Here is a 111978-nt window from a genome sequence, read left to right as displayed (position 1 = left end):
CCGGCACGTGTCCGTGCGGTAGAGCCCTGCAGAGCAAAACGTCCCGGGCCTTCGCCTAGTGCACCGGGAAGTGGTGTCTCGGGCGCAGTCAGGCCCCTCGCAGATGCCTTCGGCTCGGCAGCGTTAATCAGCTCTGATGTAATTACTGCCGAAAGGCTGAGCATAAATTGCTGAGCGTGGCTTTGAGGCCTTTCTAAGCCGCGGTAGTTGAATTGCCTCCGGATAACCTGGCTGATGTGAGCTTGTGATTCACGGTTAACTTGATGCAAGGTTGCAATTCCTGAAACTAAGTGTGAGAATTTAATTGCAGCAGTTTGCCATGAAAGAGTTAAGCATATAAGATGAACTTTAAAAGTCCTCTAAAACTGAACGAAAAATCGGGTTGTTGCTCACTGCAGAAACTAAAGGAAGGTGAGAGGGGGAAAAAAAGCATGCCCAGGACAATGGTTGTACTCATGGATAATAAACTATGAGCTGGACCATGAAAATGGTGAAAGAAGGCTTAGCCGATTCCACATTATAACTGTATGAACACTGAGCAGCTTTAAGCAAGCAATACAATCGTTCTCATCCAGAACAACAAACCAAAGATCAGGTAAGATCTTTCAGCTGATAGAAGCATGTTAAAAATATTGGTCCTAGTTGTTAATCCTTTCTATGTATGTGTATTGCATAAATCATGTTGTACACATCACTCACTGGTAAAAGATGCCTTGCTGAGAATTCCACCCATGGGCTGACCAATCTGTGAGAGTTTCAGGTGTAGGATGTGATTAAGGAGGTATTGGGGAGGCAAGGACAATCCCCACACAAGGACTGTGTATCTTGAAACAAGACACTGGAACTCATGATAAGGAGGCGGCAGAAGGACAGAGAAACAAATGTAAAGACTATAAATCTCACAACTGGGCATTGGAATTCATTATAAAGATACAACAAACGGAAGAATTAGCAACAACCAGCTCTTGCAATTAAGAAACCTGCCAACTCAGCAGATTCCTGGCCAAAGGTGAAAAGTACACTGTGAGGAAGACTTGGGGTCTTCCTCCCAAAGACCCCTGCCCACAATTCTTGGGAGGCTCTACGCAGGCGCAAGGTGCCAAAAGGCTAATTAGCATGAGAAGCGAGGGAAGGCGGGGATAGGTAATGAATATGTATAGGCGCTTGTAGAGTATTGATAGATTGATTGTATAAATTCAAGACTGCTTTCTGCTTTGGGTATGCACGATAGGTGGAGAGATCCCCCGTGCATCCAGCACTGCAATAAAGAATATAACACTTAAGGAAATTTCGGCTTCGATCTTTGAATCAGATGGACTGCAGAAGTGAGCCTGAAAATTGTGGGATGACGTTAAAGAACAGATAACGCTGTAAGAACACGCTATGTATCAAACACTTAGGAAGCAAAACAGATTTTATGCTAGAATGATTATGTTGTTGAACAAGCTACATTATTTATTTATTTATTAAAAACAAATTGTACCCTATAAGCAGCTCCAGCAACACAGCAGTGGCACTCTGTGAGAGTGGGAGCTTTGGAGTCATGTTTTTGTGTTATGTACCAGATGTGCAAAATATCAGGAGAATGTGGCAAGGTATTGACCCAAAACCAAGCTTTTGAGGAAATAATATATTTTGCTTTTATATAAATTGGAAGTAGATAACATAATTATTTTCATTTGTTTAAATTGATTTTATGGTATAGTAACTCAGAGGAACAGAATAGTAGTTACACTTCAACCATCTTGAACTGACTTATTGTCACAGGTTAACAAGTGATAATTACTCCTGTTACATAACCTGATTATCTTTCACTTTAAATGTGGAAGCCTACATAAACTTACCAGACTAATTATTTTTTGACAATTTCAACTGCTTATGTAGTTATACTGACATGTGGACATGGAACCTGGTTATTGTTGCTTATGAGAGAATTATTCCAGGAGAGAGAGAGAGATTAAATACCCTTTAAAAGGAATTTGGAAACACTGCATTTCTGTATCAAGAAGGAAAGACCCTTGTACCTTGCTGGAACATCACTAAAGTCAGCTAGAAAATCTTGGAGTTGCTTTCTTGGAGAATTAATCCTTTGTCATCTTAAAACCTGTTAAAAGAGATGTTTCATCGCTTTATGTACTGATGATTTTGAACAAACAATCTAGGTTAATTATTTGACAAAGAGGAAAAACTCAATGTAGCTGGAAGTTATAGAGCTTTTTTGTGCTTTGGAGAAAATTGTTATTCTTTGATTGTTCCTAACCACTGTAGTAGAATTGTTACTCAGAAGTGCATATTTTAGTTGCTTTTATAAGACTGACCAAGAACCAATCTACAGCCTGAAAAATGTGTAATTGTAGATTTTTTAGTAGTAGTTAGTAGACCAGAAGAACGCACGTACTCTCCTTTTCACCACTTTAATACAAGTAGATATGTTCCTTGTCACTAATCTAAGTTGTAACTTGTAATGTTATAATAACCTAACATCTATGATTGAGTAGTTCCCTTTCTGGTTTAAGTGATATTTTGAGCTAATAAAGAGTTGGGACTTAGTAGAAATTAAGTCATTTATGCAGCTGACTACCAGAAGTATGGTCAGATTTTCTTAGTATTTTTTCCCCAATAAACTTATAAAACAAACCAGGCAAAGGGACTTCCCTTGAAATCCACAAATTATTTTCTGAGAGGAAACAAAAGAACAGTCTTATTTTTATAATTCAAATGTTAAAAAGTAAATGCTCTGGAGCCCATCTTTGCGTTCACTAATCAGGAGAGTTACATAGCTATGAATAGCAGCATCAGATGATTGTAAGACAAGTAACTTGTTTTTTCAGTGCATTGCATTTTCTGCAGCATCTTGAGTTCTTATCATTGAACATTTTCTGACATTAGGATTTCAGTTCATAGAAATTTCTAATGTAAATAAGTTATTTATGTGTAGAGATAATTCCAGGAAATGTATTCCCTTAAACTATTTTGGTTTTGTCGTTTTGAAAGAGGCCTTGATTTTCTTTTCCAGACACAGAATTCCATCATACATATGCATGGTGACATTGTGCTCTTTCCATAAGCAGTGGTTTGCAAATATATGGCTATTCCATTTCCACATGTATTTTGGGAAGAAAAAGAAATTTCCTGAATAATTAAAACAGGAAATTTCAAAAAAGTTTTTTTAAAAAAAAACTTTTTTTTTTTTTTTTTTTTTAACATCTATACAAACAGCCAGTTTGGGTCAGGCATAAATATGTGCTTTAGCAACTATGAAAGGAAGTATTCACCAAAAAAAAAAAAAAAAAAAAAAAAAAGTATATATAAATTCTATAAATAATTCTCCAAGGTAGAGCTCAACATAAAACAACAGGATGAAATACAGGATTCCTTCCATGAAAGGCATGCTCAGAAGTGTTGGCCTGAATTACTCAGATAGTAACAGTTAAGCCATATTAAATCTTTATGAGAAGACGAACCTTAAAAATAATGTCCTTTATTTTAAATAATCTGGTTAATGTAATCCATTCTATAAGTCAATTTGCAGTTGGTATTTTTTATACCTGTGTTTTTTTTTTTTTTGTTTGTTTTGTTTTTTGTTTTTTTTTGGGGGGTATCTTGATGTTTTCCTTAGGATACACAGAAATGAGTGAAAAGTGCTTTGAGCAAAATAGGAAGGCCTAGTGCACATTCTTGTAGCTGGACAGCATATGGAGGAGGACTCCCACCTAAGGTATTGAAAATATTAGGTTTTTATTTATTTATTGGTATTAATGAATACCAATGAATTAATGAATCCTTTATACCCCCATGGAAAAATACTGAGTATGGCATGCAAGTCATACTCTGTGGCATTTTATCTGTTCTGTCATGTGCATGCCACACTGTTGAATAACCTAACTGACTGCATTACTGACACAGCAAGATCTTTTCCTTTACAAATGCTGATGATATAGTATACTGTCACTTCACAGTTACTGGCCAGAATACAGGCTTGACCCCTGAAAATAAGATGAATTTTTAAGTTAAGTCACATGAGAGCAGAATATTCTGTACTAGACAATACTTAACTAATCTCTGTAGAAATAAAAAGGTTTTGGTGTTTGTGTGTGTGTGTGTTTTTTTAACTTTCTTGTTTATTCTTTCTTAAAACATTTATATATCCTTATTCAGTTACTCTTAGACTTGAGCTAAACAGCATAACAAGATCTTCCTACACACATGTTATGTTGCCAAGTTGTGCTTATGACTCTCTCTGTAACCATAAATAATTACTTACTGTATGCAAAAAGTAAAGGAATTGATAATACCCTAACAGAGAAATGATTTCTGCTATCACTGAGCAGCTCTGGGTGGCAGAGGGGCAGCTGAGTATTTGAAGAACAGCAAGTGAAACTGCAAATTTTGTTATATGAGCCTGATGTTAGTTGTGAACGTTTTTTATTTCCTTAGGAAAAAACTTAGCATTTTTTAAATTAATTTAAAACTCCTTGCTGAGTAGAACATTTAGAATGTTTAAGTAAGCAAAACATCTACATTTTTTTTGTGTCTAGGAATTAAAGTAGAAATCCTTGTCATATTTTACATTAAACTGAAGTATTAGTATGCAGCGGAGAGTATCCCGTGTTAGTTTCAGTGTCTCAGTGTTAATCTGCGGCAGAATTAAAAACTAATAAACAGTCACTCTGTAGCAGTATACAGCTTTTACTGAGCCTAAGGAGAACAGATTGCCTGCTCCAGCAGCATTGTGAGGACCAATTGACCAGCAGAGGGCACAAGTCCCACTCCAGGGTTCCTGGGGTGCTGGTATCTACAAACCGATGGCAGGTGTCATAAGCAGAGCTAGAACGAAAGGAATTCCTGCAGGTTGAAAGGTTCAGAATTAGAAATGACTTCTTGAATTAAGAAAACCCAACAACTTCAGTGTAATATTATAGCATGCAGAAGACCCCTGTCTTGCACAAGGCTAGCTGACATTAATGCCAGTCACCACTGTGAGCATTAGCTGGAGGCCTCCAACCAGCCCATGACAATAATCTTGAGTGAAACATGCTGCAGCACAACAAAGGTGTGGATGGCGGTTCTGATGAGGGTAAGAAGAAGAAGGGTAACCCTTTGCCAGGATGGGTGATCAGCTAGAGGTCTTCTTTTAGCCAGGAAAGAAAGAGTGCCAGTCCCTGCTTTTAAACTTTTCTGAGGAATAATAAGGATGATAACTGGTAGGTGTCTCCATAAATGAGAGGGAGATGGATTTAAGCTTTCTTTTTCCCCAGTTAGCTCCATAATGTACCTAAGGCTTACTCAGGCCTCTCTCTCTTTGCATGTTTGAAAACAATCAGAGTGTATCACCTCAGGCTGGCAGGGGAAGGAACAAGAAAAATAAGTGCTTGTCAGGGTATGCTACTACAGGTTAGACCATTTCCTGATGTTGTCACACATTTCAACAGGAAGAGTGACAAAACTGGAACCACATCAAGCCATACCTGAAAGTCACTTGAGATGAACAAGCAACTACTCAAAAGCATGCTGTCCTGAAAATGCATTGGTTGAATTTTTATTTTTTACATCATTATATCATTATAGTCAAGGTTCTTAGCTAAGATATCCTTCCTAAATGTTAGTTGTCCAGAGTATGTAAAAAAAAAAAAAAAAAAAAAAAAAAAAAGAGTAAAACTTGTAGCTGGTAGCTGGACTAGAAAATTTAAATGCCACACGGTTTTGAAAACGTGATTTAAAAATGAAAGGGAATATGCAGGGCATTTTGTATTAATTCATACCAGAAATACTAAAGAGGAAATAAATTTGAGACTCTGAAACAAACAGTTCTGCTCTATAAGGTCTCAGTAGTTTAACTTCAGTTTTCCTGTTTACTGAGCCTTAATGCTGCATGCACTCAAGACTTTTAAATCTTTTGAGGTGCTTTACCATTTTCATAAGGGACTTGCAAACTCACAAACTCTCTTTTGATCACAAAAAATGTATCTGTCTGGACATAAAGGCTATATTCCAATAGGAATAATATATATATTGTTTCAATTCTTGGTTTAATAATAACTGATCTATTCTAGCTGGTTACAGAATTTTGACTAGGGTTGGGAAAAGTCAGGAGTTGGGACAGTTCTGTGGGCAGTTCTCACAGCACCTCTCCATGTCCAGGGATTTAAGGACAATCACTGACGGTGCCTAATATATCTTGAAAAAGGATGTCTATATCTATCTATCTATATAGATATAGATATATATACATATAAAGGTACTTTAAGGATACAAGAAAAGCACATCATGAAGTTATTAATCTGTCAACTCTCTTCTTTCCGAGCAGCTTTAAAGTTTTCATTGTTTACATGTTTCATTACATTTTCAAAAAAAAAAAAAAAAAAAAAATCCTACAATTTTTCTTATTATTTTTTGTGGTTAAGAAGGTTTAAATGTAGCAATATATGCCCATTTAATTTATTGGATTATTTCATTATATTCAATTTTTTCTATACCGTTGTTTTATTCATTTCTACATTACAAACAGGCATTGGAGGTTAAACTGAGGAAAATACACACAGTTTCTGGCCTGCTTGGTAATATGATATTTACATCACTGTTGTAACTGGCTAACTCATTATCATGAGCTTCAGCTGTTTACATCTGATTTTAATTTTATCATTTTCTTTAACTATGGCTGTGCTGATTAATAATGTAAGGCATGTAGATTACTTCCTTTGAGAGAAAGAGAACGTCATTGCATCCACTGTTAGCGTGAATCTATCTCAAGTTTAGATCTTGATGATCCTTATGGGTCCCTTCCAACTCTGGATATTCTATAAGTGTTTTATTTGAGGAGTAATACACATTCTAGCTGTACTTTGGAGCTACGTGTCTTTGTTAGATTCAGTATCTTGATTTCCACCTCCATGGTCCTGTCCTTATTTGCTTGGCTTTATACTTGGAAGTTAAGAAGAACATATGTTTAATCCTAGAGAATTCTAACGTAACTGAAAAGACGGATTATGGCTAAAGTGAATTGATCTCTTTTTCTATCACAGCTTATATATGCAGTTTAAATCTGCCCATAAAGAAGATGGAGGAGGTGAAACCAGTGGTTTGTAATCTAACCCAGAGGTTAAGTTTGTTCAGGAAAGAACACAACCAGAACTGAAGAATACCCCCATCCACAGAGGGGGCCCTACCATAATAACAGATGACTACACAGCGACCCAAAGCACACCAAATAGTGGCAATCAATGGCTTACTTCTGAGCCAAACTAAAATGCTAGCATGGACACATACTTTACCAATTTGATCATTCCTGCTAAAAAGCAATCCCTGTGAGTTTTGTAGGGCACCTTTGCATTAAAACAAGCAGGTATCAGGACAGATTTTCTCTTTTTTGCAGTAAGGTATCCTAATCACAAGCTCAACTGTTGCTGGCACATCTTTCTGTCTCTGAATAAGAAAATCTCATTCTTCTCACAATTTCAACAGAAAGAGTAGAGGGAACAGTTGCTTAAAACCTCTTTAGGGCTGGCAATCAGATTATCCTTTTCATAGGTGAGTTAAGTAGGATAAGTATCTTCAAAGATTCTAAACTGTCTCTCTCATATCCTGAAAGCTATTAACACATTGTAACTGTCTGCTCCCCGCAGGCTTAGGTCAAAGTGGCTAAATGCTACACCTCTCTGCCTCTCTTAATCATATCTACTTGGCAAAAACAGGGAGTCCCCCAACAGTACATTGGCTCTTGTGAATCCCTAACTTTGTCTTTTTACTTCAGAGGAAGCTCAGACCCTTCACACAGAGAACCAACCACCATAATGCCTAGTTATAGATACAAGCAATTATTCATCAGCTGATCTTAGCTGTCAGTATTATTCCAAAAGGTCAAGAAGTCATCCAAGACTCAGGATATAAGCACTAGTAAAAATGGCAAAGTATTCTCAAGCTGAGTATAACATATGTAAGGAATTCTTCAGTTTTGCCACTGACATATTTCAAGTCCTGAGCGGTAGTGTTTACTTTTTGCTTTATGTCACTCCACCTCATGTTAGAGTACATTATTACAATGATTTTGCTTTTCATCATGTCACCTAAAACATAATGAAACAAAAGCTGCTTTGCAAAAGTAGCAATTATACACTAAAAAGCTGAATTTAAATACACCTTTAAATAAGGAGGGGCCAGATTTGACTAGATTCTTTCAGAGAAAATACTTTTTAACAGAAAATAACAAAGGAGAATGAACTTAGCTGGTATCTTTGATCTAGCTTATTTCTGTTTTTATATTGCTGGGCATCAAGCTGATGAGATGTTTCTATTTTTCCCTTACCATCGTTACTGAAATACAGGGTTTAAAATACAGCTTTTCTAGAGTGAAGGAGAGAGAAAAAGTCTGTAACCTCTCACAAAACATGCACACACTTCCCAGATAAAATTTACTTGTAGGATTCACCCTTTATTCCTTCCTGGCAATTTTCATTTCAATTTTTGATCTTTCGTGAACAAAAAACATTAAAATACAAGGATAAATATAGTAATTTCAAAAAAATGCAGAAATTACTAATAAGAAGTGCTTTGCATTGAAAGGACATAAACTGATACTGGAAAAATTTGGCAATGTGTAGATCAGCATCAGACACCAATATTCATTTTGCTAAGTGTTCTGGCCAGCAACTGGAATGTTTAAGTGTAGAAACTAGATATTAGAAACTTGTATAATAATTTTCTTTTACCTCTTTCTTCTAGGGAGAAAAGGTAGACTATTTGGTTCAACTAGAAAAAATGCAGAATACTTCATAACTGAAAGCCTATCAAAGAGAAATATTTAAAACAGTATTTCAATTCTTGTTTGTTAAACTAGAAAGATTACCATTTTAAGGAACTCATATCCTCAAAGTAGAAAAGCATAAGAATGAATGCTGCCGTGGAACCCCTAAAGCTATTTTTTATTCAAATATATATCTTTTTATATAAAGATATAATATTTTCTTTAAAAATAATTTCGTCCCTCAGTCCGGCATTTTGGTATTCAAGCCAGTACAGTTTTTTTTTTTTTTTTTTTTTCCTCTGCTGCAAGCCATATCATTAAGCATATAGGTATACACACATTACTCCTAAATATACACAATTTCAGAAGTGAGAAGAGTCATATGAGAATTAACTGACATAATATATTTAATTTCAGAGTTCTCATTTTGCAGTACAGAAGAGAATCCAGGTGAATGGGCAGTGTACAGTGTCCATTAAAAATAATGGCCCTGATGGAGCAGCACAACCTCTGACAACAACGTGAGTCCATCTAGGGACTGTGTGCCCAGCAAGGCAGGATATGAAGTCATAGAAGTTGCTTTCTCATACCTTTTTGCTAATCTTTTTTTTTTCCTCATTTTTCTTGTACTCTTTTACTCTGTGGTAGGAACTCAAAAGAGGCTTTATAACCACATCTGCTTCCATGAAATTTGAGTTTATATGCTATAAGACCTAAACAAAACAAACACTAGATTTTTTTTTATTTTTTTATTTTTTTCATTTAAGTGAAATGCTCTATTCTAAAATGTAGCACCCCACCCATGGGTTGTATGCGTAAGAAGGTTTTAAATTGACAGGAGAGTTAACATTCTTCCAAACCTCAGTCTGGAGCATATATAATTACGCTAAGTCATTGTTAGAAGCTATTTTAAAAGGCAATGTTGCCTACCCTCTGAGTTTTTTTGATACATATATTTTTTAGGCACGTCAGCTTTGATACAGTCTCTTTAAGAGTACATTATTATCATGATAGAATAAGCAGCACTAGCCCACTTCAAAGCACTAAAAATAAGACAATGAGCTAAGCTTTTCTAAGTTTTTCTTCTCTTCACCTTACTTTGCATGGGGCTTCCGTTGTTCTGTGTCTCATTACTGAAATTTGTAAAATTGAGCTGCTAGCATTTAAACCTACACAGTGGTTGCAGGGATTTAAATAAAAAAATTATTTCTTTAAACTGTTGAATTTCAGATACTAGATAGCTATTGTGTTTTTTTTTGGTTGGTTGTTTTTGGTGTTTCGTTTCTTTTTTTCTTTTTTTTTTTTTAGTTCCCTTTTTTGTTGTTGTTCTTTAGTGGTGGTTTTTTCTGTTTGTTTGTTTTTATACATTTTTCTTTATGTTTTAGAGATAATAGGAATTAACTGTTTTAACTGAGAACAGAACCTAACCTGTAGTACATACTGCATATGCTTTATTTGTATGTTTTCACGACCAGAGTTTTTCTGCCTGTCAGTTGAAATGTTTTAGTATTGAACTTACTGCCATTCCTTCCCCTTCTCAAAGGCTCTCCCAAATTATTTTAATAAATATTTTAATGAATAAATAATGAATATAAATTTTCTTCTTGAAGAGAAAAAATGATTGTGTTGATTAGATTTTATTTTTACTAAAAACATGTTACCGATTTACCAAAGGGTTCTGTTAACAGAACAGGATGTCCCTTATCTTCTAAATTTGTGTGACTCCAAATTTAATTATATGCTTCAGGCAGATAGGAAATATGCCTTGCTCAAATAAATTACTTGGGCTGGTACAAGAAATTTCAGGAGCTATGGCATACAAGTCAGATGAGATGATCTGAGTGTCAACTCTTTGAATAAATCACAAGTGACTTAAGAAGCTGAAGAAGGAGGTGGGCAGAGGTCAAATCTAAATGATGATTTATTGAGATAAAACATCAAAGGAAGGAAGGAAGGAAGGAAGGAAGGAAGGAAGGAAGGAAGGAAGGAAGGAAGGAAGGAAGGAAGGAAGGAAGGAAGGAAGGAAGGAAGGAAGGAAGGAAGGAAGGAAGGAAGGAAGGAAGGAAGGAAGGAAGGAAGGAAGGAAGGAAGGAAGGAAGGAAGGAAGGAAGGAAGGAAGGAAGGAAGGAAGGAAGGAAGGAAGAAAGAAAGAAAGAAAGAAAGAAAGAAAGAAAGAAAGAAAGAAAGAAAGAAGCAGTTTACCAATAAGTAGTCACATTTCTTGTGTTGCTGGTGACCCTTCTTGAAGGAATCATACTGCCTGGTGTTTTCACATGGTTTCCTAAGTCCAGTATTTCAAGTAAAATTAGGGCTCCTGCAGCTCCTCCTCTTCCTTTCAGCCTGCAGTCATAATGATCATAAAGGCACCCACCTAATACCAGTTCTCCCAGTTGTGGGGTAATCAGCTAGGTACGCAGATTACAGAAAAATGAAGGGGGTTGGGGGGATACAATATATGTGCTACAATTAAAAATATTTATTTTTTTATATAAAAGCAGTTGTTTAATGTTTGTTTTATTTCTGGCCAAAGGAAGATGCATTCCCTTCCCTAGGATCAGGGATGATATTACAGATAATTAACCACTTTGCGTTACATTTTAAGTCTACTTCACTGCATGCATAAAGCAAAATGTTTCCACATATCCATAGGCAAATTATTCACTGCTTCAACATAAATTCAAAAATAAAAAACACTACCTTACTGAAAGTGAGAAAATGACCCTTTAGTATCTCAACACACAGTTACTTGAGAACATCTATATGTTTGAAACAGTGATGTACAGTATTGACTTTTTTTTTATTTAATAAATACAGTTGTTTTCTTTGGTGGCTATCGGAAAAATCAGTGCTTTTTATATTGGTGGCTATCAGAAAAAAAATCAAAACAAAAACTCTGCAAGGTATTATACAGAATAAACATGAATTAGAATTGCTATATAATTAAGTTGGGGTATGTCTCCCCTTGACCCTCCAATCTAAATAAGACTTGGAATCAAGCAAAGATTATCCGTTCCTGGCAAATCCTTCCTAGGGATTACATGGAGCATAAACTAATAAGGGTTTAGCTTTTCTTCTTTCTGAGGGAGGAAATAAACAGAATAACATTAAAACATTAATGTGGCGTTAAAGAATTCCAAACAGAACTAGAAAATTAAAAAGGTTAGGATTCTCAAAGCAATATCAAATCAGCATTGAGGTTAAGAAATGCAGCCTTGCAGATCACACAAAATTCAGAGTACTCCCTGTATGCAGTACTGTTCTGCTCTGTAAAGTTAAAGCATAAAATATAAGAAATTTTATATTTTAAATGATAATCTGCAAACAAAAAATGATGCCAATATCCAGCACCATAACACCCTATTTTGGGGTATCATAGTCACAAAATAAATCTAGACAAAATTTCTACTTGTTCAACAGAGTTTGACAGAAAATATCTGCATTAAAATAATCGAAACAACAATTAATACAATTAGAATGTGCTAAGTTTTATGGCTGTTTATTTCTCCAGGCTTTGAAGGGCTAATCAGTGAAAGCTACAACATACATCCTAAACGAGGAAGTCTTAGAGGAATGAAATGCTATGTTACCAAACTCCTTTTGACTGCTCGATATCACCTATGACTTGATGCTATATATGCTTTAGGATCAGTGCTTTAAAGAAGTAAATCCATTTAGCAAGATTCACACCTTTAATCCCTTGCTCCCTTGCTTTCTCATGCTGTCTTGCACATCCTGATGCCAGTTAGCAAGGCCTATTACACTCAATATAGCACAGCCCCTTATAGCAAATGCAAAGAGAATGACAGTTCAATCACTGCTAGTACGCATGGGGTAGTTCCATGGCATTTGATGATAGCATCTCAACATGAAGTTAAAACTTTTTCCTTTCTACATAAGATTTTTCATACATGCCATTTTAAAGCATACAGTCTCTCTGTGTGCTTAGGATGATACGAGCCTTAAGATTACAGGACCTGCAGACAAGTTTTTCACATTTGTTTTCTATTAAATTTAGTAAATACAGCATTGCAATTAGGAATTTGTTGTATTGTAAACTAAGGAAGTTAAGTGAAGTATTTGGTTCAGGTCATATTCCTTATATTAAAATGAAAACAAAAACAATAACCAAGGCTTAAGATTGCCAAAACCATTGGTGTCCTATTTTTCAGTTTGGACAATGGAAATTAAATTATGCAACATATCTACATCTCTTTGAAGATTCAGTGAACTCTGTAAGAGCTAGGTATCATCATCTTGCTTGAACACTGTCGTATTTATAGGGTATTGGGACTCCACTGCAACTGCAACCTTCAGACTCAACTGTTCTCTTAGCACTTCCTGACAGTGAGCCTATAAGAAGTCTCTCGCTCACAAATGTCTTGAACATGTCTTATCTTACCCATAACTGGTCACTTTTAAGGGAATATGCAGCCTATAGAATCATAAAAACTCTTTCTTAGTTTTAGGAAAAAAAATATTCTTAATCCAGTAATTGACACTATGAAGAAGCATAAGTTTACGTCTTTATAATTACAGGTTACATAAGTTGTTCTAAATTGTTCACATTATAAAGTACCCATGGCATTTGTTGCTGTACAAATACAGTGGTAAACAGGCCTTCATAGAAAACTCACATAATATGTTTGTCAGCATGACACAGATTAGAGAATGTACTTAAACTTGTACTTTCTACTGAGATTAGAATCCTGGCTTCTCCCTGGGAAATCAAAATAGCAACTAGTGGCTAAACAATAGCAGCTAAACAGATGTTTTACTGAATGCTGACCTGCATGTTGGGCACTTCCATTCTACGCATAATCCTCAGCAAATGACTGTTCCAATTCTTGGCTAGTTCAGAAGAATCTGATTTACTTGAGGTGTAGAAAATCATGGTCATGGAGCTGGCGGTTCTCTGTTTCATTTACTCCTTGTTCCACCCACCCACACTGAAAATGCAGTAAAGGTAGGAAACGATCCAATGGGAAAGAAAGAAATCCAAGCCTGTTTGACAGGTGACTCTTGAATTTATCAACACTATTGAGCTGCGTTGCCTTTTTGAACCCATGTATCTTAACATCCCAGTTTTATAGTTTTCACTTTTTTCCTACTCATAAGAAGTTCTCTGGCTATTCCCAGCAACCCACATCCCTCCTCAGTACTTCCATTTTTCTTGTCTCCTAATCATACATTCAGTAACTTCCCAGTTCCCAAAGGAGTCTGGATGGCATTTAAACAAGTTAAAGATAGCTCATTGGATTATTAGCTTGGAGCAGACAAGGGGTACTTTGTCCTCACCTTTCCTTTGATGGACACACAACTTAGGTTTTTTGTCCTCTCCCAAGTGTCCAATTGCCATAAAATTATTGACAGATGAGAAAGCAGACATCATGAACAGAAAGATCATAAAGAAAGTTGTAATAGTTGTAATACAAGCAGCCTAGTAGGGTGTTACACCACTGACGGGATGGAGAGTAATATAACAAAAGATGGAAGAAAAAATAGATGAGACAAAAATATGCACTTAATTTTTAAGCAATTTACAGCACTTAATGAGATGTAATGAAGAGGTAAAAAGAAAAGGGTTGCACAAAGTGATAATAAGTATATTTTTGTCTCAGCCCTCTCAGTGGAATAGTCTACACAGTCTCTGTTAGTCTAAAGTCTACCTTCATCTTTAGTACTGCTTACAGTTCTGCGGTTTCCCCACATCTCAGTAAAAATATAACAGAACTGGAGGAATATTTGGATGAGGACAAATGCACGGAAATGAAATTTCAGAATAGTGAATTAAAATGGCAGGAAAGTAGTTCTTTATGAAAAGAACATTGTTTCTGTTTATGACAAAGCAGTCTAGATAATAAAAGTAGACAAAAGTCTCAGCTTTCCTCGAATTCAGTACATATTATTCCCCCTGTGCATTTGCATAGCTTAGTTGGTGATACATACAGAAATAATTATCAATTAATTTATTATTGCAGTAGAACAGACGTACTGCCTTCCCTGCCTGCAGGGCATAGTTTCATGAAAACATTTAGGCAAAAAGAAAATTGTTAGTAGAGTCTCTTTCCCTGCAAGGTGGAACTGTCGGTTTGAAGCTACCTGCTATCAGATCACAATCCATAGAAACACATAAGTGGTCAGGGAGTTCTGCAAGTCTGCAGCGTTACTTTCTGCTCAAGGCAGGCCCCATGAAAGCACATTGCTTCAGGCCATGTGTAGTCCAGTTACGAATATTTTAAAGGACTGAGTTACCACAGCCTCTCTGGGTAAGCTGTTCTGGTATGTGACCACCCTTTTATATACATACATACATACATATATACACATATATAAAAGGAATATGTATTTCCCTATGTTGAATTTCCCATGTTGGAACTTGTGCCCATTTGCCTCTTGTGTACCTCTGGGAAGCACCAAGCTCTACACCCTCCTTCTCTACTCCCTCTATTAGGTAGCTAATTAGACAACAATACCAACTCTCCTCAACATCATCATCTTTAATGCTGAGCAAATGTAGTTCTGTCAGATTCTCCTTGGCACGTTGTGAACTGCAGCCCCCAAGCAGCTTAGTGACCTTCACGAGCCTTGCTTTAGTATGTCAACATCCGTCTTCTACTAGGGGTCCAAAGCTACAGACAGCACTCCAGATGTCACAGAAACCAAAATTGAGGGGAAGAATCATTTCCCTCCAAAGCCACTGGCTATACTCAGCCCAGTATGCAGCTGGACAAACTTGCTGCAGGGGCACACTGTTGACTCATGTTCAACTTGTCCACCATGACCCTGAGATCCTTTTCTGTGAAGCTGTTCTCTAGACAGTTTCCAACCTGTCCTGTTGCATGGGGTTATGCCAGCCCACATACAGGGCTCTGCATTTTCTGAGCTTCATGATGTCCCTGATAGCTCATTTTTCCAGCCTGACTAGATCCATCTGAGTAACAGCCCTGCCCTCCTGTTTACAAACCGCTCCCCCCAATTTGCTATCACCCGCAAACTTGCTGAGAGTTCACTCTATCCCATCATCCCGCTCATTACAGCAGCCGTTTCAAGAATACACATTGATGTAACCTCTATAAAAAGAAATCACAAGAAGGATGTTTTAATTGCTGTGCTACAGCCTTCTAATTTTGCTTTACAAGAAAAATGGAAGAGTTGCATTGCTATCTCTGTTCTTACCTAGGTATAAAAATCAAAAGTAGGTTCCATGGGAATCAGGCCCTGGGTCCCTTGGGTACACATGCTACAGTGTAGAACTTTGCTTACAGTGTGTAAGAAATCTTCAGAAAGGCACAGATGACTGTTGAAACTTAAGAGCTAAGAAAGTCAGAAATTATTTACAGATTCCTTCCCTGCAATCTGCCAGTTCATGGCTTCGGTCAAAGACAGATGATATTTCTATATCATAAAACAGATAGATCCACATAACTATATATATAGTGCTCCAATAACATACTTGTAATTTGTTATTTACCTGGGTGATTGCATGCACTGGATGGACTTTGTGCTAGTAGCCATTACAGTTGAGAAGGAGAGGGTAGAATCTGGAACAGAACAAAGAACATTTATGTAATAATAACCTTTCCAGCAACAGTCTGTTATGGTCAGCTGCGCACTAGCACAACATTTCTATGGGAGGGACATGACAACATTGTTGCCAAAGGGCATGTTGAGGATGCTACAAACATGGTTCCCAAAATTCTCTTGGAACATATTATTCTTCTCATAGACTTACCATTACAAAAACAGTGTAAGTCATACCATAGGCTGGTATAGTCTTAAATCAAAGTTGAATTTTGTTCTGTATGCTAGAAATAGTTTTGAGATAGTACCGTGAAGTATGTTATTAAATATTATAAACTGGTTCAGGAGAATATTTTCAAATCATTTCAAACATCTCTCTCCACAGGTTATGCTTTATAACTCTTACCATTTATGGAACAACATCCCCAGCAGCATGAGATGAAGAAAACATTGGTAAACAGGAAGCGTTGGTTCTGAAAAGGAGCTACAGAGGACGGAAAGACATGAAAGAGAAGGAAGCCAGCCAAACCTCTAAGATGTGGGAACAAAGCCAATTTGTTTCCAAACAAATTCTGGAATAAGACTGTTCTTTTTATGAAGATGATGATAAATAAGACACCAAGGTGCAGTTCCCAGCTCTACCACAACCCTCACATAAGAGTTTCACCAAATCACCCTGCTTCCATTCCCATCTATAACAATGGGAGAAATAACTTCTTCCACCATTCTTTATTAGTTGCTTGCTTAGCTCATTAATTCAGTGGGGTAGGAATATGTCATGTACATTGCAACATGCTTAACGCAGTAGAATTCCGATTTTGTAGGACTTGCCTTAGATACCTACACACCCTAGTACTCCTACAATCATCATCATTACTAGAGATCTTCATAATAGCTAAGTTCTGAGTACATAAACCAACCCTCGTCCAAGGTAGGAGGTCAATTTTTTTGTTTGTTTTTAATTTCTCAGTAAAAATAATTGCTCTTACTAAATAGAAAGTGTTAATGAAAGCAACTTTTTCTGTTACTTAAAAAATACAGCTTTGCAGCTGTTTGGTCAATGGCAAACATACTATCATGTTTTTCTCAAAATCACCACCTTCACCTGCTCACAGGGGAACTGGATACCTTGCACTTATTCCTGTTTTAGACCATTCCAACACTTTGCATCAACATTTTAGAATAAATTAGTCCAAAAAGTTACCATCTTGCTGTGTATACAGACTAATATCCTCATTCTACACATAAGGAAACTGAATCATAGACCCAGAAACCAGGCCTTTACAAACAACTTAACAAGACTGCCCATAATATTTTTGTTCTGAGAGAATGTTCCTCAGTGCAACTATCTGCCTCAATTATATTAATCTATTCCTCAGATTTAAAAACAACTTAATTAAAGCTATCGTTGAGCACATGCAGCCTTGGTTGAGAAAGGATATTTGAAAAGAAAATGCTTCTCCCTACCCTTGCACGGCTCCAATTCACAATGTACAAATTCACCAGTAAGAAAGAAAATGCCATTTCTTGCATACACCTTCTACCACTTACCAAGTGCTTCAGAAAGAAGAAAGGGACACTAGAAAGAGTGAATATGACATTTCCACTGTCCTATAAAATATTATTTTAAAATGTAAAGGGAATTTTGAGTCCCATTAACTAAGTAAACAATCGTCATAATCTGTAATAACTTCCAATCTGTTACTAGTATATTTTCTTAGCTGTATACAATGGCAATTATTTGGACAACCTAACTCCCCTTGACGTATTTATTTTTCAGAATTTTTGTCCTGATTTCACTAGATATTTTCCTTTTACTGCAGTTCTTGTGAATCAGAAATCCTGACTTGCATTCCTTACTTCATATAGTTTGTTACCTCACATCTTTTTCTCTTTTCTAATGGAAGCAGCTGTAGCCTGAGCATTTCAATCTCATGTGATTTTTCAAGGGTTGTAAGATTGCTTTCCTTCCTTCAGGGAAAATGCATTTTAAAATCACAGATGAAATTTTAGGAAGCATATTTAAATATAGAGCATGGGAAAAAGTACTCACATGCAAGCACTATCACCACCTCACGACCTAAGAAATACATCAAATCAGCTGTAACCTCTTAAGTGGTCTCTACAGAAAGATAAATATATTTCTTAAAAGTAACTGATTATATGATCGCTGGATAAATGCTGCAGAAGCTACTGGAACTTTGACAGCCCACTTCTGTGTCAATCCTGCTCATTTTAGTAGAACATTTCCCAGGGCCGCAGGACACCAAGAGGATGGTTCTGTTCCAGTTCAAACTATTTACATATAAACTATTCAGTAGGTACAGATAGATAAATAATACACTGCTGTAATACTTTCTATTACTCTATGTATAACTTCTGCAAATACCACCTCACTTAAATGTTAATAGCATGAAATTTTGTGACAGTTGGATAACATGCATATGAGAAGAATTAGCCAGTTTAGATGAAAAATCCACATCAGCTGTACTAAGCCAACATCAGGTGCACCAGCACATTGCATCAGGCAGTCTCCTGAAGAGCAAACATGACATTTAATTCACGTTGCTCTGCTGGATATTGTTTTTAATGTCATATCCAGTGGTATGTTGGATGGGATACTGTTCAACTGGAAGTTTCACTATACTGCAGTTCAACACTATTAAAACACTCTAATAGGTGTGACTTATTGACCGGAAGAGTCAGTAAACAAATAATGTATAAGTGACAATATAAAAATAGTGTAACAGTAATTAGCAGCGTGACTCCATGAGTAATAAGAAAATTGCTTTGACCCAGTTGATGGCAGTAGCAACAAAATCTTCAAATAAAAATAAATAAATAGAATCTATTCCAACAGATGGATTATCTGCTATGGCTCATATATTAGCAAAACTTTCAGGATCATTGACAACAGTTATGATTGCCAGAGATCCCATTTTTCCAGCATGCAAGTCCAGCTCCCCAGGAGGTACAGCAGTAGCTCTGCTGTGCTCAGAACAGCCATGAGGTAGGGATAGAAGGAACTGCTGGCAGTGCACAGTAGCACCCTGTATCAGAAGCTGCTTGGCATCAGTCAGTGGGAAGGCACAGTCACAGAGTGAGCCTCTACCAGGATCCAGAACTATTGATGCCTATGCCTCGACGTAATGCCTCTCGAGCTGGAAACCATGCTTTCTGGTTTGTGAAAACTTCACGCCATGAGTGCGTCTGTTTATTTGGGCACAATGTACAGCCTTGCCTGGCTAATTAACTGCTTCTGGTGTTCTGCAGGCAGTTGCACAAAGTTGTGTCAGGTGTGCAAAGGTATGTCAATATCCTACCTTCAGCTGATGTGTTTCCACATTTATCCCGTACTACCCTAACTTCTGTGCCAACACAAACAGTTCATAGAGTGGATTAATGAGAACATAACAAAAAACAAACCTGATCCATCTGTGCGTGCTTTTTGTCTTTTGCAATCAGACCACATATGATTTTCCACTTCCCTTGTGATTAAAGAGGAGCGATATGAAGCAGAAAACAGGGTATTTTGATGCAAAAGTAGAATCATACTTCAATACACATCCAAAAACATTTTATTTCTTTGGTGAAAATAGCCTTTACTCCAAAACTACAAGCTGCTTTCCAATAGTAAAATGGTGTGAACAAGTTCTTGGTAAATCCTGTTGAAAACAAGCAAAAAAAAAAAAACAAACACACACACACAAAAAAATAAAAAATAAAAAAAAAATCAACCAACCGACAGAACCCCAGCTGTCTCTTTTTCTCCTCTCTACTTCTTTATCCAGTCAGTCGTAGTGTGATCCAATGGGTGTGGTATACTGAAATGTAATAATACTACACGCAAAAGAGAGAGAGGAAAAAAATCAATACACAAGATATTCAGGGGTGCATGAAGAAATGCACTGGTTTTAGTACAACAATAAAAACTCTAATGAAATACCTGGAATGTAGCAGCAAAGAAAAGTGATGTAAAAGCAAGCGGTGTTGTCTGTGTGTTGAGAAGCAATGACACCACGATCAGAATGTGAAACCCAGCTGTAGATTTTGCAAAATAATCCAAGAGTTGGAAAGGAAAGAATATACAAAAAGTAAATGATCTGGAAGTGGGGAAAAAAAAAAAAAAAAAAAAAAAGAAAAAAAAAAAAGAGAGAGAGAGAGAGAGAGAGAGAGCTCTCAGTATAAGCCTACTTTGCCAGAGGGAAGGTTAAAAAGTCCCTTCGATCGAGCTGCGGAGCCCACGGGCGGCTGCAGCAGCAGGGGCAGCTTTGCCTCCCCGGCCTCCCGGTTCAGCGCACGAACCCGGCGCTGGGCACCACCCCGCAGCAGAGCCGAGCTGCTCGGCCCCTCGCCTCGAGGCTGAGCCGCACTGAGAGAGGAGCGGGGCTGTCCCCGCTCAGCCGGGGCCCCCAGCGCGGCTCCTCCCTTCTCGGGAGCGCGGTGTCCGGCCCGGGGGCAGCCTCTTAGGGCCGGCGAGGGCGGCCCCGGCTCAGTCCCGCACGACGGCCGCAGAGCGAGGCCGCGCTGCTCGCCCCCGCTGCCCATGGCGCCCCGCCCGGGCCCGCTGCTGCTGCTGCTGCTGCTGCTGCTGCTGGCTGGTGAGTGCCCTGGGGCTGCGGACGGGGCTCGGGGGCAGGGCTACAGGGGCTGCGACCCCGGCCTGAGACCTGCCCCCGACAAGGGGAGCTGCTGGGCCGGGGGGAGGCTGGAAGGGGGCTTTGCTTCTTGGGGGGGAGCTTTGCTGCCTTTCCCCCCCCCTTAACAGAAGTTCATCAGTAATGGACAAAATGTGTAAAAGTTTGGTATGTAAAACCCAACTGCAGGTGTAATAACCTTTCCACAGAGGCAGGATGTTTTACCATACCCATCTCAGGGTGTTAAGACACCCGAGGCACAAAGTTGTCCTGAAGTAAGGAATTGCTGGTGCTAGGATTGTCTGCACAGCTACAGCGGGCTTATTCGTAGAGACTGACTCATTCCTCGGGAGTAAGTTACAGCACGGGAATGTAGTTAAAGGACCCCTGCCTCGTACCTGACTATAACAGACTGCTCACTTAGCAGGTATTTAATTTTTTTTCGTCCCCTACTTATTAAATTAATATCCTGTTTCTTAAACAGTATTAGAGACCAGTTGTAATAATTTATTCCATTTCCTCATAGATTTTCTGAGGCATTCATCAGCATAGTGCCTGAATGTACTTACTCCATGCTTTTTTGAAACTATACCATCATCATCCCTCTTTTACAGATAGGTAGCTAAGTTAACACATAAATAAAAGCATCTACTAATTTTAGGTTTCCATGGTGAAATGACAGAACCCAATCTTATTTTCTGCTACTTTAAATGACAGGAAACATCAACTGCTCAAAGCCTAGCTCTCAGCAGTACACTCGTAATTTGTTTCTCTAGCCCTGGGATATTCAGCAGGCTGGCACCATTGAGAGGCATTGTTTTAAAGGGTTAAAACTAACCTCATGCTGAACCTCTCTAACAGCTGTAAGGATAAAATCCAGTTTTCCAGAATAGCATTCAGCTGCCTTAACTAAGAGATTCGCTTTTGTCTTCCTGCACTTGTCCACACATTCTTAAACCACTGGCAAATTCAGCAAACTAAATCTCACAAATAGAAAGATCTTAAGGACAAGAGCCTTGACCTGTTCTTACAGCATACCCTCTGTACAGAATGAATCAGGGGTCTGGGGAAAAAAAAAAAAAAAAAAGTTACCTGATTAAAGACCACAAGGTAATGTGCTTGCATAATGGGGCCAACTTTATGTTCCACAAGGCTCACTGCCCCAATTCTAGTTCCTCACTTCAGAGTGCAAAAGTAATCTTCAGAGTGTAAAGTAATCTTAAAATTGGTATAGCATTGTTTTTCCTTCAACCTTTACTTCCAAATCAGGTATCACATCCATTTAAACTTGAGTTTGCTGATCTCGTTAGTTTTGTTTCCCCCCTAACCTCCAAATACTTGTCTGTAAAGCTTTCTTTTGAGAGCAGGAACACCTGAAATTTTAACATTTTTTTTGGCTTTATTTCACAGAAGTTCTGATAAAATATTTTGTAAACATTTATTGTGCTGCTAATACACTAACGCTATCATTACCGTGCCAATACTCCTCCTGTTTCTGTCATTATGTGAGTTCTAGGAGCATCCTTCATTGCTTTTATTATACTTGGGTTATAAAGCTGTTGGAACAAACCTTTCCTTCAGCCTCATTTTGAGCATCTGGTACAATACAGCCTTGCTTTATACCTGGATGTCCAGATGCTGTAACATTGAAAAATTCCAAGGATAAAGATTTCATTTCCTTTTAATTTATGTGGCATACTTCAAAAAAATTATACTTGAGCTTGCCATGGAGTAGACAGTTCATCACTTCCATTTTACCTGGATTTAAATATGGGACTGTGATTTCTCCGAAGTTAACAGACAACTGTGATGTAACCAGAAATGTGATTTGGAAGTTCTTACCTTTCTCTTTCTGTCTTGTTGCCCTCCTACACCTTCCTTCCCCAGCAGCCAAGAACCAAGATACACTCTGTACATTCTTCACTTGCTTCTGGGGTTTCGTCAGTTACTAACATGTACAGCAAACCTGGCTTTGCTGTTAGCCACTAATGTGGTTCCTTCAGTTGTTACTGGCTAGCTACAGGACTAGCAAAACTAACCACTTAAGATTATAAGCTGTTTTAGTTTGTAATGCTGCAGCCTTACTGCAACATTTTTTTCCAGTAATTTATTGAACCTGTACTGATAGCAAAGGTAAATGTTTTCAATGCTGATGTAAAAATAACTTAAGACTTAAAAATTTCTGAAAATAGGTTGGAGCCTTCAGTATAAGGAAATGCTGCCTATTTACCATCCAGGGTCTTTGATGTGTTAGCTTAAACTGAAGGATGACCTGAAGCCCTAAAAAGAGTCACATGGTGTCCCAACGTTAATCTGCCCAGGACCTAACAGCTTTAGTATTGAACTGATGGCTACAATAAAGTCCTTCAATAGTCTTGTTCTGTAGAAATGATGGTGAGAATCCCTTAAACAACCAACATTTTTTCTAACTTCCCTATAAATGATTCCAAGCACCCACATGCTTCTCTGCTCCCTGAAGGGGAATTATCATTAAAATATACATTAATCATACAGTCTTCACAACCTTCACATACATCAACAAAAAGAATTCCCTCCCAAATTTATACACACACCCTTCATCCCTTCAACTTATTATAACAACAGAAATTCCTCTCTCCCCCAGAAAAGTCAGTTACTTGGCATCTTAACCTAGAAATTAGGATACATTAGTGGAAAAAAAAAAGTACCCCATGAAAAAGGATATACTTGTACAAGTGTGAATTTTATATTATATAAAGTAATAACATAGGCAAAATTGCATTTTAGGATAAGGAGAAAGTCACCACTTAGGACATCTAGTCCTAGCAGACTTGTGGATCTAGACCACAGAACATGCTAGCTCTAGCCAGTTTTAAGAACAGAAATGACTGAAGTCTGTCATTATATGCTGCCTTCATGGGAGGAAAACACAACACCTTTTCTGAATGCTGTTCAGTATTCTGCTCACTACCAAGTAGGGGAAAAGGGATTGGGTCAAGGACAGTCAATCACTGTGCCCCAGAGTTTCAAAAAGAAAATGGAGCATTATTTCAAAGTACTGATATATATTATCAAAGTTAAAATAAATACTAATAATGTAAATGACTGTGTCTGCACATTAGATTCAACGCAAAGTTTTTCTTCCATAGTTTATAGAGGCACTCTTGGGGAAGCCCGTTTAAGGAACAAAAGAGGAATTCTGGAATTAGCCGGAGCCATTAGATGTACTACAGGACGATCTCCTTTTGCCTACCTACGTTATGGATGCTACTGTGGACTGGGAGGAAGAGGATGGCCCAAGGACAGAGTAGATTGGTAAGAGTAACTATTTATCTGAGTAGCAAAGTGCTGAATGCTTGCAAATGACAGAGAAAAAGGACTAAAATATGAATTAGGCCTATTTAACATCAACACGGGAACTGACTCTAAATTCTTCAGAATGCTAAGAAACTCTGAAATTATTTAAATAGTATCACTGTAGACCTACATGAGTCTTTATCTCAAACTCTTACTGCATTAATATTTGTTTCATGGTACAACTGAGTTTTCTTGCTGTTGCTGCTTGGCCGAAAACTGAAGTCTTCTTAGAGACGTTTTAAAAACTAAAACATTCAAACTATCTATTAAAAAAGCCCCAATTGCAAGTCTTTTGATTCTAATTCTGTTTTGAACACCAATAAAATGGGATGAATAGTACATAGAAAGTTGTGCAAAATTCAACCTGTGAAAAATAACTTTTGAATAAGAGGAGCTATGAATCATTACTACAATAATTATAAAACCAGTCCTTTTAAATTTAGTATGAGACCTTATTATACTGACTACCGTCAATTTAACTAATAATTGAATGGTAGCTGTCAGGGAGATGATTTCATGGTTATTGTGGTTAAATAAAAGTTAAATAAAAGTTTTACATTTTCAAGGTTATCATTATAACAATAAATTTCCCCACCATATGTTACCTCTTGGTTATCACTTTCCAACCAGATTATATTGTAAAACAAATTAAAACAAATACCTGACACTTACATTTGGGGTAGAACATACAGAAAGACATACAGAAAGCTTGCATCTGAGTTTTTTGCACAGAGTAGTTGTGTTCAGACCTTAAACTTTTAGGATCTTTTCATATGTATTTCAAGCTTTTGCACATAAGTTCTGTTGTTTTAAAAGAGAGTATTTGTGGTTGCTGCTTTATGGCTGGGAACACATGAAAAGAAGGATCTGTTATTAGTTATAGTTAATTGCATAACCAAAGATAGTGGCGAAGCATCTATAGTAAGCTAATCTTTCCTTGTGAGTCTATTTCTCACTTCACAGAAGTCCCATAATAGCAAGAAGCTTATTCTGCACAAGCCATGGCTATGTAACATTAAGAACAAGCCAGAAGTGGCTTATTACTCTGCTTCTGCATTTGACCAAATTAGTATTTGGCACTAATTAAAACGTAGCATCAAACACTCTTACCAAATTGTATTTCTTATAGTCATGAGCTACACTGTGAACTGTTTACATTCAGAATTAGGTCTGAAAACAATTTAAGTGAAATTACAGAAATACTTAATCAGAAGCAAGAATGTCTGTAATGGAATTATTTGTATAATACTTACTGCAATTCAAATTTATGCCTATCACAAAAATAAACTTTCAAATGGAGACAATTTTTATTGATTTTATAAGACATATAAAATACAGAAGCATTTGTTTTTTATATTAAATTCTTAAATTAGGTCTAAAGTTATTCTAAAAATATAAGAGAGGCATTCTTAATAAGACTGCTATTTCTGTAGAGACATGAAGATAGACTGAACTGTGGCAAAAAAAAAAAAAAAAGAAAAAAGAAAAAGCCATACTTCCTGGTTTATTTACCTTAGTCCTGCTATGAAGACTCTGAGTCCATTTTTTTTCTTTTGTTTCTTGGAAGACACTTACTCATACATGTAAAAGGGATGTATTGAGCTACTTAAAAATTGAATAGCAAAATGCCTGTAAAGTACTGCAGGATGTTTAAGTGAAGATTGTTGTACAATTACCAAGTAATTATTTAACAAGCATACAAAAAAAAGTCATTTCAAGTGAGAAAAAGTCAATGCCGTGAGGTCTCTTGCAAACAGATTCCTCAGGCAACCTAAACACCATTGCTAAACATCACGTACATACTATAATATGATGGTTGTAGGCTACCAGGAGGTAACTGAATGACTGAATGCAAAAAGCTTGCGGATGCATCCTGTTCTTCCACTAAGGAAAAAGAACAGTCTGCAGCAAAGACTTGCAAACTATCTATCTGAATTCAGGTCCTTCCCTACTTGCTATTCTGGGCTTGCAGTGTCTCCACACCATATGAATAATTATTTTTTTTAAGCATTAAAATATGCCATTAACACTTACCTATACTGTTTAGTTCCACAGTGTGATAGAAAGTCTATGAATTCATTGTCTCAAATGTGAAAAGAATAACCTTTAAAGCATGATCTGGGGTAATTTTCTATTTTTTTTGTATGACAGGGAGTAAACAGTTTTAGGTATATGACATTAAACTGCAACCATGCCTATGCGTTACTGAACAGTTCACCTGCACCATCTAAGGACTTTGCCATGAAAAGACATTTTTGGTAGTATGCTTTGGCCTAACAAGTTTTCTCATCTAACCCCCCCTCCCTCCCCCCGAAATTGTTACAAAAGTCATCAATAAGTGACTTATTTTTCTGCCAATTATTATCTGACAAACTATACTGGTGTTTAATCATCTTCTTGAAAGGGGCTGAAAGGGAGGGGGTAGGCATTTTTTTTAAAACTGAGAATACTTGATAGATTCTTACAGATGAAAGGGAAAGTTCAACTAAATCAATGTGTATCAGACACTTTTTTCCCCTGAAAGAATGCTTAATGTCTATATTATCTGTTAAGCAGTTATCCTGTTTTGATTCAGTTAGGCAATTCTTTGCACATTCATACATTTACTGTTTTATTACTTTACAACCTACTAAATATGCTGATAAAAAGCCATCTGGATTATGTGACTGTAAATTACCACAGTATGAATTAAGGCAAACCCATTTCTGTTTCTCTCAGGTGCTGCTTTAACCATGACTGCTGCTATGGTAAGGCAGAACGAGCAGGTTGTCACCCTAAGATAGAAAGTTACCACTGGGAATGTGAAGACAATGTTGCCATGTGTGGTGAGTGGACGGTTAATGTTTTTGGGTTTATTTTTTCTTGCACTGATTGCCTCATGGACTTCATAAAGAGATGCTTCCTTAACTGCAAAATCCTTATTTTACCTTCCCTCCTTTTGCAACCTCTTTGCAGGGTAAGCTATTTTTCTAGAAAGCATGACTATACCAACTGAATGCAATTTCTTTTTCTAAATCCCCACCTGCTGACATAACCAAGCAAAATTCTGATCTACAAGTTTCTATTATTTTTTCAGAAAATACTTCAAAAATAAACAAACCAACCTACCCATTCTCACTCAAGCTGTGTAACGTGTACATATATTAAGGAACCCACGCTATGCCATGGTCTCCAACTGGAAAGCAACTACAAACAGGGACAGAAAATTACAGCTGTTTAAAAGGATCATTTTTATACTCAGCAGAAAATATTACATACCATTTCTAAGTTCACAATGTACACATTTTTGACATACTTACCACTGACTGACTGCACACCACACTGCTAGTGACTGCAATGCACAAGTGACTGCAATTAAAACTTAAAAGTTCAAACACTGAGGTAATAAGTTATTTGATGAGTATATTTGTTTATTGAAATAGCGTGTCCACAAGCCATAAAATGTAGATTTGAAAATTCAACCTGATAAAGCTTGTTTGATTGCTCCAAAATATGAATGTAATACATGCCAAGCTACAGTATAAAAGGGAGGGACAAAGAGATGATAAAGAAATGAAACAAATATATGTAACAGGGAGAAGCAGCATGTCTTTTACATGATTTGTTTACAACACTCAGTGTTTTCACATATACAAGAACTTTTTGAAGCTATAACACCTAAGAAGCCCCCAAGCTTTGCAAGCCCTTAAAACACTTAACACTTTAAAAAAATATGTTTTTTAAGTCAAAGTTATTTTGCATGTATGCTACTACCCAGAATACAAATCAGCTTAGTATCTTATTATTTGCATTGCAAAAGTGCAGGCCCTTTTATAAATTTGATTAAAAGTTAACTCTCAGACTGACATATTTTACAGGTAGCAGGGTAGGTCATTCAGAGAAAACAAAACAAAAACCCTCGCTTCACAACTAAATTTAATATTTGCCTGACCTGAAATCAGATGAAGGTTTTTGATGTTATTTTCTTTCCTCCTTTTCATTCAACCCCTATTTTGCCCAAGCATCTAGCTCATATAGACTCTCTACTTAGTAATTTCCTCCTCCGCTCTGGAAGTGCTAAGCATCTTCTCTCTTAAACTATCTAACAGTCAAATTGCAGTCAGCCTATGTTTGGCTGTAAAGGTTCTGCTCCTATTCCAGACCAGAAGCTGACATTTTGAAATACTAGTCAAGACAATAAGCATATCAGCAATAAATAAAGTTGGAACAAAATAATAAAATAACTTTCTCAAATGGTATGCCAGCAAAGTTTGGAGCAATAACCCTTCCCCTTCTCCTCCCCAAACCCCCCCCCCAAAAAAAAAAAAAAAAAAAAAAGAATAGTTCTTCTCTAGTCTTCTCAGTTAATATTTTATTTATACTACTTACGCTATTGAGAAGCTTATAGGGTAGCTAGTTACAACATCAATGTATATACATTAAAAACAGTCCCATTTCATAGCAGAATTTGAGTTTCTTCATCACAAAACTGAATGCTTGTTCTGCTCCTAGACAAATCTCAAGCAGAGATCGAGGTAAGCTTTCACGCTCTGACAAAACATAATCAAAATTTTTTCAGTTTACAGACTGCTGCAGGAAAAAAAAAATTGCGTTTCTAGGTTGGCACAATAAGACTAAAACATACTGCTGTGGAAGAAACCGTTCATGCCAACAAGAAACGTTAATGCTAGAAGACAGCATTCATGGCAAAAAACCCTACTAAGTTTCTGTTAAGGACTACAGTTACAAAACAACCATGGCTAGAGATGGATTTTATTGTACTTTAACATACTTTACCTAACTTCTTACAGAATACCTTAATTAAAAAAAAAGGGGGGGGGGGGGGAGGGGGGAGAATATAAGCTGAAGATAGAACACCTTTGCATTCTTTATTACACATAGATAATTTTTAATGCTACATCCTTTAATGGAGTAAAAGCACATGTGAAATGGAAATTTCTTCCCAAACTCAAATTTCACTAGAGCAAAAGGGCAGGCAAAGAGGGTTACATATCACTTTCCAGAGGAATTAGTTACCAGAGTTCCTTTTCTAAAGAAGGTAGAGAACTTTTGCTAAAGCAAACCATGCTTATGTATCCTCTATTGCTGAGCTGTCCTTGCATGGAGCTCAGTCTAAATACAACAGATTTCCCAATAAGCAAAAGAACTGTCTTACTAAAGTTCAGTATAGTTCCTGTTGCATTTGAACTACAAGAGTAAAATAAAGTATGATTGCTGTTTTGTAAAGGATTGCATTATTTATCTGCCAAACATAGAATAGGAAGTAATGATTGCCGTAGTTCCATTTGTTATTTCTAATTACTTCAAACTAATATCAAACTTATTTGTTTTCTTTCAGAATCAATAGAAGAAAAGTGTCAAAAAATGGCATGTGAATGTGATAGCCAAGCTGCCAAATGTTTTTCTAAAGCTCCCTATCATACAAAGTACCTTTTGTGGCCAGATGTTATGTGTGGTGAGATTCAGCCTGTGTGTAGATATTAGGTACAAAACATCAGCCTTTATGAAAACTCCATATGCATTTAAAACTAAAAAGACTATTTTTGTCACAGTATTGACAAGAAATGATTTTTCGCTTTCTTGATTCTCCTTCCTGCCACTCTAGCTTCTCTGTCCCAGAACAGCTGAAGTAAACGTTTACATTCTCATTTATCTTTTACAATACATGGACTAAAAAAGCATGTTCAGTAGTTTGGTGTAAACTTTTATTTACTATCTCAATTCCTATTTAGTATTTATCAGTTTAATGAGTAACTGACTTAAAATTTGTTTGAATCACAGAATAGTTTGGGTTGGAAAGGACCTTTAATGACCACCCAGTTCCAACCCCTCCTGTGGGCAGGGACACCTTCCATTAGACCAGGCTGCCCAAAGCCCAAACCCTATCCAGCCTGGCCTTGGGCACTGCCAGGGATGGGGCACCCACAGCTCCTCTGGGCAGCCTGGGCCAGGGCCTCACCACCCTTACAGCAAAGAATTCCTTCCTAATATCTAATATTGTTGGGTTTATATTCAGATTCATAATATCATTCACTCTAAGTTTTCTATCCTCGCTTCCCTGGAATGTAAGATACAATCCACACTTTTCCACTAACATTTATCTTAACATTTGTTACATTTGAACTGACAGGAAGGAACGCATAAAGTGACAGCATCAGCGTAAAAAGCCCTCTTGTCCATATTAAATGTTAATTAAATCTAATTCAACTTTTGTATCTCACTCTACTTAAGAGGTCCTACCTGTATTAAAAATTGCTCAACATAGTTTTTTCTTTTGAAGCATTTACCGTCAAAGAAAATGTCAAGCACTTTGATATAAAATAAATACAACTTCTTTAGAAAGGATTAGGATTAAAAAAGGTATCTTTAATCTTTAAAAATATTCATAGGCAGATTTAAAGTTTAATATTAATGATACAAATGAAAAAATCAACAACATAATGCAAGGCAACACAGCTCTTGAATATTTAAGAGCTTCTCCTTCAGTCAAAAAAAAATACATTAAAAAATGGCAATCCAGTTTATACAAAATAACCTTCCAGTCAACATTCACTCACAGATCTAGATACACATTGCAGTAAGACATAATTACAGTGTCAGGTCACTTATCCAAAATAATCCCTTTAAGAGATAATCCTGAATTTAAGGATTAGCAACAGACTTTAAGAGGAGAGCATTAAAGAAACTATCGATGAAATCTAACTGATCTGAACAAAACAAAGCAAATTGAATCGCAAATCACCAATATCTTCCAAAGTGCAAGAAAATGCAGTCTTTGCCTTCAACAGGGGGAATTCTAGAACAAACTTTACTGTGCATTTGACAGTCACAACTTCACGTGTAAAGCAGGCTGAAAACACTGAAGTACTTTCAATATCAAGCCTGTCTAGGAGGAACTCTCCTTTGGCAAGTTTAAGTTCTGAGCAACACATTTCCCTGGTATGAAATACTAAGTTAAACACTACAGTAGCTGTTCAGAAGACACCGATTTTAAGACAGAATAGAGATGTTTGATTTGATCAAAAATATGATGACATGACTAAGTTTTAAATGGCAAAATCAGGAATACAGATATACTTTTTTTACTATAAAAATAACTTTGGATAATAAAGCCCATCCTCAGAGTTGGAATCAACTGTTTAAGAGTAACTTACCTTAAGGCTTTTTTGTATCTTTAATGTAATCCAACATTTTCACTGCCATATACATACAGGAGAAAAAGCAAAGTTTCTTTCAAATAACCACTTTTAGAAACTAAATAGCTCAACATTTCTAATGCCAATCACTGCACTTGTGTCTCCAAGCGCCTTACTTCTTTAACCACAAGATCAATGTTTATAATTGGATTAAAGTACAAGGCCCAGTAAAACAAACAATTGCAGACAAACTGAGGTATAAAAGGCCAAAAAATAGCAACAAAAAGACCCTGGGTTGAGACTTTCCAGAAATGTCTCCACATTCTGTGAGGAATAGTCCTGTGGAAAAGGAAAGGGAGAGGCTTAATGGAACTTTGTTTTTAACCATTCTAAGCCAAGTTAATACATGCTGCAGCCTCAAATTATTCAACGCTTACTCAGTTACCTGCAAAGCATCATTCTGCACTCCGTAGAAACTTTCTTAAATATAGTAATACTACATTTTATGTGAGGATGTGTTAAGTCAATTTATTCAGACTACAAGCTACAGCAGTTAAAGTGGTAAAATTCTGGATTTGTCATAGATTATGTTCATATACTCTGTTCTCGTTTGAAGATGTTCTGCCCCCTAGCTGCTGACAAAGAAAGTGAATACCCCATATACATGTATGTCAAACCAAGACTTTCTCCTATGCGACTTCTAAAAACTATAAACAAAAGATCAAGCAATTATGAAGTGATATTAATACTGTTTTGGTCTTACTTCAGGTGTAACTTTCCTGTTACTTCTAGCAATTTTGATCACCATCAGAGGTGATATCAGTCTAACTAAACTAAGTTGAGGATACATCCTTTAGTAACTATACCATAAGTATATCTTGACAGAATTCTTGCATGTTTAGTTCTCAGCTGACAGCTAATACCATTTACCATAAAAGGCAGGTACACATTAACTCTTATCCTGAGAACTAATGGTTAGGAACATGTATATTACCATTACTGCATTTGCTACATCTGATCAGTAAAACCAGCTGTAAGAAATCCTTTCAAGTATTCACAGCAAGAAATATATTCAAGACTGGAAATTAGTGCATGTGCAGATTTAAATTCACATATTCTTATTAGTTTCAGAGTTGTGGTTAGACACTACATGTAATTTCAGTAAGCAAGTGTGAAGTCATAAGAGACTTATTTTCCAGTTTATAAGGTCACGTACTTCCTAAACCCCTCAACAAGCTCAGTAAGACTTACTTCAATTCTCTTCTTGACCAGAGCCTCCAAAAGGAGAGTAGCTCGAGAACAGAGAGCAGCATTGCATTTACAATTATAAATCTTGATGTCCAATAGTGCACATCCAGCCAATCCCAAGCAAACTCAGCTATCAACTGGTATGGCACAAATAAATACTTCACAATGAATTCTCTCCACTGTTTCCAAGAAGGATCTTTGAGGTCCTGTAAATTAGGAAAAAACAAAACAAAACAAAAAAACTGTTAAACGGTTTCCTACTAAATAGACACAATACTGGCTGGCTTATTTCCACTAGTCCTCTGTTGTTTTTTTTTTTGTTTTGTTTTTTAAAAAAATGAAAGCAGTAATTAATCTTTTTTTTTAATGCTTTCTAGTAGATAACACTGTAATACAGTAATTTCCATTGGAGTAGCACAAAACATCACAAATGTCCAGACTTTATAATGCCATTTTTTAAATGTGGATATTTTCAGATAAAGGTTTTTCTACAGTCATGTGACCTTAAAAAAAAAAAAGAAAAAAAAAAAAAAGAATCATAAGAATCGTTTTCACGTGTTTAAAATCCTTAAATATCTTGCTAAAGGTTGTAACACTGTTAATCTCATTCAATAAAATAAGAGGAACCATTTACTTTACAATATTTCTTTTTAAAAAGTTGAATGGTAATGAGATGAAATGATGAATCACAATTTTAAGCAACTAAATTGCTTCAAATTGCTTCAACCATGCAGCACTTGAACACTTACTAATAATTTTGTGACAATATCTTCATACTGGTTTTCTTGCATAGGACAAATTGTGTGGATGAAAGGTAGGAAAGCTTCTGCATAATCAAACAGATACAAGTACAACATACTGAGTCTCGGAGAACTCTTCAGTGCATACAGAATAAAGAGTGATTTTCCTGGATTTACTGCCTGAAAGGTATCAAATTTAAAACAATGAAAAAATTAAGGGACACATCAGTTCTTAGACTTTTTAAAAAGATCATTTTTCAAATACAACAGTTCCTTAACATTGCTTTTGACTTTAAGAGAATTTTATTTGAAATACATTTTAAAATTACTTTATATAGATTACAGACTTTATAAAGAATTTACCTTATATTCCCAAAGGTTCTGTGGTGGCTTAACACCTAAAGTTTTGACACATTCCAATTCTGCCATAATAGCTTTTCTATGATTATTGTTCACTATACTGTAAGGCTCTTTTGTGAAATCCTCCTCTGTCAGTGTGAGAAGGAGCCTACAAAAGCAGAAGAATTCAGAAGGTAAACAGTGACTCTTCACCAAAAAGATATGACTAACAAATCAGTAATTACATAATGAAACAATAAGCTACTGATAGAAGTTATCACCTTTTGGATTACATTCCACATGGAGTATTCTGAATCAACTGCGTTTCAGAGCCTGGGTTTTAAATATCCTTCTTTTCAAGTTTTCTCTTGCCTGCTTTCAGCACGCAAATTTAGCAGCTTGTTGGCTATCACTGAACACAATTCTTCAGTACATCACAGATCTAGTCTGGTCTCCTGATATCAAACCTAGAACTCCTGGGTTGAGTGCAACAATGCATATAGCACACATATTTCCGCAAGAAAGAAAAGGTGGGGGGTAGATAATGCATTAGTAGAATTTTACTTTCAGTATCATTTCAGTCTACATTGTTAGTATTTAAACAAGTTCTTAGAAAATTTTCTGTTAGGTTGCTTAGTGTCTACTACTAAAGTTTTCAACTATAAGTGTTAAAACTTACCCTGTATTTTCCTTTGCTACATCCATAGAATATTCCCACTATCTATGGAACAAAGCCTGGTCATTTTATAATATACCATGTCTAACAAAAACTATCTAGTAGTCCACTCAAATGACAGCCACTCCTGACAATTAGACCCCTCACCTTCCATTTACTTTCTCCAGCAGAAATTTCTCTTTATAATGTGAAGCCCATGGGCCCAGTTGCTCTAGCCAAAGTATCACTTCTTCAGCAGTCCATTTAGCAACTGGCTTGTGGACAAGAAGATCATCTTCAAATTCTCTGCTACTCCAGTGATACCCAAGTAGTACTACCTATATGTAGATTAAAAAAAAAAAAAAAAGAGATCCTTTGCAAAGCTAATATATTATCACACAAATAAATGTGCATTGATGGACTTGACATGCAAAATCTTTCATGCTAAGAACCCTGGAGAATATTTAGGTTACAAGGAACTATCTTGAAGTTGTCTAACTTCCATTTGTTGTATATTACAATCATAGCTGCTGACAGACAACTCTGCTACCTTATTTACTCAGCTCAGCTAAAATATCTTCTATACAACCCTTTTTTATGTGCATGTAATATAAGTATATTTATTTACATATTAAATGAAGTATATGGAAAACCATCCCAACGAAACTTACTGCTACACCAGTTAAAGCTGTCAGAACGCCTGAGAAAAACCCTCCTCCTCGAGGATTAATTCTTCCCGTGTTTGGAGCTGTAGAAATCTGGTCATTCCCATATTTTTGGAAGGTTGTTAAGCTGCGTGCTACATCACTGTTTTGTTGAATATCTTCTTTTCTTTGTTCAATTGCATCAGAGAAAAGTCTTTCAATAACATCCCTAATGGGAAAAATACTTGTCATTGACCTATAACCATTGAGGCCTAGCATTCAGAAAAGGGATTAATTTTAAGATTTTTGTTTTCCAGCCTCTACTGAAGACTCATCTTTGAAAGCAAGAAAACATCAGTTAACAATACTTAATAAAATTAAACTTAAACCAATTACTTTAAAACTTTATTTTTCTTAGCTTTTAAAGATGGAGGAAGTTAAAAATCTCACATTTAAAAACAACAATCCTTATCTCATATATAAAATCAGTACTGTGTACACCACTAGGATGCCTTGATCATTCCAAAATTCTAAGCAAGAAACAACATAAAAGTACACCATTAATTCTATAAACTATTTATTAAAAATCCTATTAATGTAGGCCAATGTTGTCTTGAACACACTGCAAGAACTTGCAGGTAATTTAAGACAACAGTTTGATATTTTGAGCTTTCTTCTGCCATAAGATCATACTTCTTCCTACAAATAATTCTTAGTACAGAAATAATCACAAACTTATCAAGGATCCTTCTAACTTCAAATAACTGGTTATTTCCCAATATTTTTAACGGATGCAAGAAAAACAAACAAGCAAACAACACTTTACTTTCATGCAGAAAAACATGCTTGAACAGTTCAAAAAAAAAAAAAAAAGGCAACAAGGTATAAGCCTTCTGGCTCTAAACATCCTTGTGACAGTTCAAATTACCAATAAAATACAAGAATTTATAGCAGATTCAAGAAACCAGACAGTTAATTTTGGTTGTTTAAGAAATAATTTTTTAAAGAAAAGCACATTACAATTACCTGAGAAGAATGTTGACTTTGGGGAATCCTTCCCATTTTTCTCTGCATTCTGGACATTCATTCTTCTTGGAGGATACCCACCACAAGGCTAGGCAATGTCTACAGAAACTGTGTCCACAATTCAGGGTGGTGGGATTAACCAGAATGTCATAACAGCAATGGCAATGGAACTCACTAACTGATATTCGCCGACTGATTTCAGGGGTAGCACGTGCTTTAAATTCTGCCCTCTCTGGTTCACCTCGTGAAGTCTCATCTTCTTCCATTTCCTTTTATACTTTATGCAAACCAAAAGCTCTCTCAGATCTTCAAATCTGGTACAGCATTACTTCTGTAAAGCAACAAGTCCCAATAAGAAAAGTTTATGTTTAGATGTTTAGAATTGCAAGAAGTTTATTTTATCATCATAACATCTGTCACTCTGATAGTTTTAAACTTTTTAACTAACTTAACTCTCTCCAAAATGAAACTTTATCTACTTTTTCGAAAAATATGTATTTGTTACAAACTACAATCAAAATCAGACTCTAGATGTAAAGTGTTGAGCTCAGTCTCCCTGTATGTTTTTTTCCAGTGTTAGGTAGCACATGAAAGTGAAACCAAAAACCTCACCAACTCTCCAATTGAGACACCCATCTTATTTTGGCTTTGGCCAAAATCAAAAGAAACATCATTAGAAAATACCAGGAGAGAATAAATAAAACAAACACCAGAATACACGCAACATTTTGATCTAATTTACTCTGGCCCTATTCTTTACAAGTATATGGAATAAAATTTAACAAAGACCAATGCTAGGCAATGTAAAAACCCCCAGTTCATTTAGTCACATGCCTCAAAATTATAAGGGATTGTTCTGTTTGCCATCTCAGTGAAGGACTGAGCTCTGCATTAATTTCTTTACTAGTAATTAACCATTGCTGGTATTTCTGAAAATGCACAGCTGAGAAAAGCATAGGATTTCCACATCTTTTCCAGTGTAAGTTTCCCCCCCAGCTTGCCAAAAATATCATCCCATTTGTTTTATATTCCTACTACACTCTGGCAACTGGTCGTATCTAGTTTCTTAGAACACACATTGATCCAGATGACTTATCATTACACGTGAGAAAGGACCAAGGGCTGAAAGATTTTCCCCTTGTACATTAACAAACTTAAATACGCTTACGCTCTACCCCATCTGACTGCTGCTCACTACCGGGTTACTATCTTTCCATCCAGACCAGACCAAACACAAAGAAGTAAACATGCGAGTCTGTAAGAAAAAAGAATAATGAAGCCGACAAGCAGTACAGCGCAACATACCGATAGTGCAGCCAGGCTCCCCAAAGCGCTCACCACCACTTCTCTTCCCAGCCAAGCACAGGCTGTCAGTTTCCTACGTAAAGCAAGCGACAGATCACTTCCAAGAGGAAGAAACCAAACCACTCTTTTGCGTCTGAAAACGTCCTCCTAATTTTCTAAAGGAGAGGCAGCGGGGTTTTCCGCAGACCTACCTCACCTCAGCACCAACCAGGAGCCTCAGAGCTCCCCCGGTGGCTTCCCCACTGCCCGCCCGCTCCTTCCCGCCCCGGTGCCGCCACCTCAGCCGAGGCCCGGGCCCAGGGCGCCCTTCTGTTCCTCCCCCCCCGAAGCGGCGCCAGGCGGGGCCGGGCACACCTCAAGCCCGCCTTCCCCTCACCGCCGCTAACCCCAGCCCCTTCAGAGCTCCCGGCCCCCTCAAAGCCCGGCGGCCCTGCTCCCCACCACTCCCCCTCAGGCCCAGGCCCAGGCCCAGCCCGACTCGGGCCGTTTTAAGCCCCGCGCTGCGCCATGCTGTGGCACCGCTACGCGTCACGGTGCTCTTAATGCACTCCCACACTCGTGAGTTGGGCTGCGTTTGCTGAACACACGTCTCCACGCTCATCTTCCTTCACGGAAACGTGGTCTAATAAACGAGGTTTATTTTACAAGCTGAGATCTAGAGAGTTAGTTGCAGAGGTCAATTAGGCTTCTAGAGGCTTGTTCAACAGCAGAGCTAATACATACTGCAGTGAGCTGGCTCACACAGGCTATTTTTACCACATTTGGGAGTATTTCTCTATATAACACACATTCACAAATATTTATATGTCTCTGTTCCCTTACTGTATTTCTTTTTGACTGGAGTCCAAAACAAACTGATTTTTTAAGTACTATTGAGATGTATTTTTCAGTGTGTGATAAGAAGTAACATTTTCATAAAGATTTTGTCCATGTTCGGCTTGGTACAAGCTACAAATCCAGTTCAAATGACATCTGAGTTACCCAAATCAGATATCGAACATTACCATTAGTTCAGCCTATTTCAATAATGAAAGTAATAGCTTCTCATTGCTTCCTCTCCCATATTATCCAGGTGTCTCCAGAAGTCAATTGTTCCTGTGCTGACACATGCATGGTCCTATTTTTGTTTGCTCTAGAACTATTCTAATCTGATTTCTTCCGGGACAGAAAAACACATAGCTGAGAAGTTTATCAACTCTTTGAGCAACAATCCAATACTTGCATACCACACTTGCATATTTATTTGGTTTACTTACCAATTATTGCTTCTTCACATACAAGTGGAGTTCCATTAGCAATACTGCAGCTATTATTGCTTGGATCTGTTTGTGATTAAAAAAGGAGCATCCAATTCTGACCTTCTTTAAAGTGATATTTTAAAGGTACTAAACAAATTTCCATTGACATGGAATAAACAGACATATTTGTTCAATCATACACAGCATTGTTAGATTTTTTAAACACAGTTTTAGTTATAATGGTTCAGGGATCATAGGAATGATTTTGGACTCCAAAACAGATTTCAGCTTTAGTCAAATAACAATGAAGAATTCCACTATCAGCACAGAGTAAATGGTAAGTCTGTACCAGCTAACTTCCAATGCTTCATAGCCAAAAAAACAATCACAGAATCACAAACTTTCTAGGTTGGAAGAGACCTCAAGATCATCGAGTCCAACCTCTGACCTAACACTAACAGTCCCCACTAAACCATATCCCTAAGCAAATCATCTAAATGTTTATCATCTAAACATCTTTTAAAGACTTCTAGGGATGGTGACTCCACCACTTCCCTGGGCAGCCTGTTCCAATGTCTAACAACCCTTTCGGTAAAGAAGTTCTTCCTAAGATCCAACCTAAAACTCCCCTAGAGCAACTTAAGCCCATTCCCCCTCACCCTGTAACACTGTAATTAGCTGTTTGCCCTGCTCTCTCTCAAGACTACCCAGTCATTTGGAAAGCAGCCAAGCTTTTCCTGTGTCATTAAAAAATGGGAGTTTTTAGGAACTAAGATTACAAGCTATGTTTTCATAAGTGCAGTTACTAATGTATATATGGAAAAAAAAATCAGGTAGGCACTTATTTCATTAGGTAAATATGTTATCTTCTGAAACTAAACAGAAGTGAAGATGTATGCCTCTGAAACATTAAGGACAATTACACAATAATTGATATTAAAACTTGAATAAATATCATAAGAATTATAAATTCTTTTTAACACCTAATAGCATTTCCTTTTCATTGCAATAAACTTTTTATAGGAAAACAGTTAAGAGGAGAATATTCCAAAAGTGGATCAAAGAACGAGCAGCCTAGGCTGTAAACATGGTCATACAGAATTTGATTTTTCTCCAGAGCAGACCTTCTCATAAAAACAAAGGAAGACAAATGACTCTCTTCTATTTGAACTTTAGTTCTGTAGCTTGGGACAAACTTTTTGTTTAAAAAATATCCAAAAGTAAATATGAGAGGATTAACTGGACATTAGACCAGCAATGAGAAAAGACGTGTAGAATCAAACAGTAGTTCAAATTACTATAAATTAGATAGAAAGTACTTGTGATGAATAATTGCCAGACTCCACAAAACCCCAATTAAGCAGGGTATTCTGCTTTAATGTAAAAAAAATAATAATATGCTTTTTACCATATATAGGTGGCACATTGCCAAGATGCTGCATTCTTAAAACCAGAGCATACAATACTATATCCAAGGTAAAATTGGATTAACTTGTAGTACAGATTATTACGCCACATATATCACTACATGAATATTTTTGTAGCTACTGTCATCTGCAGAGGAGTCAATCCTAAGTATAACTGTGCTGTTTTAGTCCTGCTATATGAGTTCATTTTTCTCCTCCAAGTTAAGAAGAAACTGTTTTTTTGTTTTGTTTTGTTTTGTGTGTGTGTGTGTTTTTTTTTTTTTTAATAGCTAAAGCCCCAAAGGACAGTTAACAGTTTCACATTTTCCTTTTAAATACACAATAATAATACCTACGTTTGAAGCAGGAAATCTCTCTTGCTTGTAATACATAATACTTAATATTAAGTAACCACACTTTATTACAGCATCTGACGTTTTTATTTGCAGTTTATTTAGCTTTGTTTTGTAACTGAAACAGACTTCCTGGATTGCTCAGCCACTTGGGGAAAAACGTTAAATTTCTAAAACAACTATCAAACTTTGTGTTTCTTTCTTTTTTTTTTTCTTTTTCTTTTTTTTTGTTTCTTTCTTTTTTTTTTTTTTTCTTTTTTCTTTTTTCCCTTAATAAATTGTATGCATGTGAGTTGAAGGGAGAGAAAAGAGGAGAGAAAACACAATTTGCTTAAAGTATGAATATAACTATTAGCCAGTGATCTCTCTGAGCTAGGAAGGGTCACAGCATTATACTTACTTTCAGGTTATCTCTAATATTATTTCACACATAGTACTGCTCTATGCAGATCTTTTTGTTTCCAGAATAAGTACAAAGATTTACGCTACCTATTAGTAATGTAACATTCCACCACTTTTTGTAATTCTGTAATACAGTTTATCATAATTTTACAACTAAATGAAAACAGGTAGCAACTTGTGAAAACCACACTGCATTCTAGAAAACTGTTTAGAAAACACAAGATCTATCCTACTAAATTTAAGTGACTTATGAACCTCGAAGAGAGGTTCAAACTTCAAGCAAAGTTACCTTGCAGTTTGCTTTTCCCTTGGAATAACATTTGCATTTTTTCTATATTATATCTAAAGTTCAACTTTGATTACAGGTACATTGGTTACTACTAATTCTCGATTTGTTGCGTGTATCAAGTAGCTGAGCCCAGGAGATGATGCAAACAAATTTCATTCTCTAACACACATGGTTTATGTCACCAAGCAAATATTACTACAATTGTGGCCCATGCATTGGGAAAACTAGGTTGCTCTTGAAAATCAGTTGGTGTTCCCTCCCTGGAGACCCGGCTCCATTCCACCACAGAGCTGCCCTTGAGGCTCTGCCTTCTCAGAAGCACAGCCCTTCTGTCTCAAAGCCTTGGCTTGCAGCTGTGCTGCCCTGGGCCTAGCGCCTCTTCTCCTTGGGCCAAACACTGCTAGCCTGGGGCTATTTTCTCCCTTAGCACAGGCTCTGCAACCACTGACCACGGGGGCTGCAATGGCACTACACACGTTCAAGCTGAACACATTCAACACTGACCACGGGGGTTGTGAGCAGGTTGCTCGGCATCTCAAAATCTGATTTGCTCGCTACCCATTAGTTGAACACCGCTGCTACCTCTGAGTCTTTTGTTTAAGCTCTTTAACAAGAAGCAGCAGGAGCATTTCTTAAAAAAAATATGGGAGCAAGATTCAAGTGTCATGCTTCAGCCAATTTACTGCAAAATAGAAGAATCTCTACTACTATTTCAACTAATGTCTTGCTTTGCACCATTTAATCATATAGATGATTTGCTGTGGGCACATGTAGAATAAATTGCTAGCAGTGAAGAGGCAAAGCCTCATCTTGAAGAATATTTAAAAGTTCTCCTTTTTTACTGCCCAGTCCTGCATACTTCCATATCATCCACTCTATGCAGAAATTATCTCCCAATTCATTAGGAATTTCCCATTTGTTTTCATTCTGCTGGAATGGTGGAAAAGAGCTTTCATTTGCTGTGTGAACTGGACCCCTTGGGTTTCATACTATTCTTCCTCATGAGTTTAGTTTCCTGCTCTTGTACCAGGCCTTATTTCAGAATTTCCTTCCATAGTAGAGGTGTGGGGGTATTTTGCTGTGCATTGAGCTTTACAATGATCTACAGTGATCTGCAGAAGTGTTGGTTTTATGCAGTGGGATGACAAATGTTTCATCCGCAGCACTTTCACACACCCCTGCTCCATCACCAAGGTGAATCCATAACCAGCGTTAGCATTTCAACATCTTACCAACTTTGCATCGCTTCCATCTATGTTGTGCTAACTGCTTCACCTTTTTCAAAGGACATATTTCTCCACACCCGTGACAGTTCGAAACACCTCTCCCCCACAAAAATAAAGTAACTAAAAATGCTCTTTAAAAAAAAAAAAATAAAAAAATTTTAGGACTCTGTAGCGGCAACCGGGGCTATCTCCCCCCCCTTACACACCGCAGCAGGGCGCTGGAGTACACCCCACATGAGGCGCGGTGCCTGCCCCCAGAAGATGGCGTCGGCCGCCCGCCTCCTGAGGGGTGGGCCAGGCGGGGCGGGCCGCTCTCCGGAAGCGCTCGGCGGCGGCGGCGGTTGCGGCTGGTGCCGGGCCGGGCCTGGCCAGGCGGGCTAGTGCGGGCGAGGGATGGAGGTGATCAGAAGCAGTGAGTGAGCGGCAGTCCCTGCTTGTCTCGCACCTCGCGGTTGAGGGCTCCCCTGTTGTCCCGGCTTCCCAGTTCCCCTTCCTTTGGCCTCAGGCTCTCGGCAGGGGGCGGCCCCACGCCGCCCCTCGCCCCGCAGGGCCAGCCCTGAGGGGCGGCGGGCGGACGTGGGCCGCGGGCGGCTCAGGCGTGATTTGACTTTTTCCCGCAGATTTTAAGGATAACCTGAGCAAAGTCTGTGAAGCCATCGAAGAAGCGGACTTCCTGGCCATTGATGGGGAGTTTTCAGGTACAGTCGCGTGTTCTGGCAGTATCTGTGCAGTGCCAGGTGCGTGAGTTTGCTGTGTGGTATATCCAAGTGTTGGCTTGAAGTAGCTGAAGCAAAGGCTACTGGAAAGCGAAAAAAACATTTATTCTATGTATCATAGCATGGTTTTGGTCAAGAAAAGGAACGTGTCATGCCCACAGTTCTACTCTCTCCCCACAGTAATTTTTGACCATATTAATTGATTCTCAGCTGCTGCTGTCAAATAAACCTCAGGAAATAAGTAGAGATTTTTGTGCCTCATGAAAACAAGAGGTTGGGATAAATAAGGGAGATCCTGCAAGCCTTTGGACAGGGAAAGAGACCAGTAAGAGACCAGTTTTAGCTTTGGGATGTAGTCTTTAGGCAACCATGAGAAGTAAATATGATTTTAAAATGGTTTCAGTAGCTGCGGTGATTATGGAAATACAGTTAGTATTTTGTATTGCTTAAGGTGGCCAAGTCATTCAATGAATCTCTACTCTGCACTCTAAACATTTTGTAGTTTGACTTTGATCCTCCATTGTGTTGTAACATCAATGTTATGTTACTGGTAGAAGATGTTTTCATGTTAGTATGTCGTTGGATAGGAACCAGACTTCTGCAGCAAGGCTTTACTGCTAGAACAGTACTATTACATTGGGTATCTTCTGTGTTGAAGATGTATGTTTTTACACAGTGGAAATTTGTTCTTAACTAAAATACTCTTAACATGTATTTTAAGCGAAAACATTTTTTTTTAACTTACCAGTTGTGACATTGCTTAGTTGTGGCTAATTTTGAAAAGCTTACCCAAAGCCAAATACATTCTGCTTTTTCAGGGATCAGCGATGGGCCTTCTGTTAGTGCATTAACCAATGGCTTTGACACTCCAGAAGAAAGGTATCAGAAACTTAAAAAGGTAAAGTTTTTTTACCATGACTAAAATGAAAATGCTGGAAAAAAGTTACTTAGTTCAGAATGGAGACAATGATAGAGGTCTGTACAATTAAGCTAAGTAGAGCAGATAAGGATTGCTTGTTTCATTGTTCTTGCTAACACAAGAATTAGGGAGTGTTGCATAAAACTGGTGGGAGTTGTGGTCAGAACAAAGGGGCATGATTCTTTGTATAAGAGATAGTGGATATGTAGCGCCTGCTATCAAAGGATGTTGAGGGTGTTAATCAGTTTGAAATGGGACTAGGTAAGAGAAATTCAGTGACAGAGAAACTACATCAGGACAAAGGTCCTTCCTGAACTACCTCCCCTGAAGCAGGAACTGTTGCTAAGCAAACTGAAATGCAAGTTGTCACCACGTCTGCCTCTCTGCAGGAGCAGGACGGGAGGAGAGGGGAGAGAAGAGGTGCTAAAAGAAGTCAAAAGAGTCTTGAAAAACAGCCAAATGATCATGGGAGATAACATGTAGCGTGTGAGCATCTAATGGTCAAAACTGTGATGTTATCGGTTGTTTTTCCTTTCCTCTTCCCCCTACCCCCTATAGGAGAGGGATCAGAAAAGAGGAGTGCTAAGTGTTTTAGCACATGCTGTTTCTTGAGCTGCAGGGAGTCAATAAACACTGCTTACTATTATTTTGTTAAGAGGCATTGCAGCATGAGGGAACTGCTGGTTAGTGTTCCTATTGTTCCTCTCTATTAGGGGTAGCCATTGAGAAACTAGAACAACAAATGGCAAAAACTAAGGAAGAGGCTATAGCTTGAAAACAAACAAAAAAAGACAAAAAGTGACCCAGAAGAAGACACTAATGGAGACTGGTTTCTGAAGAGCATCCAGTAAGCTAGTGGATGCCACCTGCTATTCCTCTGGCTCCATATGAGAAAGGCCAGGTGAACTTAATGTTAGTTTATTTATTTATTGTTTTTTATGCAATGGTACGTTCTTACGTATAATATTTTAGAGACAACTTGGAGACAGGAAAAGCTATGTTAAGACCACAGGAGATCTGCAGTCTACCAGCCTTCCCTCTGGCATGTGTTTGTAAAGGCAAAGTCCAAAAGGTGAACATGCGTGAGCATCATTATGCAGGTACCTGGGGTTCTTTATGCATAATTTTGGATCAAATAATTCAAAGACTTCTGTGGCTCCTCCCAGTTTGGAGACCAGGCAGATAGTTAATGTAAATGGGGCTCCTAGTTTGCTTGTTTTAACAGAGCTTCTGGCTACTGTTTATGTACCTGCAAGAGTTGCCATGGGCTGGAAGCCCAAAATGTGCTAGAGCCACTCAAGACTTTCAGAGCTTCAGGGTAGCTGATGATTTAGGCTCTGCAGGCACAAACAGTCTGGTGTATCTGAGCCTAACCTGAAATTTTGTTATAATCTTCTTAAAATTTCTCTTTTGCCAGCCAGTGAATTAACATGATTATTGATATTTTTGATCTTTATGCTCAGAGATTAGAAGATTAGTGTTGTATATCCTGTGACTGCCCAATCCCCCCCACGACTGAATTGAATAATTCTATGTGTTCATTGTGTTTAAAAGGGCTATTTGGCCCTTAGGAAGAATGAGACAGTGCAACCAGGATGCTTGTTTATTTTCGTATACACCTACAGCAGTGTTCAAAACATTTCCAATACTGATTCAACACTTGTGAAATAGAGGACAGGATGATAAGTATCTGTCTCATACTTCTATCAGTGTTAGCCACATGTATTAGAAGGATATTAAAAGTATTATCATACATATTTGAAAACAATATGCAGCCAGCATCCCTCATAGCCTCTTGACACACTACTTGGAGTGTAAGTGAATGTAAGAAGGTGAACTGACAGCTGCTTTTGGTACACCATCTTATTCTTGTGTGTGAGCAACAGGTAGAGAAATACAGGATTTCCATTAGTTCTTGTGTGTTTAGGGAATAAAAATGCATTCTACAAGTCATCTTTAGGCAGTAGTGTGATGATCCCTAGGTAAATGGGATTGAAAACTAGTTAAGATCTGATGAATTTACTTCAAAATTACCAACAGAGCAAATGTTGGTTATGAAGATCCAGATCTGTTTAAATTTGAAATGAAGAGAAATACCTACTCTGGGTGCACCCCAGTTATTTTTAAATGTGTACAGCTTTTATTCTCATGCAAAGTTTTCCTTTCCTTTCCAGCATTCCATGGATTTTTTGCTCTTTCAGTTTGGCCTTTGCACTTTTAAATATGACCACACTGAAGAGAAGTATGTAATTTTCTTATTCCTTGCTTTGCTCGTTGATAAATTTATAAATATAGATAAGATGTATTGACATGCAACTCATCTTTTTCACAGGTATATAATGAAGTCATTTAATTTCTATATTTTTCCAAAACCCTTTAACAGAAGTTCACCAGATGTCAAGTTTGTCTGTCAGGTTAGTAGAAAAATGATCTGAATTTTCTTGGGTAAGATATACCTGCAGGAGGCTTCTAAGGAGAGGTTTTCCTGAAAATACTAAATCATTGTAGAGGGAGAAGTGGTTGGTTCTTTTGACAGTTTTAAAGACAGATAAGTTTCTGTGTTTGGTGTTGTATTCTTAAAGAAGAAATAAAAGCATCAGTTAAGAAAAATCCTCCCAAATGAGCTTCAAGGGAATACCTGTGACTTCACTTAAGTCTCATTACATGTTACATTGTATTCCCTATTGTTTCTGGAATTGGATACAGTGTTTCAAACCTGGCAAGATGATTCTATTTTTTTCCCCTTGTCTGACTTCCTGTTTCCTTGCTCTTTCCTTTTTTATTCTTTATTCTCAATTGCTTATCTCGTTTTCATTGCTTTCCAAACTATTGCCAGCATTTTCCTGGTTTCAGATTTTTTCTACTGAACCATATTTTTCACTCTTTTTCTATGTAATTCGTTTTTTCGTCTTTATCCCTTTAGTGTACCTATTCTTACTTTGTAAGTAAAAAATAAATCATAAACTAATGCAGAAATTACAGTTTGAGATCAGTATTTGAGGAAACGAAAGGAAAATCTAGAATATGGTCTCCTTAAATGTTGCATTTAGCTGAATTACTGAAACTTTCTACTCCAACTTGCTGCAGCAACAGAGCTTTTTGTTTATTACATCTGTTTTTCCCTAGGAGATGGTGATGTATGTATTTTGTGAGGAAAATTGTAATAAAAGATAGATACCTAAAAAGCCTTTAGTGAGCTCTGTGCTTGGATTAAGTTTATCGGGTTGTTACCTTTTTGGCCTGAATGGCTAGACAAAGAAGTATGGTCTCTTAGTTCATTTTGATTTGGAGAAATGAGGTTGTCTTCTACTACAACTTTTCTGTTCAAACAAAAAAAGAGCTAAACAAAGCCTCCTTATTCAGTTAGCAATAACAATGCCATTTAATTCTCTATGTATTATGTATTATTATGCAGTGTTATTACTGTAAAAGCCAAACATACTGCTTATCTTAGATGGATTTTTTTTTCTTCTGGGATTTGAGACTCACTGCTAGTAATTTCATTCCTTTTTGTTTGTTTTCATTGTATCTGTACTGTGTTTCTCTGTACTGTGTTTTCCTCCTTCATTTGGCTAAGTTTTGTGCTTGGACAGGTTAATTCCTGTGTGATCTTCTGTGTATCCCCTGGATGTTTGTTTTGATTTTTAGACTTTAATAAAAGAGCATAAGTGCTCCTTAACCAGTTATTTAAAATGAAACTGTGGATAACTGCTCTAGATTTAATGACACTGAACAGTGCAAGAAGAAATTTTGGACTGTCTATGGTAGGACTCTATCGGATAGTATCTTGGGCAGTAGAGAAACCAGGCTTCTCATTGCTAAAACTTCAGTATGTATTCTTTGAGTCATTGCCTTAAAAAGTTGTCCAGTTTTGAACTTGGTTGTCTTGATTCAGAAAACAAAGCCAATGAAAATTCACACAATAAGTAAAGTTGAAACTAGTGTTTTCACTGGCTTTTTTGTTGTTGATGTATCTTGTGCGCATATATAGCATTGAAACCCTAAATTGTTTAAGGTTGACCCATGTGTCAGAATAGCTTCGGGAGACACAGCTGATTTTGAGATACCCTATAGAAGCTGAAAGTGCATAACAAAAGTAACACAGTTTAAATTTGCTTTGGCTTCTGTAGGTTCACAAACTTAGTTGCTCATGATCCAGAACTTACTATAATTTCTTAAAAACTTAAGTAACTTAAAAATAGTTGATCTTTGTAAGCCATTGATACTCTTGCCAATTGTAAAGTTATTTTCTTTTGTTACAGAGTTCAAGTATAGATTTTTTAGCAAACCAAGGATTTGATTTTAATAAAGTTTTTCGCAACGGTGAGTTTTTTTTCTTTCTATATCTGCAAAATTTATTCATTTTATTAATTTCTTCATTTTATGCAAAAAGAAAAAAAGGCAGCTGTTCACAGTATTCTCTTATCACAGAGTGAGTTCTGTAACAGTAATTCTAAATTATTAAATTCTGGGTATAATTCCAAATTATTCATATCTGGTTTTATAATTATGCTGATAGTTACTCCCTTTTCAAAAATTAATTATATTGAGTTCAACTGAATAGAATTCATATTTAAATAAGTGCTTAGTAGGTTATTTTTCTTTGCTGACTAAACATAAATAGATGAGTAATAAATTACATTACAGGGTAATGGAACAATTGTAAGGCCTTTTAAGTAACATTTTTAGAAAAGGTATCAATGCTTTGTAATAGGTGCTACTGCAGTTTATCATCAAAGCATTGCAAATATCAAGGAAGAGAAGTGCCAAGTGTTCCTGTGATCATGATCTACAGCTCTGTGGGTTCTCAGGCTTATGCTTTGTGTGGATGAGGCATACAGATCTTAAGAATCCAACAGTACCAGCTAATCTCACATGTGGTTGAAGAAAGCTTTTATACCCATAAATAGAGAATGGGATCTAGAATGGGTGACTGAAAGAGCAGAATGTGTTTTGAGCTTTCAGGGGGGTAACATTGGCAGATTCTTGGTTAGTAATAACTCTTTCCTAAATCTACATCCTTAACCTAGTTGTAATTATTATGAGTTTTTAATCGTCTTTTTTTTTTTTTTTTTTTTTTTTTTTTTTTTTTAGGAATTCCGTATTTAAATCAGGAAGAAGAAAGACAGCTAAGGGAACAGTATGATGAAAAACGTTCTCAGGCCAATGGTGCAGGATCTCTCTCCTATATTTCTCCCAATACCACAAAATGTCCTGTCACAATTCCTGAAGATCAGAAAAAATTCATTGAGAAAGTAGTGTAAGTAAAATTTTCTAATATAAAATGAAACTTTATTATGCATATGGTGATATTACAATAAACCATAACTCTTAAAATATTTAGTTTCCTACTGTTTATGATAAAATATTCTGTGAAAGGAAAGACAAATTAGAAAATACAGAGAGAAATCCATTATAAGTTTCTTTTGTTTAGCAAAAGAAACCCAAACCCTTTAGTTGGCCTTCAACATAAAGAGGTGTAGAATTTTGGTTTGGGTGTTTTTTATCTGATGGCAATCTCCTCCTTTGTAAAACGGAACAGAGTTAGGGGAAGAAACACTTAGCTAATACTTCTACTAAATCTGTATCTGCCTAGCAACACTTAATGGTCTTAGGTGAAAAACAAGACATCCCCCCACTAAAGTGACAGTTTAATGCTTTCTTCGATGTTGTTGAAACTAAAACATAAACATGTTGACATAACATAAACATAGTGACATGTTTGTAAATTGAATGTTTTTTTATGTTTAAGTGTTTTCTTTTGGGGAGAGCTGTAAACATCTCAGCAAAAAGAAAACAATAGCTATAGGGGCAAATCATCTATTTAATCTGTTTTTTGTTTTTGTTTTTGTTTTTTTTTTTCCAGGGAACAGATAGAAGAATTGTTAAAGAATGAAGAAAATGAAAGTTTGGAACTGGAGCCATGTACAGGGTCAGTTTCTGAATTTGTCTTCTAAAAATGATTTTTTTTGGCTATATTGAATTAGGGGAGTTACAGGGAAGAAGAAAGATAACCTGACCTGGGCTAACTGTAACAAAAACTACGCTTGACTTATCTCTGAATGTTGAGAAAGCCTGGTAATCTATATGATTGTCAAACTCTGCTTTATGAGCCGTAACTTCTGCCTGCAGTGTCAACATATGTAAGTATAGCTAAGAAGTGTCTCGCATACATAAGCCTACTCTTGTAGTTGCTGTAGTGCTCTATAAGCATTGGAGATGCGTTTTACAAACAACTTCCTCAAATCTATTGAGCTATTAATTGTTTTGTTCATTGTTGACACCATGTTTTAAAACTGTTTCTAGTGGATCTCCTTCCCAAACTTACTTATTAGCCTATTTAGCTTTGGAATCCAGATGTACAATTATTATCTCAGGGAAAAAAAAAAGGTTATCCAAACTCAGAGATACTAGAGCGTTTTGAAACTGGAGTAAGGTTACATTGCTGCATCTATATTCAGTAATCATGAGTGCAGAATGTTTGCTTGTGAGAAGATACATGAATAGCTGTACAAAATGTTCCAAATGCCTTCACAACTTGGCAACTGGCCTACAGGTCTTGGTATAAGTGAATTACACTCTTAACTTAAAAATATTTCTACAGAGGAACTAAAGCAGGCTTTATTTGAACATTATTACTTTGAAACACAAATGTAAAATAAGACTTAGTAACATAATTATCTTTTGGTTTTAGATTTCAGAGGAAATTAATTTATCAGACCTTGAGCTGGAAGTAAGTTACTGATAATTCTGTCTTACTCTGTAATTTCAGTATTAACGATTAAAAAAAAAGGGGGGGGGTGGAGGGGGGTAAAAGCTGATCTATTTAATCTCAGAGGTGATTAATTTAGTTCTTTTTTCCTTTAAAATAAGATTTTTGTGGTATTCTAAAGATAAATTGCATTAAACTGGTTTGTGATGATTCATTTGAATATTTTAAAGCTTAATATTTTATCATTCTTGTCTAAAACCTGTGAATAGAACAGCAAAGTGCAGAAGCCTAGAGTTATGTAATAAAAGCAATTTGACAGGTTTTTAGTGAAAATGAAAGTGCATGTGCTTAGGTATGTTGTGGGCTTTACTTGGAAAAACTTCTATATTGCTCATATGAACGTCTAATTTTTCTGTTAGATGCCAAGTATAACCATTTTTGACCTTAAAAAATCCTAGTTCTAATGGCAGTTCCCCTCTTCTGACTTCCTTTATCCTATATCTTTGCCTAATTATATATCCTAATTATATAATATATATCATATATATATCCTAATTATATAATATATATATATAATTTCTTATATTGCAAGAAACTGTAAGGCTGTTTGAGTAGGGCTTTAGAGATGAGATTTTGCTCCAACTACACTAGTAAAAGGTAGAAAATAATGGAAATTTTTTTTTTGTACATTAAGTTATTTCAGTGATGTAAACAGTATCTGGCACTGTTACTTGTACTGGAACTGGATGAAATAAAGCTGCTCTTTATAAAATGGAATCTCAATAAGTGAACTTGAGAACTAACTTGAGAACAGAGGTGTTTTCAAGAATTTTACTCTATGTTTTTGAATATATTGATAAAATATCTGTAGCTTCCAGTAGGACGTGGTGTTATGCTTGTCTGATGTTTATTCTTGCATCTTCTTGCAATGTATAGAAAAGTGTGTTCACAAACTTCTTTTTTTAATTTTCAGCTTTGTACGCTGTGTGGGGATATTGGTGAGAGAAAGTGAAGTTGTGAAGTTAGCTTGGAGATAATTAAAACAGAAAACAATGAGGTTATTGATTGCCCTTCTCTCTTGAAGGGAGTGATGCAGTCCTGAACTCTTCACAGGTCACTTTCTCTTTTCAAGAGCTCTGTTGTGGAAATGTTCTGATGCATCCAAGGTCTATGACATGAAACAGCTTGGAAGTGAATCCTAGGTTGAAAATTGTGTAGGAAATCATGGTGAAGAGGACACAATAGTACTTTAGTATGTGTCCTCTAAGGACTGTTTGGTAGTTCTAATACTACAGTTTCTCTAATACTAGATTTAGTAGTAGCCAGAGGATGAAGGTAACATTCTGGTTCTGTGTGGGTTATATAATTGTGGTTATTTTTTTATGATGGAAAGATCAGAAGATGAAGAAGATGCCTTAAAAACAAGGCGTGATATTCTCTGGCCTTGCTAGTTGTTGGGTGTTCTGTGGCAGCACTTTGGTAATTAAATGTGGTTGCAGTGCAGTGGTTAGCAGAGCTAACCAAATTTATATTAATATTTACTACTAGAGCTTACTATTAGCAGGAAACTCAGAGTGGTTTATAAATACTAAAATAAATGACATGGTAATGGCATGCTGCCACCAAAGAAGCTGGCTTGTGGCTGCAGATAAATGAGAGCTTTCCAACAAGTGTTTTGGTTTTATAACTTCTTACATGTACTTTTTCATGTGTTCTGATATGTAGGTATCCAAAAGGTATCCATGTTGAAACTCTGGAGTCAGATAAGGTAACTAGGCAAGTTACTGCCTGTAACATTTTTCCTGTTGAAAGGAAATTGTACTTCTCAATTTTACTAACATTCCAGATCTCTAGGTCTGACCAAAAGTCCTGATTTCTACATCCAACTTGAGCTTTGTTATGCAAAATGTGGAACATCTTAAATAAAATATGATTAACTAGTTTCTAGTCTTTAAATATGAATTATATATGAATTATATTAAGCCACACAAGTATATGTTTATTACTTAAAAATTTAAAGAGGGACACCAAAGGGTACTTTAAAATGCAGTGTTTGTGATATTTAGTGTTGGTGAAGAGTATGTATATGGGTGAAAAGTGACTCTTGATCTTATGAGAACAATAGTGTCATTGCATACTGAATCATCCCTTCACAGATCAAATCTCTGTTTCAAAAATATTTGAAAACTGTTAGCTATAATGAAAACCTTTCTAAAAATAGATAACCTTCTGATAACCTTTCTAAAAAGTAAAAAGTGAATTTAGTAAACGTTAGGTTTAGTGGGTATATATAATACAGCTTTCTAAATTAGACTTTTGGGTGTGGATGATAAGGTGGTGCTTAAAGTGGAAACAGTCATGTTGCCAAGCTACTGCTGCTGAGATATGACTTAATTTTCTTTACAATTTAATTTAAAAAAACTTGCAATGGTTGTAACTATGAACTTCTTAGGCTCATTCCTCAAATGATACTTTTCTGATTTTAGAAAGAGAGATATATTGTTATTAGCAAGGTAGATGATGAAGAACGAAAAAGAAGAGAACAGCAGAAACAAGCAAAGGAACAGGTAAATATTTGCATTAAGTTCCATTTCTTTAGTTTGAATGAAAGAGAGGGGGAGAATCTATGAGTTCAATCAGCTGTATAAAATTGCATGTGATAGGGTTTGGTAATATTTCCTTTTTGCTTGGCTGTAGCTGTTTGAAACTGATTCTCCAAATTCTACTCAGATATCTTTTGCTTTGCAGTATAGCAAAAAGAATTGCAAGATACTCTACAAAGTTTTAAAGAGTAAGTAATTGTAGAATACTTAACCTATATTGTGGAGCACTGGATTCCTCCTTATGTGAATCTTCTCTGTCAGAAAAGCAAGGTCTGGACATAGGAAACATAGATGAATTGCATTTGTTAGTGCTCTACAACAACAGTCCTTACAAAAAGTCTTGCAAAAATTCTGGAGCAAGTGTTCATGTTATTTTGATTTGCAATCTGACCTTGATGTAGTACACTGTTTAAAAAACAAACAAACAAACAAAAAAAAAACAACAAAAAACTTGCTTGCTTTTAGTTGTACAATTAATGTAATCTGATTTTTCTTAATAGAAACATGCTGCACACAACTACTATAGTAACAAGTTGACTGCAAGTCATAAGTGGTATTCAGTCACTCTCAGCTTTATTTATGGGACTTGATACCAAGTCTGAAGCAAGTTTTTGGGAGTCTTAAGACTGAAATTGTGGCTATGGTTGATCACTTGTATTCCATTGATGTCTTGTCATTTGTGCATATCCGTTTCAAGATAAAATCAACTTGCATGGCGTGAATAATGTTTGCATGCAGAATCCCTCTTAAGAGGGAAGGAGCTATCTAATAGAGACCTTATCTAAAGTGGCATCTCTTCTTGCTGAAGGAATGTTAGGAACAACTTATTACTGCAGTAGACTTTTCTGAAGCAGCTTTTTTAGGTGTATTAATCAGTCTGACTATTGGCATTAAGAGCTGAACTAAAATAACAGTGAATGCTTTGTTGAATTTCACTTACGGTTGAGCAAAGACAAATAATGCAAGGCAGAAATTACTTGAGAAAATACTTGAAAAAGAAGAACCTATTGGGGGAAAAGTGCTTTAAGTGAAACTAAGCTGAAGAATGAAGTGAAACCGAAGATGCATAACAGTTTTAGTATCTTTTTGAGCTGTTTACAGTCTAATAACTGGTGAGCACTACTGAAAATACTGTATAGACAACAAATCGGGTATAACTTTACTGGGTCCGGTTTAGATGAAGCTTACTTTCCTCGTAGCAGCATATGTGGTGCTGTGGGAAAGGAGGAAGGAAGGGGGGATGTTTGTGGTTATGGTGTTTGTTTTCCCAAGCAGCCATTAAGCAAGCATACTGAGGCCATGCTTCCCAGGAAGTAACTAGACATCTACCTGCTGGTGGGAAGTAGTCAATGAATTCCTCTTTTTGCTTTGCTTGTGTATGGAGCTTTTGCTTTTCTTATTAACCTGTTGTAATCTTGATCCACTTGTCTTTTACCCTTCCTTTTACTTTTTTTTTTTTTTTTTTTAATTATTATTAATATTAATTTCTCCCCAGTCCCTGGGAGAGGCGAGTGAGCAAAAGGTAGCATGGGTACTTGGCTGCTGGCTAGAGTCAACCTACAGCAGTAGCTTGCAACTTGTCCAACCTTGCAGTGAACCAAAGCTTTATTATAACTGGAATTCTCACCAGCATCTGGCTTTGGCCTCATGTATTTTCCAAACATTAACATTTCTGTTGTGGTCTGCTCTTGCTTATATATGAGAAAACATTTGAGCCAAACAGGGATTAAAATTTTCAGTGTGCCTGTTTACAGGTACTATTTTGACAGTATTTGTATTTATATTTCACTAACGCCAGAATCTTTGCTTATAGGAAGAACTGAATGATGCAGTAGGATTTTCCAGAGTTGTTCATGCTATTGCAAATTCTGTGAGTAATGTGATTTTTAATGTACCTTTAGAAAAATAATTCCAACAAAGGCTTATTTTGTTGTTATATTTTGCAAGATAAGGTGGAATGCATGTTAAAGTTGTTTCTCTTTTTGGTATTTTCTTTTTTTCTAGTTGACAGTGTTACATGGCTTACAATAGGTTAGTATGTTAGATTAAGTAAGCTCATAAACTGATTGACATGTATGACCTCATTACCTGTAAGAGTCAATGGCAGTTTTTTTTTTTTTTTTTTTTTTTTAAACAAGATTCTCTTAGGTAACTAAGCTTTCAGGTTTTTCCTATGTTCCAAAAAGATTGTTTATTTTTCCCGCAGTTAAATGCTTAATCAGAGAAGGTCATCCGTGTCTTTTCTACTTACGTAGTTTAAGTGGGCTATAGTTTGACATGTGTACCTTTCAGTCTGATTTATTTTCAAGTAGTTGAGACAGCCTGCTTTTGAGGTAACAGATGTGTGTGCATATTGTTTTCTTTAGCTAAGGAAGAATGCATGGAAGCAGAAAAAGTTGTCATGTCAAATGAAGCAGAGTTAACGTTAAAGAAAACTCTTGCACTTTTTCAAGAAGGAACTTGTAAAGCATCTGGCATGAACATTTCCGCACTGTGAGAAGCCATGTCACACCCTTAATAACTGTCATATATTAATTACAACCATAAAGAATATATTGTGATTTGTTGTACAAGCTGTAAATTAAAAGTTAGCAGACTGACATACTACTTTAATCTTTAATACATTAAAGTTGTGAGAAGCTTTCTTAGTGTTATTTTCTACTTCTCATCATTTCAAGCTGCTGCCGAAGGCTGTGAATAAGTGGTTGGGAGTAGAGGAAAGAGAGGAGTAGCAGCCCACAGAGAATGGAGGAGTCTGTGGGGCAGGTGGAGAGCAAGTTGTGAGGTTTGATTTCTGTTTGTTCCCAGCTGCTCTCAGCTAGCATCTGTGACAGGTGCTTTTCACATACTGCCCTTGCTTTGTCCATGGCTAGAAGTGTGACTAACATTTAACTTACTTTTCACAGGGCAAGCTTGTTATTGGGCACAACATGCTGCTTGATGTTATGCATACTATCCACCAGTTCTATTGTCCTCTTCCTGATGTAAGTGATCTTCTCAGTGTTCAGATGATGACATAAATGTATTAATACATGTGTTTAATCTGAGAACAATAGAGTTTTTTCAAGTATTTTAAAAAGAACACTTGTGGCTTCAGGGCTACTGCCTTATTTTCTTAAATCTTCATGTAGAAAGTTTAGCTGAATTCTTTACTTTTTTAAAACGTTTGGGTTAAATGTTGGAAGTGAATTGTGTCTTCTGCACATGTCTGTTAGCCCTTCAAAATCTGCTTGCATAAGGGCAGATAAATGTAACATAAATTTGTTAGGAGACCGGACTGGAACTTGATATTACGTTATTTTTTCTGCTTGCAGTTATAAAGTTGGAAAATGTCTTTAAAATATAGTAAAATTAATAGAATGATAGGGAATCTCATAACAGAAATTTAGGATGATATCCATTAGGTTAAAGAGCTGGAATGCTTGAATAATTGGAGGGAGCATGCATTCGTGACTGCCCCAGGGCAGTCTGACAATTCATGGGTGCAATAGTCTTACAATTAAGTCAGGCTAAGTAATGCGTTGGCACTGAGGATGGTGTCAGAGGAAGCCAAATGTTTCATTGGAGGGAATGGCTACATGGTAATTTTATTACTTATGATCTTCAAGGGCTTGTAGATGTTATGGGAAAGACTTGATTAGTGGGTGAAAGCAGTCTGGGACATGTTCACATGGTGTTGAACAGAAGCAGTCATCAGTTATGCCTGCACTTTTGAATCTTGGGAGAACAAAACTCATAGAAGTCATCAGTCCACCTGGAGTGATGGCTTACCTTCCAGGGACACATTAAACACCGGGAACATCCTTTCAGACATTTAAGTAAAACTGTTGTTGCAGCTGGAATTAGAGGTAGCCTAGGATATATGATAGGATAGGGTATTGGAGGTGATAGAATGCTTCTTCCTTGAATCATGAACAAACCAGAAATAATTTTACTTTCTTGTTACTGTTAATTTAGGACCTAAGTGAGTTCAAAGAAGTAACATCATGTGTCTTTCCCCGGTAAGATCTTAGTTCAAACTTGTAACTTCGATATTGTTTTATCAAGCTGATACTGTTTGTTGTAGCACTGTGACTAGAAGTAAAATTTTGAACAAGTTAAATACAGTTTTAAGTGTTTCACAACATCTCTTTCACAAGAGTAGTGGTAGTCTATTCATTGGCAAAAGATGTTTTTGGCTACCCCCTTGTTTTCGGCACGATGATTGGCATTTTGAGTCTGCACTACATTTGGAACAAGATTTGCTACTGATTGCATCTCTTTCTACTTAGTTAATGGACAAAGACAAGTAATGTTTTGACTGCTCCAGGACCAGAGAGTAATGTTACAGTAGGGTGAAACTGCTGATTCCCAGCTAATTAGCCAAAACATTTTTGAGGATTTGGTGAAAATGACATTATTGTGTTTCAATATACTTAACTCTTACTTTGTTTCTAGGCTATTGGATACAAAACTGATGGCAAGTACACAACCTTTTAAGGTAAATTAATGTAGTATTATAGAATGATTTGAAGATACAAATTTGCATTATGTATATTGAAAGAAATATTTTCGTTGAGATAAATGTCTAACAGTTTTTTTCTGCAATGCTCCTTTTTGTGTTTAAAAGCAAATAAATAAAAAAAATCCTTGACCCCTGATTGAAACTTCTGAAAATTTTGGAATACAGGCTTTTACATTCATACAAGTGATATGTATTTGTTGCAGTTTTAACATAACAGCAGCTTTGAATTCCAAAATGTACAGCTTTGGCTAATTAAAAATGTGATTAGATATGTATTTGTATTGTAAATTAGCACAAAACTGCATACTTACTCAGGGTAGGGGAAGTGTTACTCAGGAACAGATAAGACACAAAAGCTGCTTGTAAATGAAAAGCTTCAAAATACTGTGAATCTAACTCAGATTTGTCTAGAAAATGGCCCTGGAACATCATTAGGTTCTACTACGTCCTGTGGGTAGTCAGCAGGAGAAAAAAAAATTACAGGTTTCTCTTAAAACTTTTTTCAGTATGAGTTTTATTTTTCCAGGGAAGATGTATTGACATAGACAAGCATATTCTTGTGTTCTCCTGTATAGCTATTGAATTAAATATTAAAAAAAAAAAAAAAAAAAAAAGTGCTGATGGAGCAGCATCTCTTTCTGCATACTTTTCTTACTTAAGAATATTGCATAACAGAAAATCTCATTAAGATCTACTTAGATATTTTCAAGTTTGTCTTGAATACTACTGTAGTAATAATAAGGCTTTTGTATTCTGAAAAGGAATAATCCAGCACAAATTTTATGTTTAGTACAGTTATGTTGATATTTTTAGTTTTTACAGTAGATGCTCAGGTTTAGGCAACTGTTGCCAAATGGCACTTTGGGATGCCAATGCAATGCATGAGTTGAGTTTGCTATGGAATTCTTCATACCTTTTCAGACCAGAGACTTGATTGTAACTGTAAACAGCTGTCTTGATTTAGAACCAAAGCAAAACTTGATCCTCAAATTTCAGCCAATTCTGCTTAAGAAATATTTTGTGTGATATTTTTTGTTTTCTGTTGCTGTTGATTCTGCATGGTTTTTCCATTGTACTGGTTGACAAAGAATATTTGATTATTCAATAATGTGAATTAAGTTTGGTTTAAATAAATTTAATAATCTGGATATTTCTTAATTACATTGTATGTGCATAAATTATATTCAGTATTGCATCTTGGCTGAGCAGAAGTAGGATTTGATGAAATGAGCTTTCTGATTGTAAAACTTCTTTCCCTGTCTTTGAACTACTTAAAAATGAGCAGTATTTACACATACAAATGTTCAAGAATTTCCAGTTGGCAAGCACACCTTGATACTCACCTTGAATGCATTCAAACATTATGATCGATATTTAGGGTATTTTACCTTGTTCTTTGTGCTGCCTTCCCTTACCACGCATGCCCTGCATGGTGACAGATTCAAACAGAAATAGTATTTTGGCATAATTTGACCTCAAGAATTCTGAAGAGCGTTAATAAATGCTTGTAACTCAGAGAGAGTATGTTGTAGGCTAGGCAAGTTAACTTTTTAAAACTTGTCTTGGCAGACTTCTCTGGTGTTTTAATTTGAAATGAGGCTGTGTATAAATCCTTAGAGGACACAAGGTGGCAGCAGTAAATACTCATTTTATCCTACTTGATTTCAGTTTTTGGAGAAAATGTGCTTGGCACTGGAAGTTAATGCTGTCCTTTCTTGCAGGAGATCATTAATAATACGTCCCTTGCAGAACTGGAAAAACGTTTAAAAGAAGTTCCATTCAGTCCTCCTAAAGTTGGTAAGGATATATCAAAACAGTCTTCTTTTGGAGATATTTTCCTCTAGCAGAGGAAAGAGAATGTCTTCATTATTTTCATTGTTGTCCTGAAATGTGGGTTTCCCTACTAATATTTAGTATTTTGTTGAAAAGGACCTTAAAAAATAAATAAAGTTACTTTTAGAACTAGTAGTGGAAGTCGGTAGGAATCCTTGCACTTTATTTCAGATAATAGAAGAATGGGAGTATTTCAGTGAACAGCAGCAGTTTTGTCATCTTCTAATGATGGCATTTGTTCTTTAGCTTGATTTTTGGTGAGTAACTTGAAACTCTTTCAAGCTGTTTAATTTGTTTGTTATAGTCCTTCAGATTGAAGCCAGAGTACTCTGATAGGCACTTGAACAAAGAAAGCCAAGAAAATTTGCAAGTAGCAACTATTTTCGTGTGTTCTAGAAATTAGCTAAGTTCCTTTAGAGCTTTCTTTGCTTTGAGGTGAAAGAAAGGAGATGTTATCAAAGGACAAGTTTATCTCAAGGTTCTGGAATTTCTCTTGAGCTGCTGGTTTAGAAAGAGGGAAATACAGAACAGTAGAGTTTGTTGGGAGGGAAAGTCAAAATCAAGATGAATGATACTTTTTATATTGCTGAATGTGCACAGCAGATGCAGTTAAGCTGTAGTAACAGGAGAGAGAATAAGATGTATGACCAATTTTTACTTCTACAATCTTGGACAAAGACCACAAGTCCCTTATGCCTAGACCGAAGAAGTACATGTGCCATGCACATGGAGCGTACAGTAATTGCATGCAGACCTTCTAGTGTTGCGTCCCCTGTAGCTTCTCCTGAGGATGTAACATAATTTGGCAGCTGTCAAGTATTCTTTTTTTCCTCATGTTATGTAGAGTTATTATTTTACATTTTTTTTTTTTTTTTTTTTGAAATTTCTTATCTTGAGCGAAATATGTTCCTATAGGTTAACTCAGTTACAAGGGCTCATCTGAAAAATGCCTGGTGTTTTGTTGGTCATTTATCAAATTTGGATTCCAGTTTCTTTTTAAAAAGACATCTTATAAGACAAGTATATCTACTTATTTACATTATATAAGTTATGATAGTATTCCTGTATTACTGTTTTAAGTCGTACATGTATGTATGTTTCACTCTTGTTTTAGCTTTTCATGCTGATAGAATATAATAAATTAGATGAAATTACAGAGTTTACTCATCAGTCTGTACCTTAATGTAAAGGTCACAATTCAGGCTTTTTAAACAGTTAACTGCATTCTTCCAGTCCTATCCTCAGTATAACTTCTAGAGGAAAAGGAAACATCTTTCTAGAGGCTGATCTTTCTAGCTACCAAGGTGAAATGACTTTTATGTTGGGAGAGGGAAAATTTTAACTAAAGAAGTGATATGCACACGCATCTCTGGTAGTGAGACTTAGGCACTCTTGGATGCTTCTCTTCAGACAGGTGCATATTGAGGTTTCGGCCTTCAGGGATGATTCAAGAAATACTTTTCAAGACCACAGAAACACCACAGATGTTCATCTATAAGATAACCTTTAGTCACTTAGTTGCATCTTAATCATTTAGATAGTTTAAAAAATCTGGCCATAGTTCAACTGGATAGCTAGCAAAGGGTTTAGTGTTAGTTTTCAATCAGCCTGAGTGACTGTTCTCTTAAATACAAAACAATCATAAGAAAATGAGGTGCGAGGGGAAATCTGTCATTGTATTAGTATTAATATTCTGTTGTAGCTAAGTAGGCCTGTGAAAGAGGAGATTAATAGCTTTTTAATAGGAAGAGGTTTTTATCCCAGGAACCTATTCTTAAAAAAAAAAAAAAAAAGAGCTGTGCTTGGTTCAGAGCTTCTGAAAATCATAAAACTTAGTACAAATGATACTGTCTGACATAATAAATACGGGGGGTAAACATACACAGCTACATTTAACTCATGTGACATTTGTTCACAAAGTACTTTTTCTTCTCAGAAAGTGCAGAAGGATTTCCAAGTTATGATACCTCTTCTGAACAGCTTCATGAAGCGGGATATGATGCTTACATTACTGGACTGTGCTTCATCTCCATGGCTAATTTCCTAGGTATCTACCTAATCTTTTTCAAACCTTTTCCTGAGTGGTATCTATAGCTACTCATTACACACTGATTTTCTTCTTTTTTTTTTTTATCAGGTTCGTTCCTCAGTCCTCCAAAAAATCACGTGTCTGCTAGATCAAAACTCATAGAACCCTTTTTTAACAAGTAAGTAGTTGCTGTATTAAAAAAAGAATGCTAAAACATGGAAATATAACACTAGTCTTAGAATATGTAACTCTGGCATAATGGCTAACTTCATGTTTCTTTACACTTCAGTTTTTTGATTGACTTTCTTCTTCACACTAGTAATGCTGCAAAGAGGCCAGAATTTGTACAGGAAATACCTTTTCTTTGGAAGAGAATGGTTTACTTTCCGCTAGCCTGTAAAAGCAAACTTAAAAGAGAATTGTACCTAGGTTGCTTTAATGGTTTTGTCCATGCCATTGTTGAGAATACGATTATAATTTAGAAAATTATTTTTAGAGTAATCTTTGGGATTAGTGGAGGAGAAACTGGTCAAGTATTCTTTGTTGTAGGACACTCTCTGGGACTGCTGATTTGTTAACACTAAGTATGGTTAAACAATGTGGAAAAAATATCCGAAATAACACAAAGCTATTGTATTATCAGGTAATGGATTTTTTAAAGGCATAGTAAGTACATATAATTAGTAATTTTATTGGATGATGCTTTGTTCAGTATTTTTGAATTAGATGTTCATGCTAGTACTTGCATGAATTGCATACAAGACTTGAGAAATCTTAGGAGTCTTTATGGATGGTTTTTGATACAATAACCACTTGATTTGAATGTAAAGGTTGTGATAAAATTGGTCAGCATAATTTCATTTTAAGATAAGACTTGTCACAGAGTTGCTTTCTGTAACACCAACACAGACAAGCACATGCGTGCCAGCTAGTAGATGCCATTTGCAGAAGTTATTTTTTTAGTCATTAACCAATATGCTTTTTCAGTTCTTCCTAGAAATGGATATCTGTAGCAAGTAAAATCTGAGGCTTCTAAAATTGTCACAACAATAGGTTTAGTTTAATTTTTTCAAGTAATTTAAATTGGCTGCTTTAAATGTGGCATTCCTCCGACAACGACATTTCAAAGTTTTTAGAGGAAGCCTACCATAGATTGTAAATTGGTCTGTTTTGGCTTCAGAGTTAACACTGCCTAACTAACAAAAGGGAAAGTTCCCAAAAAATTACAGGGAGAAGAACAGCTTTAGTTTTTTTTCTTAAGCAAAAGCTGAAAATTACAGTTTACAAAAAGGATATTCATCTATTCTGTCATTATTCAGAGCTTGTAGCTTCTTGTTTCTGAAAGGCTATTTATATTTTTTTGAATCAAGGAAACTTGGAAGACTTGCCATACTTTACTTTCACATGAACTTACTTTGATTTTGCTGTATTCTGACTAACATTTGTCACCTTACCTCAGAGCTTGGAGGTGAGACTATATCGCCTTTTCCTTACAATGAGTAGGCCAAGGCTTGCATTTTTTAAAGCTTTTTTTTTTAATTGCTATAATGCAAAATAACAAACCAGAATAAGGTGACTTTTTTTTTTTTTTTAAGATAAAAGTACACACCAGAAGCCAGATCTGTTGGATATCTAAATGACCAAGTCATCTGCTCTGTGCAGTATGTCCTTGCAGACCAGATATCTATTTACAGCACTTGGTCTCTTTAGCATCTTTAAGAAGCATCAAGGGCTTATGCAATTTACAGAGTTATCTTAAAGTCCCCAGTAAGTATGTTGCTTATGGGGCTTTCTTGCAGGTGTGCTTGGGGCTACCAGGTAGCTTTCTGCTACTCCTACTTTTCTCTAGTTTGTGGTCTAGCAACATTCCCTAGCTGAGCATCTTATCTTCTTCTTGGGGAGAAAAAAAACTATCTTCCTCCTTCCTCCAGAAGTTCTACCTGATCCCGTGGGCAACAGTCAGAACAAGGAAACCTTTTTCTTTGTGCTGTAGTCATGTTCTTCAAGCAAAATACAAACTGCAACATGCAAACAGTAAGCTAAATTAATGAAAGTTTATGTGTCACAAAAGCTTTTCCTAAAGAAGGTGAACAGAGTAGTTCTATTATTTAGAAGCAATGTTCTCCATTTGAACTATCAAGATAAAGCTTTGAAAAATGTTCTTTAAACCAGACCACTTCTTTATGATTCTTTGGGTTGCGTATAAAGTCTTAATTTCAACGTATCTGAATTCTTCAAGTTAATATTTAAACAGTTCAAACATGAAATTTTTAAATGATTGGTGTGACTGATAGGATTTTGGAAATGTTTTCTGTTCAGATAGACTTTTCACTAATGTGAACAGTGGGAGTAAATTGAAAACTGAAAAATTGAGCTTTGATTTTATTTATTTATTTATTTATTACAAACATCCCTTAACAACGGGAAGGTAATACCTTTTTTTTGTTTGTTTGTTAGCTTGACCTCTTTAATTATGTCACTACAATAATAGAAATTCTTGGCTCGCTGTTCAAGAGCGGTGTCCAGCAGCATATAGGTTAATTTTCATGTGGGTTAATGATGAATGTAGGTAAAATCTTTAGTTTCAGCTTCTTGTAAGAGCAGAACTAATTAAAACCAAACTTTCCTTTAGGGTTGTTGTGTTCTTTGTAGATATAATGGAGTAAGCTATATGGTAAACAACTCATAAGCCAGGAATTCCAGACAGACATGCATTTCTGTAATCTTTATGCTTCGTTTTATATACGCAGTCTTTGTAAGTCACCTACTTCCAATCTTGATGAATTTAAGAGTTGAAATGATAAGACTTTGTATTTTAATATCTAAGCTATTATTTGTATAGTTCAGGTGTTTCATCATGTGTGGTGGTTCTGTCCTGTTGAGCAGCTAAATTTCCACCACAACCATTCTCTTGTTCACCCTCCTCTAAAGAAGAGGAGGGGAGAAGAAAGTCTGATGGAAAGAAAAAGGCTCATGGGTTGAGATAGGGATAATGTAATTAAAGTGAAAATAAAAAGGGGGAGGGTGAGAGGGGGGAAACAAAGGTCATGGGGAAGCAAAGAGAAAGGGAAACCAACCAAACAAACCAATTATTCTCTGCTTCCCGTCAACAAGCGATGGGAATTGAGAGCTATAATTCAGATCTCTCTAGGTTATTTGTATGTATTCTTTTCCTTTTGATGTAGCTGGAGGTGGAAACAAATGAAAACACCGTGTTTTACTGAGCTGGATAGCATGATAATCTATAGAGGTAGAAATTGTCTTAGAAATATATTTTTCATACACAGGGATATCAGTAACCAAAATCTGAAGTATGTGCAAATAGCTTGGTTTTGTGCTGTATTTGTGGGAGTCAGATTCTCCAGCGTGTACTGCAAATCAGTTAATTTCTCTCTGCTTTTATATGAATTTAATTTTCTTCTCAGAAGAATTGCAAAAGAATGTCAGTGTGCTCTTCTGCCACCTGACCAGTAGCTTTTCAAACACAGTGTACAAGTAAACAGTTGATGTGCTTTCAGCCATGTGTGGCAGTGCTAGCAGGACTGGTAAACCCATCTGGGTTTAAAAAAAAAAAAAAAAAAGCCTTTATTTAGCTGCATTGGTTTCTCTACAGAGTTCATGAAACAGCTGTGAAAACTTTTATCCTAGCTCAGTGCAGAGGAAAGATGTTGACTACTTGAGACTACTTATGCCTTGCTGTGAAATGTCCTGCTTGTAGCCTTTCTCTCCTTCTTTTACTTGAATTGCTGCAGAAGCAATCAGCTTTCAAGTAACTGACTTAAAACACATCAGAGTTCCTAAGATGATGTTGTACATTGAGAAATAGATCTCTGACCATGTGATCTGGTTGTAACCTCCAAACAGATTAGGAATTAACTTTTTTCTTAGCTTGATTACTATATTTAAATAATTACAGCTTAATGTAATGAAAACCAATGCCATAGCTACAACTTCAAGAACCTAGCTAACTTAATATAGATTTTGTGTTGTCATACAGAACAACCTTATTACTTTAAATTTTTTGCAGATGAGGAATCTTGCAGCCATAATCATGGATAAATGATTACAGATTATGCTGCAGCTCTGTGCACATGATCCATATGATATAAATTAGTGCTACAAGATGTCGTTGCTGCTGTAACATACTTGAAATGCACTTAAAATCAGTGTTTACACCACTTCTTCAGGGAGTGTGTGTGTATGTGTTTGTACGTGTGTAAATGCCGTTTAGAGAAGTTCTTTGACTAAATAGATAAATGTAGGACTGATGCAGGGAATGAAAAACTGATCTTAGTCTCTGGCATACGCATTTTTGGCGTAAATCTGTTTTTGCTGTTGGGCCTTGTATTGCTTTCCTAAACATCATAAAACCTGGGTGAGGGTAGCTTACCAAGAATTTTTGCTAGAAGGTTTTGTTGAATTTTAGTAAAATTCACCCAGTTGTCAAGTTGTCCCACACTGCCTCTTTGTATTCCCCCTTCCTTTAATTTATTCTTGTAAGGTGTATCTTTACAGCTCGGAGACAACCATGATATGAGCAAAGCCTCCTGTCCATTTTTTGTCTGGGTGGGTGGCTTTTTGTTTGGGAACAATAGCACTGTGTGTCCTGTCAATATTACTCTGGATCTCTAGGAGTTGTTAAGGAGATATCAGAGTAATGGCTTTTTTTGGTTCCTTATGGAATCTGTTCTGAAGCTTGCCTGGTTCTCAAGATGTCATTCCTGTCCCCTTTAGACAAGTGGCTATAATGAAGCCAAAGTTGTACAAGTGGGGCTAAGGCTAAACCTACGAAGAAACTCTGACTCCTTTGTAAACTGTCTCAACCACTCAGTGGAATGTTAGCATTGCTAAAATTTCTAAAGTTAATTCATCTGAATGTTTCTAATGTCTATTGATGTTAAAAAGTGCTTTGGGGTTCCTCAGTGCTCAGGGGCACAATACACATTATGTCATATTTGCCCTGAGGCTTAGGAAGAGAAATTAGATAGGACAGTGTGCACCATAACTGCTGCCAGCTCTCTGAAGACCCTCTCGCTCACATCTACACCAATCACAAAATCTGTTTCCCCCCAGTATTTTTTGCCTAAGTATTTATAGTAAAGACAAGTTACAAACTGCATTCCTGGAGACTTCAGTGATACGAGTAACTGTAAGAACATTATGTTCAAAATCATAAACACTAATAGTGAATATAGTAAGATACAAGGACTCAAGGGAATTACAGATCAGTCTACGTGCTTAATACGTTGTTATTATTATCTATTTACATGAGATTTTTATTTACTTTAATACTGTAATTAATCTGGTAAACATTTTTAAAGCTTTTCGAAGCCATGATAGAAAACATTTATTTTAGCTTCCCAGTGAATGTAAAGCATTGCAAATATTTTGTAACAGTACTGTAGCATCTATGCCTATAACAGGATTTAAGGCTACTTTTAATTCTTGTTTTGGAGGAAAATATTGTATGAACTGAATATGAGCTTATATGGAAAGCATTTCATAAGCGTTGTTTGAAACCATTTAATTACACGTTAAAGGGCAAAAAGAGTAACCTGGTTGATCTCCACTATAGAGTCATGTTGGGTTTTGCAGTTTTAGGGTTTTGAGATCAATTCTGTCTAAAGCATGATGCAATGCTCAGAACACAGGAAAGAATATGTGTGTTTGTAATGAGAGCTTTCACCCTGTCTGCCATGAACCTGGAATTTACTGCACAGAGCTACTTCTCTCATTTGTTCATTTCCTCATTATTTTAATAGCTTTCAGCAGTAACAGTCAATGGGCTTGCAGCTTTTTAGACTTCTTTTTTGAATAAGTAAAATTACTGGCAAGATGTCAAATAATTTCTTGAATCTGGATTGTTAAATAGTGGATTAGACTTATTTGTAGGGTCTCTTTGTCTTATTATAGCTTAAGATGTTAGGTTAAGTTTAGGATGTTAAAGCCCACTTCTAGCTACCTTGAAAAAGCAACATTGAAATAAATGATAGAAAGGACAGCTTATTAAAAGGTCTTTAGGCATAAATTTGCTAATGGTGCTTCTCTGTTTTGCTTCAGGCTATTTCTTATGAGAGTAATGGACATTCCATATCTGAATTTGGAAGGACCAGACTGTAAGTAGTTTATTTCATTGTGAACTGTGGATGAATGTTACCACTGATGCTGTGACTTAAAAAAAAAAAAAAAAAAAAAAAAAAAAAAAAAGTAAAGCCCTGCAGGCCAATCAATCAAGTCTTTTACTAGGTGAAGGCTTAACTTACTACTTCTGTAATATGTCTTAGAGATGCATGAATGTCTTCAATAGTGCTTATAGTGCTTCCAGATGAGTAGCATTTCTATGGGAAGACATTTGCCACATCATGCATTGAAAAGCTTAGAATGAAGGATGACCCTTTGTTAAATACTAGCTTAATAGTATTAAAAAAAAAAAAAAAAGCAATTCTAGAAAGATAGAAGTAAATGCTAGAGAGGAAAATGCCTGCTGTAAAGGCATGTATGTAACTTTCATACATACTTTTAGTAGGTGTTTAGATCACTAATCAGTGGCTCTGCAGATCTATTGGAATGGTTATTTAATTATGTTACACACTTCTTTCTTCAGTTGTTCAGCACTGAGTGGAAGGATAGTGTAGTGTACTTTGGGTTACTGAGAGAAGACCAAGCTGCTAAGCTGTGAAGATTTTACTGCCACTTGCTAGTCAAATTGCAGGATTGTTTTGATGCTTTGCCAAGAAGAGTTGCCAAAGAGTCTGTCTCTGAAAGTCTGTCTCTTTTATCTGAAAGCATCTGCATCAATCTGTTAGGGCTTGCTTCAGCAAAGTCTGAACCAGGGATACTTTCTAAGCTTCAGAGAGGAAAGTATATGTAAGGTGGCACTTTGACTACTTTAGAAAGTTTATTTCCACTCTGAGATTTCAACACTACTGTAGGTTGGGGAAGCTAGCTGGTCATTTGTTGCTTGTAGGTTGTGTTTTTGTGGAGAAGTAAAGCCACACAAAGAATAAGGCTACACTTCTGAGGTAGGTATACTTAGTTTAGTTTGTTTGTTTAAAAAAGTGCAGTAAACTAGGTGACTGTTACAAATATTGTTGTGTTTGTCAGTTCATTTATTCTGTAGTATTATAGCCAGTTTGTGCAGTTTTTTCCAGAAAGATTGGAGTTCAGTAACACATGCTAGGTCAAATGGTACTGAATATATGAAAGTGACTTTCATGATCTTATTTTGTTACTGCGCTTTAAAAACTTCCTTAAAAAGATTGAAGTTTCCACCAAATAAAGTAGAATGTGATTCAAATATTTCTCACTTTGGTAGTTAGAAGGGATGGAGCTTTAAACAAAGGATTCAAAGTGAATTTTAAGAGTAAGATAATACTGGAGGCTTATGAGGAGTTTCTTGTCTCATTTAAAAAAAAAAAAAAAAAAGCATGTTGTGCCCTTTTTTGTTTTTTGAAGTAGTAGATTAAATCAACAAGACTTCACTTGTGCTCATGAAGTGATTATTTTCTTTAGCTGCTTCTGCTTCCATCCAGTCAGATGGTGAGGTGCTCATGAAAACCTGTAATTCGTTGACATGGAATTGCTAGCAAACTCATACTAGCCTGGCTCATTTTCAGTGAAATGGGTTAAAGCACTTACACAACTTGTGAGTTGCTTCTAAATTATATTTCAATTGCCATGATCAGACAGGTGACCACTTCATGTTTTTCTAAGCTGCATGGATTTCACTAACCAACCAAGTAGATATGTTGCAACATACCACAGGGTCATGTTCTGGTCTTCCATATTTTGGCAGCTCAAAAATCGGTCTCTTTACTTGGTTTTGCTCCACATCGGTAGTCTACTCAACACAAAAGTTTTGAAACCTATTTTCCACTGACTTCATTAAGCATTCAGTATTTTAGTCATGAGATGCTGAGTTAGGACTGTAATTTTTCCCGTTGGTGTGTTCATAGTGGAACTTCTGTGAAGATTTCTTTTAGTATTTTAACATTGTCTTGAGTTATTCTGCAATTATTTCTATAGAAAATAGATGCACTTAGAAATTGGTATTGTTGCCATGCCTTGTTTGTTTTAGGAACTTTTGTTTTACAGGCCTCCAAGTAGCTGCTGTGTCCTACTGACTTTACACAAGGGGTTCAAAAATTATTTGGGAATTAAAAATTATATGGGCATTTTAGAAGTGAGTGGGAAGGCTTAAAACTAAAGCCTATTAAAATCTGTGCCATCTATTCAGGAAACACTAACTATTGAAAGCTATGGTTCTCAATTTCATGCAAAAGTGAAAACCTTGGTTGGTGGAATAGAGAAACATACATCTGTTTTGCTATAATGCACATACCAGGCTAAGCAAATTTTGTTTATAACCACCAGCCAAAATTAAACTTCAGTAATTACTAATGCTTAGTTATTTGTGATGTGAGCAGTCCACAAGTCTTTTGTTCAGTAACAGTGCAAAGTTGCATCTTAACCAAATGTGGCAATAAAACCGAGCAGGTTTGCCCTTGCATAATTGGGTTAAGTACACGTGAAACCTGAATATAGCAATAATAAGTGGTTGGTGGAGTGATTTTTGGACGTATGCACTATGAGTAAGGTCCACTGTGAAAAACTATCCTATTTTAATGCTGAGAACAAATGACATCAGAAACTAGAGAAGTTCATATCAAAAAACGATTCAGGAGTGAAATTCACTGTGGTGAGTCACTCGCATATCTGTATACCAAAGAGGAGAGACTCTTTTCCTGAGTGTTTTTCATTGTGGTTAAGTAAAAATCTTATATAATTCTGTCACAGAATCACAGAATTGTCAAGATTGGAAGAGATTTCAAGATCATCGAGTCCAACCTCTGACCTAACACTAACAAGTCCTCCAATAAACCATATCACTAAGTTCAACATCTAAACGTCTTCTAAAGACCTCCAGGGATGGTGAATCCACCACTTCCCTGGGCAGCCCATTCCAGTGCCTAACAAACCTCATAGGAAAGTTCTTCCTAATATCCAATCTAAACCTCCCCTGGCACAACTTTAGCCCATTCCCCCTCATCCTGTCCCCAGGCATGTGGGAGAATAGACCAATCCCCACCTCGCTACAGCCTCCTTTAAGGTACTTATAGAGAGCGATAAGGTGGCTCCTGAGCCTCCTCTTCTCCAGGCTGAACAATCCCAGCTCCCTCAGCTGCTCCTCATAAGACTTGTTCTCCAGACCCCTCACCAGCTTTGTTGCCCTTCTCTGGACTCGCTCAAGCACCTCCATGTCCTTCTTGTAGCGAGGGGCCCAAAACTGAACACAGTACTCGAGGTGCGGCCTCACCAGAGCCGAGTACAGGGGGGCAATCACTTCCCTAGCCCTGCTGGTCACACTGCTTCTTATACAAGCCAGGATGGAGTTGGCCTTCTTGGCCACCTGAGCACACTGCTGGCTCATATTCAGCCAACTATCCACCAGTACTCTCAGGTCCTTCTCTGCCAGGCAGCTTTCCAACCACTCATCTCCCAGCCTGTAGCTCTGCTTGGGGTTGTTGCGCCCCAGGTGCAGGACCTGGCACTTGGCCTTGTTGAACTTCATGCAGTTGACCTCAGCCCCTCAGTCCAGCCTATCCAGATCCTCCTGCAGAGCCTTCCTACCCTCAAGCAGATCGACACACACACCTAACTTGGTGTCGTCTGTAAACTTACTGAGGCTGCACTTGATCCCCTCATCCAGATCATTGATCAAAGAGGACTGGCCCCAGTACCAAACCCTGGGGAATAGTTGTGTGTAGTTATGTCTTGAATTGCCTTTAAGAAATTGGTGCAGTAAATCATGTACACCAGAGGTTTATTTGGTGCCTCTTTGTTAGAGGTTGGCCTCTCCTGGTGTAGTTTTAATTTAAAGAAGTCTGTTAGTGTGTATATTCTAGCTTGTGCCTACTGTTATGTAAAAAACTACATTGAACATTGTTTCACAGTAAGTTTTTTTTATTGACAGAAAAATGGTATCATTGAATTATTGCTAACGATTTGCTTAAATTAGAGTTAGAGCACGAGGAGGATGTTTTTTTTTTTTTCTGTCCTAGAACTTGCCACAAAAGATGTGAATTACATGCAGCAGGAACTGCCCACAAAATGCTGCCTCAATTCCTTGTACTAGCTTATCTGTATATCTACTTCATGCATAATTGCAAACATGTTTTCACTAGTGCCTGATGTAGTTTTATAAGTCTTGTCGTGTTTTCTTTAAAAAATAAATAATAATAAAAAAAATTAAAGCTATGGGACCATATTAGGTAATTTTTCTTTTAGGGTTTTCTAAAGATACCAGTGGTATTTCTTATTCTAATAAGTAACTTCTTGTTTTGCAGTACAGCCTAAACGAGATCATGTTCTTCATGTTACTTTTCCCAAAGAGTGGAAGACGAGTGACCTTTACCAGCTTTTCAGTGCCTTTGGTGAGTAATATGATCTATACTTACTTATATCTTTTCTTTTCCTCTTTTGTTAGCAAGTACCTCTGGGTTTATTTTTAATTTGTGGATGCAGATTTATTCCTAGTATAGGCAACGATAAGTGATCTTTAGTGATTTTGAATGGTGTCCTGTGGACTTGTTTTGTAGTGATGTGTTGAAAATGTCTGCCTTGCTGACCTGCTCTTTAGAAATCTTTGTTACCTGGTGCTTGTTCCCTACTGTGGACCTTTGACCCTTTTTTTCATAGCGTCTCCTGGGAGGAGTTAAGGTTTTACTATATAGGTGGCTGAAGGGAATGGGAAAGATAGATCAAGATCTGAGGAATAAGGTTCATCCCATCGGGTACTTAAAGCAAAACAGCAACTTACGTGTGTTTAGTCAAGCAAGCTTTAAAATTTGATTTCGATACTGTGAACACCATTCAAGTTGGAGGAAACAACAATAACAACAAAAGCTATCAATAACTGGCTAGTCCTATTACTCCTCTACTAAGTAATAGTGTATATAATTTAAGGACATGGAGGTCCTTTGTAACTAGCATTGATCTCTTGATATGCAATTCTTGCAACAGAAAGCATTGGTTGTGCCTTGTGCTGTTAAAACAGAACAGGAGTGATCTTTCATAGGTCTGTAGCCTTATGTTGGTTGTTGTTTCCAAGATTTTTATTGTAGACTAGTTTCTAGTTGCTTACAGATAAGTAAGGTAATACTTCAAAAGACATCTTCTGGTCTTGCAAGTAGAAAAGTGACTAACTGGTTCTGTCTGTATTATGAAATGGACCTTTCCCCTTTTGGAGAAAAGCAAATGAAGAGATTGCTGTGGCTAGTACTTGATCAGTATATACTGTAGGTGTTTCAAAATGTTTGATTTTCCATGTTTAATGACTTAAGTCAGAGTTTGCAGTTTGGCGAAAAGATACAGGGCAAGCCTGAAACTAACCTCCACTGACAAAATTACTATGCTAACCATGAGGATATTTAATTACAATTAGAGGGATAGAAGTCCTTCAGAATAATCTGTTGTTACTCTTGGGCTTGCTGTAGATTGCCACTCTGATTTACATAGTGATAGCATTTGTCTCTTCTTCACCTATAATTATGATTCAGTATTCTATGCAGGGTCTCTGAACGTATAAAAATTGACTTGTTTCTTTCTGACTTGATCTGCTCTGCAGTATGATGCCATTATGATGCAGAATAGAACTTAATATTCCCATTTGGTAAGTCTAGAATATAGAAAGGTGCTGAGATTCTTCAAGAGGTGGACTTACAGGATTAAGAACCTGTACAGTTTGGTATTATTTCTATAGGCTTTTGAAGGCTCAGCTATGTAACTTACTTTAACAATTCCTTCTTTTCAGTGCTGTTATGAAACGCGAGTATGTATCACTACCACCAGGTGTCAGGCTTACACATCTGAAATATTGAACAATTTTGAAATTGTTATTTCTCTAGTTTTTACGGATTCCAGAGCTGTGTGTTATTTCTCTAGTTTTTATGGATTTCAGATCTGGATTTACAAATTCATGGTATTTGGAAAGTGCTTAATTCACATTTTATTTTAGGTCTTATTGCCATGCAAACTGCAGGTGATGTCTTCCAAAATTCTAAGAGCACCCATGCTTTTTCAGCTGTAGCTGGACAGAGACACAGAGTATGGGGTGATGTGAGGTTGACTTGCCAGAAGCCAAAAATCATGGCAGCAACAGATATCAATTACCCCAATTACAACAGACATCAATTATCCCAATTTACAATGCCATTTGAATGAACGTGGTTTTAAATTAAACTTTTACTTGAATTATAAATCAATTGTTAAATTAAATAGCAACCTTAATCTGATGTTATAGAAAAATCATTTTGAACTTGTTTTAGTCTAGTACAAATTGAAGCAGAGTTGTAATCTTCCTTTAACTCTCTGATGAAAGCAGTGAGACAGCTGAAGGGACTGCAGTGTCAAACTTGGTACTATTTTACATTCCCTACTCTAGAAGGGGTGCTCATGATTTTGAAGTCTTTCAGTACTGTATGCATACCAAGTGGATACCTGTTCATGCAAGATGTTTTTACAGTCTCATGAGTGAATGTAATTTCACTGTACAAGTACTTTCAGGAGTCAAACCCCTGTATTACACTTTGTGAGAATATGAGAGTAATCTCTCTCTGAGAGAGAGGGGAACACTGGTATAGTGTAGTTCATGGAATCATAGTGATTGTAATGCATAAATTGCTTTTAAATGTAACCAGTCCTTTTGTGTGTTTAAACCTTGTGCTGGTAGTCCAAGCTACTACATATGTGAGTTTTAAATGACCTTTTTAAAATGAATCATAGAATCTCAAAATTGGATTTGTTCCATACACTATGATACTTGTTCTTGTTTCCCCCTGTACTTTTATCTCCCTGTTTAACTCCGCTTAAGAATAAAATATATAAAAAAAAAAAAACTTGAAAAATATCCCCTTCAAAGGTAATGAATATAGTATAACAAAAATTTCTAGCACACAGTATATGCAAAGTATTCTCCTACAGCATGCATTCATATAGACATTTGAGCTTTGTATAGTGTTTTTTTATTATTATTATTTGTATTATTTTTATTTTAATCTTATATTCCTCTATGGATTTCTGGCCTTTCTTCCCCCTCCTCATGCCAACATTTCCTTCAGCTGTTCTTGCTTTCTTTGTACTGTCTTCCAGCCAGAAAGGTAGAAGCCCTGTTAACCCTTCTCAGTTAATGTTTGCGTTTAACATAGGCTTCAAGCCTTCTTCACAGAATAAAAGATTCAGCAGTTTCTTTTGTCTGAAGTAGTGAGTGTTAATTTCTTTTAATTTTTTATTTTTTGTTAAAGAAGATCCATATAATCTTTAATATCTGTGCTGAGGCTTTAGTTGTAAGTAGCAGCTGATTAGAAATTTATAAGAATAGTTAGTTATACATGATATTAACTGTTCTGTGACAACTGCCTTTCGTTTTAAAACTTCACATATTTTATTAAATGTGTCTTAGTTGTTTAGTAACGAAATAGTGAATTCCCCCTGTATGTCCTTCATATGGTTTATGTTCTTGTATCTTCCCCATAAATATGCACGAGCATCTCTCTAAGAATTTCTCTTAAGTCTGAATCCTAGTTTACTTAGTCTCTTATACAGAAGACTTTCCGTACCTTTTATCATTGTGGTACAAAAAAAATGAAGAAAACCCTGTCTGAATGACATGATTTAACAGTATAATTTTATTCTATAGATTTTAATGTTGTTTGCTTATTTGTATGTATTTATATAGAAAGGTTTAAAATTTATTTGTTTAAAATAATAATAAAACCCAAACACACACATTACTTTCCACCTTCATCTCAGAAGCAACAAATCAGGTTTTAATCTAGCTAGGTGAAGATCTCTTTATTTCAAGTTCTAATACTTTATTTGACATTAACTTTTTTTTAGCAAGGGACTTTTGCCTGTAGTAGTGTAGTAGCAAATAGACAAGGGTCATTTAGCTAGCAGTGGTCATTTCAAAGTATTGAAGGCATTTGACCTATTATGAAAGTGCAGAAGAAGAAATCTTCTGTTTTAGTTCTCTAGAGAGAAATATTTTAGTATTCTAGAAGTATTCTATTACATTGCTGAATGTTGCTTTTTTGGATTAGCCTTGCAGTAAGCTGGCATGCAGCTATGTTGATTGTTTAATATTGCACTTCAAGTACAGATGCATTTGCTTTTCAGATCTGTTTTGTCCTTTCACCATACTTTTGAAATACACAATATTTACTGAGTACCTAGCAATACTTCTGGATGGCCTCATTTATCAATCTTGTTTCTTAAATTACTATTTCTTAACAAAAAAAATAAAAATAAAAAGGCAACATATCTGAACAGAGTGTTTGTTAAGCATGGAGAATTGTGAAAGACCATTTGTTGCAGTTCTCTTTAGACTGCAGCTCAGTGTTCGCTCTTTAATGTTTGACATGCTCTTACAATTATATATTTAAACTGAATAAATGTAAGTATAAAGATAGTAAGTATAAAGATATGTTGGCAGGTATTGAAACCCTTAATTATCTAAAATACCAAAGCCATTTAGAGTGCACCAGCCTTACAGTAGCAATGAATAAATGTCTGATCCTGAAATCATGTGCCATCATTAGATTTGATTTTTATTTACTTATTTTTAATTGGTACTTAATGGAAACATGGGCACTGATGTCCATTTGGTATCAGCTAAATTCATTCAAGAGATTTTTGGTCCATCGCTGATCCTCTGTGCTGTTTTATTCTAAGGATAGATACATTTGTAAGTTATGCAGGATAATTTTTCTTTCTGGTCTTTTTTGTTGTCTGCTCAAGATAGATAATGGAATTCATTAATTTCCATATAGGAGAGGGACAGAATCTGGACAGCGCTTAGGTCTTGCAGAATTATGGAAGAATATGTCAGCTGTCTCAAAAAAAAAAATCTTAAATTGTAATTAGAAAAAATTGTAATTTGAAAAATTTGCGAAAAAGGAGGACTCAATATTTAAAGAAATTTGGAGCAGTAAGTTGCCAATGTCCTTAGTGCAACGGTAATTTTTGCAGTAGTTTCTAATATTTAAAGAAAGCTATCAAACATACACTAATTTTGAGCTGCAATTTTAAATCAGCTTCGGCAGTTCCCATGTTGTGAAATGTTAAGTTGCCTAGATCTTGTTCTCCATAGAGTAAAGATCCTTACCCATAGGCAGTGAAGACCTGTGTTTTTCAAGACTGAATTATTAGAAATTTGCCTTATGAAGTGTTTAAAGAAATTCTAACATTTGCCTTCTCAGTGAAAGCTGCTCTTACTAGCAGCCTTAGCTCTTTAATATAGGAAAATGTCAGAAACCATACTGATTTGAGTATGGTTTTGGCAATGATCAAAATGATCACAACTTAAAGTTCTAAATAGCTGGCTACTCATGTATAGCATGCAAACTAAATCTAACTAGGCTTTTATTTTTTTATAATTAGAAAATCTGCTTATTATCTGGCTGGATTTCAGAAGAGACTTCTCTAACCTTGTAACCTGTAATTAAATTAAATTTTAATAGATTAGACATCTGAAAACAAAAAGCGTTTTAAGTCAGTTTGCATCATTTTTTTAACCTTGTAATGTCTGAAGGTTGAACAGTGATGTAACCTTATATAAACTTGATTTCCTTAGTCTCCCTGAAAAAAAGTTCTAGCAATTTTCAGTATCTGAAGTATTGTAGTGGGTTTACGTGGCAAGGTTTTGGTAGCAGGGAGCCATAGGGGTGGTTTCTGTGAGAAAGATCTAGAAGCTGCCTCATGTTTGGGAAGGGCCCCATTGTTTTCCAGATCTGAGCCAATAAGCAATGTTGTTTGCGCCTCTGTGAGAGCATATTTAAGACAGGGAAAAAACGCTGCGCCAGACAGCAGCCGGGAGAGTCAAGGGAGTGAGAAACAGCCTTGCAGGTGCCAAGGTCAGTGTAGAGGGAGGGGGAGAGGTGCTCCAGGCGCCGGAGCAGAAGTCCCCTGCGGCCTGTGGTGAGGACCATGGTGAAGCAGGATGTCCCCCTGCAGCCCATGGAGTACCACGGTGGAGCAGGGTTCCATGCTGCAGCCCGTGGAGGAGACCACGGTGGAGCAGGTGGCCCTGCACCGACGGAGGCTGCCGCCTGTGGAAGACCCCTGCCGGAGCAGATTCCGGGCCGGACCTGTAGCCCGTGGAGAGGAGCCCACGCAGGAGCAGGTGACCCGGCAGGAGCTGCTGCCCGTAGGGGAGCCAGGTTGGAGCAGTTTTCTCCTGAGGGACGGACCCTGTGGTACGGACCCATATCTGGAGCAGTTCTGAAAGAGCTGCTGCCTGTGGGAAGCCCACGCCGGATCAGTTCATCAAGGACTGCATCCCGTGGGTGGGACCCCACAGCACAGGGGACGAGAGTGACCGAGAAGGAGCGGCAGAGAAGAAGTGCTGTAGACTGACCATAACCCCCATTCCCCCGTTCCCCTGCGCCGCTCAGGGGGAGGAGGTGGAAGAGGGTGGATGGGGGGGAAGGTGCTTTTGGTTTGCTTTTTCCTTTGTTTTCTCACTTCTCTAGCTTGTTAGTAATAGGCAATAAATCTTACTATCTCCTTATGCCGAGTCTGTTTTGCCCGTTACAATAATTACTGAGTGATTTTCTCGTCCTTATCTCAACCCTTGAGCCCCTTTTCACATATTTTCTCCCCGTTCCTCTTTGAGGAGGGGGAGTGAGAGAGCGGCTGTGGTGGAGCTCGGCTGCCCACTCGAGCGGAACCACGACAAGTATACAAACAATAAAGCACTTAGATAAGGACAGGAGATGTAAAGGGATTTCAGACTACAGTAAGTCCTTGTGTCTCGGATGAGAATCCTTGCTTATGCTTTTGCTTGTTTGTAAGCTCTTTTTGTGCTAATGTGACATTAAAATGGAATCGGAAATGGAATTGCTGCTTGATGAGTGGAGGAATGTTTTTCCAGTCACTGTTCCATGGTAACAGCTTCCAAATGAGGTGCACAGTTGCATTTGTCCTCGTATTTACTCAAATTAAGTTTTCATTGCACATCCAGGAAATTGTGTGTAGTATGGCACAAACCAGATTTTGATGATTTATAGTGTTATAATACCTAGAGTTCTCCGCTTGTGTGAACCATCTTCTACCCCCATGCCCCATTCTTCTACTGGAATCCCTTATCTTGCATGTCTGTATGAGGAAAGAAACTGAGTGATAACTTAGCCATTCCATGCTGTGTCTTCAGGAAATGTTGCAGTTCTGAAGGATGCAGAGGTTTTTAAACCCAAAAAGCTGTTCTTTTTCTCGGTACAGAGCTGAAACTTCCTAGCAAAATTGCTTCAAATTTTTGTTTCAGTATTATACAGGACACGTGGAAGGAGGAATAAAAAAAACCAAAACACTAAGATTACTTGAATTGCTAAAAGACTGGGGGGTGAAGCTGAAGCTATGAAGAAGCAGAAATCCTATAGGATCAGAAAGGTGTTACGCATCTCTTACGTTTTTCCTTTTGGCCCTTACTAAGAGGGTTTAATAGTAAACAGAATGAACATGCAGCCCTAATGGCCACTGCTTTCTGAACAGTTCCAGGCTTGTAATTATACACCTTTACCACGGACTCCTGTTGACAAAAAAAGATATTCTCTGCTGAAAATATGCTTAGTTGACTATTTTGTCTTCCATGGCCCAGCATATAAAATACGTGACCAATTTTGAGACCTTCTTTTTTTGTGGTCATAACCATTTCTTTTGCTTTTTATAGGTAACATTCAGGTGTCGTGGATAGATGACACATCAGCATTTGTATCATTAAGCCAGCCAGAACAAGTACAAATAGGTAAGTGTTTCTGAAATTACTTCAGTACTAAGCTAGGACTTCAGCTATCTCTTGTAAAATCCTCCAGGCTAACAGTGTCTGCGATTCGAATGGCAAAGCCACTGAGCTAGTCCAGATCCTTTAGGAGGAACAAAACTCATACTACCTGCATGTGTTGCAGCAAAGACAACAAGCCCAAACTGGATTTAGTTGACAGTTTTCCATGACCCTCCTAGGAGCCGAACCTGTAAGTAGAGTATGGCTACTTTTTTCACTTGATGCAGTGTTGTTTTCTTTTAAAGTTATTTACTGTCACTCTGCACAAAGCAAAACTATCAGGACTTTTATGATCTGTTTTTGCCTCCAGATATCCGTGGGACTGATGCATGTTTGATTTCTTTCCATTTGCAAGTGAAAGCTGCAGTAGAAAGCCTTTTTGTGTGTTGTAGAGCACATGTAAAATAACTTAAATCTCATAACTCAGTCTGGATGCTAATGTGTCTACAATTTGTGTATTAATAAACATGCAAAGTCTCCAGATTTTTTTTTTAATCTTCATTCGAACTTTTGAGCTGAGCTTAGCTTTGAGACAAATCAATGGAGATAAGACCTACAGGAAATGCACGTTTAACTTTCTTGGAAGTTGTTTTTGTATTTTTTCATATTGCTTCATGTTTCATTATTCAGTAGATTTATATATTTTGGATTTTAGGAGAGGAGTTAGTTTTAAAGAAAAAACTGCGTGACTGTATAAACAACTTGTAAACCTGAGTTCCTAATTCATATAATTACTATAGATAGTAACATGTTACTTAAGTATTGTGCAAGGTAACACTCTTGAGCAAGCATCAAAAATTAGCCAAATATATTTGTAAATGCTTTGGGAATTAGATAATCCCATTTCACATTGTATAGATCAGTGAACATCATACCTCATGTTCAGATTATCCACTTGCTTTGCACAGTAAAGGATAAATTGTTATAGTTACTGTGTTCATTCTGTTTCCATATCCGTGTCTGTTCTGTTTACACTGTCTATAGGAAAGAGTTGGCTTTAACATGCCAGTCAAAAGAAGCATGAGAAGATAGTCTAGGGTGTATCTGGTGCTAGGAAAGCTATTCAGATGGTGATTCTTGCACCTGAGGAGTGAGAGGAGATAGTAGTAATTGGGTTAAGTATCATTTAATGGCTAATGAGAGCATAAATGTAAGTAAAATCGGAGCTGAATGGAACAATGAGCATGAGGTTAAATAAAATGCCAAGAACTGGAGGATTTAGGAGGACAATTATTTGGTCAGAGCAAAAAGCAAGTTGCTTGATTCTAATTAGTAGCAAACAGAATGGTTTTAGTAGCAGTGGTTTGTATAGAATGAAATGAGACTGGGGCAAGTATTGCATAGTAGTAATGTTTGCATATAGGGCAAAGAACGGACTACTGTTGTGGTTGAGGAGGGGTAACAGACTCTTGAAAAGATTGGAATTACTGGATTTAGTTGAGCATGTTTATGGTTGTTTTTGTTTTAAGCTTTTAAGAGGTGCAAGCTAATGTGGCTGTTTACATGGGTTATGAGGATCCTGTAGATTGTAGTGAGTTACAAACTTTCATAAGGCTGTCTGACATTACTTCTCTGCTCAGATGCACATGGTAAAAAAATGAAAAGTGACAAATGTCTCTGAATTTACTGGAAGTATTGCTTCCAGTTATGAAGAAAAGCAGTTTGTTTTTCAGATATTTTTTATTTAGTTGACTGTATTTGGATCCATGAGCCCTTAGTGGTTTCTGGATTGAGGAACTACCCATAAACTTACTGCTGAGAACAATGACTGGAAATAGACCATTGTACATGATAGTTCTACGAGTGTCATCCTTATTTATTCAAATGCTCATGTCAAATGCTGTGGAGCCAGTAAGAATAGCAGTGTAGATAACACTTTTGATTAAGTGACTGAAATCTTATCCCACTTTAGAATTATTCTGTGTGAATTCCCACACTTAAGTTCTAAAAAGAAAAAGCAGTAGAAAAACCCACTGAGATCACCATTATCTGTCTTACAAAGCTAAAATAAAGAAGCTTTCAGGTTTAGGATGCATAAATACTGCGTTATTATCTAATTCTTTAACATTCTCCGAGTATTTATCATACTTCCTCATACATACTTATCTCTGCAGAGAGTTATGAGTACATCAGCCTCCCTATAGCAGAAAGAGCATTGTTGACCCAGCCTATATTTAGGCAAATGGACCATATAACTCCTAGTGAGAAGTTACAAATAAAGAATTATGTCAAAACAAAAGTGGTCCTCTTTTAGCTAGCTGTGTAACTTGCTGACACTCCTTGCATGTCATCATCTCCGCATTATAGTCAGCGGTGCTACCAGCACGCCATGCAGTAGTGAGCACGTTAGAAGTTTAGACTTAATCTAAATTATGTTCAGTAGAAGTGTACTCTGGGCTGTGTATTTGCAAATGATGTTTGTGAAGTAGGAACTTATCTGAAATGTCTGCAACTTTTTATTTCAGACTGATTAATCTTACTCAGTTTGGTCTCGATGTGCGAGGTATATGCTGAGAAAGAATTGAATGAAGGGTTGGAATTGTGTCACCTTTTTGCATTTCCAAAAGGATTTGTCTTTGTGGTGAATTACAACATTTTTTTTTTTTTCTGGTTTTAAGTTGATACCTTCATGTACAGGATATCTGTAAATCACAAAAGCAACTTTCTCTCTGTACATTTTCCACCGCCTTTTCAAACTGCTTGCTTGTTTCTCTGGACACGACTTCCAAGGCTATTAGTTTTATATATATACTTGTGTGCATGTACGTGTATACACACATAGTGCTACAGTAACTTCCCCACTACTATCAACTGAGTTAATAGCCCATTGTGTGCCAAGCATTCAGACACATTCACCACCATCACAATTTCTTTTTGTTTTCAAGTTCATTTTGTTACAGCAAATAGATATTCTGCAGACATTCAGTTCTTTCCACAATATATAAACTGAATCTTTCTGGCACCTGTGTCTTTCTTTTTAATGCATTAACAAACTGGGAGGCTTGTTCTGTGGCCTATGTGCTAGGAAACAAGTTATTTATTTGAAAGCTCAGGTGATTATAGTTTTCATAGATTTTTATGAAGTCAGGTTAGTAAAATCTTATATACTGAAAGTATTCAGCCAGCCAAGCTGATAAACTACAGCAACTTCAATTACCAAAAAGCTGTGCGATTTTTACTGTAAAATTGCTTGTCTCTTGTTTTTTGCTGTAATAAATAAATCATAAAATCAATTCTGTTATTCTATTTCCTGATTTAAAATTCTTTAATGAACGGCTTTGGCAATAAAAGTCACTACTCGTCCTCGTGATTTAGTGGGCTGTGTTTAGGTAAAGAACCTAGGAAAAACTAATGATGTGGCCTGTTTTGAACCTGTTTATATAAATATGTCTGCATCTTCTGGACTATAAAACAAAACAAACAAACAAAAAAAAACCAAACAACATCAGAGCTGTCAAACAATGTGATACAAAGCAAGATGTTGCTGCAGACATATGTTTATGCTTACCTCTTAAGAGTTGCTTCTGGCTTTGAGTTGGTATTAATACATGTAACACGTGCAACAAAAACATTTATGGAAAATAAATGAAATGAGAACATGATGGATGTGTGGAAGTTTCCCCATATTTATAGGGTGGTTAGATTTGGCCTCAGATATGAGTTTAAACACTGTAAAAAAAAAAAAAAAATTCAGATTTGTTTTGAATCCTTTTAATGAGGAGAATGTGTGGGAAAAATTATGAAAATCTGATTTGTTCTATAATAATCTGGATGGAGTGTTAACTGATTGGATGCCTACCAATTTTTTTTAAATGTCGTTCAGATTTGGAAAGTATCCTTATTTTTCAGTTGCAGCAGTAATTCAAATACTGAATATTGGACTGAAATAATGTGCAGTTATAAAATTGAACAGCAGATCATTTGAAGGCTGATTCGCAGGCACCCCTGCATGGGTGTGCTCAGGATAGCCAGTTGATACAGTTGGTTTGTACGTTACAAACTTTCCTCTTCTGCCTTTTTCTTTTTTCATCCTTGTAGGTGTTAAAAAAAAAAAAAAAAAAAAAAATGTTGACATCTGTGATTACTCATACAATGAGTTTGGTATATAAAGGTGGCACTGAAGTTGTGATGGTCTCGTGTCCCAGTTACAGTGTATCTGTGCTGCTGCTGTAGGCTGTGCCAATCAACATGCCCAGCTGGGTGTGATAATGCCAGAGCAGGTTCTTTGGGAGCAGACAGCTGGCATGCAGATGGTGAAGGAAATGGAAGGTGTGGTGATGTGAATGGGCAAAGACTAAGAAGGGACAATAAAAGATGGGAGGACTGTTTCAGGGTTTGGGGCCAATCTGTTGCTTGCTTGTCAGCTACCCATCTCCTCCATTCCAGAGATGGGAGCCCAAGTCCCTCTCTTAAATCAAACATCCTGCCCCTACAAGAAGCCGTCTCTTCCACAACTGTTCTCACTTTCCATCTGAGTCACGGGAAGGAAGAACAGAAAAGAAAAGGTGGTGGTTGGTTCCATACTAGACTGAGACAGGATGGCAGGGGAGAATGTTGCTGGTAGGTGGGAAGGGGCAGAGTCTTGATGCAATATTGCTTGTCCCTGTGTGGGGACTCTTCCTCCCAAAAATGAGAATTCTGAAGGCCCTCAGGTTGAGCCCTGCCCTGTAGGAAAACTGTCCTAAGGCAGCTGTGTTGGTCTCTATGGTCAATCTGAGATAAATACATGTATTTTAAAAACATCATTAAAACACACAAAAGCAACAAACAAAAAAAAACCCTAGGTGAGTGCATGGGTGCAGTCAGACTTTTGTTTCAATGAAATACATGTAAGACACTCCTGAAATTTGATGAGTGGAATAAATGAATGCAAAAAGATCTCAGATGGTTCCACAGGTGTGATTGGTCAAGTTACTGCTTCCATTTGGACACAATTAGTGCCAGGATTTCTCAGTTCTTAAGAGCTATATTCAGTTCCCCAAACTGTGTGCTAGCCTGTATTTACTGTGCAAGTGCTAGTTTTACATAACCGATGTGTGCTGTGCTTTGGAAATTTTAACCAGTTTCTGATTTACTGAGTCATGTTGACCTGTTTGTCTAGCAGTATAGCAGTAAGATGTTGCAAGATTTATGCAGCTGTTCAAAAACTAATCAAAAGAATTGAATAAATATTCAGTATAAATGAATAATAAAGTGACCTCTTTGCTTGAATTCTCAAGCTGAAACAATTGCTTTGGTATAAAACAGCTTCTGTTAGCTCAATATCCCATTGTTGGAACCATTTAGCTGTGAATGGGTTTCCTAAAAGCATCTGCCTAAATTATTTATTAGCTGGCTTTTTGTAAGTGTTTCTGAGGTTAAAAAAAATATAACGTCTTTGAAATTTTTTGCTTTTCATTTGAGATTAATTTCTACCTGATGAGGAGGGGATTTTTTTCTTCAGTTTGTGTTTTACGTTTCAGATAATAAATTATAATTAATTTTGATTCTCATGCTTATCCTTTGCATCAAACAAGTGACAGATCTCCTAAACCATGATGCTTTGTATAGGCTTTTGTGTGCTGTTTCTGGTGCTTCTGTCTCTCCTGGCTTTATTTTTTTTATGGACTAAAAACTTGTTCATCTTGCACACTAGGAATATGCTGGAGATCTCATGTTAATATGCATGAAAATCAATTTTAAATATGTAAGTAATAAAATGTATCTATTCATCCCAGTGGTCTTCAAAACAGCATTCCTGAGTTACATAAATAATGAATGGTAACCATAAAGAGCCAGTAAAAAAACCCTTGATAAAACATCGGTCCATTGACTTTTCTTCTTGGAAAGAATAAACCTGTTTTGCTAAATTAAACTAATGATTAAACTGTTTGACACGGCGATCCGTAGCGTGTCTGTGGCAAGGAAGAGCAGATTCCAGTTCCTAGTTGTTGAAGTGTTAGCCCAAAGTATCTGAATCTTTGCATGGTATAAAGAGACTTGTTCCCTCTTTCTCTTTCTTTCCCTCTGAAACAAATAGGGGAAAGGGCAGGATTTTTATATGCAGTTTTGGAGCTGCTCTTAAGTTTCAATCCGAATAAAGCATGCTTAAAACACATAAAACCTCAGGAAACAAAAAGCAAATTCCTTAACCTTCTCATTTTGCTTTTTATAATAATGTCCAAGAATTGTCACTTAATTTGGTTATTCATGTGACTCGTGTGTTGGCAGCATTCCGGTAGCTAGCAGAAGCAGCAAAGCCTTGTTTAAGACAATATTACCCTGCAAAGTCCAAAAGCTTCGGTGTAAAGTGGGAGCTGCATTGAGACAAATGCTGGTTAACCACTCATAGGTACCACGATGCTGCATCCCTGGTGTCTGTATGTGCAAGCTGTGCCTGCGCATTTTGAGTTCTGGTGGGCTGTGCTCTTAGTGTCAGTTCTTGTTGAACTTGCCACATTGACATGCCAAAGGGACTAACCAGTCTGTGGAAGTGGTGGTGTAGATTACATGCGTTGTCACTTTTTGCAGTATGCTTTGCTGTAAACTAAGTTACTTACATTGTGAAAGAAAAATATTCTTTATTTTCTGTTGAGGTTTGCTGTTCAGAGTAGGTAATTACTGAGAGCTTGTTAAAGAGTTGTTGGTTGATACTCCTTTTGGTGAACATATGGGAGACAGGGCTCGCTGTTGCCAAATTGCACTTCATAAGTTCTCAATATTTCTGTCAAACATTGAGCACATGCTTTTTAAGTGAGTGACAAAAGATAAAGCAGTATGAGCCTGTATAAATATAAAAAACTTCAGAATGAACTCTTGGTGCACAACTTCTGGCTCTTATGACTTCCAGCTTGATAGATAAGCTTGCTTTTGGATGCTGTTCAGCTTCATATATTTATAAAATTGGCTTTTTCTTCTGGAAAGGTTATTATGAAATAAATACTATTTCAATGCATCTTCACTTAGAGGAACCTGCATCTCATACAAATATTCTGGAAATGGTACACTTAGGTGCAGTTTAATAATGTCTATGTTCTGGCTACAAGCAAGTCCTACAATACTTTTAAGACCACAGCTTCAATTTAAAAGCAGTTTTAATTTTGAAAATGTTCCTGAGAACCTTTTTCTCGCTGTTTTAAAATGTAATAAATACAGTTAACCAGAAAATTTAAGTACATGTGAAAAGTAACTGCTCATCCTAAATGGCAAGCATTGAAATAATGTTAAGTTCTTCCATGTGTTAATGCCCTGATACATGAGCTCATACAGAATTACTGCATGCAAGATATCTTCTTCCTCTAGGCACTGAGTGGAGCAATGTATTTAGACAGCAGGGGAGCAAAAGACTAAAGCAGGTGCAGCAGCTGAAACTGTGATAGCCTTTCAATGATTTTTGTTTAAATCGTTAATCTTTCTGAACCTGTGAGTTCTCAGAGAGGGCCAGACTTCATACTTCACCAGGGTATTACAAGGGTTACTGTACAATCTTCTACTTAGCATGAATACTTACCAATGCAATTTAAAGTTGTATACGAGTGTATTGAGATTGTGTGCATTTCAATATCTTCTCACTGAATTTGAGGAAGTGGTAAGTAGCATCTACTGCATCACCTAGATTCTTTGAAGAATTATATTCGTGCAAGTTGGATTTCTTAAACCATGTTGCCTTGAAGCTGCATGTTGTTTTACAGAAGATTGCAGGGATCTTTGTTCCATGTGTATGCAGGCAATGTAAGGGCCTGAGTGAAATGGTTTCACTGGGATGTCTAAGACAGAAATTGTGCCTGAGCAGTGAGTCTGTAGGTTTTGCACTCCTCATAGGCAACGAGAGGTATCAAAATGGAAAAGTTACAGGTTTTCTTTTATTGATGGTATCAGTGCATTTGTTTCATGCATTAGGGAACATGCTACTTCTGGCAATGCAGTGCAGCCATTCTCCAGTGTATCGCCCAGTATGGTGGGTGGGCTTGTTACCTGTGTCTTAACAGTGACCTGGAGCATTAATAGGCTTGGATTGAGAACTGCCTGAATTTCTGTGAACCTGCCTCTGTCACTGAACAGCACTGCCTCGAGGATGTCTCCAAGCTCTGTTCACTACTTCCTTGGTCTGAAGTTATTAACAAGCATCAGAAATGTCACCAGATTTGCAGGAGTTTGCTTCCTGTGACTGCTTTGCCTTAACTGAAATACTTAATTTGCTGGCATTAAAATGTAGTTAATGGTTTGTGCCAATTGTAATCCTTCATGTATAAAGGGCATGACTCTTGTCCTACTCTAACAGTGACTGCTTTCCTTTTGCTGATTCTGTGCCCAGAAAAAATAAATAAATAAAATTGCTGCTGGTTCAGTTGGGGTCACCTAGCTCATCAGCAGGTCTATAAACCAGAGAAACACCATAAAGAAGGGCATGAGACCATGCGGCTTGCAGGGGCTAAGGAGCAAGGAAGGAGATTCCCCCCCGTCTGGTAACAGGCTGTTAGATGAATTCAGCTGCCTAGCTAGCTAGCCCCACACTGTGGTATGCCTTCCAGAAAAAATCTCAGATCTGAGCAATCCGTTCCCAACATCTACTGTTACTCAAAGACCTATCTTATGGGAAAGGAAGTGTTCTGTACATTGTATGCTTTATGTATATTAACAGATCTGAACGTTTTACTAGTTCTACTAGCATTTCTGTGCTAGTAAGTGCTGGCAACGAGATATGGTGAATTTTGTACTTGTGTGGTTCAGGAGTTTTGTCTGTAACAAGAAGTGAAATTGTTGAATGATATATTCTAGTCCTTGTCTTACATTAGAGCTGGAGATCTAAAATCACAACACAGCTGTTTTACAACTTTCAACATTAGTGATGTAGAGGACAGATTAGGGATGGACTTGCTGTCAGGCACCTGTGGCAATGTTTTCTTCTCATTGCTTAAAAAACAAATAGCAAACAAACTAACAAAAAACTAACCCTGTGCCATGCAAGTTTGAATATAATAAGTTTCTTATTAATATAATCTTGGAACTCTTTTGACTAGCTTTTCATCTGTTTAGGATTTTTTTTTTTCAAATGGGTTAATTTATTTCACAGATTCTGTTTCTATTACTGAGGCGTTTAAACAGGGTGCAAAGGCAAAACAGTTTGACTTCTTTTAGTACTTAAACTGCTACTTTAAGAAAGTTAAAATCCTAACAATCGGTGTACATGTATGTAGTGTGAAATGTCTCAGTGGACTGTACCGTCATCTGTGTTCTCTGTGGAGAGAATTTTTTTTTTTCCCCAGTAGCTGCTCTGTGAATGCCAAATGACTTATCTAGCACGTGCAGCTGTGCACTGTGGAGATGAGGCAATGATGCCATTCCGATACTTTGTTGGCATACCTGTTTACAAGGAGAGGCTTGATTCTGTGGCACCAACGAACCTGTATAAAAAAAGCATTTATATGAGCATAAATATAAAAGCATACTTGAGAAAGTGGTTTTGTCCTCTATGTTTAGTTGGGTTTTGTTGTTTGTTTTTAATTATTTTGTCAGAGCTAAGAGCAACGTAGGGCAGTTACTCTTAAGGTCATTTCTCTGAAAATTGCTAGATAATACAATAAAATATTTTGGAGACTCTATTCTTAGGGGAACAGAGGGACCTATTTGTCGGCCTGACCCTACCCGTAGGGAAGTCTGCTGCCTCCCTGGGGCCAGGGTCAGGGACGTTGCCAGGAAGCTTCCCAACCTGGTACGCCCCTCTGATTATTATCCTCTTTTGATAGTCCAGGCAGGCAGTGACAACATTGAAGAGAGAAGCCTGAAGGCTATCAAACAAGGCTTTAGGGGACTGGGTCGGTTAGTGGATGGAGCGGGAGTGCAGGTGGTGTTTTCATCCATCCCTACGGTGGCAGGGAGGGGTACAGAGAGGACACGGAAAGCCTACCTGTTAAACACGTGGCTCCGGGGCTGGTGCCAACGCAGAAATCTTGGGTTTTTCGATCATGGGGCACTTTACTCAGCACCTGGCCTGATGGCCACAGACGGGTCCCTATCTTTTAGGGGAAAAAGGATCCTGGGCTAGGAGCTGGCAGGGCTTATTGAGAGGGCTTTAAACTAGGTAGGAAGGGGGATCGGGCTGAAGCTAGGATTGTTGGGGCTGTGCCAGGGGGAACAACGGCAAGGCTGGAGGATAAGGCAATGGCCCAGCTGAAGTGCATCTACACCAATGCACGCAGCATGGGTAACAAACAGGAGGAGCTGGAAGCCATCGTGCAGCAGGCAGGCTACGACTTGGTTGCCATCACGGAGACGTGGTGGGACCAGTCTCATGACTGGAGTGCTGCAATGACTGGCTATAAGCTCTTCAGAAGGGACAGGCAGCACAGAAGGGGTGGTGGGGTGGCTCTCTATATTAGAGTGTCATTCGAGGTTGTAGAACTCGAGGCTGGGAATGACAAGGTCAAGTCCCTTTGGGTTAGGATCGGCAGGGACAACAAGGCTAGTGTCCTGGTCGGGGTCTGCTATAGACCGCCAAACCAGGATGAGGAGACGGATGAGGAATTCTACAGGCAGCTGACAGAAGTTGCGAAATCTTCAGCGCTTGTTCTCGTGGGGGACTTCAACTTCCCTGACATATCCTGGAAGCACAATACAGCCCAGAGGAAGCAGTCTAGGAGGTTTCTGGAGAGCGTGGAAGATAGCTTCCTGACGCAGCTGGTTAGTGAGCCTACCAGGGGTGGTGCCCCGCTAGACCTTCTCTTCACAAACAGAGAAGGACTGGTGGAGGATGTGATTGTCGGGAGCTGTCTTGGGCAGAGTGACCACGAAATGGTGGAGTTCACTATTCTTGGCGAGGCCAGGAAGAGGACCAGTAAAACCGCTGTATTGGACTTTAGGAGGGCTGACTTTGAGTTGCTCAGGACACTAGTTGGTGGAGTCCCTTGGGAGGCGGTTCTGAAGGGCAGAGGGGTCCAGGAAGGCTGGGCGCTCTTCAAGAGGGAAATCTTAATGGCACAGGAACGGTCTGTCCCCACGTGCCCAAAGACGAGCTGGCGGGGTGAAGACCAGCCTGGCTCAACAGAGAATTGTGGCTTGATCTTAGGAGGAAAAAGAGGGTTTATAAGCTTTGGAAAAGTGGGCAGGCCACTAGGGAGGACTTTAAGGATGTAGCGAGGCTGTGCAGGGACAAAATTAGGAAGGCCAAAGCTCATCTGGAGCTCAATCTGGCTACTGCCGTTAAAGATAACAAAAAACGTTTCTATAAATACATCAACACAAAAAGGAGGACTAAGGAGAATCTCCATCCTTTACTGGGTGCCGGGGGAAACTTAGTTACAAGAGATGAGGAAAAGGCGGAGGTGCTCAATGCCTTCTTTGCCTCAGTCTTTAGCGGCAATACCGGTTGTTCTCTGGATACCCGGTACCCTGAGCTGGTGGAAGGGGATGGGGAGCAGGATGTGGCCCTCACTATCCACAAAGAACTGGTTGGTGACCTGCTACGGCACTTAGATGTGCACAAGTCGATGGGGCCGGATGGGACCCACCTGAGCGTACTGAGAGAACTGGCAGAGGAGCTGGCCAACCTGCTTTCCATCATTTATCAGCAGTCCTGGCGATCGGGGGAGGTCCCAGTTGACTGGCGGCTAACAAATGTGACGCCCAGCTACAAGAAAGGCCGGAGGGCAGACCCGGGAAACTACAGGCCTGTCAGTTTGACCTCAGTGCCAGGGAAGCTCATGGAGCAGATCCTCCTGAGAGTCATCACGCAGCATTTGCAGGGCAAGCAGGCAATCAGGCCCAGTCAGCATGGGTTTAGGAAAGGCAGATCCTGCTTGACGAACCTGATCTCCTTCTATGACAAAGTGACGCGCTGGGTGGATGAGGGAAAGGCTGTGGATGTGGTCTACCTTGACTTCAGCAAGGCTTTTGACATCGTCTCCCACAGCATTCTCCTCAAGAAACTGGCTGCTCTTGGCTTGGACTGGCGCACGCTCCGTTGGGCTAGAAACTGGCTGGATAGCCGGGCCCAAAGAGTCGTGGTAAATGGAGTCAAGTCCAGTTGGAGGCCAGTCACTAGTGGCGTCCCCCAGGGCTCGGTGCTGGGGCCGGTCCTCTTTAATATCTTCATCAGTGATCTGGACGAGGGCATCGAGTGCAGCCTCAGTAAGTTCGCAGATGACACCAAGTTAGGTGCGTGTGTCGATCTGCTTGAGGGTAGGAAAGCTCTGCAGGAGGATCTGGATAGGCTGGACTGAGGGGCTGAGGTCAACTGCATGAAGTTCAACAAGGCCAAGTGCCGGGTCCTGCACCTGGGGCGCAATAACCCCGAGCAGAGCTACAGGCTGGGAGAGGAATGGTTGGAGAGCTGCCAGGCAGAGAAGGACCTGGGAGTGATGGTGGATAGTCGGCTGAATATGAGCCAGCAGTGTGCTCAGGTGGCCAAGAAGGCCAACGGCATCCTGGCTTGTATCAGAAACAGTGTGACCAGCAGGGCTAGGGAGGTGATCGTCCCCCTGTACTCAGCTCTGGTGAGGCCGCACCTCGAGTACTGTGTTCAGTTTTGGGCCCCTCGCTACAAGAAGGACATGGAGGTGCTTGAGCGGGTGCAGAGAAGGGCGACGAAGCTGGTGAGGGGCCTGGAGAACAAGTCCTACGAGGAGCGGCTGAGGGAGCTGGGCTTGTTCAGCCTGGAGAAGAGGAGGCTCAGGGGTGACCTTATCGCTCTCTAAAGGTACCTCAAGGGAGGCTGTAGCGAGGTGGGGGTTGGTCTGTTCTCCCACGTGCCTGGTGGCAGGACGAGGGGGAATGGGCTTAAGTTACGCCAGGGGAGTTTTAGGTTAGATGTTAGGAAGAACTTCTTTACTGAAAGGTTTGTTAGGCACTGGAATGGGCTGCCCAGGGAAGTGGTGGAGTCACCATCCCTGGAAGTCTTCAAAAGACGTTTAGATGTAGAGCTTAGGGATATGGTTTAGTGGGGACTGTTAGTGTTAGGTCAGAGGTTGGACTCAATGATCTTGAGGTCTCTTCCAACCTAGAAATTCTGTGATTCTGTGATATCTAGTTTAGGATTTCGTTCTCTTGAAGTAGTAAAAAGTGCACAAAGCTCATGAGGTTGGGTCTGCACTGTGTTTCTGTATTCGAATTGCTGCTGCTTTTACTTTCCTCTGGGGTACTGCATAGGCACCAAGTGATGAACCTTTTGGAAAGAAAACAAAAAAATATAGTATTTTATTGTTCATTTAAAAGGCATGGTTAGGGCCAGTGTAGCCTGCCTCCTTCTTAATCCTAAGGATTATTTATAGTTTTACAATTTGTCCATTTACTTTGGTGGGGGAAGGAATGCGCTACCAGCCTGTCGCTGTTCTTACAGTGGTTTTTATTTTGGCTGTCAAAACAGACTTCTAAGCGGGGAAAAAAAAATGGTAGTGGAGTCATTTTTGTCATATGTTTTTGTTTACTTGTTTGGGATGTCCTGGTCCTTTTGGCGTGTGAACGAGGCATGGGGTCTTGTAACCACTTATGCATCACCAAGGGTTTTTGTGGTAGTGCTTGGACCAGCGCCTGGTGTCAGCCCTGCTGCCAGCCCTGCTGCCAGCCCTGCTCCCTTGTTTTAGGCAAGGGGATAGGCCTAACCTGTATGTAGAAAACTGGGATAAAAAACAGAACTGGATAATGCAACACAAGGGAAAAGTGGTATCGAATGGCAGCAGAAACATGCAATTTGTAAAAGAAGTTGGGAGTAGTGCATGGCCAGAGCAGAACTGTGATCCATGAGTTTAACGCTAAGGAATGTTTAGGGGTATGGTGGTTTATGAGGCCAGTATGAGACAGTATGGTGGTTTATGAGGCCAGTATGAGACAGACACTGCCACGAAAAGGCTGACCTGGGAGAAATCGGAGAGGGTAGGAAAAGAGCAGCAGTAAACAGAAATATTGGCAATTGGTGAGGGTTTTGTCAATCAAGTTCACGTATCTTTCTGAGAGAAGCCAGCAGAGTTTACTCAATCCTTTTAAATGTTGAATCAGCACTAGCAACTATCAGTAATTTTCATAATTTGAGAGGGAGAGGTTGGAGAAATGCATTTACAATTTCTGGTCTGACTAGTCAGTTGTCAAACAGCGTAGTGCCTTACAGTAGAACTTTTCCAGGTATACTGAAGTCTGAAAGCTGCTTATCAGCTAAGTGGGGGTGGGAGAATATTGCAATACCAGTTTCACTAATATTTAACATAATGGAGGTCAATTACACTTCCATTGATAAAGTCCATGGCCACATGATCATGTGCTGTTTCTTTTTGGAGAATTTTCATTTATGACTTTTCTGCCAATATGTTAATATGTTTGTGTGGGGGATCCCAGCCATGACTGGATGCTTTGTGTAGTGGCCAATTTAATTCCATTTAGGTTAATTAAAATATATATTCTGTAGTTTGGGATGTGTGGTCTTTACTTCTGCTTTCTGTTTATAAAATAGGCACTTGTTAGCTTCTTGAGTTAAGGAGCTTTACTTTCAAATTGGACAATTTAAAAAACAAATGGGGAAAAAAAAACAACACATGTAAGGATATGGTTTAGTGAGGACTGTTAGTGTTAGGTCAGAGGTTGGACTCGATGATCTTGAGGTCTCTTCCAACCTAGAAATTCTGTGATAATAATTTCTGTAAGTCACGAGTAATGAGAATAAAACAAAGCACTGAATTAGCTACTCACAATTTGAACACCCTCAGTCTGATTGAGGGAGTAGTCTAAAAGCATCTATGCAGTTTAATACTTCATAGGTGATATTTTACTTTTATCATTTCATAAATTTGAGTGTTTAGTATCACAACTTTAATCTGTGTAGTTCTTTGTGATTTATAAATTGTGGTTATTATAAGGATTTTGCTCTGTATGACAGTAATGACTTGGTGAAAGAGCATCTTTGTACACATTCCTCTTGGGTCACTCAGTGTCAGCCAGCCTGTTTAATAGCTTGCCTAATAACTAGGGAAGATGCCGTCATCTAGAAATCTTTCCTGAAATAATATGCAATTACTATTATTCGACTTCAAGGCAGAAACTTAACTTTACAGCTGCACCCAAGGTAATGAAATGCAGCCATGTGGTGCTGGTGGTTAGTATGTCAGGTTTCTCACCAAAAAAAAAAAAAATTGCCTTCTCTATGATTTAAAAACAAGTAAATAAAAACCTTATGTTCTCTTCAGTTCGTTAGAATTCACCAGGTATTCTAGCAATGCATTTCTTCCATGGGCACTGCAGGGTGAGGTAACTGTATTTGGTTTGTTTGGCAGCAGGGACATTGTTCACCAGAAGAGCATCAGAGAGAATGTATTTAAAACCCTTAAGGGAGCTGTTTTTCAGATCAAAACCGTGCAAGATTAACTTGTCTGTGTGGCTCCATAAAATTGTTTATGTGCCTTCATTTTGGTTGTTCAATGCATAAAGCGTTTGCACTTTAGCATATTTTATGTCAAATTCAGTGTAGAGTTATATCCAGCGTTTATCTTTTTGGAACTTTTTATATGCATATACATATATGTAAAAATATGTATGTGGCAACAGGAACATGTTGCATAAAATACAGGTCTTGCTTCAAGATAGTGTTTTTGGACAGACAGCTCGTCTAACTTTCATACTGATTATTTTTAAGAATTATCTTTAGGCTTTATAAATAAAAATAATCGTAAGGATTATTTTTTCCTTATATATAAGCAGAGTTTGTCAGGGAATTAAATGAACGAGCCATAACTCTGGTTTGTAGTTTATAGCAAAACAAACAATGTGAAATGGTTATTGTGTTTTAACAAGTCAGTATTTATCAGATGATCCATGGTAACTGTGTGCTTGATTTTAGCAAGTAAAAACATGCTTGAGTTTACCTAAACAAATTTTACCCTTAGGAATGTCAGTTGGCATGCAGTAACTTCAGTGAGCATTATTAATTCATTTATGATGCTTGTACTGTAACTTCATAGGCAATAAATATGCTCCTAATTCTTCAAACAGATCCTATAACTTCACAGTTCAAAATAAATAAAAGGGGGGTGACGGGAGGTATGTTTAACATGTATCTGGTTAATGCAGCAGTCTCATGAGACTGTTAATCATAATTACAGTCACCTATTCTTGGGATTAAAATTAAATATAAAAACGTGTTGTCGAGTTTTATGTACATTTGAAAAACTTTGTAACAGCAACATCTATGTGCCATGACTTGTATTGCAGCTGCTTCATTTCATGTTACTGCAGCCAATATGCAGAATAGAAAGAGAAAAAAAATCCACTACCTTACCTGTCTGAATTGCAATGTCAGAGCATGATATGTGTTGTGCATGGGCTAGGGGTAGTACAGAATGCTCTGTATTTAAGATGGCAGTGCATCAGCTGGGATCAGAAGGTTGGTTATGCATCTGAAATTTCTATGGTAGATGTGCAGTAATAAAATTGGGATTTTATCTCCATTTTACTATTATGGTATTTTAAAATGTGCAGCAGACATGCATGAAAAAGAATGTGTTATTTTGTTTCTTTGTTTTAGATTAAAACAGGTTTGCTGGTTAGTTTACAATACTTTCTTTCAGTGAGTTAGGCTGAAAGTGGTAGAGGACACCAGCTGACAGCCAGTTTAATTTGCTGATTCATCTGTTATAGTGATGACTTCAGGCCAGAGCTTGGCTTCCAGATTAAAGGCTGAGAGTTGCAAAGATGCTGGGACTTGGAGGAATGTTGGTAAACTGTTGCTGAGTGAAGGCAGTGAAAGTTTTCTTTAAGTGATTCTAATTTTGTGTTGACAAAAGTCCTTCTACCTTGAACTGGCAGTCTTTTTTAGTTAAGTGGAGACAGAACATTAGAAAGATACAAGGATGGAACAGCTGGGTGCTAGTTAAGTGCTGCTTCCACGGGTATCTTGTGCTACAAAAAATGCAGCTCAAATGAGCTTGTGTTTCACAGCAATCAGAGTTTTGGCAAAGCCTGTGCAAATGTCGTCTTTTCCTGGCAGACTTGCAAAATAAACCTGCTGGGTTAAATAGTGAGACTAAAAGGGAAAAAATCCAGGAATTCTTTTCTTGCCAACAAGCAATCTGGAAGAGGGTTATGAGTGAAGAATTGATGGTTTCTAATTTAAAAGAGAAATCTTCAGTAGAATTAACCCTTCTTGGAAGAAGTCTAACTCAGAAATGTTTTAAATGTGTAATTCAAATGTACAATGTGAATTTAGGATAGTACAACATTTATTTATTTACATACTTATTTTACCACTAATAGTGGAACTAGAAAAAGTAGTTTTTATGAACTGAACAAATAGCCTTCTGTTTTTCAGACTAAGTTATCTCAGGAGAGGGTGTGTTGTAATTTAAGCATTTTGTATATAACATCACTCTTCTTCCCCATAGCTGTAAACACCAGCAGGTATGCTGAAAGTTATAGGATCCAGACATATGCTGAATATGTTGAGAAAAAACATGAAGAAAAACAGGCAAAGAGAAAATGTACAGAAGATAGTTGGAAGGAGATGGAGAGAAAGCGGTTAAAAACTCAATGCACACCTTACGTTTCCCAGAGTCGATACTACTGTGTTAACAGGTGAGATTTTTTTTGCATTGCAAATTGTTGTATCTTTATTGCACTTTATTAAGTCTAGCACCTCTGAGGTAGTTTTTATCTGGTATTTTCTTTTCTTTTCTTTTCTTTTTTTTTTTTTTTTTTTTTTGCACATGAATCGATAGTGGTACATCACCTGTCACAAGATCATACGTAAAGGAGTGGAGGGGATTTAGTAGTTAGACAAACTTTAAAAATATTAGGATACTGGGGGCAGGTCAACTCACAGCTTCTGAGCTTGTTGTAGTAGTACCACTTCTTACAACCAAAGTAAAAGAATTACATCCCTCTTTGTTTTACACCTCTAAATAGCTTTTGTGTTGTGGTTTAACCCAGCAAGTAGCAGAGCACTGCACAGCCATTCACTCACCCTCCCCTCTCTGCAGTGGGATGGGGGAGAGAATCAGGGGCAAAAATGTAAAAGAGTTGAGATAAAAACAATTTAATAGGATAGGAAAGGAAGGGAAAATAGTAATAAAATACTAAACAAAGCAAGTGATGCACAATGCGATTGCTCACCGTCTACTGACTGATGTCCAGCAGTGGTCCCCTGCCCCACTCCAGCTAGCCACCCCACTTTGTTGTTCCACATGTGGCCAGATGGTGTGGAGCATCCCTTTGGCCACTTTGGGTCACTTGTCCTAGGTCTGCCATCTATTCTACAACAACTAAGCAATCTGTGTGCTATCAGCATTATTTTCATCTTAAATCCAAAACACAGCACCTTACCAGCTACAAGGAATAAATTTGACTGTAGTCCAGTCAAAACTAGGACACGTGTCATTTGGAAACTTTGAAAACTTGTTTTTGGATTCTTCTCTAAAGGTAATCTTGTGTGTTTTGTTTTTTTTATGACTTTCCATGGTGATACTGCCACAGTGAAGGGTATAAATTACCGTCTTAGGCAGTCCAGATGAGGTTGTGCTTCAGAAACAGGAAGGCAAATGATGATCACAGAATCACAGAATTGAAGGGGTTGGAAGGGACCTTGAAAGATCATCGGGTCCAACCCCCCTGCCAAAGCAGGTTCCTTAAAGCAGGCTGCCCAGGTAGGCATCCAGACAGGCTTTAAATATCTCCAGAGAAGGAGACTCCACAACCTCTCTGGGCAGCCTGTCCCCCTCACCGTGAAGAAATTCTTCCGCATGGTGCAGAACTTCCTGTGCTCTATCTTGTGACCATTACTCCTTGTCCTGTCCCCGCAAACCACTGAAAAGAGGTTGGCCAAATCCCTCTGTCTCCCACACCTCAGGTATTTATACACACTGAGGAGATCCCCTCTCAGTCTTCTCTTCTCCAGGCTGAACAGACCCAGGTCTCTCAGCCTTTCCTCATAGGAAAGATGCTCCAGGCCCCATATCATCTTTGTGGATCTCCGCTGGACTCTTTCCAGGAGATCCCTGTCTTTCTTGTACTGGGGAGCCCAGAATTGGTCACATTACTCCAGGTGAGGCCTGACCAGGGCAGAGTAGAGGAGGAGGATCACCTCCCTTGACCTGCTGGCCCCACTCCTTTTAATGCACGCCAGGATCCCATTGGCCCTCTTGGCCATGAGAGCACACTGCTGGCTCATGGTCAACCTGTCGTCCACCAGGACCCCCAGGTCCTTCTCCTCAGAGCTCCTCTCCATCAGGTCATCCCCCAGCCTGTACTTATACATGCAGCTGCTCCTTCCCAGGTGCAGGACTCTACACTTGCTCATGTTAAACTTCATTTGGTTTCTTCCTGCCCATTTCTCCAGCCTGTCCAGGTCTCATTGAATGGCAGCACAGCCTTCTGGCGTGTCAGCCACTCCTCCCAGCTTTGTGTCATCAGCGTACTTGCTGAGGGCAGACGCTATTCCCTCATCAAGGTCATTGATGAAGATGTTAAACAAGACTGGACCCAGCACCGGCCCCTGGGGAACACTGCTTCCAGTCACATGTTTCCAGACGGACTCTGCACTGCCAATCACCACCCTCTGAGCTCAGCCAGTCAGCCAGTTCTCCACCCACCTTGCTGTCCACTCCTCTATCCCACACTTTCTCAGCTTTGCTATCAGGATGTCATGGGAGACAGTATCGAAAGCCTTGCTGAAGTCAAGGTAGATTACATCCACTGCTCTCCCCTCATCTACCCAGCTGGTGATGCCATCATAGAAGGCAACGAGGTTGGTTGACCATGACTTCCCCTTGGTGAATCCATGCTGACTACTCCTCATAAGCTTCTTCTCTTCCAATTGCTTGGAGATGGCATCCAGAATAAGCTGTTCCAACACTTTTCTAGGGACAGAGGTGAGACTGACTGGCCTGTAGTTTCCCGGATCCTCCTCCTTGCTCTTCTTGAAGACTGGAGTGACATTGGCTATCCTCCAATCTTCAGGCACCTCTCCTGTTCTCCAGGACCTATGACAGAGAGCCATTTGGCAATCACCTCTGCCAACTCCCTTAGCACATGTGGATGCATCCCATTGGCACCCGTGGATTTGTGTGCGTTGAGCCTACTCAGATGCTCCCGAACCATTCTCTTGTCAACAAGGGGGGAGATCTCCACTTCCCAGACTCTTTCTCCTCCCTCCAGGGTCGAAGAGTCCCATGGGGGAGTCCTTGAAGCAAAGACTGAAGCAAAGAAAGCATTCAGTATCTCCGCCTTCTCAGCATCTCCCATTACCAGGACACCCCCCTCGTTCAGCAGGGGACCCACATTATCCCTAGTCTTCCTTTTACTGTTTACATACTTTTTTTTTTTTTTTTTTTTTAAGTATTATCTTTTATCTCTTTTGAAAACCTCATCTCTAGGTGGGTTTTTAGCCTTCCTTGTCGCGTCCCTGAAGGCCCTGAAAACACTTCTATACTCCTCCCAAGAGGACAGGCCTTTTTTCCACATTTCATAAACCTTCCTCTTCCTTTTGATCTTATCGATGAGCTCCTTGCTCATCCATGCAGGTTTCCTGCCCCCCTTCCCCAGTTTCCTACTCTTAGGGATGCACCGATCCTGAGCTTGGAAAAAGTTCTGTTTAAATGTAGCCCAGCTCTCACATGCACCCTTGCCCTCTAGCAGCCTAGCCCATGAGATACTCCCAAGCAGGTCCCAGAAGTGGTCGAAGTTGGGTCTCCGAAAGTCCAGGGTTGCAATCCTGCTTTTAGCCTTACTTCTTCCACCAAGTTCCATCTTGAACTCCGCCATCTCATGGTCACTGCATCCCAAGCTGCCCCCGACCTTCACATCCCTAACCAAGCCCATCCCTGTTGGTAAGGACAAGGTCCAGGAGCACCCGCCACCTCATTGGCTCCTCCACCACCCGTGTCAGAAAATTGTCTTCAATGCATTATAGGTGCATGATGCTTGTGAGGCTTTGAGTTTTTGGAGTAAAATTTGAAAAGTGTTTTATTTTTGTTTTTAAATAGTTAGCTATTTACTTAGTATTATAAGTAATTATAAGTATTATACTTAGCTAGTTAGCCAAGTCAGGAGGTGTCTGTTTTGATTCCAATACAGTAGGTTGCTGTGTGTATTTCTTGTTCCATTTTTACCCACACTATTGAAGAGATGTTTTAGATATGAAGAGAACATGAGTTTGTTTTTTTTTTCAGTGATCTGTGTGGGTGTGAATAGAAAGAGTCTTTCAGTGTTAATAAAACTAAATAATTCAGCTATCAAGTCATTGGTATTCTTAGTTTTTCAAAATTCTATCAATTATATATTTGGCAAAAAAAAAAAACACATTTTGGTGGAGTGCATAAGTTACATTAGTGTAGATGTTAATTTTTTTCTTCCTCACACACCTCCACTCCCTCTCTTTGAACAGACCAAATGAGACGGGCATAAAACCAACACTGAGCTTTTCCTGCTTTATCTTTCTTGCTATGATAAGTTCTAACTCTCATTATATCTTCCAGTAAATGTTATCATGTAACAAATGTACTAAACTTGTTCTTCTCACTTACATGAGCTTATGATTTGCCTACTTTGCAAAATTAAATACAGGTGTGTGTTTTGCCTAGGTGTCAGATTTTCATGCCTTTTATCATGGTGGGAATTCTAAATGTGTTAGACTTGTTGGATTCCTTAAAAAAAAATAATTAAAAAAGCATATGGAAGAACCTGGTGATAAAATCCATATCAAATGAAGTCATGAAGTTAGTTCAATTAAACTATTGTACTTAGGAAAACTTGGGAATACATGCTGTGAAGAGATGAAGAGCTCAGGATTGTCCTGGCACTGGTTTACATGTGTTCTCGGTACCTGGTGGCTAAGGTTCAAGTCTGTAGCTTATAGTTAATTCTGTATTAAATAGTCTGAACATATTGAACATCTTGAGTCTATTACAAAGAAATCCCAAGTCATAGTAGTATTTCTACTGGAGCAAGTCTCTCTCCTTACTGAATGTTTTCACAGGTATTTCGGGTATCTCACAGATTCTAGGCAAGACACTAAGAGTGGTGGCTTATGATATGAACTGTAGACAACTTCTTTCAACAGATATGTTGGAAAACAGTAAATGTGGAAAGCAGACTTGTTATTTTTCAAAGAAGTTGGGGACGACCACAAATATGTAATTTGGAAAATAGCTGAATAAATTTTTTAGCATTTAGAAAATTAAATTAAAAAAAAAAATTAAAAAGAATTTAGAAATTAAAAATTAAAAAGAATTTAGAAAATTCTTTCCTTAATGTTATGTCTCAGTGAGTTGTCTGCCTAAACACTATCTCCTTGAAAGATTTTCATCTATTTTCTCTAATATTGAGAAATTCCTCAAGAAACAGCCTTGCTATCCTTATTTTTTGATGATCAACACTTTGATAGCTTTAGATAGTAGTCCTTTATTTTGTTTATAGACAATTTTATAATTGCCATTACATGAATTTTGGTTCTGTTGTTATTCCAAGAATAAAGTGACTTTATTCTGGTCCAAACTCCCTTTCATGCAGCTCTTTTGACATGTATTTGTTTGTTTGTTTTATTTCTCTTTGTTACTGGCTAGATTGTGTTCTCTTGTGCATTAGTCCTTTGTAAATATTTCCTCTGTAAGTGTGAGCTGGCAATTACACCAGGTTAGACACAACGTGTAACTGCACACTCAGTGGTCTTTCAGTTCACTCAAGCTGTCTGTAGATAGATTTTCTTTTTGTTTCTAGACAGAGATATCTTACAAATAAATATATATTTACACATAAGCATATATAAATATTTTTATACAATGTTATATATATTTGTATTTGTCCAGGTTATTTTTATGTATTTGTGTGTGCATATGTGCATATTCATCCAGATTAATCTGAATCATATACAGTTAAGCTCTCAATGCTGTGGTGTATCCAGCAGCTGATCTCTTATAATAGATTCATGTTACTGCATTCTTTATTACTTATTATTTAATAAGCTTACTGCATCAGCTTCTGTCAGCTTCTGTCAGCTTCTGACAATATGTTCTGGCTAGTTTTTCATTCAGTAAAGAAGTTGTTAGTTATTTCTTATAAGCAACCTTCTGTCTTAGATTGTCAGACTGGTAAGTATGTAATGAGGATTTATTAATTCTTGTTTTAGAAACAAACTATATTCCAATGTTACAGAGGAACTTCTCTTCAGAAAATGCTGTATCGTAGTAGCTACAAGGTACAACAATTTATAATTAATATATACCCCTGGCATGTAGTGTATTACTACTGTTACATATAAAAATTAGTTTTAATAGAAAGGTGCCTGACAGTTTACGTCAGATGGAGAAGCAGAGGAAATGCAAAACTCCAAGTAGTTAATAGGATCCACTCCTCTAAAGCCATTCCCTTTTCAGAGCATGCTTTCCAAAATGGATGGACCATGGCCTCTTGTGTGGCTGTGTACTGCATGAGCTGTGTTGTGCTGAGCAAATAGCTGCCTGCCAACTGTCTTGACTGGTTAAACGCATGGAATTGGGATCCTTTCCTCTGCAAAATGGTGTTAAACCATGGCATGAAAAATAGGTTATGTTCTGTGTAAAACTAGATATCCTTTTCTGCTTGCAGTTACTACTTTTCCTAATCATCATGTAAGGATGAGTAAAATAAAATAAGCTAATGGCAGAAGACTCACATGAGCATAAAGAATAGGAAAGTGATAGGTCATTTTGCCTTACAAGTTTTCTAGCTAAAACCAGGAGTGCTGCATCTGCTGTTGTCAGGCTCCCAGTTGTAGCACTGGTTTCTTGAATGCCTTAATTTTGTTGAAAATAGCTTATCTTATTTTTTGAAATGTTATTGTGTTTCTGCTGATGATTCCTTTACTGAGTTTGTAGTGACTTCTCTTACAGTTTATTTTCTACAGAAATGCTTGTGTATAGTTGTTTGTTAGAGGATAAGAATTGGGAAATGCTTGAAATTGAAAGTCTGTCTGTATCTAGGCCTATTCAAGATACTCAGTTATGATGGAATTGGTCCTTTCAAAAGTAGGACGTTCCTTTCCAAAATGGAAAATGCTTAATGCTACATCATCATAACGGTTTCCCCCACTTTTACTCCTCTCCACTTTCTGATTCTTTCAAAGTAATTACCGTAGCACTAGCTGGATTGCTGCTATTTAGTAGCCGCAATTTAGAAATGACATTACAAAGTTAGTGAGCATTTTAATCAGGTGTAGTGTGCTCTTTTGGGCAGCAAAGCTCTATGTAAGTCCACCACATCCTGTCGATTCATCAAATTGCGTTTAGTGCTAATGTTGTTACTCATGCTGCTGGGATTTAACAAAAATACTATATTCTTTGATGATTGGAGTTGTATTTAAGAATAGAAGTAGAAAATAAAATCTAGATTTTAGATTTCTACCATCTTCCTTCTGTGGTATTCATCCCGGTTACTTTTGCCAGCAGGCTGGCATTAAAATAGGCTAACATAAGGGAGAGGTTGGGAAAAAAGGACTGGTGGATCCTGAGCCTTTGTTGAAGAGGTGCGGAACCACACCTATGATCATCACTAATTGAAATGAAAGCTGCATTGTGTTCACTAGATAGATTTGCCAGCTGGCAGTGTATGCTGGGCTTTTCTTACTTTTCCCCCAAACTTGGCTAGTAATTTTACTTAAAAACAAAGAATAAAAATCTTAATTCAGAATATAAAAGAAGCTTCAGAACCTATTTAAATATATTTTTTTCCTTTTTGAAAAATCATATTATTGCATGGGTAACTGTTGTACGTTTGCATTCTGAAACTTGAGTGCCATCTTTGCTAATGGCTGATGTAACACTTTCTCCTAAATGCTTCAGATGTCCAGAAAGTATAAACCAGTATATCTGAATTGGAAAATTACTGATAACTAGTAGTTTGTTTGCTTTTTCCACTTTGTTTGGTTGTTTCTCAACAGAGTAAGGAAATTGAGACAGAAACATGGACATACTCCAAAATAGCTGGTATAATTAGAAAACTGAACTTTGATCTGAGTAGTGCTCTAACTTATATATACAACCATACTGGTTTACTACTATTGCTAAGTGAAAAAAATTATGTTCCTGTAGTCTTGAACCTTATTTTCAGTCAAAGAAGAACAGAACAAAAAAACACCTAATATGTGTTTATGTGGAATCCATGCAGTGAATGGAAGCATAAAAGTCAACAGTTATTGATCATTTATCTAATTCTGAGATTGTAATTTGTGGCTCCTAAATTTTCTTCCTTATGTATTATTCAGAATATATTTCCCAGAGGTAGAATTCTTAGAAAAAATTCCAAACATTTCTTTTAAATATAAAAGCCATTTTTCATTTTCTAAATGCACTTTCTTAAAAAGACTTTTTTTGTTTTCCAGATATATTTTATTTCTGTTTTGCAATATTGAAATGTGTATGTGGGACAAATAGTTCTCTCCAGCTTTTTGGCTTACATCTTTTTATTGATCATAGTTGTGGTGTGACTCGAAATGAAGGTTTGTAAGAGATCATGCAAGAAGGTGTTCTGTATGTGAACATTTGCAGGATAAGCCAGCCATTCATCAAAGTAAATGGTGTGTGCATCCCTAAAGTGGAAGTAAAAGCATGAAGTATAATCATATGTTTCATGTTTTTTTACTACCTTTGGACATTCCAGAATTAGTCTGTTTTAAATTGCAAATTGTTCAGGCTTTACCTGAACAAAAGTCTATTTCAAAGACAAAACTACAGATAAGTTTGACAATCCTTTAGCTGAAACTTTATTGAAACACCATGCTTCCAGATATGATAGATTAAAAGAAAAAATAAAAAGGATTTTAGTTTTGTTTTATAATTTGATATTCATTTTTTTTAAAATATAAGCATTGAATAGAATGTTCAATAAAAGAAGTGTTTTGTGTTGGTTTTACCAAAAAAATAAAGGTTTATAAGCCTAAAACTACTTTTTTTTTTTTTTAATCTCTTGTTCTGAAAAAATATTAAAATATACACTTAAATAGCTGGTATTTACATATCTAGAAGTTCGATGGGAACTCTTTTTTTTAATTATCTTCTTTGCCACTTATGTTTTGTTTTATTTTAATATTTCCATTTGGCATTCAAGGAAGATTAACAATTGAATTATAGTTGGATGAAATTTATGCCGTGTTATTTCAATGTATGCTGAATGAAATAGAGCTCTAAGTGAATATTTGTAATGTGCTCATCAGACTTCAATTTAAATGCTACTTACAAAATGTGTGCAACTTTTTGTGATTTTTATTTCACCAGCTTGTTGGATTATAGGAATCTCACTTTAAGACCCGTTTTTGACTTTTATTATACTGAGTTTGGTTGTTTTCTCTGTATAGTATAAATACTTTTACAACTGCATATAGTTCAAGGAGAGTGGATGAATTTAGCATGTAAAATCCTTCAATATGAAGATGTATGTTTTTGGGATTAATAGGTGATGAGCATTCTCAATAGATATTCGGTTATATGCAAGAGCTTTCATGACGAAGAGGGGAAAAAATAAACTCGAGCAGGGATAGAGAACAGCTTTAATTACGGTTGAGATGAGCAATCTCATCAGAATAACAGCTAAGCCTGAGACATCAATAGGTCAATGAACACCTTCATTTCCCTAAGTTGCAAGTTGGATTTTCCAGGTAATATAATTTCATGGTATATCACTTAGTTTATTCTACTACCTTCGTAAGCATTTAATAGACGTATAGTAACTAGTACCTATGTAATAGTTATTCTTAACTTGTCGATAACAATATTTCGCCTGCATTTCAGTTTTACAGGTACCAGTACAGTGGGAAAGAGAAGCATGAGTCCTATTCAGGAAGAAACTGGTTCTGATGATGTGGAAGAGGGAGAAGATCCAGAATACAATCAGACAGACTCCTGTGCAGAGCCCCTCCCAGATAGTAAGAAGAGAGACAAAAAGTTCAAAAAGATCAAGAAAGAACAAGTTCCAGCAGGTAAAAGCAATGTTCTTGCTCATGATTTTCTGTTCTGTTTGGAACTGCCCTAAGCCTGAACAAAATTGAATTTTTCTTTAATGTGTCAACTTTTCTGGACTTCTATGAGTGTAACACAGTAAGTCAGTGTTATAAGTTATTTTGCTGTGAGTTGTTTAAACTGAAGATGGCATCAAAAAGGAAAACAAAACAACTGAGACAAACTAAAAGAAGAAGTATTTGATTTCTTGCCTACTTTCTTCCTTAAAATAAAGCTCTTTGAATATTTATAGCTATTTTTTTTTTTCATTTATGTGACTTTCTCGTTATGCAAAATCAGATAACTTTATCACAACAAAACTGAAAGAATTCTGGAAGTAAGACACTAAAGTAGATCCTATTAATTCAACAAACTTTTATGACCAGTTGTAAGACTTACCTGATGCAGACCTTTTCACTTAAGCTTAATTAGATAGAGTCATAGCATAATTGAATGCCTGTAGCTTGATCTGCAAGATATGTCGTTAAACAAACTGTTGCTTACAAATAAGTCCATTTTAATAAAACTACCTGCTGCCTTGAAAGCTAATATATGTGCCCTTTTAAGTAGCACTTATATATATTAAAACTTAAACTGTATATCTTGATAACATTGTACTAATTTCCCTTATTCACTGTCATTTGTGAGATTATTTATTTAAGTTGAAGAACCAATGCAATTTCTCACTGTGGTCAGAACGTTAACTACATTTATAACTAAGCCAAAACTTTGACAGCCAACCTGCCTGCCTCTCCAGCACACTGCTTGCCACAGTGCCTCCCTAGAATATCTCTTGAGAACATGTTGGCTTTCTAGGACAATTCAGTGAAGCAATAAGCTGCCAGATAGACGTTGATGTAACAGGATTCACTAGGCCCTTTAGATTTTTGAGCGTTTTGCATTTATGTATCACTTAGCTGTGCTTTTATTTCTGATATTAATTGACAGGATGGTGATGAAAAGTGAGAGTTATTAAAATCCATTCCACACATTCTGGATGGGTGGGTCACAGTCACCCTTCCCAGTTCTTGCAGTCTAACGTGTTCTTAGTAAGCCTACATTTGTTTGAAAGGTTACTGGACTGTGAGCAGATCTTTCACATTTCATGAACTGTTAGCTGTTAAAGCTTGAGGAATCTCACTTTCAGGAGATACAGATTTTGAAAAACAAAAGAAATTGTAGACCTCTGTAAAGGTGTCAAAATATGGATTTGCCAGAATGATGTTTTTTCTTTATCTGTTTTGTAAATCTTCTATTTTTTAGCCTTGTTTAGTGTTTGAGATTTAAAGCTTGAAAATCAATAGTGTTTCCAGTACAAAATATAAATTCAAGTCTTTTTCCTGTCTTCCAAAAACTGTTAGGACTTATAAATCAATATATGTAATATTCTGTGTGGCATTTGACCATAATCTTTCTGGTTTTTATTTGGTTGAAGACTTCTCACCTAGGCTGTTGGATAATTCAATTTTGTTTTGGTTTTCAGACTTTAATACTGACATTTTTCTAGCCCAAATACCTTTTAATTGTTTGTCTGGCTAAATGCAGATAGGTGACTATTTTTCACCTTATATTTTTGCAATGTTGTACAAATTTCTGCAGCCTGTAAATAAATAAATAAATAAAAATAACGTAGGAGGGCGTATGTTGAAATCAAGTAACCTTAGGTCATGTGAATTTAAACCACTAAGTAATTGATTTCTGTTGATCTATTTGTTGTTGATTCTGTTTGAACTTGTTAGCAATTTCTTTCAGAAAATTTTCTTTGTTCATTAGTGTTTCAACTTGTTTGGAAAAAACTAAGTCAACTTTTTTTAGTACCCATTGATAAACAGTCTGTTGGGTTCCCTTCGTAAATATTGACTTGCAAATAACATATCTAAAGCTCTGTAGAGAAGAAAATTTGTCATTTGTATGCTTTGAACGAATCGAAAGATTGTTGATCTGACTTTTTATTCTTTTTAGTGTTTGTATATTGAAATCTTTAATATAGTATTCTATGACTCCTTTTTTAGGAAGCTTCACAAGTAGTTCCACTGAAATTTTTGAAGTCCCTGAGACATGGTAGGAAACAACTGCCTGAACAAGTGGAATTGATTGACAGCAGTTGTAAGAACACACCTCCTGGAAGCCATACTTTATTTAAATATAAGTGGTGTTAACAAGGCAGTATGTGTCCTGAAAATCAGTTTAATTATTTTAAACTGTTTACTGAACAATCACTGTCAATTTTACTTGTGCATATATTAACTAGTATATGATTGTTGTTGATCATGTGAAATCCTTGTTGTCGTAAATGATGTTAGATTTAAGAAGCAAGACTAAATGTATTTTGGTCACCTCCTTTGGCATGCTGGCTATGAAATGTACAAAAAGAACTGGCACTCTGATTTCATGCTAGGCTGTTTCCTGTGCTTGAGGGGACTTACCACAAATCTCCTAATCTTTAGATATTTTTTAAGGCAATGTCAGTATGCTTGATGTCAGCATTCTTGACACAGGTAGAACTGCAGTTTCACATATTGCTTTCTACCAGTTACTCTATCTGGATTTTTTTTTTTTTTTACTTTTTCATTCTCTACTCCCACCCTCCACCCCCAGTGCAGCCAGCGTTCCTCTGAATACTAACTTTACACATACCATATCCTTTTAAAACAAATAAAAAAATAAATTTAACTTATGTGCTTCTCAAACATGAATATCCTAGTGGGAGGTAGTTTTTCTTTGTTTTCACATCCTGCTGTTTTCACTCTTAAGTCTTGATCTATTTCTTCCCCACCTTCTTCCCCAGCTTGTGGGGTTTTTGTAAAAATGTTTTTTGGTACCTGTGACAAACCTGCTAACTGCACCAGCCCTTTATTTGTTTAAAAAAATCTGCATTGGTAGATTTCAGAAAATGTTTGATATTTAACATTTTTTGTATCATGGAAATAAAAACAAAAGATGTATTTCCATAAAATGAAAATTAAAGAAATTTTCTTAGGAATTTGTTTGTTTTTATTTATTAGCTTCTGAAATGGTTTTCATGTGCTCTTGTTTTGCTAAGACATAATATGACATTTTTTAATTTTCATAATGATTGCAGCCTGTGACTAGCAGAGCCTTTGGGTCCATGGACTACTTTCAAGATATTTGTGAATTGTAATCAGAAAAAGCAAGCCTGTTATAATACGATGCAAATTGCTGTGCATTTCCCTTGGAAAAGAGTTTTATAAATCAGCAAGTTCAAAACATTTCTTTGGAAGAGTGGTTTTTTTTATGATTGGGAGAACTATCTTGAACTTGCATTGCAAAAGGAAAAAATCTAAATTCCTCAAATGTGAAACGTTCTACTTCTAAACTTGGAACTGCCTGGAGTAGTAGAATTAAGGGTGGTGTGTTGTTTTTTTTTTTTTTTTATTTGTTTTGTTTTTAATAGCAGTCTAATATCACATTTTTAAATAAAAATGTGGGAAGGAAGACTGTTAGTAGTGATGCAAGGGGAAGTTAGTAACTGAGTTCTTCTGCTCTCAAGGATCCAGAGGGTCCTCATCTCTAAAACTTGAGTCTTAAATTGCTTTTATCTCGAGTATTCAAACCTACAAAGAAACTGTGAATTCAGTTCTCAGAATGTATGCAACAGTTAAAACAGTGTATAAAATGAGTCATCTCCATAAGACATAAATAACTTATTACAGAGTCTTAACCAAATGTTGAGTTTATTTGCTATATATCCTAAAGAACTGGCATAATGTATTTTTGGGAGAGCTCAGAGTTATGATGTCAAAAGGATACAAAAGCATTTAAAGGGACTGCCAGAAATACCCAGTAAGATTATAGCTCTTGAACAGAGATTTGCTTTTGAGCCTTCTACTGTTGCAGAGGATCTACCTGAAGTCTTTATCTTAAGGCTGTTAAAATCTATCTGGCACTGACTTCAGTCTTGAATGACAATACTTACATACCAGCACAGGAAAATGTCTTAATTTCACTACAGTATAGAACCTTAAATGCTTTAATTTATTTTTTTTTTTTCTCCAGAGCAGGCTGGGTATATACTGTAAGCTACAAATGTTAATAGACATTACCACTGCTTCCACCCTTTTCCCTAACCTGAATAGACATTTTAGAGAGCAGGATGTTACTTATCTCTAGCTATATTTAATACCCCTTAAGAAAATACTATTTTGTTTTCTAGTCCTGCCATACTGTTTGATTTTATGAGGTAACACCTACTTAAACTAATAAAATGTGATTAGATTGGTACTATGGTATTTCTTATATAAAGTTTGGGTGGAGAACAGTCAGGGACAGATGTTGTTGTAAGGAGGAACTGACCCTATTTATATTGCATCAAAATTTATGCTATGGTTTTTAGTATACTTGCCCTTCACATTAAATGAAATCACTAATTCTAGCAGGAAAGGAATGTAGCTTCTTAAATTAGATCCACATTTGTTTCCTAATGTATGTTTAAAATATGTGCATAGAATTTGCATTTGGTGGTGGTTGTAGTGTTTCTTAAAAAAAAAAAAAAAAAAGGTTGTCATCACTAGTCTTTGTGGCTACAAATTCTTGAGTTGTCATCTCTAGGGTTTTATGTGCTTTTACATGACTTGGGAGGCATCCTTCATGCTGTTTCATTATGAAGCTGGGACAGCTGGAAAGTTGCTGAGAGGGTATGTTTTGGCCTGGTAAGAAGTCAGATGTGCTTATGTCATACTTTGATAGTTGTTTTTTAAAAAAAAATGATTTCCCTTTTTCCTCCAGTGGAAAGGGAGGAGCAAACCCCATGGATCTTGTTCAGTTTTGGAGCCGTTCATTTGCTTTTTGTTTGGAGGAGCAGCAATAGCTATACTTATTTCCATATCCTGCTCAATTGTCCAAGTCAGAACCAAAATAGGCTCAGGGCAGGAGGAAACCTCTCTTCTGTTACTGATTTTGGCAGCTGGATGGGTGACCTCCATCTTGCCCTGATGGTTGGGCAGTGGCACCCTCAGTCCCACCTCTCCCTTCAGCTAGAGGCAGCAGGCCAGGGTAAGGAGAGTGTGGCCCCAGCCGCCCTCAGGATTCATGTTTCCGCTTTTCAGTTGTATAAAATATCCAGTATTATCTTGCTGTTGATTGTACTGAGATGAAAAAATTTCTTCAGCCAGTGGTTGGGGGCTTTACTATAACTGTGGCTGGCCTTGCTTGCAGTGAGTTTGGGAGCAGCTGTTATTTGACAGTGAGGGAGGGAGCTGGGAGCTGTGTGAAGGCCGGGGCAGGGGGATGCTTAGCTGGGTGTTACAAACAACAATATCTAGAATTGCTGGAAATAGGGATTGGAGAAACTGATAAATTTCATTGAGGAAAATGAGGACGTTTTGTGATTAATGCTGAGGTGAGAAGATGAGAACTCGTAGACCTGAACATGAGAGGAAATGAGGAAATGATGTCATGGAGAAACATGAAGAAAGCAAGCGAGGTAGGTGGGCTGACTTCTGCCTCTTTAGAGGGGTCAGAATGTGCTTGTTTGACTGAAACTTGACAATGATTGTTTATCAATTGTGACTGAATGCTTCATTGTTTGAATTGAAAAGCAAGTTAAAACTGTACTTAAATTGATAACTTTCAAATCAATCTCAAGTATTTATGGGTGACCAGTATTAGCTTGTATTGGAAAGCACAGGATTGGCATCCAGGAGTATAGTAAGT

At 37.4% G+C, this 111978-nt stretch overlaps 3 protein-coding genes across 5 annotated transcripts; 2 read left to right on the top strand and 1 right to left on the bottom strand.

Moving 5' to 3' along the window:
• Positions 1-20807: 20807 nt before the first annotated feature.
• On the top strand, positions 20808-30506 carry PLA2G10 (phospholipase A2 group X; the record flags this gene model as incomplete). Its single annotated transcript, XM_084295790.1, has 4 exons — positions 20808-20862; positions 24027-24192; positions 26953-27059; positions 29573-30506. The coding sequence occupies 4 exons, from the start codon at positions 20808-20810 to the stop codon at positions 29716-29718; spliced, it is 474 nt and encodes a 157-aa protein (XP_084151916.1). The 3' UTR covers positions 29719-30506.
• A 117-nt stretch (positions 30507-30623) lies between these two features.
• Positions 30624-37583, bottom strand: BFAR (bifunctional apoptosis regulator). The gene is made up of 8 exons (XM_084295706.1): positions 37328-37583; positions 36023-36353; positions 35024-35225; positions 34521-34690; positions 33722-33866; positions 33368-33538; positions 32622-32824; positions 30624-31709 (listed from the first exon to the last, which is right to left on the bottom strand). The coding sequence occupies exons 2-8, from the start codon at positions 36286-36288 to the stop codon at positions 31517-31519; spliced, it is 1350 nt and encodes a 449-aa protein (XP_084151832.1). The 5' UTR covers positions 36289-36353; positions 37328-37583; the 3' UTR covers positions 30624-31516.
• A 4962-nt stretch (positions 37584-42545) lies between these two features.
• On the top strand, positions 42546-109224 carry PARN (poly(A)-specific ribonuclease). Of its 3 annotated transcripts, XM_084296329.1 has the most exons (24): positions 42546-42653; positions 42862-42939; positions 43776-43855; positions 46051-46118; positions 46209-46290; positions 48139-48199; positions 48971-49136; positions 49743-49808; positions 50571-50609; positions 52314-52356; positions 53075-53155; positions 55005-55061; positions 56098-56175; positions 57149-57192; positions 57629-57671; positions 59417-59492; positions 61465-61575; positions 61666-61735; positions 67618-67673; positions 71904-71990; positions 79283-79357; positions 96730-96919; positions 106099-106286; positions 108318-109224. In XM_084296329.1, exons 1-24 carry the CDS (start codon positions 42635-42637, stop codon positions 108368-108370), a joined length of 1911 nt encoding a protein of 636 aa, XP_084152455.1. In that variant the 5' UTR covers positions 42546-42634; the 3' UTR covers positions 108371-109224. The 3 variants fall into 3 exon arrangements, with proteins under 3 accessions (XP_084152455.1, XP_084152457.1, XP_084152456.1); XM_084296331.1 differs by lacking the exon at positions 42546-42653 and having other exon boundaries at positions 42931-42978; XM_084296330.1 differs by lacking the exons at positions 42546-42653; positions 42862-42939; positions 43776-43855 and adding an exon at positions 44847-44976.
• Positions 109225-111978: the final 2754 nt, after the last annotated feature.

This window comes from Netta rufina (genome assembly GCF_964035555.1).
Source record: "Netta rufina genome assembly, chromosome: 15".
NCBI lineage: Eukaryota > Metazoa > Chordata > Aves > Anseriformes > Anatidae > Netta > Netta rufina.
This window is presented reverse-complemented; position numbering and strand designations above follow the sequence as displayed.

Bases quoted from the DNA above. Each gene is read 5' to 3' on its own strand.
- PARN (XM_084296329.1), top strand. The intron at 46,119-46,208 runs GTATGTAATTTT...TCTTTTTCACAG, and splicing joins TATGACCACACTGAAGAGAA to GTATATAATGAAGTCATTTA. The intron at 59,493-61,464 runs GTAAGGATATAT...TTTTCTTCTCAG, and splicing joins ATTCAGTCCTCCTAAAGTTG to AAAGTGCAGAAGGATTTCCA.
- BFAR (XM_084295706.1), bottom strand. From the start codon at position 36,288: ATGGAAGAAGATGAGACTTCACGAGGTGAACCAGAGAGGGCAGAATTT. The intron at 33,867-34,520 runs GTGAGGGGTCTA...CTGCTTTTGTAG, and splicing joins CTGGAGAAAGTAAATGGAAG to GCTCCTTCTCACACTGACAG. The intron at 32,825-33,367 runs GTAAGTGTTCAA...CCTAATTTACAG, and splicing joins ATATTGTCACAAAATTATTA to GACCTCAAAGATCCTTCTTG.